The 137,451-nt window shown below is 52.6% G+C and overlaps 8 protein-coding genes across 26 annotated transcripts; 3 read left to right on the forward strand and 5 right to left on the reverse strand.

Annotated features, from left to right (window-relative positions):
- Window positions 1-5,093: 5,093 nt before the first annotated feature.
- Gjc1 (gap junction protein gamma 1) lies at window positions 5,094-36,453 on the reverse strand. Of its 7 annotated transcripts, none has more exons than XM_063251718.1 (4): window positions 32,665-32,774; window positions 19,787-19,997; window positions 10,356-10,419; window positions 5,094-9,130 (listed from the first exon to the last, which is right to left on the reverse strand). In XM_063251718.1, the coding sequence occupies exon 4, from the start codon at window positions 9,108-9,110 to the stop codon at window positions 7,932-7,934; it is 1,179 nt and encodes a 392-aa protein (XP_063107788.1). In that variant the 5' UTR covers window positions 9,111-9,130; window positions 10,356-10,419; window positions 19,787-19,997; window positions 32,665-32,774; the 3' UTR covers window positions 5,094-7,931. The 7 variants fall into 7 exon arrangements, 6 of the variants coding, with proteins under 6 accessions (XP_063107788.1, XP_023419072.1, XP_013003603.1 ...); XM_023563304.2 differs by lacking the exon at window positions 32,665-32,774 and adding an exon at window positions 30,141-30,317; XR_001200317.3 differs by lacking the exons at window positions 10,356-10,419; window positions 19,787-19,997 and having other exon boundaries at window positions 5,094-5,990; window positions 6,754-9,130; window positions 32,665-36,453.
- On the forward strand, window positions 36,445-38,692 carry Higd1b (HIG1 hypoxia inducible domain family member 1B). The gene is made up of 4 exons (XM_063251723.1): window positions 36,445-36,887; window positions 37,433-37,576; window positions 37,875-38,009; window positions 38,587-38,692. The coding sequence occupies exons 2-4, from the start codon at window positions 37,477-37,479 to the stop codon at window positions 38,649-38,651; spliced, it is 300 nt and encodes a 99-aa protein (XP_063107793.1). The 5' UTR covers window positions 36,445-36,887; window positions 37,433-37,476; the 3' UTR covers window positions 38,652-38,692.
- A 189-nt stretch (window positions 38,693-38,881) lies between these two features.
- Eftud2 (elongation factor Tu GTP binding domain containing 2) lies at window positions 38,882-72,432 on the reverse strand. Of its 3 annotated transcripts, none has more exons than XM_003465735.5 (28): window positions 72,228-72,432; window positions 66,625-66,733; window positions 62,519-62,684; window positions 61,909-61,987; window positions 60,808-60,883; window positions 60,347-60,412; window positions 59,660-59,695; window positions 55,957-56,047; window positions 55,438-55,520; window positions 53,922-54,088; window positions 51,136-51,260; window positions 48,975-49,038; window positions 48,650-48,740; window positions 47,232-47,367; window positions 45,778-45,905; window positions 44,885-45,078; window positions 43,765-43,876; window positions 43,277-43,417; window positions 42,654-42,755; window positions 42,119-42,201; window positions 41,375-41,461; window positions 41,141-41,267; window positions 40,905-40,992; window positions 40,214-40,332; window positions 40,034-40,128; window positions 39,479-39,632; window positions 39,283-39,390; window positions 38,882-39,100 (listed from the first exon to the last, which is right to left on the reverse strand). In XM_003465735.5, exons 2-28 carry the CDS (start codon window positions 66,727-66,729, stop codon window positions 39,005-39,007), a joined length of 2,919 nt encoding a protein of 972 aa, XP_003465783.1. In that variant the 5' UTR covers window positions 66,730-66,733; window positions 72,228-72,432; the 3' UTR covers window positions 38,882-39,004. The 3 variants fall into 3 exon arrangements, with proteins under 3 accessions (XP_003465783.1, XP_013003598.1, XP_013003599.1); XM_013148144.3 differs by having other exon boundaries at window positions 55,957-56,062; XM_013148145.3 differs by having other exon boundaries at window positions 55,957-56,062; window positions 66,625-66,730; window positions 72,228-72,370.
- Window positions 72,433-72,524: 92 nt separating this feature from the next.
- Ccdc103 (coiled-coil domain containing 103) lies at window positions 72,525-75,623 on the forward strand. Of its 7 annotated transcripts, XM_063251720.1 has the most exons (6): window positions 72,529-72,657; window positions 73,203-73,342; window positions 73,586-73,640; window positions 73,746-73,966; window positions 74,359-74,494; window positions 75,080-75,623. In XM_063251720.1, exons 4-6 carry the CDS (start codon window positions 73,824-73,826, stop codon window positions 75,491-75,493), a joined length of 693 nt encoding a protein of 230 aa, XP_063107790.1. In that variant the 5' UTR covers window positions 72,529-72,657; window positions 73,203-73,342; window positions 73,586-73,640; window positions 73,746-73,823; the 3' UTR covers window positions 75,494-75,623. The 7 variants fall into 7 exon arrangements, with proteins under 7 accessions (XP_013003604.1, XP_063107790.1, XP_063107789.1 ...); XM_013148150.3 differs by lacking the exon at window positions 73,203-73,342 and having other exon boundaries at window positions 72,525-72,657; XM_063251719.1 differs by having other exon boundaries at window positions 73,203-73,640.
- Window positions 75,624-75,810: 187 nt separating this feature from the next.
- Fam187a (family with sequence similarity 187 member A) lies at window positions 75,811-77,892 on the forward strand. Its single transcript, XM_005001880.4, has one exon. The coding sequence runs from the start codon at window positions 76,310-76,312 to the stop codon at window positions 77,633-77,635; it is 1,326 nt and encodes a 441-aa protein (XP_005001937.1). The 5' UTR covers window positions 75,811-76,309; the 3' UTR covers window positions 77,636-77,892.
- A 280-nt stretch (window positions 77,893-78,172) lies between these two features.
- Gfap (glial fibrillary acidic protein) lies at window positions 78,173-84,125 on the reverse strand. Of its 5 annotated transcripts, none has more exons than XM_063251726.1 (10): window positions 83,624-84,125; window positions 83,166-83,226; window positions 82,981-83,076; window positions 81,790-81,951; window positions 81,166-81,291; window positions 80,860-81,080; window positions 80,655-80,698; window positions 80,359-80,451; window positions 79,363-79,469; window positions 78,173-79,103 (listed from the first exon to the last, which is right to left on the reverse strand). In XM_063251726.1, the coding sequence occupies exons 1-10, from the start codon at window positions 84,097-84,099 to the stop codon at window positions 79,062-79,064; spliced, it is 1,428 nt and encodes a 475-aa protein (XP_063107796.1). In that variant the 5' UTR covers window positions 84,100-84,125; the 3' UTR covers window positions 78,173-79,061. The 5 variants fall into 5 exon arrangements, with proteins under 5 accessions (XP_063107796.1, XP_063107795.1, XP_063107794.1 ...); XM_063251725.1 differs by having other exon boundaries at window positions 79,363-79,448; window positions 80,334-80,451; XM_063251724.1 differs by lacking the exon at window positions 80,359-80,451 and having other exon boundaries at window positions 79,363-79,592.
- Window positions 84,126-89,283: 5,158 nt separating this feature from the next.
- On the reverse strand, window positions 89,284-96,349 carry Kif18b (kinesin family member 18B; the record flags this gene model as incomplete). The annotated part of the gene is given in 17 exon segments (XM_063249774.1): window positions 89,284-90,195; window positions 90,503-90,589; window positions 91,142-91,622; window positions 91,771-91,953; window positions 93,300-93,306; window positions 93,402-93,885; window positions 94,074-94,132; window positions 94,223-94,286; window positions 94,601-94,609; window positions 94,778-94,956; window positions 95,075-95,272; window positions 95,356-95,472; window positions 95,556-95,660; window positions 95,790-95,947; window positions 96,047-96,060; window positions 96,062-96,273; window positions 96,275-96,349. Coding segments are annotated over 17 exon segments (2,727 nt in total), but the record flags the coding sequence as incomplete, so codon positions are not given.
- Window positions 96,350-121,642: 25,293 nt separating this feature from the next.
- Window positions 121,643-126,993, reverse strand: C1ql1 (complement C1q like 1). The gene is made up of 2 exons (XM_003465733.5): window positions 126,163-126,993; window positions 121,643-122,438 (listed from the first exon to the last, which is right to left on the reverse strand). Exons 1-2 carry the CDS (start codon window positions 126,724-126,726, stop codon window positions 122,259-122,261), a joined length of 744 nt encoding a protein of 247 aa, XP_003465781.1. The 5' UTR covers window positions 126,727-126,993; the 3' UTR covers window positions 121,643-122,258.
- Window positions 126,994-137,451: the final 10,458 nt, after the last annotated feature.

Raw genomic sequence — 137,451 nt, forward strand, 5'->3', positions numbered from 1 at the left:
GGGAGTGGAAGGCAGCAGGACACAGCCTGGGGACCGGTGGAGCAGCACCACTCCCTCTGGGGTGGCTAGGCTGGGCACAAAACGTGGGAAGGGCAGTTCTGAACCATGCACCTCAGCACTGTCCTTGCCAGGACAGAGCAGGTTCCCCAACAGCGCAGCTGCTGCTTTGCTGCCTGCTTTTCATGGGACCCCTAGGCTAGGTGTGGGCTACAGCTGCCCTGTTCTCTGTGGCCTCTTGGTGACCATCACCCAGCTGACAAATGGGGTTTCCAGAGCCTGGGCACCATCCTGAGGATTGAGGCTGTGGCAACAGCCAGCATTGGCCTAGGGACACAGCCCGGGCAGCTCTGAGTAGGCCATGGGATGAGGATGGGGATCCACATCTGAGCTCCTGCTGGCCGTGCCTGCCTCACTGCCTTGGCAGCTCTGGGGCCACGTGGGGTAAAAATACCTGTGCTATGGGGCTGGAGATTTAACTCAGTGGCATAAGTGCCTGCCTTGCAAGCAGGCAGTCGTGAGTTCGATCCCTGGTACCGATAAAAAGGAAAAAGACAAACAAAAAACCTGTGCTATCTGTGGCCTCCCCAGCCGCCTGTACTCACTGCCACCACTGTCCCTGCCTCTGAGCAGGAGTTGGCACCAAGAGCCAGGCGACAACTTGACTGACCCCGGCTGTCCTGGGGGACAGGAGGCGCCTTCCCTCCCCACTGCTGTCCCCCTTGTCCATGCTGCATCTTCTACCAGCCCCATCTTGAACTTCCACTTGTGTTTGGGGAACTCGTTTTGTATTTTGGGGGAGTGCTGGGGGCTAAATGTAGCTCTACGAAGCAGGCAAGCTCTGACTGCTGAACCTGCAAACAGCAGAGCCTGCAGGGAACCCTGCCCAGCACCCAGAAAGCTGCAGGGCACAAGGAACAGCTGCAGTGATCAGAGCAGCTGGGAAGGGACCAGACCAAATCGCAGTTTGTTCCAACAGTGCCTGTACTGTGGATGCCTTGGAGGCACTGAGTGCACCTGCTGCCCTGTCCTGGACCTCTGTTGCTGAGGCCTCCGTGTCTGCTCTAAAAGCAAAGGGTTCAGAGTTGGGAAGGGCAGGAAGCTGAAGCAGGAGGACGGCAAACCCCAGCCCAGTCTGTGTAACTTAAGAGACCCTGTCTTGAAAAATCAAGGGCTGGGTTCAAACTCAGGGGAAAGGAAATTCCTCAAGCGCTCGGGATACAGCCAAGCCAGCTGTTCTGCTGTCTCATCCATTTGGCCCTCAGCAGCTTGGCAAAGCTACACAGGTCTTCTGCCATTGCCCGCCCTGGCCTTGCTCTGGGACACCTGTCACTGGGCCAAGACTGCTGGTCACCCCAAGCCTGGTCAACAGGGTGGGTCTCTTGGCAGAAAAAGCCTCACAGGCAGTTTTGCACTACACTGCTGCACTTTTGGAACCCAACACCTGCCCCATGCAGAAAGGACAGGGACTCAGATGGGAGACAGGGTGAGAGGACAGGATGGATAGCCACAGGCAACAGGCACAGCCCTGTGCAGATCAGGGCCTCACACTTCGGGGATCAGTCACTTTTAAGACACATTTTATGCATCTGCTGTGTGAGCAGGATGCACCCAGGCCTCTGCACACAGGAGGCCAGTGTTTTCCCCTAAGCCGCACCCAGCCCCTTTAATTTCTATTTTAAGACCTGGATCATGGGGCTGGAGACTTAGCTTAGCAGCAAGGCGTCTGCCTGGCAAGCACACGGTCCTGAGCTTGATTCTCAGTACCACCACCCCCCGCCAAAAAAAAAAAAAAAAAAACAGGTTCATGAAGTTGCCCAGGCTGGCCCCAAACTTGCAGTCCTCTTAACCTTACCCTCCTGGGTAGCTAGGAGAACAGGCGTGCACCCCCGCGCACAAGCTGGATTGCTTTTTCATATGAACAAAGACAACCTGAACGCCTCAGACCATTTTCTCTCCTTCCTACTTCTCGTTTAGAGAAGATGAAGTGCACCTATGCTTTTCAGGCAGGTGCCACAACCCATGTCGCTCCTGAGGTTCCTGGGGTGAAGGATCCCAAGAGGATGAGTAAACAGAGACAAAGATGGGGTCAGGTGGAGGCCCCTCTCCTGATGGGAGAAGGAACTGCTCACTCACTTCAGCTTGTATGTTCAGAAAGGTGATGGCAACTTCAACCTCGCTGCCCAGCAACCTATTGCCTGGACTGTAGGGGCCCCCTGCTTCTCCCCACTGAAGCAGCTTCATGTAGCCGCTGCCCTGGGGACTCTACTCTTGGACAGCCACACCCCCTGCCACAGCCCTGCACGTGTGGTTAATTCCCAGCTTCAACCTCTCCCAACAGGAAGGGCTCATAACACTAAATATGTTCTCTTTGGGGAGCCTGGCAATTATGGAAACCTTTTATTTTCTGACCTTTTGAATTTAGTTTTTTCTTTGTCTTCAGTGAGTTTTCTGATTATATATTCAGCCAGTGTAAAAATCTTTTAGGGGGCCGAATTTTGTAATTTTTAAAAAGTTGTGGTTTATAACAAAAACATCAAGACAGAACTAAGCCAAGTGTGGTGGAATACACTGTAGGAGGTTGAGGCAGGAGGATCACAACTGTGAGCCCAGCCTGGACAACTTAAATGACTCAATGAAACCCTACCTCGAAATAAAATGAATTGGGAGGCAGGAGGATCGTTGCAACGTTGAGACCAGCCTGGGCTACAAAGTGAGCTCAAGGCCAGCCTGAACTGCATAGCGAGACCCTGTCTCACAAAATAGGGGTGGGGGTTGGGGGTGTAGTTCAGTGTGAAGGCCCTGGGCTCACTCTCCAGAAAGGCAAATATTTAAAAATATTCACCAACCAAAACCTTGCCATTGAGTGAGTCATTTCCCCAGCCTGGACCCTGACAGCCCCATCCAGTTCTGCCAGTGTCTGCTTGTCCCTTGTCCCTAGGCACCTGGCTGGCTGCTGCAGGAGTGGGCTCGGCTTCTTTGGGATCACACCTGTGTGTGGCTGGGCTGCCTTCATCCCCGCCCTCCCACAGGCTGCTTCTTGGGCTGTGGCCTTTTGCTATACTGCTGCACAGGTATGCAGAGGCTGGAGGACCCCATGGCCCATCTGCTGGGCTCCTGGCTGCCAGGCATGGGCTAAAACATGGTTACATCCCCTGCCTGCCTCCCTGCTCCTCACTTATTAAGACAGAGCCACTAAGTGGCCAGGGCTGGGCCTGATGTGGTTCTCCTGCCTCAGCCTCCCCAAGTGCTATGCTGACAGGTACCTCTGCCCACCCAGGTGCTTATAGCTTTATGACTAACCCCTTCCCACATTGTTACCTGGCTTCAGAATGCATGTTAAGTTAAAATTTGTAAATTTATTGTATACACAATCTGCAAATTACTTGCCAAAGAAAAACACTGGATAGTAATGTGATTTTCAGATAAACAAGAGATGCAGGGGTCAAGGGCTGCAACCACTGAGCAGCCCTGCACAGTATGAGGGTCTGGGCCGGCAGGAGCCACTGGTGCTTTCCGGCCTGGACACTGCCGCCCCTCACCCAGGTCAGCACTGAGGGGGGCAGGGCCTGAGGCCCCCTTCCAACTGCTTCCCGTGACTGAGGAGCCAGTGGCTTTATAGGGTCACACCCTGCCCTGGCCTTCCCCGTCAGACCCCTGAAGCAGATGGCAAAACCAAAACCGGCTCCAATTCATAGTCCCTTTGCCAATGTTTCCAAGGCTCTTGTTTCCAAACAGGACCTTGCTATGTGGTTCAGGTGGCCTCTGACTCTGGATTATCCTCCTGCCTCAACTTGATTACAGGTGTGTACCACACCTGTGCTTACCTTTCTAGGCCTTGTCACCAGAGGCCAGGGCTGTCATTATGCTTTAGAACCTGGCAGGGAACCTGGGCACCTGCCCCCACTGCAGGCCCCAGCTTCACTGCACCTGGCCCAGCTCCCTGTGCATGGCTGCAGTGCCCCCCACAACACATCTAAAAATAACCCGCGCAGAACCACCAGCTCTGTCGCCTTCCCCACAGCCGTGGTCATCCAGGTCACTGGCTCTGAGCCAAATTGTTAGGAATGCTGGGTGTAGGACCAGCGGGAAGCGCTGTGTGCGCAGGGCTCCTCCAGACTCCAGGCACGTGGTCAAGGGCAGGCCAAGGACAGGCTGCCTTGTCCTCAGGGCAGGCGGCAGGGAGCAGAGGAAGCCAAGTGGCCCGGAGAGCCTGTTACCCTGCTGTTCTGTGCTCAGCCACCCATGGCACTCATCACCCCAGGGTGCCTGTCACCATTAGCTGGGGACAGTGGCTCTCAGCTGGATGTCTGTGCAGTCCCAGCCAGGCTCAAGCCTCCCACCTTGGGCGGTACCAGGCTGCCTGCTAGTGGCGAACTCAGGCTCAGCTTCCTCCTCTGCTCCTGACCCACGTTTGCAGTTACTTTCCAGCACTAGTGGCTCTGGAACCTAAGGTGCAGAATGACTGCCTGGAACCTTAGGGTGCTGCAGCTTCTCAGTTTCCTTTGGGAACATCCAGAGTTGCAGTGCCCTGTGCCAGACAGCAGCTCAGGGTGAGGCATGTTTGCCCTCCAGCACTGCACAAACTGAAGCAAGAATAGAAAAACCACACAACCGCAGGACCCGGCAGCCCTCAAGAGCCTGCGCCTCAGCTGGGCACTGCAGACACTGGTCCCAAGTTCCCAGCCGTGACCACCCCAGGGGACACTTATCCCCGATGCAAGTGCCCCTCCTGTTCTCAGCTCTACCCTGGACAAGGCCCAGGCTCCACTGTCCTGTATCAGCTTCCCTGACAGCATGGCTTGAGCTCCAAGGCAGGGCACTGATTGGGTCTGGCCATCGCCATAGCCTCTTCAGGGCCAGCCCTTGTGCAGTGCCACCAACCGGCCGAGCAATCCGCACTCAGCACCCACATCAGTGCTCCAACAGCACACTGGCTCATTACCAAACAGCTACTGCCAATCTGGCCTCCTGCAGGTGACATCCTCCTCTGGGGTCACTAGCAGCAGGGCTTGAGGGAGGCCCTGATCGTCCTCCCCTCCGCCCCAGGAGAGGCTCATGCGGGGTTTCTGAGAAAGGACACACAGAGCCAGAGCGGGGGTTCTCCACTGTATTTGGGATGCGTGTTCCCCAAGGTGGGCCAGGCTACCTGGGTCTTCACACAACTTTCACAGACTAGGAAGGGAAGTGGCTGGGGCCAGCCCGATCGGGCTGAGGGTAGAGCCTTGTCAGAGGACAGCAGCTGGGGTTTGGGAGCTCACAGCCCCCTGGACCAGGAGCCCAGCTGGAAAGGTTCCATCTCCATCAATTTCACAGCGGAATGGGCCTCTTACTCGGCTCCCGAATGTGGCTCCCTGCTACGTTTTCTTCTTTTGAAGTTTTTCTGAGACATGGTTTCATTACGTAGCCCAGGCTGGCTTCAAACTCAGTGATCCTCCTGCCGCAGCCTCCTGAGGTTGGGATGACGTGTGCAGCACCATACATGGCTCTGCATTGCTCCTCTAACACAGAAGTGTGGGAGTCAGTGGGAACTGAGTGAGAGACAGGTGGGCTGGGATCTTGTTCCTAACTGCACTGCACAGTGCAGGGGCCTGGGTCTTCCAGGGGGTTGGATTCTACACGGGAGCATCGGTCAGGTGTGGCCTTCACAGAGGGAATGGCCTTGGTGCTAAAGGCAGTGACTACGGCAGCCTTAGGAAAACATTTCTGGCCTTTGCCAAACTTGGCTGGACAAAAGTTCAGCACCGTCGTCTTCCATGTGTCAGAGTGGCTGGGATCTCACCCGCTGTGGAGCCTGGTGACGGGTCGAGTGGACACAGACAAGCTTTTGTTTATGGTACTAGTGACTGAATCCAGGGGGGCTGAGCTACAGCCCCGCTCCTCTTTTACTTTGATACAGGTTCTGGCCGAGTTGCCCAGGCTGGCCTGAACTTACAATGCTCCAGCCTGGCCATGCAGGGAAGCTGGTGCTGGAGACGCCTCTGTTTACAGGCCTGAAGAGAGGTGAAGAGAAGGCGGCAGGGGCACAAAGTCAGTCAGAATTAAAGCTTCACAGAGAATGGAGGCCTCACAGGGTGTGATGAGGGGGCCATGGGCTCCAGGTCCCAGCTCGGTTCTCGAAAACTGGACTGGAGCCGGCCCGTGGCGCAGTGTACAATGAGCCACTCCCTGCGCAGCCTGGCCGGAACTTCCTTGCATTTCCACTGGGCCCTCCCACCTCTGCGCAGGCTTCCCAGGCCTCCCCAGGTCCTGGGTGGGCAGCAGTGCGGGAAGAGTGGTTTTTGTGGGCCATGGGGTACGGCCTCCTTGGAGCAGGCATCTCCATGTGAACCACCGCAACTGGAGGACATGGTACATGCCGACTCCCACCACTTATGCATGTAAAGGTGTGATCAAAATATACCATAAATATTTAAATCTCTACCATTACAGGGAAAGACACACGCTTCCCATACCATCCTGACCTTACCCATTCTGGTCTCTCCCAGTCTGTCCCTGGCAGGGGCAGCTGAGAAACCAGCCCTTGGCACCAACTCCCTGGCTCCTCCCCGAGTGAAAATGAGCAGAGGGAAGTGGTTTGGATCAACCAAGAAGGTGGGCAGCCAGGACACTGGGGAGAGCGCCCTGACAGCCTAGGCCAAGGACTTCTGGGGAGAAGACTGTGGGCCCTTCACTGTCATAAATTTAAACACAAAACAGAGTCGTTCCCATTTTTCGATCGCACCTTGCCTATCCCTGTCTGGCATCCTGTCTCACCTGAGTTCAAGGTCCAAAGATGCCCATGGGACCTGCAGTGGCGGAGGTGTAGACCTGCGATTCCAGGCCAGCACTTTGGTGAGATCTCGGCTCTAAATGACCCAGGCCACGGCTATCCTCAGTGGTACGAACTGTCTGGGTTCATTCTCTAATACTGCAAAACAAAAATAAAAGCCCCCAAGAACTTTTCCACACTAAAGGTTAAAAACACAAAAAACAAAAAAAATGTACGAATGACTAAAAGATTAAAAAAAATTTTTTCGTAAGCAACAAATGCAGACTGATAGAAACCATGGAAATCTTGAAGGGTATATTCTGATATCTTACATAACGGAGAACCAGTGCTTCATAAAGGCGACAGACAACAGTACTTCCAGAACTGTAAGGTCAGAGTTGGCCTGCAGCAACTTGGTCACAAACCCCAGGGAGCAGAGGCCCTGGGTGGCCACAGGGCTGGGAGGATGCCTGGCTGAGTGAGACCATAGCCACAGCCCCTGGAGGGTCACAGCATGAGAGAGGGCCTGGGTCTGCCCCACGGGCTCTAGGCAGTCACGCATTTCTCTCGTGAGAGTGTTGCCAGGGTCCACTGCAGGGCAGCTCTCTATGAATAAGGCAAAGTGGGGTGCACCCCCTTGGCAGCCGGGCTCCGAAACAAGCAAGGGACCCCTCTGAGGCCTCTGGAAGGATGACGATAGCTCTGGTTGCAGGGACGTGCAGCCTGTATCCTCAGATGGCAAGGCCTTGCTTCCCCCGATGCAGGCCAGAGTCTGTAGGAGGCACTTGAGGCGGTGAGCGCGGCTGCAACCCAGCGCCACTGCACAGCCTAACAGAGTGGGACACAGCCTCTTGGGCATTTCCTGGTAAGGATTTCTTTTTTAATATAAAAAAGTAACTACAGTAGTTCAAGGGGCAAATACAAAAAAGTTTTTATGTTTTAAAAAAAGTGCCATAATACTGTACATACAAAACTGCTCCACAAGAATGATTGAAACCTTTCCCCTCAGGACGAAGACCTGTGTCCCTGCGGCAGGCGGGTGGCAGTGGCCCAGGAACACGTGTGCCTCCTCTTCTATGGGCCTGCCCCGCAGACCAAGCCTGCTGCCACCCACCACCAGCCCGCTGCTGGGGTGCTGTGGTGCCGAGCTGCTGCTGAGCAGCCAGGCTGGAGAGGCCCTAGGTCAGATCCAGACTGACGTCTTCCCATCCCCCGACTTGCTGCTGGCACTGCTCTTGTTGGAGCCAGTCCTGGCCTTCTTCTCCCTGGCAGCTGGTAGGTGGGTCTGGTGGTGGAAGGCCTGGATGGCGAGGTCCAAGCGCTCCTGCGCCAGCCTGATCTCACGCTGCAGTGTCTCCAGCTCGGCCGGGAGTGGCTCTTCGCGGCTGCCGTACTGCTGCTCCTGGGCTGTGTTGGCTTTGTTCTGCCGGTAGGCGATCTTTGCATTGGACAGCTCTGTGTACTGGACGTGATCCGGCTTGACAGCGATGTTGTAGCCAGGGGGAGCGGAGGGTGTATTCCAAGTGAAAGGGTAGCTGTATGCACCCGGCTCCTCAAGCTCCCGCTGCTTACTGTGCAGGGAGTCCCGGATGGTCCCGAACCCTAGGTGCAGCATCTCCCAGATGTTGAGCAGCAGGCAGAGGCCCGTGACACCGTACATTATCAGGAGGAAGATGGTCTTCTCAGTGGGCCTGGAAATGAAGCAGTCAATCTTGTGGGGGCACGGCAGCCGACTGCACACATAGAAGGGGTGCACCTGGAAGCCGTACAGGAAGTACTGCCCTATCAGGAAGCCCACCTCGAATGCCGTCCTGGCCAGCAGCTGCAGCACGTAGATCTTCATGAGCCCGTCCTCTCGGATGCGCCGCCGGCCGTCGTGCTTGGGCTTCAGCGGGCTCTGCTCTTTATTCTCCTTCTCACTTTCCAACTCCATTTCTGGGTACATCATGGGGTCCTCTTCGTGGTCCTCTTCCGTCTCCTCCAGGGCACGGTGCTGCTTCCAGTGCATGGCATAAGGCTTGCTCCGAGCTGCTTTCTTGTCGGCCTCACCGTGCTCCATCTTGGCGATCTTGTGGATGGCATAGCCCAGGTACATCACAGAGGGCGTGGCCACCAGGATGATCTGGAACACCCAAAAGCGCACGTGCGACAGCGGTGCGAAGGCATCGTAGCACACGTTCTCGCAGCCTGGCTGCTCTGTGTTGCACACAAACTTGCTCTGCTCGTCGTAGTAGATGGACTCGCCCCCCACCGCCGTCAGGACAATGCGGAAGACGATGAGCACCGTGAGCCAGATCTTCCCCACGAAGGTCGAGTGGTTGTGGATCTCCTCCAGCAGGCGTGTCAGGAAGCTCCAGCTCATGGTGGCTGAACCGCTCTGCCCTGTGAGGAGGGGAAAAATAATCAACAGATAATGAAACTCCGCACTGGGGGCTGGGGATGGGAGTGCAGGGCCAGCACTGAGCCATACCCAGCCCGAGCAGGATTAAAATCTTGGCATCCTTCTCAATCTCTGCATCTCAGGAGGCCCTGCCTGCATGTGCCCCCTTCCAACATTGCCCCCTGGGCTCCCAGGGCCAAGGAATCCGGCTTGCCTCCACATCCTTCCCTAGCTGGAAAAGCTAGCCAGGGCTCCTCACCACTAGGGGCACAGCTTGGACTCAGCAGCAGGTTTCAATGTGTGGCATAGTTTCATGAATCGACAGAGCCTCAAGGGACAGAGGAGAAAGGAGGCGCATCCTGGCGGTCCTGCCCCACCCTAGGAAGAGCGAGTTCTGGAGCACTGGTACCATGTCACAGGTTCTAGTGATGGCGTGTGGCAACAGCCCAGGCCCAAAATGGAAGAGCAGGAGCAAGGAGACCCCAACTCCACTGTATGGATGGACTTTGGCTTCTCCTAGAAGCCCATGGCACAGGCTCCTACAGCAAACATTACCCCCTTTGCCATGCCTGCATTCTGTCTGGGGTGAAGATAGCTGATCTAATCAATGGCCAAACATTGTAAATGGCATTTGGTTTTCTTTTCTGCAGGTCTGGGGACAGAACTCAGGCTCTCCCACATGCCAGGAAAACACAGGGGCTTTGTGTTTTGAGACAAGGCTCACTAAGGTGTCAGCCAGCCTCAAATCCCCAGTAGCTGGGATTACAGTGCTGTGGCACCATACCCAGGAAAACAGCCTTTTTTTACAGAGTTTTATCCTGAGATTCTCAGGTCTATGTCAAGAACCCAAGAACCCAAACATTACATAAAACGTTTGAAAACCAGGTGTGGTGGCACATCTCTAGTTCCAGGGCTTGGAAGGCTGAGGCAAGAGGAGCTTCGAGGTCAGCCTGGGCTACACAGTGAATTCAAGGCCAGTCTAGGCTACAGAGCAAGATCCTGGCTCAAAAAACAAACAGTGGTGGCTCTCGTCTGTAATCCCAGCACTCAGAGGCTGAGGCAGGAGGATCGCTGTGAGTTTGAGACCAGCCCAGGCTGGTGAGCTCAAGGCCAGCCTGAACTACAAAAAGACCTTGTCTCCAACAGACCAAAAAAAAAAGATATGTGTGAGGTCCCGTGCGGGCCCTGTCCTGTTTGTACTGCAAACCACAGCGGAAGTGTACTTACCTGTCACCCAGAGCGCCCGTCACCTGGAAGCGCCTCAGAGAAATGCAGCTTTCCCAACTTCCCTCTGGAAGGGAAGAGGAGAGTAGGTCACGAGCTTCCTTCCCTGGAGAGCACCAGAGAGTCACTAGGGGGAGTCAAGTTCTCTACTGTCACAGAAGTCACTGCAGAGGAGGGAGGATTTTGGCCGCCATCCAGTCCCCAAGCAGACACGTGCGTGGGAAAAGCTGTGTGGCAGGGACCCTGGGCTCTGAGGTCGCTGTGTGCACCCAAGGAAAGTCACCGTAACAGGCTGGGCTGGGGCTCACTGGCATCTGCGGCAAGGTCCTGAGACAGAGACCAGCCCGCTCCCACTGCCAGCACCTCTTTTGGGCTGAGCTCGGCCCACAGCTGGCCTGGAGGATAGGGGCTCAGCTGGAGGTGATTTATAGACCACAGCACAGTCAGAGAAGGAGAACACCTGCACCCATACTGTGGCTCCAGATAAATAAATAGGCCATGGTGGAGGGAGCCTCACTCCTCCTCACCTACCACCTCCTCCATTATTACCCTTAACAAAATTCCAAACAGTCCCCTGCTGGGCGTGCAGTGGAAAGCTGCAGTCCCAGCATGCTGCTAGGCTGCAAGTTCAAACCCAGCCTGGGCCACTTAAGTGAACACTCCCACCTCAAAATTTAACAAATGGGAAATGCTGGGGATATAGCTCAGGGTGGAGGCCCTGGATTCAATCTCCATTATCATTTTTAAAGAAATCCATGCATGTTATGTGTCCACAGTAGTTCAATAAAGCTTGCTTGCTTTTTTAATTTTTTTATCTTTTTGAGACAGGGTCTCGTTATGCAGTTCAGGGTGGCCTTGAGCTCACTTTGTAGCCCAGGCTGGTCTCCAACTCTCAACAATCCTCCTGCTTCAGCCTCCCAAGTGCTGGGATTACAGGAATGAGCCACCAGGCCCAGCTTTGCTTGCTTTTTTTAAAGACAGGGTCTTGCTCTGCAGTTCATGCTGGCCTTGGACTCACTATGTAGCCCAGGCTGGTCTCCAACTCACAGGGATCCTCCTGCCTCTGCCTCCTGAGTGCTGGGCTTTATAGGTGAGCACCACCATGCCTAGTTGTTATTAAAAAGGTTTAATAATACATACTGACAGCTCTCTAAAAGACTGAGACAAGCGTATTACAAGTTTGTGCTTAGTGAACAACCTGAACAACTTAGTGCTTAGTGAATCCCTGTCTTAAATGGCTGGGGGTACAACTCAGTGATGGGGGAAAGTGCATGGCTCTACTTGGATGTAAGCATCAATATCTGCAGTAGACAATGTAACACACAAACATTCTACAAGTTATAAAACGCACAAACCAAAGTAAACGATACTCCCACACACTTTTTGGCTATAATGGGGTTGAATCCAGGGCATTGGCACTGAGCACTGACCCCACTCTTTTTTATTATGAGTTGGGGTATCCAAAAATGCTGAACTGCCCAGGCTGGGCTCCAAATTCCACACATATACACACACACCCCAGCCTTTGTGCCCAGCTGCAGGCCTCGTTTGCAACCCGAGGGTGAGGAGTGCCACAGTGATTCATACCTGCCAACTCCCTGCAGGCAGTGCTTTCCTACCCCTGGGGCCTGAAATGCATTTTCCAGCAAGCCAAAATCTAGAAGGCCCAGCCGTTTGTGAGAGAACTTACCCTGCGTATCCAGACAGGGTCTCTCCTCTCCTACTTTCTCCATGGAGAGCTAACCTGGGCCTCAGCCACCCCTTGCCCAAGAACCTTTTCAGCAGTGATGGCCCTGGAAACATTGGAGCAGTTAGCTCCGATGCTAACCCCTCGTACACGGCTCTGCTCTGCCTGGTGAGAGGCCTGCAGCTTTCGAGGGCAGCTGCACGGGCACACACACACACACACACACACACCGCTTCTCCTGGCAAGGCTGCAGGCTGCACACACACACACACACACACACACACATACACACCCCACTTCTCCTGGCAAGGCTGCAGGCTGCAGGCTGTACACACACACACACACACACACACACACACACACACACACCACTTCTCCTGGCAAGGCTGCAGGCTTGGGAAAGGTGGCAGCTGCAGCCTGGCTCCTTGGTTATTGGGAGAGCCATAGCACCCCACTCCCAGCCCCTAGAAGTCTCTGGACTGTGTCAGGAGAGTTTATGCTCTAGACCACAAAATGGCCCAGGGCAGAAACTAATCTGAGTATCTGATCCTCTGTATGTAGCAGGTACATGGAGTATTTCATTTTCTTTCTGTGGGGAAAAAAGAGTAAACCAATAACATTAAAAGAAGCTGACATACAGCTGGATATGATGGTACATTTCTCTAATCCCAGGTGCACAGGAGGCCAGGCAGAAAGATCTCAAACAGAGGCCAGCCTGCGAAAAGCCTTGATCCAGGCCAGAAAGACCCTGAATCAAAATAAACTTTAAAATAAAGGCCGAGGGCGCAGCGGTGGTGCTTGTCAAGCACATGCAAGGTACTGAGTTAAATCCGTACCACTACAAAAAAATAAAATGAAATAGTTAATTTAACAAACTGAAATGCAGCTCAGTGTTAGAGTACTTGCTTAGCACATGAGGCCCTTGATTCCATCCCCAGCACATGAAATCACGGCACTGTGAAAACACTATGGTCACCATATTTCCTTTCTCCTTGGCCCACAAGAAGATGCATTCTGGGGATGAAACACGCTAGCTCAGGGCTTAGGAGGAAAGCAGGGTTTATGTCTGCCTGGCATATGTTGCGGTCCAGGTGACCTGCAAGGCCTCCTTGTGGCCTGGCAGGAAGTCCTCCGGTTGTGGAGACAGCGCCCACAAAGAAACACAGTCCCCAATCCCAGAGCCTCTCCAGCTTTCTGCCTGGTGACGTGATCTCCACCAGGATGGTGTCATGCACCATCAGGACCCATGAGCTCCAGTGGTGGGCTGAGCGACACTGCATCCCTAAAGCATCCCCTGCAGGCATCTGCCACTGTGACAGGAAACTGAAATCTTGAGGGTTATAAGATGGGTCCGGCAAGCACCTGTCCACTCCGGGGATCCCTGCTTCCTGCAAGAGGCAGTAGCAGCCGGTGTCGTGCCAGTGCACAGCATCTCCGCCAGCCCCACCAGATGCACACTCACACTCCAGAGACTCACATCAGCTTACACAACAATGCTGAGGAGAAACAAATGTGCTACTCTAAGTGCATTTTCCAAAGAAGTGAAGATACCAGTCTACCTCATCTTGCACAAGAAAGTAAAATTTTTGCCTGGTAAGCAGGAAGTCATAAAGTTTGATTCCCAGTACCAAAAAAAAAAAAAAAAAAGAAAGCAAAATTTTAGCAGTTAGTTGGTCTCAGCATAACAATAAATTATGTCATTCCTCCCCACATTTTATTTTGGGGCATGGGTGCTGCTGTGAATTGAACCCAAGGCCTCACATATGCTAAGAAGAGCTCTCCATGGCCAGGGATTTAGCTTAGCAGCACAAGCACCTGCCTGACAAGTGCAAGGCTGTGAGTGAGACCCCTGGTACCAGAAAAAAAAGGGGGGGGGGCTGGGGATTTAGCTCAGTGGCTAAGCACCTGCCTTGCAAGCAGGCAGTTGTGAGTTCGATCCCCAGTACCGATAAAAATGAAAATGACAAAAAAAAAAAAAGAGCTCTCTAGCTCACTGGCCCTGTGGTGGATAGAAAACTGGTGGTCAACTTGTTAATCAGCACAGTGCCAAGTGTGGATGTCCACCTGAGGACTGTTGCTGGCATAAAAAGGAGACCTGAAGAGGAAGAGTAGCATTGTGGATTCTCCTAAGCATTTTTTGGAGCTGTTGGTTCTCCCTCCTGGAGGAGTTTGACATGCTGGCTCCCCTAATATGAACTCAGCTGTTATCAGAGGAGCTCAGGACCCTGTTGCTGAGAATGGCTGTGGTTCATTTTGGGAGAGCTCTAGTCCCCACTTTGAGCACTGTTTAATGGCTCCAGAGGGGAAGGTGTGTGCTGTTCAGTCTCCAGGAGAAAACTGTTATGCTGGCTTCCTGATATGAACTTAGCTGTTCTCATCATCAGAGCTCAGGACCTCGTCACTGAGGATGACTGTGGTACTTTTCGGAGGAGCCCTGGTCCTAACTTTGAGCCTTGCTTCCTGGCTCCAGGGCAGAACCCTCACCTCACTGGCACAGACTTTCTAGCTTCCACTGCTGACCTTTGGCCTTCCCAGTACAGATCCATGAAACAGACGTGCATGAGTAACTGTCACAGGCTCTGGGCCTCCGGCTGGACTCAAGGGAGGCACAGTCATAGGCTCTAGGTTTTCAGCCGAACTCATGCAGGTTATTGCCATGGGATCCAAGCCCTCGGCTGGATTCTGTAGGTCTTTAGTCTGTAGACAGATTTCCCGCACTTTCTTTGTATGTGACTTCCTGGATCACCTTACAAATAATACTATAAATTATGTGTCCTGTATGTAATAGTTCTCCTTGTAACTCCTGACTACTACAGGCCCCAAATTCTTCTTAGGAGTTTTCTATCGAATAGGTCCTGGTGGTGTACTCGGGAGGCTGAGGCAGGAGGATGGTGGCAAGTTGGAGGCCAGCCTGGGCTACATAGTGAGTCCAAGGCCAGCATGATCTATCTAGTGAGATCCTGTCTCAAAAAACAAACAAACATTTTCTGTCACTTATATACTAACAAGATAAAAAATTAATGTATTTTTCTATATATTAGAACTCAGTATTTCTGAAGATTATATGGAAAGCACATCAGTTGGTTTCTCAGGACGCAGGTTAGAACAATTACAAAGACATGGTTGACGTGGTGACACATGCTTGGAATCCCCGCTACTTGGGAGGCTGCAGGAGGATCAAAAGTCAAGGCTCCCTTGGGCAACTTAAGACTACCTCAAAACAAAAAAGGCTAGAGATGTAGCTCAGTGCAAAGGCCCTGGGTTCAATCCCTAGTAGTGTGGAAAGGAGGGGAGAGAGGGAGGGAGGGGAAGAAGGGACAAAGGGGTGGGAAAGGAGGAGAGGCAAGGAGGGGGGGGAGGGGAGGAAAAGAGAAAGAAAAACGGAAGGAGGAAAGGCAAAGCAAGGAAAACAAACAGAGACATAGAAACATCTTTAAAGACTAAAAGTAAACTTTTAGAGATGTAAATCACATCTGAGCTTAGACACTAAGATGGTAAACTTGAAAATGCTGTAACAGAAATACCCAGAATAAAATGAGGACAAAGAAATGGGGGGAGGGGATCAGTGAGCTGTAAAGTGACTAAGAGAACTAATATACAAGTAACTGGCACTCCAGAAAAGGGTTTGCAGAAATAACAGGCAGGGGTTCATAAATCTGATTAAACTGTACACACAAACAAGAAATATTTAAAATGCCAAGTACAAGAAAAAGGAAGCAGAGAACACCACAGCACACTATAACCGAACTGCTTAAAATCAATAGTGAAGGGTGATGCAGCCCGCAGCGACCACGCAGGTAAACAGCTTGGAGATGCTTAGGAGAAACAGCAGAAGCCAGGGAGGACGGGACAACCCCAGAAAAATCCGGGAAAAAACTGAAGTCCGGGGGAAACCCAGACTCCAGGTAGTGCCATAGCTCACGGCAGAGCAGCTGCTAGCAGGCTTGAGGTCTTGGGTTTGATCCCTAGCCCTGCCAAAACTCCGGGATTCTGTACCCTGAGAAATCAGAGCCCCAAGATGGGGAGCCCCAAAAACACCAGGAAATGGAACACAAGGAACAGCGGCCTTGACAGCAGCAGGGCTGCCTCCCTGCAGCGGCCAGGGCTCCATGGGATGCTGTGGCGAAGCGCTCAGAGCTCCTGGGCCCCATGTATGTGTTCTATGAGTCCTGGCCACACCGTGCCCGCGGGAAGTCACACCTGCTGTCCACGCTTGAGGACCCTCGAGGGTGTGTCCTCACCACACCCAAGCCCTGGCAGTGACAACAGAACCGACTGGGCAGCCAGAAGGGCAGAGCAGCCCAGACACCGCCATGCTGACCTGACCGGTGCGTCCCGGCAGATAGGGAGCCTACGAACGGCTGCCTCCTGAGCACACGAGAAGCTGCAGGTGACCCTGGGACACTGATGGACTGAGAGACAGGAAGGGCTGGGCCGCAGAGCCATGGCAGGCAATGGTCCCAACCTGTGCCAAGCCCTGGGTCCCGGCCCCAGCTGTGAAAAACTAACAATGAAGATAAAAGTCCTGCACATCTGTAATCTCAGCCCTCAGGAGGCTGAGGCAGGAGGACTGAAAATTTGAGGCCAGTTAGAACATTTTAGCAAAACCCTGTCCGAAAATTTTAAAAGGCTGCAGGTGTAGCTCAGTGCAAAGGCCCTAGGTTCAATCCCAGCACAAGAGGGAGGAAAAAAAAAAAAGAGAGAGTAGAGTCTCCCACAAACCATTGGTATGATACTTGCTATACTTACTTAAATGTGTGGTACTGGGGATTAAACATGGGTGCTCTATCACTCAGCCATTCCACCAGATCTTTTAAAATTTTTAATTCTGAGACAAGTCTAAGTTACACAGATGCTACTCAAACTTATAACCCCCCTGCCTCAGACTCCCAAGTGTTGGAACACTGTTGTGAGCCAGCAGGCTCAACTGATACCAGCTTTTCTTTCCTTTAAAGGTACTGGAAGCTGAACCCAGAGCCTTAACACTGAGCTACGCCTCCTCCACACTGAAGTGCACACTGTAGACCCTTCTGCCTCAGTCTCCTGGAGTGCTGGGATCACAGGTAGGTGCCCCACACTTGGCTTTCCTTCCTTTACTGAAATCTTCATTTCTTCACGGAGCTTCAGTGCAGCACCTGGGGCCTGTCCCTTCACCTCTGGAGACTCCTCTGGACTGTGGCAGGGCACCTTCTGTCCATCTGGGGTACCCCATCTCCCCTTACCTCTGCAGAGTTTCTCAGGACATCTGGTGCTTGGCAGATAGTTTCCCTGCTGAATCCATTGGCCTCACCTTCTGGCTCGAGGTCCTCCTAGGCTCCTGCCCGCACGGCACAGAGTACAGCTTCTGTGCTTCAAGAAGCCATTGGGGGCAGCGAGGGTCTCTCCTGCCTGATGCCCACCCAGGGCTCCATCCCCAGCACCACCAACAGGTCTGGGGGGAAACGTGAGCCCCACGCCTCTCCGCACCTGCCTTTCTGGGCTGGAAGGGTCTCAGCCACCTCTCCTTCAAGCCATCTCCAGCACTGCCTGTTACCTGGTGCCCATGTTGCGCGTGCCCACAGGACTCTGTCCATGGATCTCATTTCCTTTAGTCCCTCGGCCTCCAGAAGCCCACCGTCCTGCTTCAGGCCCAGGGGCTCTCCTGCCTGCGTGACTCTGCCTTTGGGTTCTGGAGTGTGTTACTGCAGTCACTGTGCTCACTCCCAGCCTCAGAGAAACGTTTTCAGCGCCGGTTGGGTTTTCTATCTCTGCTTCCACCTGGTTCCGACACCCTTTCCGTGACTTCTCCACATCTGGCTGTCACTCTTGAACACCTTGTCTGGCAGCTCTGCTCCTAGGCCTTTTACAGGGACAGTTTCTATGGGCGATGACTCCCCTGGGTTTTGATTGTTCACTTTTGCTTCTTCTGTTGTTTTTGTCTTTTTGAGACAGGGTCTCACTACATAGCCCAGATTGACCTCAAACACAATGATCCTCCTGCCTCACCCTCCAATTACAAGCATGCATCACCATGCCCTGCTGTTTGTTCTCCTGGAATAGGCTCTAGTCCTGTTTCTTTGTATGCTTTGTGACTTCTTGTTGTTATTGATGGTGGTATACACATACCTATAATTCTAGAACTCTTGGAGGCTGAGGCAAGAGGTTGCAAGTTTGAGCCCAGCACGGGCAAGACTGTCTCAAAATAAAAAGTAGGCTGGGGATGTAACTCAGGGTGAAAGGCCTGGGTCAAGCCCCAGTACTGCAAAAACAAAAAGCCCCTGGACAACTAAGTTTAACATAGAATAGCACCAGAAATCAGACTTTACTGCTTGCTTGCTTGTTCATTTGGGGCACTGTATGTATGGTTTTGTTACTCGCCTCTTATAGGCTGTCTCTGCCAAGAACCTGCGTGCTGCATACTCTGAGCACACACCACTCTGCGGCCGCCTCTTCCCCTGGGCAGACACCGCCTGCCACTTCCTAAATCCTTCCCCTGCACAGAGTTTTGAAGATCCCAGTGTTTAATGTCTGGCTCTCAAATGGGGAGAACAGAGAAAGGGCAGGGAGAAAAAAGTCCCCCTGGAAGAGGCGACAGTGTGGGCTCTGACCCCAGTGCACACAGCCGCCTGCGCTGCGCTGCGAAGCGGTGTGGCCTACAACCCTGGTCCCAGAGCACTTGGCACACTCGGAGCAACAGCTGTCTGGGAGGCCCTGGGCATCCCACTTTGCCATCCTCTCTGGATCTTCCTACCATTTTTTAATCTGCACTAAAGCATAAGAACCAGGAAATAAAATTTTTAAAGTAGAGGAGTTCTAAAGGTTTTGTAAATACAATGACCAAATACAAATGATTGGAGCTAACTTTTAATCTCTTGATTAAAAAGTGAGCCCCAAAACCCATTAATAAAGCAGCCTATATTTTAAAATCTTAATTTCTTGTCTAAACAAAACTAAAATTGAGGATGAACTAAAATTAATTTTGTAGAACAGTGATTCTTAACCTTAAACTTTGTAAAACAGAGCAAGTACTCCTAGCCAAGAAACTTAATTCTGGAATGCGATCCAGGCACTTCAAAAATGTTATTTCTTTCCACATTTTCATCTGTGAAATAAATGGAGAATATCAAATAAGTGGCTTCTAAGATCCCTTGTATTACCATTTGATAAAATTATCCTGGCACAGTAAAATACAAAAAACAACTGAAAAACTGTGTGGAATTCAGCACTCTGAGAACAGGAAGGAAGGAAGCAAAGTAACAGCAGCAAAATTAAACAAAAACAAGATGTCACATTTTCAGACAGACATTTCCCACACATGATCACCCCAGAGCATCTGCAGCCCCAGAGCGTCCACAGCAGGCCCCCACTACAGAATCCCAACCTGACTCAGTGCAACTCTGAAACCAGGTCTCAAGTCTGGGCTCATCCTGGGACCCCAAGCCTGGCCTGGGTGGGAAGTCAATGGCAGGGTGCACAATGCATTTCTGTGTAACTGGAACATTTTAAGTGGAAGTTAATTCCACATGAGTGCTAATAGATGTTTAATAACTGGCTGGTGATAATTCCTAAATAAAAGAACCCACAGCTAACTACAAACGGTAATCAATGTGTTCCAAACAAGAAAACAATTTATTTTCAGAGTTCCTGATGATGGACAATATTTGGGAAACACAAAACGTAATTCACTGTGAATCAAATTGTAAAACCTCCTGGGAAGAGAGTAGCTTCAGATCTTGGCTCTGTCAAGCAAGGAGGAAATGAAACGCACATTGTGAGCTGAAGTGCCAATTTGCTCTGGCAGCGAGCCGCGCTCCCGGGGCTGCAGAGCATCCGGGCACCGGCTGGAGGGGAGTGCAGCAGGGACAAGGCGGTGTTCAGGCAGCCAGAGGGGCTCTGTCTTCATGCACAACGATGCTGTTGGGACACGTGTCCAGGCAAGCTGCGCCCTGTTCAGCCCAGTGCTCTGAGCAATGCCCAACCTGGGAAATGAACATAGCTGAGACAAAAATAAGCACACATTTCCAACTCAACTCTGCTTACAATGCTTAAGCTCCACAGGGCGCCTGACAGCTCTGCAGACGTGGCCAGCAGCTCTGCATGGCGGGTTCAGGCAGTCCTCACCGAGAGCCTTAGCTGGGCGAAGTGGCACACACCTGTAACCCCTGGGGAGGCTGAGGCAGTCCAAGGCCCCCTGCAAGGTCCCCAGCGCTACACACTGAGCCCTCAATCAAAAAGAATGCCCTGGCCCTGCCCATTAGACTTTAAGGGGACACAAGTGTGTGACCTAGTGAGCCAGCACACAACATGTCAGAATCCTGGCACTCAGGACTGGGCAGGAGGATGGTCAGGTTCAGGGCCAGTTGGGTTACATGAGAGCCTGTCTTAAAAAAAGAATCTTGGGGCTGGGGATTTAGCTTAGTGGCTTAAGCGCCGGCCTGGCAAGCGCGAGGTCATGAGTTCCATCCCCAGCACACACACACACACACACACAAAAACAAACAAAAAAACTCATATAATTCAACTGTCTACAGTGGTATACAAAAAATCCAAAATTATACAGACAAAATCAAATGAGCCAGGTATAGTGTCACACATTTGTCAGTCCAGTACTCTGAGAGCTGAGGCAGGGGGAACGCAAATTCAGACCCAGCCTGGGCAATCTAGGGAGACCCTGATTCAAAATTAAAAAATACAAGAAGGGCTGGGGGCATAGGCTCAGGGTTCAGTCCCCCATACTACAAAAATGAATGAATAAAGATCCTAGTGAAAAAATGAGAAGTGACTACCAATGGTGTGCAGTTTCTCCTGAGGGGAAATAAAAGTATTCTAAAATTGATTTTGGTGATAATTATATAACCTTGTAGATACACTGAAAACATGAAATTAGACATTTTAAATGAGTGAGCTATAGTGTATATGAAATATATTTCAGTAAAGCTGTTTTTGAAAATGTTAATGTCCGCTGTGGGCTCAATCTCTAGTATTGCTAAAAATAAATATCTAAATAGCTAAAAGGCCACCATGTCCCCTACGTCCACCTGACAGACAAGATCCAGTCCCCTAGGGCTGGGATGGTCCTCTATTGTGGTTATTGGGGTGTCTTGCTCCATACAGGGCAGGGCTGACGAAGTTTTTAGAGCCCTCAGTGACACAGTCAGCCCACTACAGCACAGTGCGGTAGGCTCACCAGCACTGCCACAGCAAGCCTGCAGCACCTCTGGCCTCTGCCAACTGTTGACAGCCAAAAGCACTGTCAGATGCCCTCAGGGGAAAGACCACTTTCCATGGCTAGGATATAGCTCAGCAGCGTAAGTGCCTGCCTGGCAAATACAAGGTCCTAAGTTGGATTCTTAGGACCAAAACCATATATGTATATTGGTTTTGGTTATTTAAAATGGGGCTGGGGATGTAGCTCAGCAGCATAGTGCCTGCCTGACAAGCACGAGGCCCCGAGTTCAATTCCTGGTCCCCCCCACCCGTGAAAAAGGCTGCCATCCACTCAGAGCCACTGGTTTAAACTGGTATGGTAGCACTCCTGTCTCAGCATATGAGGTGCAAATTTGAGGCCACCCAGCAAGATTCTGTCACAAGCACACAAACAAGACAGGAAGACTATGACTGTGAGGCCAGCCTGGGATGCATAACAAGATTCTGCCTAAAAGAACAACAGAGCCGTTGGTTTGTTTTGATCCTCAGACAAAAGGAGTCCCAGAAAGGACCCGTGTGGGACTGGTAGAGAACACTCACTTTGCTCACTCACCAGGCCGCTCTCCAGTGAGCACCCAGGCACCCACTCTGCCAGCCTGAAACGATGAGCAATTCCACAAACACCACAGAGCTTTGAAGTGCATATGTCTGCCCCCTGCTCCATGCTGCTGGACCCAGAAACAGTCCTGGGTCCTAAGGCACACAGGTCAGCTCTAGACCAGCAGTTCAGTACCATGCTGACTCCCACCTGGGTCCCTTTCACTGCTGGTTACCAATCTGCTCAAGTGGGAACCCACCAGCCAGCACACTTCTGCTGCTATTCAGTGTCTCCTATAATAAACGCTCAGTAACAGAGCTGGCAGAGCTGTGCTATGAAACAAAAGCCCTCTGAGAACTTTTAAGAGTAAGTTAGGGTCCAACTTTCATAAAATTTGCACACATTCCTACAGAACTAATTAAGTCATGAATCACAGAAGAGTGGAAATGTGATACCCAAGCCTTGCTAGCTGGAGTCCAGAGCTTAGTATTTATATGATGAAACAATCTCTTTGGTATACTCAGTTCATCCCCTTGGACACAGGAGTGCAAGACAGAATTTACATAAAATTGCACTCCAGAGTAAAATACAGGCTAGTGGATCCAGAGGGTGGTTCTAAGGTTTTAAGGATGTATCAGGCTAAGGATGATGGTTCACACCTCTGCTCCCAGCTACCAGGAAGATGGAGCAGTGATCACAAATTCAGGGCCACCCTAGTTACTTAGCAATGAGATCCTGCTGCAAAACCAAAAAACAAACAAACAAAAAGCCCAAACTCAAAAACCAGTAAAACAATTTTTTTCTTTGACTTGAAAGAAAGGAAAGCAAGGGTGTATTAATGGGCTGAAAGTGTGGCTCAGTAAAAGAGCACTTGCCACCCACACATGAGCCCCTGGGCTCCATTCTCAGCATCACAAAAAAATAAAAGACACCCATGTCAGAGGATGACAGCATTCTGGTGTGTGTGTGTGTGTGTTGCCCTGACTTTATACACTGAGGCCTTTGACTCTCTAGGCAGCCCAGGCTGCCCTTAACTCACAATCCTCCTGCTTCAGGCTCCTAAGCAGCTGAAATTACAGACAATACACTTGTATTTTGTCGTTGTTGTTGTTACAGGGTCTACCATGTAGTTCAGACCACCCTTCAGCTCTCTACATAGCCAGGCTGGCCTCAAACTCACAGTGCTTTTCCTACCTCAGTCTCCTAAATGTGGAGATTGCAGACATGTGCCACCACACTCAACAGTGGCATACTGCTGAACCTAGTTACAGGCGAGTTCTATAAAATGGTTTACTGGACATGTGAAAATGCTGCAGGGGCATTCTACCTACCCTAACCACTGCTTCCCTGTCTCTCTGTGATGTCAGGAGCCCATGTTGTTTTTCTTTTCTTTTCTTTTTTTTTTTTTTTTTTTTTGAGACAGGGTCTGTATGCATCTCAGGCTGGCCTTGAGCTCCCTTTGTAGCCCAGGCTAGTCCCAAACTCCCAAGGATCCTCCTACCTCAGCCTGAGTGCTGGGATTATAGACATGAGCCACCACACCCGGCTCGAAATTAATTTTTTCTTTTTTCTCTTTGGTACTGCGGATTGAACTCAGGACTCCGCACTTGCCAGGCAGGCGCCTACTGCTGAGCTACATCCCCAGCTCCCTGTGTTGTCAGGGATTCTTCTGTTGCAGGAACAGTAGGCCCATGAAATTCAGTATGGACTCAATAGGCCCATCTCTCTGGAGTCACATTAATCACTCGAACATGGCCCTAGATGGATGTGCAGTCTGAAGTACTCTGCTATTTATGGCTTTGGAGATTAGCTAAACTGCAACCCACCACTGACTACTGCAGGCAGGAACCACTTACCTGCATTTTACTACCTATGTTAAGAAGCTGTGGGGCTGGGGATTTAGCTCAGCGGCATAAGCGCCTGCCTTGTAAGCAGGCAGTCATGAGTTCGATCCCTGGTACCGATAAAAAGCGAAAAAGACCAGAAAAAAAAAAAAAAAAAAAAAAAAAAAAAAAGAAGCTGTGCTCATATAGATGTAATTTTGGGGCTTTTTGTTTTGTTTTGTTTTTTATCGGTACGGGGGATTGAACTCACAACCGCCTGCTTGCATGGCAGGTGCTTATGCTGCTGAGCTAAATCCCCAGCCCCCCATACAGATGTAATTTTAAACCCTAGGGCAAAAACAAATAAAAAGCAAAAGAAACAGAACTTGTAACATTTTTTTTTTTTTTTTTTGTCTTTTTCCTTTTTATCGGTACCAGGGATCGAACTCATGACTATCTGCTTGCAAGGCAGGTGCTTATGCCACTGAGCTAAATCCCCAGCCCCCAGAACTTGTAACTGTTGAGCATCCTCTACCTGCAGTTAAAGCACTGAGGTGTCACTGGCTGTAACCCCAGCACTCCAGGCCTGATGGGTAGACAGCAAGTTGCCAGACCTGTCCCCAAAATGAACAGAAGGGTGGTTGAGTGAGAAGAGAAGAGAGTGGCTTACTCTTCATTCTGCCGCGTATCCGTTTTGAGAGTCTCCCTAACCTGTCTGCCCAGGCTGGCCTTGAACTTGGGACCCTCCTGCCTCAGCTCTGGAGTAGCCAGGATCACAGATGTGCCCTGCTCACTACCAACCCTTTCCCACCTCTAAGATCTTGCACCACATGATGCACTACCTACTCAAAAACTGACCTTGGGGCTGGGCTCAGCTGTACAGCACTTGCCTAGCATGTTCAAGGCCCTGGGTTCCCCAGGGCCAGCTGAAGCAATCTACTCTCTCAAAAGCAAAAGCAACTTTAAACTATCTTGGCAGTGCACACCTGTCATCTCAGCATGCTGTGAGGCTGAGATGGGGAACTTAGCAACTTAGCAAGATTCTGTCTCAAAATAAATGATAAAAAAGGACTAGGGATATAGCTCAGTGTGAAGGCCCTAGGTTCAATTCCCAGTACTGCCCCACAAAATCTTTAAAAAGCTGATTAAGTAAAATTCTCAAGTTACAGAACTGTCTATGTCACCTTTGATATGTAAATATATAAAAGCCAAAGCTGCTCAGGACAGTAATTATACTGACCCAAGTTGGCCCAGAAAACGGGGGGGGGGGGGGGGGGGGGGAATCAGTTCCAGAAGTAGATATGGCAGTCAAAGAACTAACCTTCAGTTTCCTCATTTCATCTGACGATGTGCATGAGTCCACTGGACTCACCTTCCGGGTCTCCACACTGTGCAGACCCCACCGCTGCATTTTTGGCCTTGTAAAGTGAGATCAGGCAACAGCTGCCAAATGCTCACCCAGCTCTGTGTCTATACAAGGTACAAAGGAAGCACAGAAGCCTCACTGTCCACCTCACCTCAGCCAGCAACCACAGAGCCTGGGGAGCACTCAGAAAACCCCACCCTGAGTGAGCCACGGATCTGGGCTGTGCAGACAGACATTACTCCCAACTCGACACAAATGCTGAAACAGGGATCACCCAAACAACCAAACTAGTAAATCCCAGCCAGGCTTGGTGGTACGCCTGTAACCCTAGCCACTGGAGAGAGCGAGGCAGGAGGATCTCAAGAGTAAAGCCAACATAGGAGAACTTAGAAACAACTCAAGATAAAAGAGAAAAAGGGCTGGGGATGTAGCTCAGTAGCCCCTTTATTGAATCCCCACCACCACAGAAAAGAAAAGAAAACAGAGATGCATCAAGCAAAAGGTAAGTGCAGGTTACAAGAGTACCTCTGAAGGTGTGCCTAAACTATCTTAGGAAGAACAGAAAGACTCCTGCAGGTGCCACTCAAGGAGGCCAGGAAGAGTAAAGACCTGCCCTGGAGGCAAGGAGTCAGTCACAGTACATGCTAAAAATATCTCTTTGGTTAGATCATGTGGATTTTTTTTTTTTTTAAAAAAAACAGGGTCTTACTATTAGTTAAGGCCAGCCTTGAACTGAGTATATAACCAAGGCTGTCCTCCAACTCTCAGAGATCTTCCTATCTCAGCCTCCAAAGGCAACTTAGCAAGACCCTGTCTCAAAAATGAAAAGGGCTGAGGCTGTAGCTCAGTTCAAAGGCCCTGTATTCAATTCCTAGTACCAAAAAAAAAAAAGAGAGAAAGAAAATGACAATTCTAGCTGTTATGGAAAGAATATAAGAGTTTATATTGCTTAGGGATACATATACAGCAAAAAGACAGAATTAGAAAGGATCAAGCTGACGATTACCGCCAGGAAAAAGGCTGTGGACGAGGCTGTCACCCAGAGGTGCAGGACCTGCTCATAGTAACAGTGACTTCTTGAGTTATAAGGTGGGCCTCAGGCACTTACCACAGTGGTGCTGCTTTTCCACAGATCTGGTGCCTTTATTTAGCACTACAGTGAATTGGTGCTCTTAACCACTGAGCCACATCCTCAGTCCTTTTAAAAATGTTCTTATTTTGAGACAGAGTCCTGCTGATTTCCCTAGGCTGGCTTTGAATATATGCATCTCCCACCTCAGCCTTCCGCAAGGCCAGCCATTACAGGCATGTACCCTGCACAGCCTCTGTTTTTGCTCCTCATTTGAAGCACTGAGGATTGAACCGCAGCCTCTGCACGGAGCTGCATCTTGTCTCTCTTATTACCATTAGTTTCTAGATCTGAGACAGGGTCTTACTGAGTCTCTTACTTGTTTAGGCTGGGCTCCAACTTTCGCTCCACTTGCCTCCCATCCTGTTCTGCCTGGATGACAGGTATGTACCACCCTGCCCAGTGACAGCTTTCTTCTTCTTCTTTTTTTTTTTTGGGGGGGGGGTCTTTTTTGAGACAGGGTCTCACTAAGCAGTTCAATCTGGACTTGAGCTCACTTTATAGCTCAGGCTGGTCTCAAACTTGCAATGATTGTCCTGCTTCAGCTGGAATTACAAGAGTGCACCACTATGCCAGGCCTTAAAACTGTATTTGTTCTTCATTCTTTTGTTTGTTTGTTTTGTTTTTGGGTACCAGGGATTGAACTCACGACTTCATGCTTGTCAGGCAGGTGCTTATGCTGCTGAGCTAAATCCCTGGCCCTGTTCTTCATTCTTAATAAAAGTCGAATGAGGAGCCAGGTGTGCTGGCGCTACTTGGGAGGCCAAGTGACTTGGACCAAGCTCCCAGCTACTTGGGAGGCCAAGGCAGAAGGGTCACAAGTGCAAGTACAGCCTGAGATTCAGCAAGACCCTATCTCAGAAAAAAGAAAAAGGATGGAGCTACAACTCAAACAGGGCCCTGAGGTGAATCCCCAGTACCATAAATGGTAAGAAGAAAAAAATCTAGTGCGGGCTGGGTGCAGCTCTTGCAGGGCAGCAGCCTGGCATATGTGAGGCCCTGGGCTTGGTCCCCAGACACCAAACAAAACTGAAGGCGGAAACCATTTAGAAAGAGGCTAACATGCTCTTAGGAGGAGCCAGGCTAGGAGTCTGACCTCAGAGAAGGACGAGCCCACCTCAGCCTAGCACGGGGATTTCAGGCAGGGGGACTGTGAGTTCAAAGCCACCTGAGCTACACTGCAAGACTCTGGCTGCAAAAAAGAAAGTCTACTAGGTATGGTGGCCCTCGTCTCTGATCCCAGCATTCAGGAGGCTGAGGAAGAAGGATCACAGCAAGTTTGAGCCAGTGTGGGCTACAGTGAGTTCAAAACTAGCCTGCAAGCACAGCACAGCAAAACAAACAAAAGAAAACACCAACTACCAAAAGAAAAGGTCTGGCCTCAATCAAAAGTTGATTAAAAAAACACACACACACATTGATAGAACCACTTCATGAAACATAGAACACTTTGAAATTCACATTGGAAAGTTCAGCTTAGAGCACCTCTGAGTGTCTCAGTAGAAACTCCAAATCAGTAGGCCAAAATCACAGCAGGGGTCTGGATCACATAAAAATTTAGCTTTCAAAATGTGTATGGTAAAAAAATATATATGTATGGTAACCGGGAGCACAGAAGGGCAAGTCTAGAGCGGGCGGACAGAAAGACTAAGAAAAGGCCTGTGCAGAGGGGAAAATGAGCCCAAAAGGAGACAGCCCTTAAGGCTGAAAGCTTCAAATCCAAACATACTAGGGCTCCAGGAAGCAGAGAGGGATGGGTCAAGGGGGCGCACTAAAGCACCATCATACTCTGCTCTGAGCATTCCCCAGCGGAGCACCGCAACTCATTCATAAGTAACAGAAAATTCAGTCAAAACCAAGGAGTCCTACAAAAAAACAGAAGAAAACAGCTGGAGTGGCCACATGGGAGCTGAAGACAGGGGATCTCAAGTTCCAGGTTAGCCTGAGCAAGATCATCTCAAAAAACTTTAAAGGACTGTGGGTGTAGCTTGGTGCAAAGGTTCTGAATTCAACCCTAGTACTGTGAGGGAAATATATTTTGAGAAAAAAAATGTAGTATTGATTTTTGTTGCACCTGGTTCAAAACATTCATTGGGGCCAAGACTTCAGCCAGGGTGTATGTCCACCATGAGAGGGGCCCAAGGTCCTCTCTCCAGCATAAGTTTGCTGAATGAATAGGTGCCAGAACATTTATTTATACATTTACTAGTTCCTCATTTCTTTCTTCGTGTGTGTGCACGTCTGTATAGTACTGGGGACTGAACCCAGGATCTTTTGCCCTGAACTGCAACCCTTTTTAAATGTTTTATTTTGAGAAAAGGTGTAGGTAAATTGCTTAAAGTCCTCAGGTTGGACTTGAACTTTTGATCCTCCTGCCTCAGCCTCCCAGACAGCTGGGATCACAGGTGTGCCCTGCCACACAGGCTACACCGGATCATTTAGTAACACATCCGTGGCAAGCAATACAGCCTCAAAGAAGCTTCAACTCTAAGCTCTACTCATACATTCCTCAGAAAACTGCGTTTTTCTAAAAGCAAAATGCTATCTATAAAAACATCATCTTGTCCCAGTTTTAGGAATACCCTTTGGTAACATATTCCACAGGTCTGAAAGCCAAACCTTTGCCAGGGAATGCCCTCAGCCAACTGCAGACTGTAAAACTCAGTAACATAATGCTAGTCACTCATTCTCAGGATAAACAATCCATTTTAGTAGGTCCTTATTGTCAACTTAAACTCATGAGCTGTAAGTGGCAAGTCCAAAAACAACTGCTCCCATTTAGCTGCTCTGTAACTGTTCAGAGCTGTCTTTTGTTTGACTGTGTACTTGCGATTGAATCCAAGCTACATCCTTCACACCAAGCTACATCCCAGTCACTTTACTATTTTATTATTTTGAGGCAGGGTCTTACATATAGCCCAGGCTGGCCTTGAGCTTTCTGTGATACTCCTGCCTCAGCTGCCCCTGTGCATGATCAGCTCTTTGCCCAAATTTTTCTCAATATTCTCAATAGGAGCCTCCTAGGTGCAAGAGTAAGTAATTATACCCCTAGCTGCACTTAACTATTTGGTTTACCGAAACACACACTCCCTCGTTAATTCTGAAATGTGAACTTCTAGTAAAGCCAGTTCCTTGGAACAGGGCGCACAGCGCTGGATTAGTGGGGCGAGCGCTTGGTAGTTGTTCACAGAGCCGGCGCTCCGGGTTTTATTACTTCTCGTATCCCGACCCAATCACTGAGGCTACAGTGAGCCCGCAGCTGGGAGGGAACGGCGAATCAAACGCCGAGCCTTGCATTCCCTCCTTTCGGCTGATTTATAAAACACATTAATCAACGAAGGCCAACAGTCATCCTTTATGTATGATCACTGTGCTGGAGTTCTGTAAACTCCCTAAATTGTCGGCACTAAGGCTAAAGCCCGTCTATCTTCAGGGACGAAACGGAAAAGTTCGGGTCGCCCGCTCCCGCCTTCCTGAGCCGGGGGCACCTGGAGCCGGAGGCTCCTGGGCAGAGAACCGCCCGCCGAGAACCACCCGCGTCGGGCGTCGTCGGGAGACAGCGGACTTCGTCTTCTCTTCACACGCTCTGCCCTGGCGCCTGCACAGCGCTTCGGACTGGGCCGGACGGACCAGGCCGGGCGTCCCCTCTGAGGACGATCCCGGACTCCACTTTGGGGAGGGGGATCCTCTGGCGCTTTCTGCTCCTCAGGGATCTACACCCCTTCGTGGGCAGAGTACGGCTTCACAGCGGTTCCACCCGAGTCCCCGGCCGCGCGCAGTACAGGCGTCCCGGTCCGGACCCCTCGGCAGGCCGCGATCGCGGGTCCTCGCCGGCCCGGGCCCCACGAAGCGGCGGGGCCCCACGCCCGTCCCTCGCCCACCCGCCAGTCCCCGCGGCCCAGGACAAAGCGGCGGCCGTTCCGGCGCGAAGAAGCCGGGGGCGGCTCCCCGAGCGCGGGACAAAAGCCGCCCCCTCCTCTGCCGGACGACGCGGCCCGCTCCTCCCGGGACCCCGCCCCGCCGCGCCCGCCGCGGCCCGCCGCGGCCCGCGCCCCTCACCCGGCGGCGGGGTCTCCCGAGGCCGCCTCCTCCGCCGGGCCTCCGCCCGCCCCGCCGGCCGCCGCTTCATGAGCCCCGCGTCGCCATCGCCGCCGCTGCTGCCTGCGCCTCGCTCTCCCGCTCTCGCCGCCGTCTCGGGGTCGGTCTCCGGCCGCCGCCGCTCGCTCCCGCCTTTGCGCCCGCGAGGAGCGCCTGCGCACTGCGGCCGGGGGCGGGGCGGGCGGCCAGGGGGCGGGGCTGTGCGTCCGCGCCTTGCCAGCTCGCGGACCCGCGTGGCCCCGGGCTCTCGGAGACCCCTGCGCGCCGGCGCCTCAGCTGCGCCCCATGAGCGCCCCAAAACCCATCGCGTGGTCTCCGCGCGTTATAAGTGTGAAAATCCCCAAAGCTTGTACAGTGCGACTTCGGAACCGACGTCCCGTTGGAGCAGCGCCGGCGCCTCCGGCAGTGAGGGGCCGCGTGCGGCCGCGGGGATGTTTTCCAGAAACTTTTAAATCTGGACTTTTGGCTGCTCTCCAAAAGTCACGAGGGAAAAAAATACCTCCTTCGAGCCTGTGCCTCGCTCTCGTGTGGCGCTGCAGCCCCTACGCGAAGCCAGGGAACACTTGGTAAAGCGTGGCGGGGCGCTCGGGCATAGCCCCCTGTCCGCTTATCCTGGCGCCAGGGAGGAATCGGGCAGAGCAGCGTGGGCGCACTCGCAGGCCGCGTGGCCCCGAACAGTAGCATTCCCACAGCCTGCCAGCGCGAGGTTGTTTCCGAGCCCTGACAGTGAATACTGAGGCAAAACCCACGAATCCACCGTGTGCCTGCCCTCCACAGAACAGTGTGCATCTGCACACGTGTGTCAAAACCCTGGCCCAGAGTGCGCAGCAGCGCTGTTCACAAGGGCAGAGATACTGGAAGGAACCCCAAACGCCCACCAGCCACAAAAGGGAACCAGGAGCCTCTCATCACAGGACTTATAGACAGTACCCGGGCTGCAGAGAGGGCCAACGCCACACACCAGAGGTGAATCTCACGACAGTGTCTATGGATAGGAAGTCCAAAAACGAACAAATAATAATCAAAAACAGCAATCCTAGGCTGAGGCAGTCCAGCCAGCAGTCACCTTGCAGATAGGGTGGTTATGGTGGGTGAACGGGGCTGGGAGCAGCTGGCCCTATTATGTGCTTGAGCCAGACACTGAACACACAGGTGAATTCATTAGTACATGGAGCCTGACACTCCACTGATTTATTTATTTTTTGTTACAGGGATCAAACTTGTTACCTCATGTTTACCAGGCAGGCCCTTATGCTGTTGAGCTAAATCCCGGGCTATTTATCTAGTTTTGAGACAAGGCCATGCTCTGTACTGCAGACTGGCCTTAAACTCACTGAGAACCTCTTGTCCCCAGCATTTGAAATCCCAAATGCTGGGATTCTAAGCACATACCATCATGCCCAGGTTGACACCTTTTATTTTGAAAAATTAGAAGGGCTGGGGATTTAGCTCAGCAGCATAAGCGCCTGCCTGCAAGCGCAACGTCTTGAGTTCCATCCCAGGTACCAAAAAAAAAATTAGACATAGCATTAAAATATTTGATTACATAATATGCAAAATCTGTAAATAAACGTGCATAACTTTATATACATATATGATCAAATGTTCATTAGGCATTATGTTCCTGTAAGTTCATGAATGAACCTGCCAGGAGAGGCTACCCTCCCCCATCCTCCACAATGCTAGGGATTGAACTCAAGGTTCTTGCACTCAGCTGTTCCCCCAGCCCTTTTTAAAATTTTTATTTATTTAGTCTTTTTGAGACAAGGTCTCCTCACTATACAGTTCAGGTTGAACTTGAGCTCTGTTGCCCAGACTTGTCTTGAACTTGAAACAATTCTCCTGCCTCAGCCTCCCAAGTGCTGCAGATGTACAGCACCACGCCCAGTTTAAAGTTTGAATCAGTAAATTATCCAAATTGGGCTTGAACTTTTAGTCTTCCTGCCTCAGCCTCCCAGGTGGCTGCAGCACGCCCCCCCTGGCCTCCTGGGAAGGCCTTTTTGCCTGTCACCACCACCATCATCACCACCACGCGGCGTGTAGGCTGGGAATGATGTGGTTTTCATCTGCATCTGTTACCTCCCTGGCAAGCCTACAGCACGCTGAGAGGACTGGAGACACAGCCCCAGGGTTGAGCCCTTACTTGGCATATCAAGGCTCTGGTTCAGTCTCCAGCACCATAAAAAAAGGGGAAAAAAGGAAGACAGTAAAGTGAGCCAGACACTGGCACATACCTGTAATTCCAGCTGCTTGGGAAAGTTCCAGCCCAGCCTGGGCAACTTAGCAAGACACTAAATCAAAAACTTTTAGAAAGGGGTAGGGATAGAAACCCTGCCTACTTTTCAGGGCCCTAAGTTTAATCCTCAAAATGACAAAAACTTTTAAAGATAGAATTGATACTCAAGGAAACTAGGTTATTTTACCCCTGGATAGTTTAAAAATCTACCTGTAGCCAACACTCCTATCGCCCAGCCAGGCCACTCACCTCTCCTTGCATCCTGATAGCTGGAACACCCAGGTGGTCTCAGAATACAGGAGCAGGGTGCAGTTGCAACAGGGCCTGGAGGGACAGCACAGGTCTGGTCTCCAAGTCCTGGCAGGAGTGGCAGAGCCCAGGACTGTGAGAACCACATGGCTTTTTATTCACATGGGGCCAGCCAGGAAAGGATCAAACTCACTGAGAACTCAAGGGCTGCCCTGGGACTCTGGTCGAGGAACGCAGGGTCAGCCTGGAGGCTGCAGTGTGTCACTGTTTCCATTACACACTTCCCGGGTCCCTCTCAGCTGGGGCTGAGAGCAGATTCCTCCGTCTGGGAGGCCCAAGAGGTAGGGGCTGGGAGGGCTTAGCAGGAGCCAGGCAGGGATGGGCTGGGGAGAGATAGGTGCTGAGCCTCCCACTTCTGGGACCTTGCAAACCTGTTACCCTGTGTGCAGGGTATCAGCTGAAGCAGATCTGTCTGTTGTAAAAGAATATTTTTTTTAAATAAGTAAAACAAGTATCTAGGAGGAGCTGCTGGAAGGCCCTGGGGTTCTGTCAACTGTTGTTGTGTAGGTCAGCTTCTTCAGAGGTCAGGTTGGGTGTTGGTGTGCACGTGGGGAGTCAGAGTACCTACTATGTCTCCCTACAAACACAGGCTTGAGGAAGAGGGCAGAACATGGTGTGCCAGCCTGGGGAGGAGTGGGCAGGTCTGTGTTCAAGTCCTCTCTGCCTGGCTGTGCATGCCTTGATGCTGGAAGAACCAGATTGGCCCACATTGGGCAAGTGCTGCGCTGCCATTTATTCATTTTGAGATGGGTCAAGGACAGGATGCTTGTGAGTTGCAATACATTGATTTTCCATTGTAGTGGCCGAGAGTGGCCAGCATGGCCGTGGCAGGGTGGCCCCACCCATTGCTATGAATCTGGGTGAACTCAGAACTTCAGTTTTCCGGTCTGTGAAATGGGAATAAAATCACTTCTTGGAGGGCTGGAGATTTAGCTCAGCAGCATAAGCGCCTGCCTTACAAGCAGGCAGTTGTGAGTTCGATCCCTGGTACCAAAAAAAAAACCGAAAAAGACCAAAAAAAAAAAAAAAAATCACTTCTTAGCCACTTGATTAAGATCAGATGTAATGGGAATAAGCTCTCCCTGCTGGAACAGTCGGATTGGTGACATGGAGTGTGCTAAGGGCCTACCCTGGAGGCTCTTGGGATGCAGGTCTTCCTGGAGTTGTTCTGGGCAACAGTGGGTAACTTAGAAACTGGAAGACACCCATGTCAGGGCCATAGCAAGGCATTTCAATCTGAAGCATACACTTGTCATCTCCTGCTGGTGTCTTCACCTCCATGACAGGACACGTGATGCTGGGGATTGAACCTAGAGTGTGTTACATGCTACCCCCCATCTACATCCTGAGCCCTTTTATATCTGTTCTGAGACAAGGTCTCCGTAAATTGCACAAGCTAGGCTCAAATTTGTGATCTTCCTGCCTCAGCTTCCCAGAGTGGTGGGATTACAGGCCCCAAAAGAGAGTCCATCACAAGGCCGGCATCCCTGGTCCCTGCTGCCCCTCAGATGTAGATGCTGCTCCACAGGCTCAGGTTTTTTCCTGAGGTTCTCCAGCCCCAACTCTGTCCCCTACTCCAGCCCCCTCTGGAGCAGCCTCTGCACCTTATCCACTTCACGCTTTGACTCCGCACTCAGGGCTCTCTGGCCTGGCCAGAGCTGTGCATCCCCCCCCACTACCACCACCACTCTGGCCAGCTGCCTGGGGCTATAAATAGCACAGATAGGTTGTCCCAGTCTAGCCTGGTCTGGTGCCTCCCCTCCCCCACATGGTTTTTGCCACCACAGGCTGCACCCAGGGCAGGGTGAGGTGTGCAGTGTCTGGAATTGCCCAAAATACCAACGCTGAAACCTTTCTGACTACGTTTCCCTTTAACTGGCACTGCCATCCTCCAGGTAAACACTACCTCCATCTGGCAAGGGTGTAGACTCCAAGTGTTTGTCCTAAGAAAGCTATTCTTTGAGGAGTCCCACTCTGTGGCCCATGCCGGCCTTGAACTCACAATCTTCCTTTCTCAGCCTCCAGATGCAGGCGTGCAACACAGGGCCTGAGCTCAGAAGCACAAAGACAGGTCAGTCTCCTACCAGTGAACCAAATTTGTCACATGGTTCATCTTGACCCCTCTAAATCAGAAGTTTTATTAAGATAACCTGCTTTGAAAGGGAAGCTTTTATAAGCAAATTACTAATGCAGAAATGTTTACATGGAACTACTTATTAAAACTTGGCATGTTAACAAAAACGATGCTATCGTAATTTTATCTTGTCTGTTTACTAAAACAAGGCTCTCCAGAAATGTGTTCCTTGAAGTTTTGGTTACTGTGTGTCCTCATGAGTTTTTCAAATAAAAAAGAAACTTCACTTTTTCTATTTCAGGACTTCCATCCACTTTGCATTCCCCTAAGGTGGGGGCTGGAATTCAGGCCCTTTTTCTGTCACTTACTGTGACTCTGGCAAGACCCTACCAGCAATGGCCTTGGTATCACAGAGGACTTGCGGACCCCTTAGGGCTGGTGGCAGCAGATGCTAAAGATGGACAGACAAGCCACACACAGCAGTGAGCTAACCACCTGGTCCAGGGAAGGCACCTTGGAAATCACAGCTCCTGTTGCTGCTGTCTCAGCTGGGCAGCGATGTGGTAGATGCATCAGCACCTTCTGGATAGGGCTCTTAGGGCATGGGGCCACAGCTGACCCCCTGCCTGTCCCACCCAGGCGGGACATGTGAGGGCACATGCAGCTGTCACAGGAGCGCCGGGCATACAGGCAGCCAGGGAAGAGGCACCAGGCAGGGGAAAGGTGGCAGGACTACTCTGTGGTCACTATGACCCAGCCTGTCCCAGAGCAGTGAGGCAGGAGAGCCCGACATGGCTGCTGGACAAAGCTCAAGACTGCAAAGGCTCCACCAGTTTGCACAAGCTTCACTCAGGAAGGCAGAGGGCAGAGAGGCCCCTGGTGCCCGGGCCTGTGGGCGTGCACCTCGCAGGCATATCCTTCCTTCCTGCAGCCCAGGCGACTAGGTGGTCTTGCCCCGAGGGTCCTACAGCTTGGCATGGGTGCCTATCACCATGTGGCCCAGAAGTCATATGACCTTTGAGGTCCAGCTTCTTTATCTGAGAGGCTGAGCCCAGACCTCTAGTAAGGGAGGTCACTGATGTCAGTGTTCCCCTGAAACCGTTTGGACTTGGTTACAGCACTGAGGGGTGGACAGGCAGGGGTCCTGCCTGGTCCAGACACACTCTTGTAAGGACTGAGACTGAGTCCAGAGAGCCCATCTCCTGTCAAGGTTCTTTACTGATACTCTACACTATTTGTGAATGCTAGAGCCAGGCATGCATGGCCTGTAATACCAGCATTCTGGAAGGATGAGGCAGGAGGATCTCAAGCCTAACCTGGGAAATTTAGTGACTGAGAGTCTGTCTCGAAATGAAAAGTAAAAATGGGCTAGGGATGTAGCCTGGGGGAGGGGGAGAGACAAGCTGGCAGATGCTGAGGTTGGTATCTATACTCTCAGCTACACAGTAGGCTGAGGCAGGAGGATCACCAGTGGGGGCCCAGCCCACCAATTTGGCAAGACTGTCTCAAAAAATACAAAGGTTTAAAAAGGTCTGGAGAGGGGCTGGAGGTTTAGCTCAGCGGCATAAGCGCCTGCCTAGCAAGCAGACAGTTGTGAGTTCAATCCCTGGTACCGATAAAAAGGAAAAAGACACACACACACACAAAAGGTCTGGAGAGGAAGCCCAGGGCTACAGCACTAGTCAGACACACAGGAGGCCCTAGACTCAACTCCCAGCACCACAAACCAAGACCAGAAACAAAAGTAAAGGGCCCTTGCAGCAGGACAGCTGGGAGCCTGGGGCTCTGCCCACCCCACCTATCTCCCTCTCAGCTTTCCATACTGAACCTGCCCCAGCATCAACAGTTCTAGTTCTCCTCTGCTGGGCCACATGCTGGACTCCTGCGGCAGCTTAACAGATGGGAGTTAAGAACATCCTGTCCTCTCTCCTCCCAGCGCCTCCAACCTCAAAGATTCCATAAATCCTAGCCACTGCTCCCTGACCCCACAGCAGCAACTCCAGCATCAGTCTTCGGCAGCTGACTCTTAGAGCAGCAGTGCTGAGTGGGCTGGCTGCCTGTGCTCCTCCTTCTCCTGGCCGGGCCTGGGGTAAACATTGCAGGCTGGGGACCCAGGGCCATGGTCACTGCTCCCCTAGGGTGGGGACAGAGGGACAGGAAGCTGGTGGCAGTGAGGGCACCTGGTTGGCAGGACCCCATTCTGCCAGGTGGTGAGCAGCAGGCAGGTAGAGCAGCAGGATTTGCAGCCCTGGGCTTGGGCAGAGCTCTGGGGTCAGAATCTGCCCCTTTGATACCAACGCCACAGGGCACAGGCTGTTTCACAGACTGTGCCCGTCACTGAAGTCTGCCCTGGGGCTTGGGTGACCTGAGCTAGGACTGCGAGGCACGGCTATATAGCTTTTAGGAGCGATGTCAACATCAGAGAGCCTCTGTGACCTCCCTGTGCATCCTGGCCCCAGGATTGAGCCATCTGGCTGTGAGAGGGTGGGAAAGAGCCCGGAGTGGCAGGGAAGAGGTAGACATTGGTTGGGGCATGGCTGTGCGTGGCCCAGGTGCCGCTAAGGAACTGGCAGAGGCTGTGCTGGGTGTGGAAAGGGCGCCCCTAAGTCACACAGCTCCAACTGCGCCCTCCAGGACAGGGTTGGGCCCAGGCCTAGCTGGCAGCATCACCGCTCGGGATGTCTACTGATAAAGGCCAGTGGGCACCCCCAGAGGGTGAGGATGGAGTGTCCCAGAAGCTGCTGAGGAAGAGCAGGGAGTCGCCACTGGTGCCTGCAGGTGAGTGGGGAGGACAGGATGGGGTCAGAGGTCATATGGCTCTGTCCACTTTGAAAGGGCCCGACATCACAGAAGATGGAGTGGGTTGCACAGGGAAGGCGGTGGCTTCAGGAAGATGTTGAGCATTGCTGGGCAGGGAGAGAGGCCTGCCACCGGGGTCACAGGCATGAAGACAGCAGCATTCTGCATGTTGAGGGGGCTTGTAAGAAACCCCAGAGGGGGACATTTAACCCAGAGACCCTAGCTCCCATTGGGATCTGGCATGGGGCCTGAGGCCTAGGTCGCTCTCTGCCCACAGGCCTGGCAGCCTGCCTGGGGGTGGCCGTATACCGGATCCACCGGCTGAAGGCTCGAGGCTCCACCAAGCTGTCCATACACCTGATTCACACACGCATGGCTGCACAGGCGTGTGCCGTGGGTGCCATCCTGCTAGGTAAGCACTGCCTGGGGTCAAGGGAGTGCCCTGCAGCCAGAGGCCCAAGATCCAGGCCACTCCGATTCTGAGCCTGCTAAAGGAGCCTGGTCTCCCTGCTGAGCAACCTACCTGGAGAAGTGGTGGGGGTGGGTGAGAAAAATCACCTAGCAGGACACACCCTTGTCTCATTCTCTGAATCTGAGAGCAGCAGCCTCAGGCAGCTAAGGCAGGAGGATTACAAGTTATTTCAAGCTCTCCCTGTCTTTAAAAACAAAGCAGACAGGTACCTGCCAGCTGTGAGTGAACTAATGCTGCTCACTGCCTCAGTGTCCCCAGTTACATGACATCAGTCCCCGGCCTGGCGACTCTCCACACAGGCTGCAGAGGCCCTTAGTGAGGACAGCTCATGTGCCCTGGGAGCTGTCAGGTGGTTGCCTGCGGTGGGGTTGGGTACTTAAGAGCAGCTGCAGGCCCTGGGGTGGAAGAGAAGTGGGAGGCAGGGCTCTCAAGGGGATGGAAACACAGGGACCCCAGGGGAAGCAGAGGCTGGGAACAGGGATTGGTGCCAATGGCACTGCTCTTCCTCCCTGTGCAGGCACCGTGTACTCGATGTACAGAAACTACAGCAAGAGGACGGCCCGGGACGCTGGGGAAGACTAAGGGCTTTGGCCCATGACTGCCCAATAAAGCAGCTCCTGAAATCCAGGCGTCCTTTGTGGGTGGAGGGCACCCTCTGTGGGCAAGCAGGGACAGGGAGGCTGGGGGCCTTAGTAAGCACAGAGCTACTCCTTAGGGACCTGGCCGGAAGAGACTGCAGCTGGGAGCAGCAGCAGCCTCAAGGGAGAGCCATCTACCCAGAACCCAGCAGAAGATGAAAGCCATAGCAGGGCAAAGGGCACAGAGTTCTCTTCATTCACGCATGGGGCCAGAGCACAGAGGGATGGGTGAGAAACAAGAGTCCACAAGAGTCCCTGGACGGCGGTTCCAGCTGCTCCACCCCTAGGGCAGGAGGCTCACATCGGATAGTTGAGCACCACATCCTGCTTGGCCAGCTCCAGCAGCATGGGGTCATCAAAGAACTTGCTGATGCTCACATCCTCACTCAGGCCCTGTGGAGAGGACAGGGCAGGCACTGCAGCTACTTGGGGACCAGGACATGGCCCATAACTCTGTACAAGGACAAGGACTGCACCTTCCACCCAGTCACAGACAAAGCTTGGTTTATGGTACAGGAAGAGGCCTGAGAAGAGCTTGGGGGTTGGGATGGGGGCAGCAGCTGAGGAACACACACCTTCCTGCGCCGGGTCTTGATCATGAACTCTCGAGCCAGATGTGGGGCTGGCTGTGGCTCCAAGGGCCGGATGACGATGCTTTTGTCCAGGGGGTCGCCGGGCACAATCTGGAAAGTACAGGGCCTTAACAGGATGCTTCCCCAAGATGCCCAGAGGGACCCCACCCTGAGATTAGCGCCAGCCCCGAGCACTCACCTGCCAGTGGTGGAAGACAGACAGGGAGAAGGCCTGGCCCTGTGTGTGGGTGCGGAGATCAGTCTCAAAGCCGAAGGAATCGATGGCTGGAATGAAGGCTTTGATGGTGTAGAGCGGGGAGCCTGGAATGGGTGCATCCTGAGTCACGTGCCCCCTGGGACAGACCGAAAAGGGTGGGTCTCAGACCAGCATGGTGGCACACACCTGAGATCCCTGCACTCAGGCTGAGGCAAGAGAATCCCAAGTTTGAGCCCAGCCTGGGCAACTTGGTGAGATCTAGTCTCAAAAAGGGCTGAGTATGTCTCTGCAAAAGGGTTTAGTTCCTAGTTCTGCCCTGCCAGGTGCTGAGCTCTGGGTTCTGCTATTCCCATGCCCACTGCAGCCCCAAATCACCAGCAAGGGAGGGGTATTGAGACTGAAGCCCAGTGGGCAGACGAGCTCGGACTCCCAGGACCAGAACTGGGAAGAGCATGCCACCCCATCGACCTCCTCTCACAGGCCTGGGGGTGCCCTCAGGCTACGGTACGCTCAGGGATCCCAGCCCAGGCTGCTCACCTGCGCCGGGCTAAGACGGTATACACGGCAGACACGCAGTCTGCGGGTGCCTGCACCTCCACAAAGTAGTAGGGCTCCATCAGGCGGGGTGTGGCCTGCAGTGGGTGAGAGCAGCTCTGATGATGGAACGGAACCCCCAGGTGCCCAGGTCCAGGAGCCCTGCCCGCCACTGCCCCTTACCATGAGGAAGGCAGAGTAAACCACCCTCCGTGCCGTGGGGATGATCTGGCCCCCGCCCCGGTGCAGGGGCTCTTGGGCCACCACAGCATCCAGGATCTTAAACTTGACGTTTCGAATCACTGGGAGGGAAGAGGAGACAAGACAGCTGCCGAGGGCCAAGGCAGCAGGGCGGAAGGTCTCCCCACCATGGAAACCATGCGAGCAGGGACCCAGGCCAGGGCCTAGGGCAGGGGCACAGGGTTAGCCTTGTGCCCCATCTGAAGGCTGTAAAGTCTTCTGAACACGGGGCAGGTTCTGAGAGCTGCACCCTGGGTCCCCCCAAAGTCCCTTATGGGTTCTTGATTATTTGCTGTAGTGGGGACTGAATCTGGAGCCTTCTCACTGAGCGACATCCTCAGCCACTTTCCCTGCGCTTTTGATGAGCTCTCACTAAGTTACCACACTGTCCAGGCTAAACCTGTGGCTCCTCCTGCCTTAGCCTCCCAGTACTAGGGTGCAGGGTGTGTTCCTGGGTCTCCCTCCTATGGATACTGCCCCTGCAACACACCCAGCATGGACCCCTCTTAGGAACAAGGCCAAGTGCCCTTGCAGAAATGACTCCATTTCTAGGATGCAGCAGACAGCAGCCCCAGGACAAAGACAGGGATGGACTGGCCCAGGACACCAAGTGAGCCTCTAGTGTGTGACTTACGCTCGTCACAGAGGGGGCCCTCCCTGGTCCCCCACTGGAAGCCCTGCACAATGCTGTCTTTCACAGAGCCGAGAAGGGCCTTGTCCACCTGCGGAGAAACATGGGCTACTCAGAGGTCCAGCAGGCTGTGAGCTTGGGGGCTGGTGCAGTGCTGAGTGACAGCGACTCCCAGGGAGGAGGACAACACAGGTGGCTTCCTCTTCCAGGAGCCACACAGCCCGGCCAGTGCTGCGTACCTCTGAGGGCAGGGTGTCATCCACCAGGATGTTGGGGCCAGTGGCATCGGGACCAAAGGCCCAGATGGAGCGAGCGGCCAGCAGATCCCAGTCATACTTGGTCTGGAAGAACTCGCCCAGCTTCTTCCTGGCCGAGAGGAGGGGAAGGGAGCTGGGTGCTGGCACTCTGTGCTGTTGGCTCCGACACCATCTGGCTGGCCTACAGCAGCACAGGGACGGAGTGGGCTCACCTACCTGTTCCACGTGATCTGCACCACTTCGTTCTCGATGTCCTCAGCCAGCCCCTTCTCCAGAGGCTCTGCAATCATGGTGATCTTGTTCCTGGCAGGAAAGACGTGAGTGTGGAAGTGGCCTTGGATGGCAATGAGGGGCATGGGAGAGCCCTCGCCTGCATGGGCCTTCCTGGGCAGTGCTAAGGGTACGTCTGTCTTTCACTTCAGGCTGGTTTTTTATTTTATCAGACCAGGTCTCGCCCTGTAATTCAGGCTGGCCTCAAATTCAGGGTGATCCTCCTGTCTCAGTCTCCATGCTGGGATTACAGGCCTGAGCTGCCATGCCTAGCCAAGGCTGGAGTGTCCCTCAGCAGCAGAGCACATGGTTGGCGTGTGAGGCCCACACTACAGAAACTCAAGGGTGTGCAGCAGGGTTGTAGGATAGTCACATGACCAAGAACTGGGCTAATGAAGCTCTCTGAAGTCCCAAGAGGGTGGACCCACAGCGTCCTCCCAAGGCGGGAGGACAAGCAACTGGCCAAAGGCAGGAATTCCAGTCCTGCTCAGTTAGGTCTCTGGCCCTCAGCCTGGGGCTCCAAGTTCCCTCCTGTCTATGGCACTGGGGCTAGACCCAGGCCTTCGAGACAGTGCTATGTGCCTACATTTTCTTAGTTTTAAGACACGGCCTTGCAGTCACTCAGCTGTCCAGGCTGGATGGAACTGAATCCCTGGTCTCCTGCACCCCCAGGTCTTGCTTCCAGCTTACTTCTTATTGGGTGTCTCAGCGAAGCACTTGAGGGAAGACGTTTCCACCACTGTTTCGCAGAACGTGACCACTGGGTCAGCCACCTGGAAGGAGATGAGGCATAGCGGTCTCCTGTGACCCACTCAAGGACAAAGACCCAGCACCGAGAGGACCAGGGTCCCGCCTTGGCCAGCAGGGGCAACTGGAGTAGGGAAGGAGCTGTGGCCTGGGGAGGGGCAGGGGTACAGGAGCCAGCATCTCCCCTCCTGAGCCCTCAGGCCTGGGACGCCTTGTCCTCCTCATGGCAGCACAGGGCTGAGACCCATCTGACACACAGAGATCTGAGGGGCACCAGGGACTACAAGAGGTCCGGTGCCAATCTCCCTGAACTGCCTCTTCCAGCCCCCATCAGCACGAACTGTGCAATTCTCTTCCTCAGGAAGCACCAGAGTAACTGCTAGGGAGGCTGGATGTCGGGGTGACCAGGGTCATTACTGGAGGTGAAGGGAAGTGCCTCCACTCCAGCCTGGCCCTCTGTCTACAGGGCCTCTGTCACCTTGATGTCAATCTCCGAATACATCTTCCGTAGGTCATGCATCACACAGTCCAGGTAGAGCTCACCAGTGCCCAGGATCACGTGCTCACCCGACTCCTCCACCTGCAACAGAAGCAGAACCATAGCCCCATCCTGTAAACAGCAATGGAGCCAGCCTGTCCAGAAGCCTCCACTCAGTGGACAGCCTCAGCCCCACCTCAGCGTTTTACTTTTGCCAAACCAGGGACTGAATCCAGGCCCTTCACACTGTGCAACATCCCTAGCTCTCTTTATCCTTGGACAGGGTCTTGACAAGTGGCAAAGTTGCCCACTCTGGGCTTGAACTTGTGATTCTGCTGCTTCAGTCTCCCAGAGTGCTGGGAAGATAGGTGTGTACCTGATGCCCAGGCTGTTAGCCAATTAGGGACAAACTTGATTCTGTCAATAGACACAAGCCAGCCCTGAGCCCTGGCGGCTTCTCGGGAAGGGGGCTGGCAGCTTTAATGGTGTACACAGGATTGTAACTTGCTTTTTCCAGGACATGGAGAGGAAGTGTGTTCCCCAAGCAATGTGGAGAAACAAGGGAAACTCCTGTCCTGGGTGCTAGGTGAGCTCACAGAAAGCCCCACAGAGGCCCCACATACCTTGGTGGTGAGGGACGGGTAGCTCTTGTTCACTTTTCGAAGGCCGTCAAGCATCTTAGGCAGCTCTGAGGGATTGACCGGCTCCACAGCAATCTTGATCACAGATGTGGTGTTGAACTTCAAAGGCCGGAAGATCTGAGCCTGGGAGCCAAGGCACAAGTGAGGGCCAGGCCAGATGCACATAGGAGATGCAGGCACAGGCAGATGTGGCCATGCCAAGTGCCAAGCCAAGAGCCCTAGCCAGAACCAGTGCTGCCTGGGCCAGCAGGGGACACTACAGTCCGTATTTTGGTGGAGCAAAGAAAAGGAAAGCGGGAAATGCTCCTAACATCAAGCAAAGCCAGTGAAAATGTTGAGGGGTCAGAATCAGAAGGCAGAGTTCATGCTGGGCCTGGAGCAGGAGCACAGGGACCTGGGATGGACTCTGTGGTTCTGCTCCTGGGCTCCATGTGCCTCCAGCCAAGGGCCAAGCCATTGGGAAACACTACCTCTTCATTGCCTCGGGGTTCAGTGATGGTTGCAGTCTTCACGATTGGCTGGTCAACCCCTTCGATCAGGACCCAGTTGCCAGCGGGAACACGGTTCACCTCGATGTGGTACCTGGGTGACACTGGGGCTCAGCATGCAGTCCTTCCAAGGAGTCCACAAGTGCAGCTGTGCACCAGGCCTGAGCTGGAGCAGGGTGAGCAACACAAGACATAGGCAGGGGACAGAAGCAGGCAGCCCCATGGCCATGCAAGATGGCAGCTGTGTGGAACAGGGCAGCATGGGCAGGTCTGGTTGCCCTACAGGCTCCTGGAGCCGAACAACTACCCGCAGTGTTGACAGAGACACCAGCAATAAGACAAGACGCATGGGGCTGGAGATTTAGCTCAGTGGCACAAGCACATGCCAGGCAAGCACAAGGTTGAGAATTCAATCTCCAGTACCAAAAAAAAAAAAAGAAAGAAAGAAAGAAAGAAAAATAAAAAACAAACCCAGATGCTGTAACCTGCTCAGCTCTCTGGTTTCTCCCTGGTTTGTCAAGAACAGGATGATTTAAAGAGGAAAAGGGCTGTCCCTGAGGCAGAGTACCCGCAGGAGGGGACAGGACAGGAGGAGACCTTGGCTCATGAGCTGACAACCAGAGGCCTGCCTGACTCAGTGACAACTACAACAGAGACCCAGAGTCTAGCACTGGGCAACATCCCCACTCCCAGCCCTTGCCCAAGACAGGGTCTCCCTAAAGTCCAGTCCAGTCCAGTCCAGGCTGGGCTTGATCTTGGAATCCTCCTGCCTCAGTCCCCAAGTGCTAGGATGACAGGTGGGTACCAGCAAGCTACCTCAAGTCTTTTCTTTTAGTCAAAATACAGTGAAAGTCAGGAAGCAATTTTGGGAGGGAAGAAACATGAAGTCTATGACTTCAGGGACACTGGAGAATGTAGCTCATTCCATACCCATACATGAAGGCCAGCCTTTGGCATAAACCTAATGAGAGCTCCTCTTTGCCTCCGTGATCTTGGGTGAGAACTGGAAGTCTTAAACATGCTGAGGGAGGGCCATTTCTGCTCCATGGACGAAGCTCACAGCTCCTGCTGCCATGGAGACCTGGCTGGGAAGCCACATTACCTGGCCACTGAAATCCAGAGGCGGCCTACGGTGCAGATCTGCGAGTCCTCCTCATCCTCCAGGGTGTAGTTCTCCCCTAGCACTTTCACGGGCTGCCCGGCATGGATGGTGCCACTCAGCACCCGGCCGAAGGCGTGGAACTGCACTCCATCATCCGTGCTGTACATCTTGGTGGTGTGGCACATCAGTGGGCCCTGGGGAAGTGCGGAGTGCAGCTTTGACCTCAGACACTGCAAGCAACGCCACTCCCCACCTCCCCTGCCAGCAACACACACCTCGGGGAGGACAGCCTGGACCCAAGGCAAGAGGGAACTCTGGAAGGGGCCCATCCCAGTGCTCTGGCCCAGTGTGGGGGCTGCACAGAAGACACGTGTTGGGGATGGGGGTGGCGGTGAGGCGGGATGAGGTGGGGGAGGGGAAGAGAGCGGTAGACAGAAATGTATCTCTGCATTGCTGGGGGTAAGAGCAGGGGGAAGAGCAGGTTTGGGACACAGATTGCCACCATGGCAAGGTCACTTGCCCTACATTTCCACACCATTCTCCCCAGGCTACGTGTGGATGATGAGACACTAAACTGCCTAAGGCACAGCTGGGAAGGACTTTGGTTTTGTCTTTTGTCTTGCTGTCTGGGGATCAAGATGGGTCCAACCAAGCATGTGGCCTCAAGCTAAGGGGCACCCCAGCTCTGGAGAGGCAGCTTTCCCCTTGGGGGTCTTCCTCATGCCCGAAACCTGCTGAAGTGGAACAGCCCTACGCTTGTCCCATCCCGCCCTGTGTCTCTAGGCCTTGAGACCAGGCTTCCGATTGAGATTGGATGCTGTCATGGGGAGCACTTCGTCACTGCCTGGACCAAATCCAGCCTGAGGGTGGGAACCTGGGGCTGAGCTGCTTACGTCAGGGTCACAGTCACTCATGGCCTCGCCCAGGTCAGAGTCCACGCCGCCGGTGTAAGTGTGCTCGATCTTGGGCTTGGCACCCAGCTTTGGGGATGGGATGTGCTGCACACACATGTCCACGAAGCCTGGGGAGACAGCATCATGCTGCACCGGCCACCAAATCCATAGGCCACAGCTTCAGGAAGGCATCACCTCCCACTGAGGCCCAAAGAGGGCTGTGCCAGTCAGGGAGGCAGGCAGGGAATGTGGTTACAGGCTTCCTGCAACTCCACACCAGGAGCCTAAAGTGCTACCATGACACCATGACACATGTCCAGACTCCTGACACCAGGTCAGCACCAGGCCCTGGGTCAGCACCCAACTCTGCTGCCCGCATATTTGCAGGACATTCCCTGAGCTGTCTTCCTAAGAGATCCCGTGTTCCTGAAAATCAATAAACCACACAAGAAAGCACTAGGCCAGAGCAGCACCCAGAAGGCTGAGGCAATGCTATAGAAGCTGAGCTAAGAGTATCTGGAAACCCTGAAAGGTTGCAGGCTAACATTCACTAACACATTGAAGTGGACATGTCTGGCTTTTTTATTTTGTTTTAGGTGCTTATGTCCTTATAGTGCAATTATTCATTTGTTTGATTATTGATACAGGGTCTCACAGGCTGGCCTTAAACTCACTGAAAAGCCCAGGCTGGCCTTGAACTTATGGTGATCCTCCTGCCTCAGCCTCTTAAGTAGGATTACAGGTCTGCACTAACATGCCTGGCCCTTACAGGGCTTTTAAAAACTTTTATTCTGAGACAAGACCTTGTTCAGCTGCCCAGGCTGGCCTTAAACTTGTAAATCCTCCTGCCTCAGTCTCCTGAGCAGCTGGGATGACAGGTGAGCAGTTTCTAAGCCCTCTCTCAGGCCTGTTCCAAACTGGGTCAAGTGTCTTGGACTGGGCCAGCTGCACTATGTGCTCAAGCTCCTGCAGAGCACTTGCCCAGCACAGGTGAGCCCAGGGTTCGATCATCAACATTAACACCCATATTGAACCCTAAAAAGCAAGCTCTGCACTTGGGAGTTCAGATGCAGCCCCACTGGACTCAGGATGCTGAGATGACCCAGGTCACCTTTTCTACATTGGCCACAGGGAGTTAAGTGTCTGGGTCTTTCCCGGCCAGTCCAGTACTCTCTGACACACCCCTATCCTGCGTCCCCAAGGCCCAGCTCTGCTATCTCCAGCCCCCACCTTCTACTGCCCCTGGCAAACATGTGAAATTCAGAGCTAGGCCCTGAGCCTTCCTGTGGAGGGAGCCCAATCCTTCTGGTCCTGTCCACTGAGGAGGGCGGCTGGGGACACACAGGGCCCCTGCAGCAGCCCCCAGTGCTGGGACCTCAAACTGTACCACGCAGGTAGGCAGCACTCATGGGACAAGACGCCAGGGTGAGGCGACATGGGATGCACTCTGTTACCTGTGAATTCCCCAAAGAACTTCTTGCAGACTAGGCGGAGTAGGGGCCGGATGTTCAGCTTCAGCTCCTCCTTGGTCAAGTGGATGCCGAGTTCATCCAGGGTCCTGGGGAGACTGGTGTCTACATCACCCACCACCTGAAGCACAGGCGACTCTGGGTCAGTCCCAGGGGCTAGGGAGCTTCCATGCTGAGCCCAGCAAGAAGGCTCTGGCAGTACTAAGGCAGCTCCATGAGCTCAGCACCTGCCCTCTTCCCTGGTGGGGGCCTCTTGCACATTGCAATGCTGCCCCCTGGTGGCCGAGAAGTAGCAGGTTTCCTGCTGCTCTGGGAGGTACAAACTTAAAAGAGATCAGAGGGATGACACCAAAAAAGGCCACCAGCTAGCCAGTGTATCCTGCAGGGCAGGGCCAGTCTAAATCATCCTGCAGACTGGCAGACTCTGACCAGGTGGTGTCTATAAATTTCTTTTATTACTCTGCTCCAGCCCAGCAGAAGACCCTCCCCACGCTGCTACTGTGTCACTGGGCCCTGCTGCTATGCCAGGCTTTAGTGTCCCTGACAGCGAGGTGCTTGGCCACTGAACCCCTATGGGTCAGGACAGAGCAGAGACTGGGAGAGGACACCGTGCCTGCCCTCCTCACCTCAGGGAGGCGTGTCACTGTTCTCCAGGGAGCACAGTGCTGGGAGAGCCCAGCCACACCCTTCCCCATTCTGTCCTGTCCTCTTCACACACACCCCGAAGTGCCCAGGGCAAATATCACCAAGCTCTCCTGGCTAGTCTTCCTGACTGCCTCTCCTCCCCTTTCTGTCCCTTCTCTTCCTCCCTTTCTTTCTTGTGGTGTTTGGAATCAAACCTCATGCATGCCAAGAAGTGCTCTACTACTCAGCCAAACCCCAGCCCTATCTATCCATCATTTATTCAGACAGGGTCTTGCTCACTGCCCCAGTCTGGGCTCAAGCTCGCAATCCTCCTGCCTCAGCTTCCTGAGCAGTTGGGAGTTCAGGCATGCACACCACGCCTGGCTCCATGGAACCATTCCTTTCAATAGCTACAAAAAATTTTAAGGGATGTACCAGAATTCACTTAATAAGATCTTTACAGATGAAAAGTTAACTTATGTCCAGTTTTTAATTCAGTTCTAAACAATGCCATAACAATGCTTTGCTCTACTGTATATAAAAACCACAAGACGTTCAGTTTTATCCATAACTCATTTCCACAATGCAGTGACAAGTCCCAGCACCACGTGATTGGGTGTGTCACACAGCACCTTTTCTATCTCCCTGCCTTCCCCACAGTCCCACAACACTGCCAACACCAACAGCAGCAAAGAAGCTGGACCCAAAGAAGACTGGCATCCCCAGCTGGAGACCAGGCACCTCAAGCTTGGCAGGGTGGTGCCAAGGGCCGAGCTCACCTGTGCCAGGATCTTGTAGAGAGGCTCCAGGACAAACTCCACGAAGCTCCGCTGGGAGCTGCTGGTTGGGGCCTTCTTCGTGAACTTGCGCCTGTGGAGACAAGAGGGGCTGTTGTGACCAGAGAGGGGGTACTGAGTCCTGATCTCAGTTTCTAGAAAGCCCAGGTGGCCCCAACGCTAGGACTGCTGTACTTGGCAGCCGCACCAAGCACTCACTGGGGGGAAGGACGGCAGGGCACTCAGGGGACAGGGTCCCCGCAGTAGCCTCTGTCTGCCTGGCTTGCTGGGAAACTTCTCATGCTACTGAGCCCCACACTCTACTCACGTCTTAGGGTTGAAGTAGATGTCACCCCAAAGTCTCTTGGCAAATTCCTGGTAATTAATGTCACCTGCAGGCAAAGGCGTACAATCATATCTCCACCTAGTGCCCTGAGATTCTGTTTCTGGAGCTGGGTGGTTTGCGGCCCAGGAATCTCAGCCCTCTCCTTCAGGGCCAGACACTTCCTCCTAGCCAGGTGGGTGGCGATGCTGAGGCACAAGGGGTGGCACAGGGGCAGAGCGGGCAGCCATGCCAGAGCCCAGGCAGAAGGCAGGCTGTGCTCTGCAGCGAGGCTGGGCTGAGCCAGCTCCAAACCCTCCCTGAGGGAATGGGCTTGGTGGTTCCGAGAGGCCCTGGATCTGACTGGGAGCTTGGCTACCCTCTGCCACCAGTCACCACCGCCAAGCCCTGCGCCCTATGGGCCACAACCCAGGGCCCCCAAAACCCCCCAAAGCAACCTGGGGTCATTGTCTCCCAGTGCACGGTGCAGCCACAACAAGTTCTGGACAGGTAGAGCCAAGCAACTGTGGTCACAAAGTGACTGAAGATATGAACCACAGCCCACAGCCGCCACTTCTCTGTGCACCCCCACTGAAACTAGCCACAGCGCACATACCCCTTCTCAAACCCAAGTCCCCTCAGGACCTTTGCATGTGCTCCAGAGCCTCCTCTGTCCACCCTTAGCGCATAGCCAGGTCCTCCCCCCTACTTTAGCTGAACCTCCTCATCCCTCTAAAGGGTGACATTGCCTGAGCCTCGATCACCACAGGCCACACTCTGCCTTTGTAGGCCTGAGCTCCCAGACTCTGGGCTGGCAATTCCTGTTTCCTGGCCACTCACTCAGGGAGCGCAAACCTCCAGGCCTCCTCCTCAGCCCCACAGAGGGCACCATCCAGCACCTACGGCACTGAGTCTGCCTTCTTGGGCCCCCTCACAACCTAAGCCCAGCAGCTCTGAGCCCACTCCGAGCGCCAGTCCTGCCTACCTGGTCTAGCGGTATGCTTCTTCCAGGGCAATGGCTCTATTACTGCATGGCCAGGCTCACAGCACCTGCCTCCTCTCCATTGTCTCATTACCCCTTCCTGCACTGCCCCGTTGAATCTGAAGCTGCCCACAGACCCAGCATGAACCCCCCGAGGGATTCTGGGTGCCTGTGGGCAGAGGCCCCAGGAGCCAGTGACCAAGAGGATCCAGCATACTCAGCCACACAGTGCTCATGTGCCCTGGAGTCGCACTTCTCCAAGGGTCGTGAACTGCGCAGAAAGGGAAGGTTGGACCATGACCACTGACCCACCCTTCAGGGCTGACCTGGCTTCTCATGGGCGATACTGCAACACGGGGCCATTTCTACATCACAGTGACAAAGGGCACAGGCCCAGAGAAAGGTACAAGTGTCCATAGCAACCCTGCTTAGACCAGGCCCACCCCCAGCCGCCTCCCAGTCTGCCTTCATTTTCAGCCCTGGGGTCGGAACAGAGGGAGGGCTGAGTTACATGCCCAGCCCCCTCCAAACTTTGAAACAGAGTCCCTCTTCAGTACTCAAGCTGGCCTTGATCTTGCGATCCTCCTGCCTCAGCCTCCTAAGCAGCTGGATGGATTACAGGTGGACAGACGCCACCATGCATGGCTGAGGACCAAGTTTTAAATGCCTTTTCTGTCACGGCAGCAGAAGTGCCCACCTGAGAGCAGGTGGTATGAGGTCCTGTAAGCAGGACAATCTCCCTCAGGGCCAGAGATGAGGCCATCACCACCCTCCTGAGAGCACAGCACCAACACACACGAGACACCAGGACACAGTCACTGCTGGGCTGGAGGTGACCATGATGCAAATGTGGGAGCCAATGTGGGCCTGGGGAAGAGGTCCCTGGGGGCCCGAAGGACTCACTCACCGACGGGGAGTCCACAGGTACCTGGTCCGGACGGAGAGGCCCTGGGTGGCCATGAGGACAGAATGCAGCTCTGCCTCTGCAGCCCTCAGGTACAGCCTCCCCACCCTACCCCATCTCGCCCCAGGAGACACCTGTGTTTCTAAACAGGTGACCCCTCTTTCACTGCTTCTCACTTTTCCTTTTCCATTGTCCACAAAGTACTCAGCCTGGAGAAGGGGTCTGGGCCCCCAGCCCCAGATGGGACAGCAGGCTGCCAGCACGCGAGGTGGACCACTTACCAAAGGTGTCCGCGTAGATCTTGGCGAAGGAGCCCAGCGTGAAGCAGATACTGTACTGGGAGCTGGAGAAGCAGACGTTGCCCAGCAGCGGGGACAAGGTGAGGTTCTCATCGGTGGAGTACATGCTGCAAGGGAGTGAGGCTGAGCCGGCCCAGCCTGAGCAGAGCACAGCCAAACATGGGCACAGACACAGACACAGGCAGGGACACAGGCACAACCACACGGCTCTGAGGAGACCTGGAAGGGCTGTGCCAACTATTGGGACAAGAGGACTGCTTGGAGGTGGAATGGCCAGCACAGCCTCAGGAAAGCGGGCATGCAGGACAGGTGCTGGGGACCCAGGATAGAGAGAGACAACGACCCAGACACGGGGGAATGTAACCCAAGGGGAGACATGGGACAAAACTCAGGGGTCGAGAGAGCAACAGACAGATCAGTGCCACGAAAGTGGGAAAAGAGGAACTCTGTACATCCCTTCTGCCACCTTCTGCCTTTATTGTGTCCTGGCAGCAGGGTGGGGTAGGGTAGGGGGGCAGTGGGGAGGGAGTATGGGGGGCGAGGTAGGAGGGGGGATGGGATTGCTTTACAGGTTCATATTGAAACTCTGTTTACTTATATTTTGCAGTGCTGAACCAAGGGCTTTGCACATGTTGGGCAAATGCTCCAATCCCAAGTTAGACCCATAAGCTCAAAACTTCTACTTGGATTTATTTTTTGTGGGAGGGTCTTAGTGTCTCCCAGGCTGCTCACAAACTCCTGGGCCCCGGGACTGGGGATGGAGCTGTGAGAGAGCATTTGGTGAGGAAGCACAAGGCCCTGGGTTTCAGTCCTAGCACAGAAAAAACAAACACATCAAACTCTTGGGCTGAAGCAATCCTGCTGCCTCAGCCTTTGGGTAACTGGAGGTATGAATGTGTTTCACTGTGTTCAACTTAAAACTTTTTTCCCCTTGAGTATGGGAGATTTAACCTAGGGCTTCCACACTGCGCTGCCTCCCTAGCCCTTTTTAATTCTGAGGCAGCCTCTTTTTTTAAAGGCAGAATCTTACTTTGTAGCCCAGGATTGGCCTCAGGCAATCTATCAAGATGGGGGTCAAAAAAAAAAAAAAAAAAAAGATAGCGGTCCAAGTTGCTCATTTGCCTAAGCTGGACTAGAACTCTAAATCCTCTTGCCACAGCCTCCCAAAACACTGAGAGTACAAGCAGGTCCCACTTTGACAGGTAGAGCTCTGATTTCTCAATCTTCCCACATAGTGGGCAGTGAACCTGGAGCCTTGGGAGGCCAGTGCCCTGCACTGAGCTAGATCACAGCCTGAAACCCTCAATCCCGGGAGTCCCACAGAAGCCACAGACAACCTCAGTTCACGAACCCTGGTAAGAAAACCAGCTGCACACAGGACTGGAGCTGCAGCGCCAGCCTTCACGCTCACTGGCTCACAGAATCCCTACTTCATAAATACAAGTACCGCTTTATGAAGAACTGTTCCTGCCCTCTTTCAGCCCACCCCAAATTACACTCCCAGAAACAATTGCTTTCAACTTTCTTAACACTGGGTTTAAGGTTGGGCTATAACTCAGTAGTGGGCGTTTGCCTAGCACATGAAAGGTCCCAAGTACAATCCCTAGCATCTTAAAAAGAAAAAGGTAAAAGCGGGCGTGGTGGCACACTCCTATAATCCCAGCACTCAGGAGACTGACACAGGAGGATCACTGCAAATTTGAGACCAGCCTGGGCTACAAAGTGAGGCCAAGGCCAACCTGAACGACACAGTGAGATCCCCTATCTCAAAAAAAAAAAAAAAAAAAAAAAAAAGAAAGAAAGAAAGTGCTTTCTCTTAATTATTTTATTCATGTGGTACTAGGGATTGAACCTGTAGTCCTAGCACTTTTTTAAATTTTGAGACAGGGCTGGGGGTACAGCTCAGTGGCACCTACCAAGTGCAAGGTTATGAGTTCGATCCCTGGTATAAAAGAAGTAAATAAATAAATAAATTTTGAGGCAGAGCTCATTAGATTGCCAGATTGCCCAGGCTGGGCTTGATCTTGCAATCCTCCTGCCGCAACCTCCCTGAGTGCTGGGACTGCAGGCCATGCCACAATGCCTGGATTGCCTTTTCTTGTCTGGAGATTTGAAACAGAACTGCTCAATTTTCTATTCTGGGAGATCAGGACTACCCTGTATCTCATGCCCTTCTGTCTTCTTTAAAAAGGAACTTATACCCTCGCTCGCCATCAGAGCTGTTGAAGGCGCTCCTGCTGAGCACGGTACTGCACAGCAGCTCTGGCTCCATGCAGAGCGCAGCCTCGCGGAGGGCTTACCAGCTGCCTGAGGGTGGTCAGAAAGTCCCCAGTGCCTCCGCGCACCACAGCTCACACTCACTGACTTGAGCCCCACAGCAACTGGCTGGGCAGCAAGCGTGGTATGGAAACAGCACTGGCTCTGCACACCCATCTGCCTTCTGGGCCTGGCAGCAACACTGCCCAGTGGTCAGGCACCATGTGTGGGGCTACTCATAACATCCCAACAGGCATACCTCACTCTCTTCTCACTAAAGCAAAAACTGAGCTTTGGGAATTAGTTCAGTTCTGTGTGGCTGGCATATGGTAAAGATGAGGTGACCCTAGCGCCTGGCGTGGTGACCGGGCCCTGAAAGATAAAATCCCAAGCCGTGGAGGGCTATGGTGCTGATCTGCAGAGACCCAAGATGTGCGATCACGGTGCCTGCCACACCCCTCAGTGCATGCAGAGTCAGAGCCCGTGGCTAGGGCACCTAGGCCGTCACCCACCTGATCAGCCCGTTGACCTCGTCCACAATGTGCCGCAGCTTGTAGTAGGCGTCAGTGGGTGGCAGCTTCAGCTCCAGGATGAGCCGGTCGATCTTGTTAATGCACACAGTGACCGCCAGCCTCTCTTGCACCGCATGCTTGATCAACCGCTCTGTGTTCAGCATCACCTGGGGGCAGAAGCTCAGAGGTGGACACAGTGGGGACAGTTGAATCGGGAAGGACACGTAAGGGACTGAGCAGGAGGGGGACATCAGGAGCTTGGGCCGGAACTGCAATGGTTGGAACACTGGGAGAATTGAGGTTTGGGTGAATGAATGCAATGGCCGTAAGAAAAGGAAGCTGCATTGGCCTTCAACTGCACCCCAGCACTCAGGAGGCTGGAGCACTCAGGAGGTGAGAGCACTGCATTCAAGTCCAGCCTGGGCAACTCAGTGAGTCTGTCTCAAAACTAAAACATAAAAAAAGCAGCTGGGAATCTGGTTCAGTAAAATCCAAGTGCTGTAAAAAAGAAAAAGATAAATCCTTGCTTGCAACCACCACAGATACAAAAACCAAGAACCAGCACAAGACGGTAAAGCTACAGGCAAAGTTTGTCAGACACTAGAGCACATCTCAGGTCTCTGCAGGCTGGCGCCACATATACACTAGATTTACCACTCACAGATTCACTGCATCTAAAGGAACACAGCTGCCACCGACTGAGGGACAAGTGGCCCGGCCATCCTGTGTCCCCAGTGGGACTGGTAAGGAGCTTTATGTAAGCAGTTCCCCTGACAAAATAACCTGAAGCTAATCATAGGGAACAAAGCATCACTGCGCAAGTGCCCTCCCAAGCTGCCGGCCTCCTGAGACTATGAGGCTGGAGAGCAGTCTGAGGAAGACAGCCCGCAAGCGTGGGCCCTGCACCTGTGCCAGCCTGTCCAGGGGACGACAAGTGCGACGAACCAGGGCCTGGTGCTGAGCCACAGGGAAACCTCCGGAGTGCAGCGACCGCACCACATCCTTCTTACAATGTAAACTCTTATGTTTTCCTTTTAAACGGCTCAAAGGAGAACACACAAACGAGTGTGAGACAGAATTACACAGCAAATGAGGGCGAGTTCCTCATACTATCCATGTCATGTCTCACCAAGTGTGAAATTCTAGAACTCCAGTTACAAAACTGGCTCTGGCTTCCCTTGCTGGCTCTCACCGGGATGACACACTCAGGATGGACCCAGTTACCCATCTTCCAACTCAACTATACCTAAAGACACCCTTGGCCTTTCGCTTTCAATCTCTCAGAAAGCTCAAGGGCAGTTAAAACCGGCTTATGTGACAACTCCTCCTCTGATCCTCCAGGGTCTCCCTTCTCTTGGGGCTTCCTGGACCTCTATGGATCCTGCACTCAAGCCTCAGTGGCAGGGAGCCATCTGAAGCCTCTGCCCTACAGGTGCCCATGCCTCCCTCCCAGCTCATACAGTGCCATGACGGGTGTGGGGACCACACAGGGAGGCACAAACACAGGCACACTCACCCCCTCCGCGGCATCAATGAACAGGACCACACCATCAGAGATGCGTAGGCCAGCAGTGACCTCATCAGAGAAATTCACGTGTCCTGGAAGGCAAGGTCGGTAAGCAGCCACCTGGGCAGTAGGGGGATGAGGTGATCAGGGAACTGCCCTCAGGCCCTTTCCTGCCTCCTGAGTCATTCCTGGAGGAAGCTTCTGGCAGCAGCTTGGGTATGGAGGGTGCGGAAGGACCCACAGGTCCTTTCTGCCCTGGGCGGGAAGGAAGGCCCTTCCAAGTGGGCAGAGGCAGAGATGGCCTGGCATTGGGCACCCAGCAGGCAGGTCACATAGGGGCTAGAAAGGGTGAGTCCTCCAGAAAGCGCCAAGAGGGAAATGGGGGCTCAGGAAGGCCATTTGCTAAGGCGTCAGAGACACAGGATCCTTAACAGAAGGCTCTCCGCAGAGTGCAGGGAGGGGGAAACTCCTGAGTGTCCTTCTCTGCAGAGGACACAGGCCCTGTGGCCAGTGTCGGGGATGTCTCACCTGGAGTATCCATGATATTGAACAGGTACGACTTCCCCTTGGTGTCCGGTAAGACCACTGTCACAGGAGTGCTCTTGATGCCCACACCTCTCTGAAAGGAAAACAGCTGCAAGGGGCCTGCCTGAGTCTCTACCCTCAGCTCCCCTGCAGTGGGGTTTCCCCTCAGGCTTCTAACCAGCCCTGAAGACCAAATACCTTCAACAGCATTTCTGGGGTGGATGGGGGACCAAAATGGCTCAAATACATAATTGAGGACAAATGAAAATAAACAGTTAAGGATGTGGCTTGGTGATACAGTACTTGGCTAGCAGAAGTAAGAACATGGATTTGCTCTGTGACTTCACAGAAAAAAGAGAAACAGCTGTTAGAGCTTATGTCTAGGTGTCCCCCCAAGTCTCCCACAGTCACAGTTGGCCTTTTTCAGGAGTGGGTGGATCTAGAGTGTGACAGTGGGATTAAGGTTGTGCAATTACTGTATGAGCCATTGATTGCCATGGCACTGCCCTAGTCCCAGTAGCCAAGGCAGAATATTAAAGGGGCTGAACAGTCACAAGGACCTTTGGTTGCTTTGCTACCTCCTGCACACTGTGGACTATTTCTCCTCTACCACACCACAATGCCTTGGAGCCAGCTGAGTATGGACTGAAACCTCCACAAACTCTGAGCCAAATGAACCTTTCCTTTGGCAGGGGCTTGTGGGAAGGGTTCGAATGATATGGAAAAGCTGACTGAAAGAGAACTGGAATACCTCAGGCTGTTCTGTATGGGAGATCCTGGTCAGACCTCGAGACCAGAAGGCTGACAGAAATCCTGCTGGCAAAGACCAAGCTCAGAAGGTTTCTGCTAGGAAGAAGTACTGCATCAGCTGCTACTCTCCAGTGCATGTTATGGGTTGGCAGAAAGTTTGTCTGAATTTTGCTCATGTCCAAAGACTTTGTCTGAGACTGACACTAAGGGCAGTGGACATATAATCTCGCAGAAGAAATTTCAAGGTAACTGAATGTTGAGGTGGTGGCTACTACTGGGAGCTTTTAGCCAGATTTATGTTAAGAACCAAAACCAAAGAGCCCCAGCAGAATGACTTAAAACATTGTGACTTTGGCCAGAAAGGAAGCCCCAGTGAAGTTACAGCCTGCAAATATGCGACAGAAGATAAACTGGTCACTGAAAAGACTAGCAAAAAAAAGCCAAGTATTTCAGAAGACAATACAAAAGATGGCCCGAGGACTCTCAAGAACCAATAGGACTCCAGCCTTTGTAGGATCAAAGTTGCAAAGGTGACTTTGCTTTGTAAAGAAAGCCCCAGAGCACCATGTTCCAGTATGGCAGCAGCCTAGAGAAGTTATTCCTTGAGGTTTGGTTCATAAGCACTTGAGCCCTACAGCCTATTGAGAAAGCAGCCTGACTATTACACCAGGTGGCAGCAGCCTCTGGCATCATTTACGTGGTGCTGGTTTTAGGCCCACGCAGAATGCAGGAGCTGTGAAGCCAGAAAGGCTCCCACCCACATTTCAGGAGGCCTGGAAGGTCAAGGCAATGTGCCCCTGAGAGTGCAGTGTGTAAAGCTGTGACTGTGAAGCCGAAGGTGCAGTGGAGACCCCAGAAGTGTGGAGAAGCCAGGAACATGGATATCTGAAGAAAGCTGCAAGGAGGGAGCAGAGCAGGCCCAAGATAAGCCATGGGAGCTCCTCTCACATCATGCCAGATTGCCTCAGATGCCGGACATGAAACTATGCAACTTATCACTTGCCCTGCTGGATTTTAACTTGCTTTGGTGCTGTTCCTTCGTATTCCTTTTAAAATGGAAATGCTTATCTTGTGCTATTGGATGTTGGGAGTGTTTAACTTTCATTTGTATGGAGGCTCACAGCTAACAGTCTACCTTAGATCTCAGGGGAGACTTTGGACATGGCTTTTCAGCAATGCTGAAGCTGTTACGACTCTGGCAACTCCTGAAGATGGAATAAGTGCCTTCTGCATAAAGGATGTGCATGAGTCTGGTGATCCACAGGTAGAATGTTATGAGCTGTGTCTAGATGTCCCCCCAAAGCTTTTCCTGGTCATAGGTGGATTTTCATCAGAGGTGGTTGGATCTAGGATGTGTGACTGATTCATGGTGCAATGCTAGGATTAAGGGTGCTAGAATTAAGGCTGGGTGACTACTGTATCAGTGTACTGATCAGTTTGCACACCCCAATCCCCAGTAGCCCAGACAGTATAAAAAGGGGCAAAAGAAAGCTGCTAAGGCACCTTACTTGCTTTGCTACCTCCTACCTGCCATGAAATGTTTCTCCTTTGTGATGCCCCTCTGCCATGCCATCCTGACAGCAATCATGAACTGAAACACCTACAAACTGTGAGCTAAATAAATCTTTTCCCCTTTAACTTTGGTTGTAGAGTACTCTGTCTCAGCAACGAGAAAAAAGTAAGACAAAAAAGCAATTATTAGGACTTAACAGAGCCCAGGGTCCTAGAATATTATCTTCCTCATATACAGTGGGAACAATGACACTATTAAAATTGGAGGAGGCAGGGCTGAGAAAGGTTTCATTATATAGCCCACGCTGGCTTTAACTCACAGTTCTCCTAACTCAGCTCCTAGAGTAACAGATTACAAACATGTGTGACTATGTCTGGCAGTTTAGCATTAAAATATATATATACTGTAACAGGAAATACAGGAAATAAATATTTAAATATAACACCAAATACATATTTAAAAACTAAAAATAAATAAATTTTAAAAATTAAAATAGTTAACAGTCAGTGTTTTTTTGCTCTTTCTTTTTTTGGTGGAGAGACAGGGACTCACTATGTACTTCAAGCTGGCCTTAAACTCACTTTGTAGTCCAGGGTGGCCTCAAACTTATGGTGCTCCTCCTACTTCAGCCTCCCAAGTGCTGGGACTACGTGCCACCACGCCCAGCTTCACTGATTATTTGAGTGCCAGCTCCATTCCAAGTCCCTTCGACTAACAGACCTTCCACACTTGAGCCTTCCATGTGATCATTTAGGAAAAAGTGACAGAAATAAAGGGGAGGCAGAAGAGAGTAGGAACAGTCCAGACTGGACAACAAAGAGGAGCTCGGACACTGCAACTCATTCTCAGAGGCTCCTGGGAAGGCCATCAAATGGAGTCTAAGGGTGACTTCATTTAAAAAAGCCACACAAGCTCAAGTATCCATGGGTTCTCTCAGGTGAGAAACTCAAATTAGAAATAAGCAGCAAAGTAATGGACAGACAGCAGGAAGCAGGGAGCCAGAGCTTTCTCAAAGGAGAAGGGGAGCCAGGCCAGGCAGAAGAGCAGAGGAACAGAGCACTGCGCCATTCGGGGCTGGAGGGAGAGCAGCGAACCATGCACACCTGCACGGCAACATCACCTTTCAGCACCAGCCTTTCTGAGCATGCTGACTCTCATCAAGGACAGGAGAGTCCCCATCCTCACCCAGGTGCCTCCCCAGCACACTTCCTGAAGCCAAGGGGAATTCACAGCGTGAACCCAAGGGGGATCACAACCTATATTCTGAAAACATTACTACAGCCAGACACTGCGCTGAGCCCCTGCAGACACACTGATCCAACACTCCTGCCGCTTTAGGAAGCAGCTCTGGAGCCCTCTTTCCTGACTGTCTTCATTGGGTGTGACCACAATTACAGTGAATGCTGCTGCCCAGTGGGAGTGCTGGCCTCAGGGCCTACTCACCTCCTGCTCTGTGAAGAGGATGTCGGTGTAGCACAGCTGGAAAAGGAAAGCACTGTTACCACCTCAATTCAGGATTCCTTCCCACCTCTACCCTGGCTCACAAGTTCTGCCTCAGGGGGCTGAGGCTGAAGGCAGTAGGCTCCTGCAGTGAGCTGACATGGGGTTTTAGGGGACAGGTGGGGGTGGCACTGAGAGCAGGTCTGGCTGGAGCCAAACTGCATCGTGCATACTGACTCCTAAGGAACGCTGCAGGAAGAGGCACCGGCCTTCAAGGAGCCTGTGTCTGGTAGTCAATCTGGCCAAGACTGAATGCTTGTTGCACTGAGACATGGTGCCCCAGTCGGCCTCTTTCACAGACATTTAAATTTACCATGAAAACAACAAGGTCCAATTGTATAGTAGTTATAGAGCAGATTGTCATTGCAGTAGCAGGAAAAGACAGACTATAAAATCAGACATATTATAACTGAGGAGGGATCCCTGGTGCAAAATGGATCATCAAAAAAATACTCCAGGTGTATGCTCCTGAGAAAGCCGAACGATCTATTAACAGGGGCCAGATGGTAAGGCAGATCACATGGGCACTGCACTTGCTGAGTGGAAGGGGAAGGAAGGGGAAGGAAGGGGATGGAGACCCAGCCCCTGCACTCTGAATGGCTCGCCCTCCACCACACCAGCCTCACGTACATCCTGGTCGTAGCGCTTTCGGATTTCCGGATGTGTCTGCTCTATTAAACAATCCACAAAACAGGTCTGAAAGGAAAAAGGTAGTGAGGATTTGTGGACCATAGACGAAAATCTCCATGTCCTTCCCCTCACTCCCAATGCAAGGACCAGAGGGGAGTGAAGGGTGTGGGATTAGCACAAGACCTGCAAGGAGGCCATAGGATGACTGTTCAGTGAAAGACAAAGGCTCCCTTGGACAGGTGACACCCGGGAAAGGCAGTTTTCTAAGAACTAGGTTGAGACTCCACTCCCCTTGTTGATTCAGATGTAGACACAGGCTCAGGCACTAAGGGGCTCAGGTTGCCCCACCTGCCCTGGGGTGAGCCAGGCCCCACCCACCAGGACTTACAGCCTCCAGACCCCAAGTCCCCAAATCCATAGCTCTGAGGGCCCCTGGGGGAGCCTGGGGCCGTGGGACTCACCTTGCCATGGTGGAGATGGCCACAGAGCGTCACATTTCGAATAAGCTCTGAGTTGTCCATCAGATCCGCCAAGAAGCTACAGAAGAAAGAAAAGAAAAAGGAGCTTTGGCAAAAGTCTGCAAATGTGGAGCGGTGCACAGGTGGCCAGGGTACTTTCAGCCAGGAACAACCCTCGAACTGACTGAAGGAGATGCAGAGGCCAAAAAGTGTCCTTTTAAAAAATTTTAGGTTAGTCGGGTGTGATGCCTGAAATGCCAGCATGCAGAAGGCTGAGGCAGGAGGGTTACAGTGAATTCAAGGCCAATCTGCACTATATATATAATGAGATCCTGTCTCAAAATAAAAATCATAAATGAAAAATTACAAAAAAGAAATAAAAATGCTTTAGGTTAGCTGAGTAGGGCAGAGTAACTCTATAATGCCAGCCACCAATGTGAGAGGATGGGGCAGGAGGATCTCAGATTTGAGATCAGTCTTGGCAATGTACCAAGACCCTATCTCAAAATAAAACACAAGGGGCTGGGGATTTAGCTCAGTGGCATAAGCGTCTGCCTTGCAAGAACGTGGTCATGAGTTCGATCTCTGGTACTGGTAAAAAAAATAAATAAAATAAAATACAAAAAGGACTGGGAATGTCCTAGGTTTAAACCAAAAGATCAGAGACTTAAAAATTCACAATTGAGAATGCAAAGGACTAGGAAGTAAGTTCTGAAGGTTACTAAACAGCTATTTTTAAATATCTGAAGGAGCTGGGCATGATGATGCATGCTTGCAATTCTAGCATGCTGGGAGGCTGAGGGAGGAGGATTCCAAGTTAGAGTCCAGCCTGGGCAGCATAGTGACTTTAACTAGTGGACAAAGTAGCTCAGTGCAAAGCCTTCAGGTTCAATCCCAATATGACAAAAAATAATAATAAAGTTTTAGAGGAAGAAGAAATACCTGAGATCTGGATGAAAGCAAGAGAAAAGTTAGGACTGAATTTAAAATGTTCCAGCCCTTTAGGCTGAGGTGAACTGGCAGTTATGGCCTCTCCACCCACAATTCACACCCCCTCGGTGAATAGGAAGTCCCAGCTGAGTCCAAGGCTGGGTCGGGACTTACTCCATCTCGTACACTGTCATGGGCAGCGTCTGCTCCATCAGTGTGAACTTCTTGGTCTTCACAGGCTTAATAATGGGCTCTAGAAGGGAAAAAAGCCACAACATACAGTCAGCAGAACACAGACGTGGGGCCTTACTCCAGAGGATACAACCTCGTCTGCATGACACAACACCAGCACATACTGTGGTCCAGGGTCACTCGTGCTGAGGATGGCCTGGTGTGTAATCACACGAACCAAGACCACAAGGCACATGGGCCAGGGTGAGGTCAGGGTCAACACCCATTTGAAGCCTCTTCTCATTTTCCCAACATGAAGCTGCTTTTCAGAAGACAGACAAAGACCATAAAGAGAAGGAGAAAACACCATGAAGAAAAGAAAGGAAATGCCCACAGAGAGACTATCAGACCACAAGGAAAACTTAATGTTGGTCTCCAAGCACTCATATTTGCCAGAAGGAAACAAAGGCTTTCATTGAATACTGAGACAGAGTTAATGTCAAACCAAACAAAACACAATACAACACCAGACCAGGGCTGGCTGACTCTACCCAGCCATGGTCCCTGGACACTTCGCGCACGGCTGCAGCCCAAGTTCCCACCACCCCCACACCTGTGAGTGGCTGTGTGTCCTCCTCCTGTACGATGGTTTCCACCTCGGGGCCGTACACCTCCTCAGCCGTCGGGTAGTACTTCTTGTCCTCATGCAGCACCACCTCCAACCCAGGGTGGTCCTCGTCTTGCTCACCAACATCATCGTCATCATCGTCCTCGTCCATCTGGGGGCAGGGAAGAAGGGGCAGAGGTGGCAGAGCCAGGGTCAGAGCCCAGCAGGAGACCAAAGCCGCTCTGAGAGGGACAGAGGGTGCTGGCAGCCAGGACACATCCTCACTCACTCTCGATTCAGACATGTCCCTTTCCACCTGCAGGCCACTGGACATAGGGACCAAAACCAGGTAAACAAATGGCTCATCAAGGCACATGCTTCTCAGGGGAAAGGGTAGGAACCGGGAACAAGCCCATTTTCAAATTTCCACTCAAGTCATGGAACTGTTTTTGAAGAGTTAAGTCAGTGACAGATGATGAATGCTGAGAGGGGGCAGAAAAATGGAAACCTTCCTATGGTTGCTTCGGAAAACAGCGGTAGCGCCCCAAAACCTTAACCCAAGTCACATGCCAAGCAGGAACTGTACTCCCACGTGTACCCCAAGACATGAGAAACCAGGGCATCAGTGGGCTTCCCTGCACTCCTGACAGCCCAAGAGCAGAAATGGCCTCACCAAGCCCAGGGACAGGGAAATGAAGTTCGTTGCGTTTGCACAGCTGAACAGCATTCAGCGTTGTAAAGACGTCAGCTCTGTGCACCGAGGCCACATGTACCTGAGCCTGGAAAAGAAACCAGGCCTTGTGTCCTGTTACTGACTATTCCTGGTAACAGGAAAGCTCAGAGAAGACACAAAGGGATAGAGGACAAGAATATGGGGGTTCCCACTCAGAAATCACTCACTCACAGTGACCCTTCTGCCTCAGCCTCCCCAGCCCCAGGATTTCAGGTATGCACCACATGCCTACTGGCAACTGTCTTAGCATTTTGAGAAAACTTCACATCTCTGGCCAGGGATTTAGCTAAACAGCATAAGTGCCTGCCTGGCAAGCATGAGATCATGAGTTCTATTCCAGATACCAAAAAGAAAAAAAAACAAACAAAAAACAAAAACCAACTTCACATCTCCAGCCACTCTGGTCAGAAGGAGTATCCTGGAAAGTCCCGCCTCCATGGCCGATATCCTGTCTGGGTGCAGCAGGTTTTTCTGCAGAGAGCAACCCAATGAGACCACAAAGCAGACTGGTTTTTCTGCAGAGAGCAACCCAATGAGACCACAAAGCACACCCGTGGGGCATCTACCTTAAGGAAAGCAAGAACAGGGCTCCACAGGCTACACTGCAGAGCACTGTGTAATTATTTCGTTATAAGCTGCACCATAACAATGGTAGAAATAAGTGCACGATAAATGTAATTGGGTTCAATCCCACCCCATGTGAAAAAAATTCTCCTCCATGAAACAGGTTGCTGGTGCCAGGCTGGGGACAGCTGACTCACATGAGCTCAACCAGCCACTCTACTGACTCCTCAGGTCCTCTCTGAATGTCACCTCCCCAGAAACCTCTCTCATCCCAGCAAGGACAACCTTCTCACACCCCTCAGGACTCCCTGTGCCCTGCTGTAGACTATGAGTGTTCTTGCACTTCATCTCACTGGAACGCAGGGAGCCAATGGCAGAGGCTGAGCCCAGGTGCCCTCTTCATTACTACTTCCTGTGCAGACTATGGTGCTCTGAGAGGAAGGAAGGGATGAGTGAGTGAATGAGTGCATGCGTGAGTGTTGGTGTTTATTCAGCCTGGAATTCAGGTATGTTGGGATCATGCTGAATGCAGATTCAGTTATCCAATCATTAGCTTGCCAATGTACAAGTTTTAAGACCCTCCTTTCTCTGCCTTTCCTGGAGTCACTGATAAACAAATGGCTAAAGAAGAAAGGCCCAGGCCCAGACAGGAGCTCTAGGCTGACCACACATGGACCCTGCAGGTCGTCTAATCAGTGGGACCTCTAGCTCATCAGGGTCACCCAGACCACTCCCTTCCAAAGACCGGCAGGAACAGCAACAGCCAAGCTGTGGAGGATGCAGGAAACTTACTCGAGAATTGCTTACATAATGGGAAATATTTCTTTACAAAGACTTTTTTTTTCTTTTTTCTTTTTATTGGTACCGGGGATCTAGGGGCTGGGGATTTAGCTCAACGGCATAAGCACCTGCCTTGGAAGCAGGCAGTCGTGAGTTCGATCCCCGGTACCGATAAAAATGAAAAAGACAAAAAAAAAAAAAAAAAAAAAGCAAAGAAAGCTGGCATCAGTAAAAGACTCCCAAGGCCTTGCTTAGATGTGAGACACATATGCTGGGGCTAGGACACAGCTCAGTGGTAAACCATGCACTCAGCATGCTCAAGGCCTGGGTTCCATCACCCATACCCCATGAAGAAGCAAAACAACAGCTACATCTGCAGCCTTCACCACATACCTGTCAGGAGAATCCCTCCTGCAGGGCTCACACCCACCTCCAGGGCATAGCAGTCACTCGTCCAATGTCCCATCACCACAGGTGCACATCAGGCTCCCTAAGCTAAGCACAGCTCCTCAGCTCTGCCTATAGGAACAGGCCAGCATCTTCACTGCAAGTGCAGCTGTTCCCCATGTCTGTCTCCTCAGCCCCACCTCTAAGAGAGGGTCTCAGTGAGTTGACTGTCTGGCCAGGGCTCGAGCCTGAGATCCTCCCACCTTAGCCTCCCAGGGTGCTGGGACTTCCAACTGGCTCTGCACACAAATTCCCACTTTCTGAATGGAGGAGGCTTGGTTCACTCCATAAACTCTGTCACAGAGCGAGTCACGGGGCCTGTGGATCTGAACCTGCCCAAGGGAAACAGATGTCTCCTTCTACCTCATCCAGGCAGCTTCACCTTCCTCCCAGTGTTTACTCTGTGTTTTCTACTTTGAAGACCATTCCCTGCTAGAGAAAAGAGCAGCCAGTTCTGCTGCCCGGCTCTCCCTGGAATAGCATGTCTCCCGCTTCCTGTTTAGTTTGTGATCCCCTGTGCTGAACAACGCTAGAATGTAGAAGCTGAGGTAGAAATACCCCAAGCTGAAGGCCAGCCCAGGAACTTCATAACTTAGTCAAATCCTATCTCAAAAATAAAAAAAAGGCACAAGGCCCTGAATTCCATCTCTAGTACGGAAAACCAGTGTATCAGTCAAACTGAGTTTGTCTTGACTGTATTCACTGTTTTAGGAAAAGATACTTCATTCCCCTGAGCCTTAACTTCCTCATCTACACATGGGCTGGGTTAATAAATAAAAACATAAAAGCCAACTTTGGTGCCCTTTTTAAGCCTCAGACTGCTCTGGACTTCACTCTCCACAGCCCTCTGAAGACAATCAGGATCGGGCACCTCCCCTCCCCACTATTCTTGCATCCTAAAAAACTCCAGCTTGTGTGGGAGCTCTCAGAGAAGCCGCACTTGGAAAAGCTGACCATCATGTGCAAATTGGAAATAGTCATGATCATCAAAAGACACATCAGACAAATAAAGTAAAAATAAAATAAGTACCATCATATAAACTGAGCTCAGATTACAAAATCACCTCATCTATGAAACTACATCCTCTTTTGGAATTTTAGTAGCTGAGCTTTTTGGTGATAACATAAGGCCACAATAAATAATCTTATTTTAAAGGTAATCTTAGAAATGTACCCATGAGGGGCCAGGGATGTAGCTCAGCAGCATAAGTGCCTGCCTGGCAAGCATAAGGTCATGAGTTTGATTCCCAGTATCAAAAAGAGAAATGTACACATGGTATTATGGGAACATGATATTTTATTATTTGTTGCATTGTGGGTTTTTTTTTTTTTTTTTTTTTTTTTTTTTTTTTAGTGCTTGCAAGGCAGATGCTTGAGCTGCTGAGCTGTAAACCCTTGGCCCCTTTTAAGAGTGGATCTCACTGTGTATTCTAGGCTCAACTTAAACTTGTTATGTAGCTTGGGCTGGCCTCGAACTCATGAAAATCTTGCCTCAGCCTCCCAAAGTACTGGGATTACAGACAGGCATCACCACACTTGGCAATTCCTTCTTTTTAAACAGATGCAAAGAGCATTGTATTTGCATTACCTCATCAAGATCTTTAGTTTCTCTGCCCAATTCATCATCATCTTCATCAGAATCAAGCTCCGGTCCAATATAATTCCCAAATTCATCATACAAGTCAGTATCCATGCTGCTAAAATGAAGGAGAGAATTAGGTTTTGGCAAGGTCACCACAGCCCAAGACATGCCCTCACTCTTCAACATATCCTTTCACACACCTCTTCTCTGGGTGTATAACTTGATGAATCCCCTGAAAGTCTCGTGCTTTCACAGGGTCCCACTAGGTAGTTCAGGCTGGCCTTCAATAATCACAATAAAATCATCAAAATCAGAAAATTAATATCACTTATTTGCATTTGTAAGTAGTTAAGTCTCTATTCTTTCAAACTAGAACAGCAGCTTCTTCTTCTTTTTTTTTTGTGCCAGAAATGGAACTCATTTGTGAGTTCCATTTGTGCCTGCCAGGCAGGCGCTTATGCCGCTGAGCTAAATCCCCAGCCCCGGTTTCTTTCTCTTCTTAAGACAGGGTCTTACTATGTAGTTCAGGCTGGTCTTAAATTTGCTATATGGGACTTCCGGGAGAACATGGCGGATAGATAGCAGCAGCTTCGGAGGCTCTCTGAGAAACCACACTTAAAATCCAGGAATGGTGCCGGGCGAGAAATCCTAAGCAAGGGGAGATATACTTTGCCGACCCAGGAACAAACTAAACTAAGAGAAACCAACTGGAAACGCAATCCCGGTGATATAACAGGAACAGATAAGGTCTCAGCGCGGAAGCTGGACCCCGTGCCACTGGAAGCTGCGATTTGAATTTCCTGCAGCCGCTGCTGCGTCCCAATTGGCAAGTCAAGGAGAGAGATGCAAAAGCTCTGAGAGTGGGAAGCGATGAATGGAGTTGAGAGCGGGACTGGCCGGAAGCCCTGCATTGACCTGATAAAAACATAAAAGCCAACTCAGGTGAGTGAGCAGATCAGGAACCCTTCCATTAGAGTAGGAGGCTTCAGCAAAGGACATATTGGGACCGGGCAGACTACCCGGAACAGATTGTTGCAGTGACTTCAGTCACATAATCCCCTCTCAAGTGGGATTGGTGGGCAGTGCCTGGCCTGCGTGACGCCGCTAAGACCAGACAGGCTAGCCCAAACCAGATCCCAGCGCCTGGAGGTGCACCCTAGCAGTGAAGCCTTTGGTGGGTTGACCTGGAGGGGCAGGCCCAGCATAGGCCAGTACACTGCAGTGGGCAGGAACACCTAGCTGAGGCAATTCAAACAAACTGTAACCAACAAAGAAAGAAACTGGGCCTCCTATATTAGCTTGTATAAAAGAAACAAAAATATGGGAAGAGAGAGCAACAAGAAAGGGTCCTTGGGGCTAGGGATTTAGCTCAGCGGCATAAGCGCCTGCCTTGCAAGCAGGCAGTCGTGAGTTCGATCCCTGGTACCGATAAAAATGAAAAAGACCAAAAAAAAAAAAAAAAAAAAAAAAAAAAAAAAAAAAAAGAAAAGGGTCCTTGACCCCCAATCCTGAGAAACATGCAATATCAGACACGGCAACAATAGACATAAAGCGCTATCTCCAGAACCTCATAGATGAGTTCAGGAATGAAGTTATTAACGACCTGAAACAAGATATAAGTAAAATAGTTAGAGAAATGCTAAACACCACCTAAGAAAAAACAGATGGTGGAATGGAAGAACAGAAAAAAAGGGGAGAATTGTTTGATGGAGAAAATAGAGAAAGTATAGAATACGTGAAGCAGGTTCAAAGAGATTACCAGGAAACTAAAAACTCTATCGAAAACTGGCATAACAACTTGAAAGAAACTAAGGATAGATTATCTGAACTGGAGGGCAGATTCGTAATATGGGAGCATGAAATGAAAAACTTCTTAAAAATAACAAAGAAACAAACAGCAATAATACAAAGACTAGAAGATGATAAGAGGATCTATAACTTAAGAATTAAGAACATAAAAGAAGAAGTAGGGACACAAACAAATGGACTACAAAAGCTATTCGCAGAAATAATCCAGGAGAATTTCCCTAATTTAGCAAAAGGTAAAGATACTCAGATGTATGAAGCATTCAGGACCCCAGCCACCTACAACCCAAACAGAGCTACACCCAGGCATATAATAATCAAAATTCCAGAAATCCAATATAAGAACAGAATATTAAAAGCCACCAGAGACAAGAAACAGATCACTTACAAGGGAACACCCATCAGAATTACAGCAGACTTCTCGGCACAAACCATAAAAACACAAAGAGCATGGGGGGAAATAATTCAAGCTTTGAAAGATAATAACCTCCAGCCAAGATTGATATATCCTGCACAACTGTCCCTGGAAATTGATGGAAAAATAAGGTGCTTTCAGGATAAAGAAGAACTAGGGGAATTTGCAACCACCAATTCAACTTTACAGAGAATACTGCAGGATATTCTAAAAAAGGAAAATACCAAGATTCCAGAAATAGTGGCAGAGAGGCCACAATGAATGGAGCAGAAAGCAAAATGAAGAAGACAAACTGACAACAAACGACAGAAAAAGAGCTCAACAGAAATAAGGCAGAGAAGATCGGATGGTAGGAACAGCTATTATGGAGAAAATAAGACATCATAATAGTTAGTATCATTTTGATTTAGTATCATTTTGTTTTGAAGTCCCATCAAACTGTATTCTTCTGTCTCCATCGGTCTTAAAAGGTTGTATCTTATTGGATTTTATTATATATGATAATATAAGTAAAAACTTTTATAGACAAGGAGATTATACAGAAACCATTGGGGGCTGAATATTTAGCTCAGCGGCATAAGCGCCTGCCTTGCAAGCAGGCAGTTGTGAGTTCGATCCCCGGTACCGATAAAAAGGAAAAAGACAAAAAAAAAAAAAAAAAAAACAACCAGAAACCATTGTTCATTTTCCGTTAATTGGTTCTAAATACCCTGTAATCATTCTTTTGAATGGTTTTATAATGTCTTGATATATTTGGTGCTACAGTATATGAAGTTACACTCAAAGATTTCAAGGAAAGAGACACTATGATAACTATTTTTATGTCAGGATATCTTGTGATGAAACACTATTTTGCTTAAATGGTTATGTTTTGACCTGCACTGTTCTGTTATTATGCCCTCTTTTATCTCAATCTCCCTTTTTTTAAATTACTTTTTTCTTTTGAATTAAGGGAAAAATAAATAAAACATAGGATACATTATAGTAACCTACTCTGATTTCCTATTAACTTGATTTGAAATCCTGTATTGCCCTCACCATCTTGTTTTGACTGATTTTCCCCTATTCTGCTTTGCTTGATAGTACCAAGTTCGAAAGTATAGGCAAAACTGTGAAGACAATAAGATTCATTATGACGCCCATTCCAGTTGACTATTATCTTCTTTTAAAGTCCTGCAATGTCTCCAATGCTTTGGTTTTATTCTTTACTGTTTTAATTTCATTATAACTGGCAATTCTTAAAATAGCAAGAGGCAGTATGGTAACCACTGTTGATCACCTTGTATTTTATTTCTACATTATCTATTATGTCCATCCTTTTGATTTGACTGACTCTGTTCAGATATGTCACATTTGATTTTACTCTCTTCAAAAAAAAAGTAATAAGAACTGCGGAAGTAATAAAACCCAAAATGTGTAACTGTCATTGTACAAAAGAAAAGAAAGTGCTCTAAAGGTTATAATTGCATATATGTTTAAGTGTATAAGATAGGTAACCATATTACTGAGTCTTTTTGATCATTGAACAAAACTGTTTGCACTCTCACTGTTTGAAAGTCCACTTTATATGCTTCAATTTTGTAATTTGAACAACTATTTCTGAGAATACGTAATCTATTAACTAGTGATTTCTTACTGTTTATTTTTTAAATTTTGTATTTCTTGTACCCTTTTTCTGTTTTTTTCTTTTTCTCCTAAAAAAAAAAAACACTTGCTATATGGCCCAGGGTGGCCTTATACTAACAGTGATCCTCCTGTCTCACCTCCTGAGTACTGGGATCACAGGTGTGCCACCACATCAGCTTACAAAATAGTTTAAATACTACCTCTTTTAAGTTTACCTAGATCTACTCATTTTTCTACGCAGCTATAATCACTTGTACTTTTATCAGTATTTTTTCCTAAATTGTGCTTTTAGCAGTATTAATTTTTTCCTAAATCCTACTAAGCCCACAGTTTGTAAGTAATGAACAACAGGCTAGAGGGTGGGTTGCACATCAGACTTCTGGAGTTGGAAAATCTAGATTCAAATTCTATCTTCATCAGTAACAGTATGTTGCTTCAGATAATTTACCTCCCTTTCCAAGTGCTTCTTCAACTGGAAAACGGAGTAAATAATCCTCACTGCATAAAAAATTATGAGGATTGGCTATCATGGCTTTCTTCTCAACAGTGTCCTTCAGGAGTTACCTTCACCTTGCTATTTCCTATTTCACTCAGCCCAAGCTCACACTGCAGAGCTAGTTTCTCCCTCACTCTTCACTTTTACTTTTTCAAATATGCTCTGTCACTTAAAAAAATTATAAGGATTAAGTAAAATACTCCATGAAAGGAATTTGGTACACACACCGACCAGGCCCAATCAGTGTTAGTCAGCATTTGTGGTCTGGCTGGGATATAAAAACCATGTGCTTCCTGCTTGGGTCTCATTTTCTACAGTGCCATCAACAGATGGTATTAAGGGAGATGAAGGCATAAAATAGTTTTTCAAAATCACATCTTCCTTCAGTTGATATTTACTCAGTTTCTACTTATTCCAGGTGCTGTTTTGAGAACTGGCAGGAGAGTATAGACTTATCATTAAACATGAATTATAAGAGAAATTTTACTGTGTCTAGAGAGTCTTTTTGTTTCCAAACAGACATCCCACCTCTGCTCATTTCCCTCCCTTAATACTCCCACAGTGATTACCAAAAGTTTTGCAGACGGTTGCTCCGGAAACGAGCTAACCTCATTTTTAACTCAGGCCCACTGCCCCTGCTATTCTCTCCGAAACTTAAGCCTGGCTGCCTTGATTTCACCCAACGCTTTATTAAAACGCCACCCTCTGTCGCTCTAAGTCTCTCACACACTCGCCAATCCCCCACCTGCAGTTTGTTATGAACACTGATCAGCAGCTGACAGACACTTCTTCACTAGTTTACTATTCATTTCCTCAACTATTTAGGCAAGCACTTTGTTTTGTTTCCTTAGAATCGTGTCTAGTATAAACAGGCCCTTTGTAAGTCTTTGATGAGCGAATCAACGCCTCCAACACAACGCAGAGAGAGTTGCCAACGTTAACAGTGGCTTTTGGTCACAAACCTGTACCTTCCCGCTATATCGCAGGCTCAAAGAACCCCTGACAGAGAGAAAAGGCACAGATGGAACAGGGAGTGAGAGAGATGACCACATAGTTCGCGGCAGGATTTTAACGATGGAAGGTATCGAGGAAACCCCGAGATTGGCGTGGTGGAGTTTCATTCTTTTCCCCGCCTCAGGCCCCCATTTATCCACCTGTGAAATATAAAGGGTTGACATAGCGCCTCTTTCAGATCTGAGGTCTCTTAATTTCCTCTCCCACCCTGAGCAACGCACGCGAATCAACTACCCGCACTCGCTCACCTACCTGCCTGCTCTCCCGAGCGCTCGAGCCCGCCGCCAGAGACTAAGCTTCCGCTCCACACCACGACGACGCTGCGCCCGCGTAGGGAAGGACTCGCCGGCGCCTGCGCCCGCGGTCAAGAAGGACCTCTCTGTTGCCAGCCCCTGCCTGAAGACTGGCTCCGAAGATGGTTGGCCGAGGGGACAGGGACTGAAAAGGGGCGGTGTGAGTCCCCAAACGAAGGCGTGGGATGCGCCAAAGAAAGTTGGACCGGCGGTGCATGAATCTGATCAGGCATCTCGGGACCACCTAAGAAGGGACCTTTCGGCAGTCACGTGGGCATGCCGGTGGAGCGGTTGCTAGGCAACCACAGCCGCTAGCAGTGGAAGGAGCCGAGCTTACCATTTGGTTTTATCAGGGGATCCCTAAAGAAAACAAGGCTGGGGCTGCTGGGGTGAGGGGTCGGGGACTGAGTGACAGGGATGGAAGTATCGTTGTTCTGCTTATTCTAATGAGTGGGAATGGCCCAGATCTAGACTGGAGCCTAGACATCCGAGTCCGGTTGCTGGCCAGCCCTGCTGCCTTCTTAGCTTTTGACTTTTTCGGTCGGGGTAGAAATGGCCAGGGGATTGATTGCAGATCTCCTTCCCTAGGGCATGATCAAACCACAAAATCTAGCTCGACTTACCAGGGTTCTGAGGTTCAGAGCAGTCTCACAACAATAAACGCCAGAGCCCAGACTAGAACCTTAGAGATTTCCTGTAGAAAGGGACCATTCAGCTTCAGGTACCAGAGGCTGCAGAGTCAGAGGAGTGGAACTCACGGGGTTACCTAGCTGCCTGCACTTCCATCCGTGGGCTGAGCCCAGGGATTTGTAGGTGGCGATCCAGGCACTCCTTCCTCTGTCCCTGCCACTGGATTTCCTCCTCAAACTTTGCCTCGGTTTGAGTGAAAAATATCCTCCATTAGAAATACTTAAAGCTGAAATTGTGTTCCCAGGTACCTAAAGAAAATCCTGCTGTTGTGTGAGCTGCTTTTTGGTAACAACTTGCTACGCAGAAGAAGTAAAGAACTGAGCCAGGCATGGTAGCTCACATCTGTAATCGCAGTACTCAGGAGGCCGCTGCAGGAGGATCGTTGTGAGTTTGAGACTAGCCTGGGCTACAAAGTGAGCTCAAGGCCAGCCTGAACTGCCTAGAGAGATCCTGTCTCAGAAAGACAAAAAAAAAAAAAAAAAAACCTGAATTCCAAAGTCCAAATGCCTCCTCAGCTGAAACACCAAAATTATTGTTGTTGTTGTTGTTATTGTACCTAGGGTGTTGCATGTGCTAAGCAAGCACTCTAGCAGTGTGTAGAACTCCCAACCCCTAAAATATTTTCAGAGGTATGGAAGAGAATTAAGGCAGGCTCTACCCTGATAGCCATGAGGTGCCTTATGTAAGTCCTCTCTGTGTAATTCAGTTTGTGTCTGTGAAGTAGAGAGCTGGATTTTTGTAGCACTTTTCAAGACAAAGGCTATCGGATTGTTCTGTGTTCTGGCAGGCAGCCCAGAGGCCGCCTCTCATCTGTGGTGCTCAGCCTGCATTGATGTGCACGCCCTTCGCCTGCCCCGCGTGAGCCATGGAAAAGAATAGCACTGTCGACTTCAAAGCTTTGGAGAAAGAGCTGCAGGCATCACTTGCTGCTGATGAGAAGTACAAGCGAGAGAACGCTGCCAAGTTGCGGGCCGTGGCACAGAAGGTGCCGTCCTACGAAGACTTCAGGTTGGCTCCCAGCTATTTTTTTCAGGCCTCGGGTTCCAACGGGCGGGTGGGGCTGGACAGCAGGTACACAGGAGGCAGGTGCTCAGGAGGCAGGTGTCCAGGAGGCAGGTGCGGTTGGCTCCTGCCCAGACCCCTCCCTCCCATGATCTCCCGCAAGCACCTCGATCTTTTTGCCTCAGTTCTTCTCTGTCAGATGTAGCTGCTGTTCAGTTCAATGAGTGAGACCCTGAGCACAGTGCCTGGAGCACGAGACAGCCTCAAGGCTGTGCCTGCTGTTATTGTTGTCATGGTCATTGTCAGCAGGTCTCGCCTACATCAGGCAAAGTTTGGTTGCCTTAGACCCATAGACACAGTGTTAAATTCACCCTCCAGTCCCTGTCCCTCACCTACAGGAACATCGTCCTCGCATCCCATCTAAAGCCACTGGAACGGAAGGACAGGATGAGTGGGAAGAGAACTGTGTCCTGGAACTACCATGCTGCCCAGGGAAAGATCTTCCAGGAGGACGTGGCTGTCGAAATCTCCCAGGCAGGCGAGCCCCTGGCTGGGCCCATCCATCCCTTTAGTCCCCGTAGGATTCTCTGTTCCACAGCTCCAGCTGTGTCTCCTTGCAAGGCACATCTCTCCTTATTTCCTACCAGAACCTGTCAGAGTCAGGATTCAGTCTCCACCTCAGAAAGAAAGGCAACCAGCATGTGGTGGGGATGGGGCAGGGAGAGAAGAGTGGAAGAGGAGCTGAGCAGGCCCCTGTCAGTCCAGGGACTTTTCATTCTCATATGAGATCTGGATTGCTCTGTCTCAATCCTGCAGTGACATTGGAAGAGGCCCAGTCAGCCCAGACCTTGACACGCTCCCTCCCTGCAGGGTACAGTCCTCTCCTCCCTGCATCTCAGAGTAAACCCCAGCTCACTCTGGAAGGCCAGCACTACCTCCTTCTCATGAGCAGGAGGACCACAAACCACAGCCAGGAGCCCTGGGTCTTCTCACCCTGCCCCACCCCTGTTCCTTCATCTCACACAGAGGCCCATGAGGACCATGGCCTCCCCAGGGATCAGAGAACAGAGCCAGAGCAGCCAGATGAGCCCTGAACCCCCTTTTCTTTCTCTGATGCAGGAGGAGACGCCCTTCCAGCCTGGGACCTCAGCAGAGTTCTACCGTGATTGGCGTCGCCGCTTGCAGAGTGGACCAGAGCGCTACCAGGCGCTGCTGCAGCTTGGGGGCCCCACATTAGGCTGCCTCTTCCAGACAGATGTGGGCTTTGGACTCCTTGGGGAGCTGCTGGTGACCCTGGCTGATCATGTGAGGCCGGCTGACCGAGTAGCAGTGCTGGAGGTGTTGCAGGGCCTGGCAAGCACCAGGCGCTTCCCCCTGAATATGAGCCTGCTGAGCCCTGTGGAGCGTGAGGGCTGCCGAGCCCTGTTCCAGAAGCTACAGGCCATGGGCACCCCTACGGCCGGGCAGAAGGCACCCAGTAAGAAGGAGCAGGGCCTGCTGCAGGAGCTGTGGGGGCTGTACCAGGTCCCCTGACGCTATGGCCACCCTTGGGATCCAGGGGTCATGTGGCATTGCTCAGGGTTTCTGTTATGAACCCACTTCCCCACCTCAACTTGGAATTTTCAGAGCAGTAGTTGGAATTGAATCTTGCCACTTCTCAGTTCCTGATGTCTCCTTTTTTTCTCTGGTACTGAGGGCCATGCCTAGGACCTTTGCCCTGAGCTGTGTCCCAAGCTCAGGGAAAACTTTTTGTTCTTCTTATTTTTTAATTTTGAGACAGAGTCTAAGTCACTTAGTTGTCCAGACTGGGCTCGTACTTTTGATTTTCCTGCCTCAGCCCCCTAGAGTTGCTAGCACTACCGCACCCGGCATCGGTGTTTCAGCCTTGTAGATGCACAGGTCAGCCAAGGGCTTCTCTAACTCTGCTGGGTCTCACAGCCTGAGAGTGTGTCTCCAGAACACCAGGTACAGCCCCACCAGAAGAAAAAGGTGGCAACTCATTCATCTTTGGTGGCACGCTGACCCTGGTGTTCCCCTGACCCAGTGGTCAAAGGCAGTGTTCTTTGAGGTGCAGAGTTTTCCCCAGAGATGGTGTCCCCGGCCTTTGGCTTCTGTCTGCTCACATCCCCTGTGCTGGGCAGGGTGCTCCTCTTCCCCTGGCAGGATGAGAGGGAAGTTTCCCAAGCAGGCCCAGCATCTGGAGCGTTTTCACCACCCTGTGTTCCTGGGCCCATTCTTGGCTGGTGCCAATGTTCTGAGAGGCTCGAGGCTGGTTCTAGAATGACCAGGCCCGGAACTCGGGAGGAGGTGTGTCTGCTGGGGGAGGCACCTGGGATCTGACCGCTCCCCATGCAGTTGGCAGCCTCTGTTCCCAGTATGTGCAACTCTCATCGCCAGGCAACAGTCCCAACCCTCGGGCTCCCCAACCCCATGAGTCCAGCCCACGCCACTGTGCTCCTGTGGGTCTGGGCCATGCTTGAGGCCTTTGAGGTCATGGAGAAGGAGAACATCTTCCAGAAGACACCCTGCCCTGCCTTCCTGATGTTCGACAACGCCGCCTACCTGGCTGACATGAGCTTCGAACTGCCATGCCACTGCAAGCCAGAGCAGGTGCCAGCGGTGGTCTGGTTCCACCAGAAGCACCTGGGCAGCGGCCACACCCAGGTGCTCACAGACTTTGATGGGCAGCTGCTGGTAGAGGCATCACAGGTGCGCACAGGCAGTGACGTGCTGGCCCGCTTTGGTATCCGCATGTTCAGCCTGCTGGTATTCCACGCACAGCCAGAGGACTCGGGCCTGTATTTCTGTGGCACCCAGCAGGGTGACTACTTCTATGCCTACGACGTGGACATCCAGAGTGGTGAGGCACTGGTAGCCACCTTTGAAGACAGGGGCCAGGAGCCCTCATTGGATGAGCGGCATGGGAGCTTCCGCATCTTCACCGCCTTCTGGGAGTGGACAGCCTGTGACCGCTGTGGGGTGCGTGGGGAGCAGTGGCGCCTAGGGCTGTGCTACCTGCAGAGCCCAGACCTTCCACCTCGGTACCACACCATGCCACCTGGCGTGGTGTCCTGTGGCTCTCGGGCCGTGCCCAGGCAGCTCCGAGCCATGGCAGCGGCCCACACCCCCGAGCTGCTGGTGCGGAGCTGCCAGGTGCCCTGCACCAACCGGAGTCGAATCCGCAAGGGCATCCTGGCACTCTACAGCTACGTGTCCAAGCTAGGCAGCAGGCCCTGGCTGCCTCAGGTGCCCATCCAGTTCCACCAGCAGAGACTGGGCCAGGGGCTCATCCTCACCTGCCCCGGGGCCCGACCTGAGCACTCAGTGGCCTGGGACAAGGACCACCAGCCTCTGTACCACACCCAGTACCTGAAGGGGGTCAACAGGTCCATGCGGGTGTTCATTGACCACGGCCACCAGCTGCACATCCGCTTTACCCGGCGCAGTGACCAGGGCACCTACTATTGCTGGCACCAGGGCGTGAAAGTGGCTGGCATCCGGCTGAGCGTGACATCTCGGGGGCACCACCGTGCCTCGCTCTCAGACCCTGAGACCCGCTTTGCCCTGCAGCTTGCCCTGCTTGGCTATCTGCTGATCACGGCCATCTTTGTCACCGTCCACCTCTGCCGCTGCTGCTGCTACTTATTTCGCTGTTGTCCCAACTTGGTCCCCTAGGTCCCCTGTCCCTGGGCGCTGCAGACCCTGGGCTCCTCAGTGTGCTGGTTACCTGGCCCCACGTCTCTGGTGGGCTCCTAGGCCAGGCCAGGGGTGCAGGACAAGGGGCAGACTTGTGGGTCATTGCCTGCTCTTCAGGTTCCTGGTCCTTGGCCTGATCTGGGGGCTGGCCGGAAGGGATGTAGCTGGGATGCATATGCCTGTGTCATGCTGAGCCCTGAGAGGGAGACATAAAGCAATAAATACTCCACAGTGCCCCTCTGGGCTGCTAACGCCTTTGGAGACTGCTAGGGGACCTGGGTCACAGGGAGGAGGGCCCAGTGGGAGCTGGCTGCATCCGTCTTGGCTTCCTCCCGTCATTCTCTGGGAAGGGGACAGGGCAAGGGTCAGAGGCAGACCTTTCTTTTCTTGGGCTGAGCAGTACAGGTGGGGTGTGGGGTGCAGTGCTGATGGGGCTCAGGACCCTTAGGGTCTGCCAGGCTATGCCACAGCCCCACTTCTCTCAGGAACAGACCAGAGAACACTTGGAAGGCAGAGGAAGGTGTAGTAGGGTCTTTATTTCTCTTGGGCAGGTGAGGGCGGCAGCAGCAGCAGCCAGGATGGGGAGGGCAGCCACAAAGGCGCAGCAAGGGGAAAAGGGGTAGAGGGCCTTGGCATAAGCGGGGTGCTGCTAAAATCCAAAGGTGCTCAGTTCTAGGAAGAGGGTGTGTGACCCTGGGGGGGTCGTGGTCTTCTGGCCAGAGCCGCAGTTGGAAGAGACATGCAGCTGGGGCAGCTGTGGTGCTGGAGCCCGGCCACATCCCCCTTTGTTCCCTCAGACCAGTCACTTCCTCGCTGCCGCCTCGGCCCCTCACAGCACTGACCACCTCCCCCCGGGCATGTGGGGCATCCTCCAGTATCAGCCTCTCTGAACCCATGCCTGGGACTACAGCACCTTACTCCCACCTGGTGCCCTTCCCTCCCCACTTAACAGTGCCCACAGTGCCAGGAGCCCTGCGCCCATGTCCTACCCCTGCCTGGAGCTCAAGGCCCCTGAGCCACACTCTGCCTCGCAGTCCAGGACTCTGTCCCACGACCACCAGGGTGGCAGCCTGTTCACTCCCCAGATGTCCTTCTAGAAGGACAGATCCCCCCTCCAACTGTCCCCCACAGCTCTGATCCCTCCTCTAGCTCCAGCTCTTGTGACAGTTGCTATAACAAGAAGATGCAACTTGCTATCTCCCCTGTCCGCCCACTTCTAACCAGGCCGATGCCTCACCCTCCTGACTGCCCTGTGGGAAGTATCTTGTTAGTTCAAGGTGCTGGGTGCTGGGTGCTGGTTCCTGGGCAGGCCTAGTGTGACAGTGTGGCAAGCTGGCATGGAGACAGGAAGTAGGGGTTGGCTGGCCTGATGGGGCTCAGCTGTGGAGGGCCAGCTGCCCTCGCCTCACACGGCATCCTTGTGCTCCTGCTTGGACTCCTTAATGACCTGCAGGGGACAAGGAGCACCACACAGTTGTGAGGGGCTCACACAGACCCTGGTCCCCAGCCAGCCTGGTTCTGTGCATGACAGAAGCTATAGTGACACTGCAGTGAGGCATCTGCTCCCGCCTGCACATGCCCACTGGAGGTGCTGGAAGGGAGCTGGGATGGGGCCAGGTGCCCTCTCCCCACTCCTCAGGGCCCACCTTCACCCTGGCCAGCGTGGGCACCTGAGTCAGGTGAGAAGGGAGACAGGGCCTCCTCACCTCCCCATCACGCATCTCCACCGTCTTGACCACGATGTTCCTCTTGAGGTGGCCCTCGGACATGGACTTGGTGTCCAGGCTGGTCTCTGTGGGCAGAGAGGAGGCCACTGGGCAGCTGCTCCTGCAGGTTTGTGGCTGTGCTTCCCTTGGAAGGCTCTGGCCCCTCCATGCTGTCATTGCACCACTGTCCCTCAGCCCTGGCCCCGGCTTTCTAACAGCCCAGCAGTTCCCTGGGGACAGAACAGTGGGCAGGAAACGTGGCGGACAGGAGCCTAAGCCCCAGCGCAGCCATCCCTAACCTGGTGGCCCTGCTCTGCCTGCTGTAGTCACTTGCTGATCAAGTGGTGGCTGTACCCATTTGTCGGGGTCCGAGGGCGCGATGGGCCCAGCGTGTATTGGTGCCTGTCAGCCTCCTCCCCCTCACCCGCCTGGACCTGGTGACCCCTGGTGGTCCAGCGTGTGGCAAGGTCACTCCATGTTGGCCTGATTGAGCCAGGTTCTGACTCGTGTGCCTCCAGTCCTCCTGAATATAATCCCTGACGCCCCTCTCTCAAAGAACTCAGTTGCCGACATCACAGCCAGGAATAGGGCAGGAAGCTATGTTCCTGCAGGAGTAGCAGCTGGAGCGAAGCACCCCACCGGGCTGCGTCAGCACCAGGCTGAGTTCCTGGGCCTCAGGCTCGGACAAGTCTGCAGGCACAGCTGACCCTGAGTGACCCTGGCCTCCCCCATGACACAAGAGGAGGGGGCAAGGCCGGCCCTTGCTCACAGTCCTTGAGCACCTCATGGGCAGCCAGTAGCCAGCCCTGTGAGGGGACCTTACAGTGGACCCTGGCTGGGTCCTGGCTGGTCACCAAGTCCCCAGGAAGCATGACTGTCCTGGTCCTCTAGGGGATGCCTGGGACGAGGGACCAGGGGACTCAGAGGATGGCCACAGGGCCCATTGTAGTCCGGCTGTGAGGGGCGCTAACCGAGAGCCGCGGGCTCTGTCTACACTTGGCAGGCCCTGCACGGGGAGGACGCACATGGTGAGCCTTTTGAGGTATCTGGTGACCTTGCAGACCTCCCCTTCTGTGGTGCCTTTGCCTCCTGCAGTGGACAAGATTAAGAAAAACACAAACCATCCCAGTGTCAGCCCTGGCAGGGAATAGCTAGGACCCCTCGTAGGGCTGGCACGAGAAAGCTGCTACTGTGTACTTGGGAGCCGAATGCTGGTCAGGAGGCCTTGGGATGGCTCCTGCTGGCCCTGGCAGGATAAGAATTCCCCACCCCACCTTGGGGCCACCACTGACCTCGGATCTGCAGGTTGGAGAAGGTCTGCACAGGAATGGTGATCCTGAAAGACAGAGGATCAGGTGACAGTGGCTAGAGTCACTCAGGCCAGCCCTGCTCCCAGCAACCCCAGCAGGCCCTGCTGTGTGTGGGTGATGCAGGAAGCCTTGGCACAGTCGAGAGCCCCAGGGTCTGGGGTGACCCCCCTGGGGGAGGCAGGCTCACCGGTTCTCCTCGCCCTCCAGCAGCTTCCGGTAGGTGGCAATCTCGATGTCCAGGGCCAGCTTGACACTGAGCAGCTCCTGGTACTCCTGCAGGTGCCGGGCCATCTCGTCCTTGAGGCCCCGGCCCTCCTCCTCCAGCCGGGCCAGCGCCTCCTGGTAGCTGGATGCCTCTTGACTGTGGCGCTCCTCCTGCTCCCGCATCTGGCGCTCCAGGGACTCATTCTGTGGGGCAGGCCGGAGTTGCCAGTGGCCTCTGCTGGTCCAGGGTGCCGAGTCTCCTGCTCTGCCCCCAGCCCCCCAGGCTCACCGTGCCCCGCAGGGACTCCAGGTCACAGGTCAGGGCCTGCAATTGGCGCCGGTAGTCATTGGCCTCATGCTTGGCCTGGCGCAGCAGCTCAGCATTTCGGGCAGCCGCATCCGTGAGGTCGGTGAACTGACAGGGTGGGTGGGGGCTCGTTGGTTGGGGGGCCACGGGGCCTGAGATGGGATGTCACCATCCCCTCCACAGGTCAGACCCCATATCCCGGCCACTCCACTGAGCTCTGCCCTCCTGAAACATCTTTGTCAGCCTGTAGCTGCTGGCCACCCTGCCTGGCCCAGGTCACATCTCCCTGGGCAGGGGCCCTCTGTGTCCCCGACACAGGAGATTTCTAGGCACCAGGACTCAGGCAGGACAGGCATGGAGGAGGAGAGCTTTTGGACTCCAGCAGCTGTTTGCACTCTGGGAAGCCTGGGGTAGGGATGCTCTCAGCCTCTCTGGGCTTCAGCTCTCATCTGTCACAGGGCAGTGCATCGCGGTGGCTCAGCTCTGGGCCAGCGCTGGCTGAAGGCTGCATGGGGCAGCAATGGCAATGCTGGGATGTCCCAGTTCCTGGTGGCCCCTGCAAGCTCCCATCCTGACCCTCGCGTGCTCTGGCATGCCACGCCCTACCTTGGAGCGGTACCACTCTTCCGCCTCCTGCATGTTGCTGGAGGCTGCAGCTTCATACTGCATGCGGATCTCCCTCAGAGCTGCTGTGAGGTCTGGCTTGGCCATGTCCATCTCCACGTGGACTTGCTGCCTGGCCAGCTGCTCCTGGAGCTCCTGCACCTCCTGGACAGGGAGGGACAAAGGACTGGTCTCAGGTCTCTCCACCCCTCTGCCCAGTGTGGTCAAGGGACACAGGGAGCCAGGCAGCCTCATTCTCCAGGCTGGACAGAGGGAGTAGATGTCAGACCTGCACTGGTGACCTCGGGATGACACTGTGTCCCTGGATCCAGGATCCAAGCCAAGTTCAGTGGAGATCCTTGCATTTTTACCCACAGCTCCCATTGTAGTTAAGGCAGATGGCGTCTGAGAGGCTAATGAGTGACCTTGGCTTATGGACCTCTGTGGCGGAAGGGCTTCTGCCTTACAGGAGGACGTGGGGGGAACAGCGGCCCTAGGCCTGCTTCTGCACACGCAGGGGGCCAGGGCTGCTTCGGGTGGGACTGGGCACTCCTACCTCCCCATCTCTCTGTCTCTGAATGTCCCTCTGTCTCTCACCTCTGAGTCTTTATCTTGCTATCTCTCTGTCTCTGCCTCCTGTCTCTGTTCCCTGTCTATCTCCTTCTGAGTCCCTCCTGTCTCTCCGTCTCTGTCTCCTGTGTCTCTGAGTCTCTCCGTCTTCTGTTTCTGTCCCTATCTCTCCTATTGCCTTCTCTGGGTCATCTGTCTCCTCTCTCTGTCCCATCTCTCTCTGTCTCCTTCTGTGAGTTCCTCCGTCCCATCTCTCTCTGTCTCTGCCTCCTGTCTCGCCCCATCTCTGAGTCTCTCCCCATCTCTGGATCTGTCTCCTATGTCTCTGTGTCTCTGTTTTCTGTTTCTGTCTGTCTGACTCTGGGTATCTCCTTATCTCTGTCTCTGGGTCTCTCCCCGTCTCTGGATCTCTCTGTCTGTTGGCATTTTTTTTTTCTTTTTTCCAGTACCAGGGATCAAACTCACAATCTTGCGCTTGCCAAGCAGGTGCTTATGCTGCTGAGCTAAATCCCCAGCCCCTGGATCTGTTTCCTGTGTCTCTCTGTCTCTGTCTCCAGGTCTCTCCTCATCTCTGGGTCTCTCTGTCCTGTCTCTCCTCGTGCCTGCATCCCATCCCATCCTTACCTCCTCATGGATCTTCCTCAGGAATCGGATCTCCTCCTCCAGAGACTCAATTTTTCTCTTCAGGTCGAGCCGGGCCAGTGTAGCATCATCAGCTTCCTGGGGTGGAAGAGGCTGCAGCTGCTCTGACCTGGGCCCCCTGCCCAGCTCCAGCCTGGCCTCCCTGCTTCCCCCTCACCGCTCCTGACCTGTCTATAGCTGGCCAGGCTGTTCTCGGCCTCCAGCCGCAGGGTGGCTTCATCTTGCAGCCTGTGGAGGCATGAGGGTGGCCCTGAGTCCTGGCTTTCTTGAGGACCCTCAGGTCTCTCCTAATCTGCCTGTAGTGGCTGTCAGGACCAGGACCAGGCAATGGCAGAAGGGAGGGTCAGAGGAGCCCGGTGGCGACCACAGGGTGGGTTTCACCTCCATTTCTGCCTCCCAGGTGTTAGGTCAAAGTGGCTTGAGGATCAGAGGCTGGTGCCAGGGACATCTGCTCTGCACCCCAGCTGGCTGCTTGCTCCTTAGGGACACTGCCTTCCCCCCTACCGCCCACCACGTAGACCCAGGCTCCCCAGGCTCAGGGGACCCCAGCCCAGGTGCCACACCCAAGCCCCCCCAGCCCCTGAGGAAGGCTGGCTAGGAGGGCACCTCCTGCTGCTGTCCTCACTTCTGTCGCAGGGTGCCCAGGTCCTGGGCCAGGTTGTCACGCTCCACCTCCAGCCGGGCGCTGCCTGCCGTGAGCTGGTCCAGCCGCAGGCGCAGTTCCCGCAGCTCGGCCTGGTAGACATCGGCCAGCCGGGTGGGCTCGGCGGCCCTTAGCTGGTTCAGCTCTGCGGCCAGCGCCTTGTTCTGCTGCTCCAGAAAGCGGACCTTCTCAATGTAGCTGGCGAAGCGGTCGTTGAGTTCCATCATCTGGGCCCGCTCGCTGGCCCGCGTCTCCTTGAAGCCAGCGTTGAGAGCCCCAGCCAGGGAAAAGTCCACCCGAGCAGGGAGTGGAGGAGCCATCCAGGCCAGGCCCAGGCGGGGGCCAGGACCCAGGCGGCGCATAGCTCCCAGGCCCCCGACCACAGTCTCCAAGGAGGAGACATAGGAGCGGTGGGCAGAGGATGCGCGGTGGGCAGAGGATGCGCGTCTGCGCTCCATCCTGCCAGCTCGCTGGCCCCAGGCCGCCAGGGCTTTATGGAGGCCGCTAGGCTGGCAGCACCCAGGCTGCCCAGCAACGCCTCTGGCATGCCTGAGGGGTGGGGCTGGGCCAGGGCCAGACCTGGGGGGCCACTGTACTTGGAGGTAGGGCTTCCCGAACACGGGCCCTGGCCTGGTAGGGGGCTGGGGCTGGAACCACACAGCAGGGAGATTTCTCTAAGGGACCAGAGCTCTCTTCAAGGGACTGGAGCCCAAGAGGGCCTGATGACCTCTGATCTGCCTTACTGTTTTGCTGTACTGGAGATTGAACCCAGGGGTGCTCTGTCACTGAGCTATGTCCCCACCTCCATTTTCTTGTTTGTTTTGAGATAGAGTCTGCTGTGTAGTTCAGAGTAGCCTTGAACTATGTAGCTCAGGCTGCCCTAAAATTCATGGTTATTCTCCTGCCTCAGCCTCCTGAGTGCTGGGATTACAAATATGCATCACTACGTCCAGTTCCCACCCCTTTTCAACCTTTATTTCAAGGCAGGGTCTCATCAAATTTCGCAGGCTGGCCTCAAATTTGCAGTCTTCCTGCCTCAGCCTCATGAGTAGCTAGCACTACAGGTGTGTGCCACTGCGGCTGGCTCCCACCCTTAGATGGCATAACCCAGGGGTCCCAACTCAGCACCCCTTCAGTGTCTGAGGAGGCAGAGTCTGGTGAGGGACATGTGTGTTCCTGGCTTCCTGTGACCAAGCATGTCCCCCCACTCCCACTCTCTCCCCATTCCCTGGGGATGGGCCTGGGCTGCAGGAGGGTAAACCAGGTCCCCAGTCATTGTTCCAGTAGGGAGAGGAGGGCAGCTTTCTCTCTTTTCCCTACTTGCCTCCCTGCACCCCAGATCCAGGCTCTGACGGTTACAGAGCAGTTCCCAACAACCTTGCAGCACCGATTTTGCTGGACCCCCTCTCCTGTGCCCCTGGACATTGGGTGAGGGGGGCGGGCTGCATCTGGAAACTTGGAGCTACTGTTTCATCCAAGGGGAGTGGAGGCAGGGTACAGGTGCTCCCCTAACCTTGGAGCCCACCTAGCACCTCAAGTGGCCATCCCCGGAGGCTTCTGAGAAACAGACCCATGCACATGCACAGGCACACACAGGTACACATGGGCACCCACACACACATGGGTACACACAAGCATGGGTACACATGCACATGGGCAGGTATACACATGGGCACACACGAGTATACGCACACAGCCCACTCAGGCCTGCCCTGCCTCTCTGTACTATGCCCCAACCTGTTGAATGAGGCCTTGTTCACCAGTCAGGTTTTACAAGGCCAGGGCATCCCAGGGTGTGTATGTTGTGAATGCACTTTTTGTGTATGCTTTTATGCCAAGACCCTGCAACATCAGGCAGGCGCCTGTGAGTCCTGCTCTGAGACCTTCCTGGAACAAGGCAGGCCGTGTGCCCACCCAGGCCATTGTGTCTGTGCCAGGCTGTCACTGGAAGGTGCCAGCAGGGGCTGTGGGCCCAGCCCAGTGCTGCCAGGGCTCAGCAACAGGCCAATGCCTGCCAGGGCGCCTGGCCCAGGGTGCCTTGTGCTGGCCATTCCTGCCCCATCATGATGGGGGTGGGGAGCAAGCTCTTGCTCCAGGCCATGCTGCTGGGAGCAGCTGCCTTCAGGGTCCCCCAGCGTGAGCCCGAGAGGGTTCCCAGGGAGGAGGGTCCAGCCACTGTGGTTTCCCCAACTCATCCTTACTAATTTTTATCATGTGGTAACAAAAAAATCAGCAAATACAGATAAGCAATACTAAAGAATTTAACCACCCATAATTTTGCCACCTGGAGATAAACACTACCAGATTTTTTTCTAAAGATATAAAAATTCTTCCTTCAAAATAGGCTCATGCTGCAGAAATTACTTTGCAACATGCTTTTCTGGTCTGCTATGACCATCTTTCCACACCAATACTTTTTTCCACCATCCCGGTGACAGCTGTGCAGTCTCCCCTGACTGCATCCCCGTCATCAGGCCCTTGGTCTGCTGGTGATATCTCCCCTGGGCCTCGCTGCACACAGGCCGCTGCCTGCAGGGGTGGACGCAGTGGTAGAGCCAGGTGGCCCTGAGTGTCACCTCCCCTGGGCTTCCTCTTCTGTCCCCACACCCAGGCTGGTGTCGCAGCCATGCTGCTGGCCTGGCACACAGGTGCCAAGCGCACCCTGCTTCACTCCCAGGTGAGACGCGGCAGCTTCACTGGGTCCCTCACCAGCAGTGGAATCTGCCAGGTGACCCTGTACGCAGGCAAAGCCTGAGGCTCCAGAACAGCACTAGCCCCTTAGGCCTCAGCCTGCCCTGAGGGACTGAGCACCACAGCCACTAGATGGTGCTGCTCTGCTGCCCAGGCTGCCACTTTCATGCCTCCCTGGCAAATTGCTCTTCCTTCCCTGTCTCCCTTGTCCTGTCCACCAGACCCAGGAGCACTAATCTCCAGCCCTTTCCATATTTTTATCCTGAGATGTTGTCTTGCCAAGTTGTCCTGTCTCAGCCTCCCAAGCTTTTGGGAGCAGAGTGGCAGTTGGGGTGGCTCAGGCACAGTCTCGCCGCCCCAGCAGAGCATCCCTTATTCTCAGACTCCACTGAGACTCTGGCACTGCCTGCCAGAATTGTGAGTGCAGCCCTGTGGACTACCTCATGTTCTCCTGAGTCTCCATTTCTACTCCTGCCTCCAAGATGCCTGTGAAAATACTGCAGGTGCCTTGCATTTATTTTTTGGCGCTGGGGACAGAATCCAAGGCTCCGGGAGTGCCAAGGAAGTGCTCATCACTGAATATAGCTTAGGAACCCCTCCATCACTCTCGCTGAACTGCGCAGGGAATCCTTCTGCCTTAGCCCCTGAGATGGCTGACACGATAGTGTCATCACGTCCACCTTCACAGCTTCCATACACCTTCTCTGTGCTCAGACTCCTGGGCCACACATGGTCCACAGTGAGGGTCCTCACACCCTCAACTCCCCTGGCAAAAGACAGGCAGAGTGAAAGTGCTCTAAAGGATATAACTGCATGTACATTTAAGTGTATAAGATAGATGACCATATTACTGAGTTTTGTTGGATCATTGAACAGAACTGTTTGCAGTCTCACTGTTTGAATGTCCACTCTATATGCTTTAATTTTGTAACTTGAACAACTATTTCTAAGATGACAATATGTAATCTATTAACTAGTGATTTCCTACTGTTTTTTTCTGAAGTTCTGTACGACTTGTACCCTTTTTCTGTTTTTTTTTTTCTTTTTCTCCTTAAATAAAATTAAAAAAAAAAAAAAAGACAGGCAGAGTGACCAGGACCGAGGGGCAGCAGTTGGTGATGAGGGGTTGGTGTCCCTGTCTGTCCCTTCTCCCTTCTCCCATCTCAGACAGGCCCCATGGGATGGAGACCTCCTGCTAGGTGTCATGTGCCCTTGGAAGGGCTCCCAAGGCTGTCCCTGCCTCAGTCCAGCCAGGCCTGCCCTCCTTCCTGGCCATCATGTGTGGTGAGGTCACCTTGAGTTCCCTTCCCAACCACAGGGCCAAGGTAGTTCAGGATAAGAGCTTGGTCTTTCTCCCCAACCTAGCCTTTTAACCGCTTCCCTCATTCTGCTATCTGCTTATCTGCCTCCTGGAGCCAGACCACCCCGTCCCTCAGGAGGGGACAGAGAGGCAGGGACAGGTGGGGCCCTGGTGAGGAGCAGGTGGCATTCCCAGCCCACCACCCCCAGGTGGACCAGAGATCAATCAAGCTGGGTCCCAAGGGAGGTGGAAACAACCTTGGTCCCCAGGTCCGGGTTCCCTGCCCCATCACCAGCCATCACCCCAGGTCCTTCATCCCATGTATGAGAAAAGGCACCACCACCTGGTGCCAGCTGGCAGCAGGTGACAGACAGCAGAGTCCTCTGCTGGGGGACACAGATGGAGTAGGGCTGGGGCAGATCCCCAAGTGAGAGGCTGCTGCCACAGATGCCCTGGCCAGGATGGTCCTCAAGGGTCCAAGCAGTGGGCTGGGCGTGGAGATTCAAGAATCTGGCCCCTACTCTGGCAGCTGTCCACAACCATGGGGTCGGCTCCCACTCAGTGACCGGGACAAGTGCTGTCCCACTCCATGAAAGGGACTAAGTTCGGTTTTCAGCTGCTGGAGCCAAGCTGGGTTCTGTGAACTGAAGGGACTCAAGCTCATGCAAGGAGCAGGGAGGGACATGGACATCAGAGCCCATGGGCAGGCGGCACAAGGCCTAGCTAGGCTCAGTGACTGAGAGCCCCAATCTCTCGTGGTGACCATGTGGGAACCATCCAACCCCAGACTTCTGGCAAGGAGTCAGCTGCACCATACTGCCCCCCATAGAGCTCAGATCTGGGCCTGTGGACACCAAAGCTGATGACCTACCAGGGGAGAGGCTGTGCAGTTAATGGGTTACCTGAGAGCATGGGCCAAACTGCAGAGTGAGCAGCTGCCGGGGCATGCTTGTCAAGGTGACTTCCGCCAGACCTTGTTCCCCCTCACCTCCTGCCCTGCCTGTCACCTCTGCACTGGGGGTGGTGATGACCAAGTGAGCAGGAACTGCCCACACCTGTGGGGATTGGGAGTCAGTGCTCTGGCTGCAGAGCCCTGAGCGCCACCCTGCGCAGTAGAAGCAGCTCCGTAGCACTACTGCAGGGTGCAGCACGGGTGCCAGGTCTTCCCCCACCCCTCATAGCCCTCATCATTCACCTCCTCTGTCCTCCCTCCTTCCTCTTCCGGTGGTACAGCACCCAGGAGGCCGTGGCTGCAGCGTGGTGGTGTCCCCAGTCCTCCAGGGAAGGGGAGGTCAGGACCGAGCTGTAACCAGGCAGAAGGGTAGCTGCTCCCCCAGACAGATCAGTTGCCCCTGAACCTTGGCAATCACCACACACCATCCAACTGGTGCTAAATCCCCTCAAGTGTTTGTCTCCGAAGCTGGTCAAACCCAGGCTCCTGCACACAATTCTCTCAGCCAGCGCGGCCCTCATGGAAGATGGAGCTGTCTGCACATATCTACCCCATGTCCATCAGGGCTCTGGCTGGGGGGGACCCCAGGGGTGGCTGCTTCCTGACTGGGGCTGTGCCCATGATGGGGTGGCTGTGCCCAGAGGTTCCGAGCCTGGGGTTGAAGTGTTGCTGCCTGTGCAGGTAACAAAGGCCCCTAGCTAGATGAGGAATTTTTTATTTTTTTATTTAAAGAAAAAAAGGACATTAAAAAAAAAAAGCTTTTAAAAGGGTACAAGTTATCAAGAAAAAAATATAAAGAAAAAAAATATAAAGAAGTTAATACGTTACATGTCTTCTTAGAAATAGATAAGGAATTTGATTATTGGAGTAAAACATACCACATTCACGCATGGGTGTTCTTACGTGCACGGCGGGGGGGCGGGATTAGAGTGGAACTCTGTGTTCACCCCAGCACTGATGCCAAGGGTGGCCTGAGTCCACACCTACACACTGATGTGATCCCATGCAGATGACAACTCTGACTTCCTCTGAGGGTTCAGACAGTGTCACTGCCAGGCCAGGCAAAGAATACTCTGCTGGGTCACCTGGAGCCACATAGGCCTCCAGGGCGCCCAGCTCTTCTGCTCCCCTCAGCAGCGTCTAGGGTAGACCAGGTGGGCATTGCAGATGGCACCCCTAACACTCATTCAAGAATGTGCTGGGGGGCCCAGTTTCAGCCACAAGGGAGGAAGACGGAGTGGGATTGGCAGGAACGGGGTGGCAAGGAGTGGGGTGAGTAGTAGCACAGGGGTCAGGACCCCGGGGTGATGCAGTTCTCAGTTGGTAGCATCTCCCCAATCCTGGCCAGCTTCTCCTGGATCTTCAGCCTCAGGGTGACTCCAGCGGGCGGGGTAGAAAGAGGAGAGAGAGTGAGGGCTGTCTTCGGGCTGCCCTGGCCCCACCCATAGTCTCCTGCTACCTCTGTTGGGTGCTGGGGTCCTCCAGGGCTCCCTCCCATGCTCAGCTCTTGTCCCAGTGTGGTCACCTGGGAGGGTGAGGGGCCCTGCTGGCCTCTTCAAGGAGCTGCTGGACAGGCGTGGAATGCAGCTGCGGCCCCAGGGGACACAGGAGCTGTAGGAGGGTGGTGTGGTCACAGCCCAGCCTGGGCCAGGGGACACATGGGGCAGGGACTAGACACAATGCCTGGAAGGCAGGGGAGGGACCAGGAGCTTGGATCAAGATGGGACAGCCCAGACTGGGTGACCAGTGAGTGCTGACTGAGCCCTGCATGGGGCTGTGACCTTTTGCCTCCAGGATGTGATGCCAACAGGGCTTACAAGGCCTCATTTCTCCAGGGCTGGCCGGGACTGGGGTGGGGGCCATGCTCAGCCCTGGGGCCACTGCCCTTGGGTATCCTGCCCTGCCATGCAGGCCTCACCTCACTGGGCGCCTCCTCCTGCAGGCCGAGGCCCCGGGCAAGGATGTGGACTGGGGACCCCTCGAAGTGAACAGGATCATTGGTTCACTGTGGGGAAGGATGAAGGAGGCCAGTCAGGAGGGGCAGGCAAGGCCCCAGCCCCTTCTGCCCTCCACCAAGCTGACTGCTGAGTGACAACATGGTCTAGAGGCCGTCCAGCTGTCAATCTCCAGCCCTGCCGCCTACCCTGCTCTGCACCAACTACTGAGAGCTAAGCAGGAGCACTGCTGCCTGTGCCCAGGGAGGCTGCCACTCACTCTCTACCACAGACCATTCCCAGCTGGCTGCCGCCCCTCCAGGCCATAAAGGTGGGGTCTAGAAGCTGGGGTGCCAGCTGCCTCCTACTCAGGAGGCAATCCTGTTCAAGTATTGCCTGTTCTCAATGCTGAGCGAGGAGACCCTGGGGGTTCCAAGGCAGAAGCAGGCTTCTGTAGGGACCATGCATCCCTGGTGCTCAGCTGCCAGCACAGAATTGGGCCCCTGGGGCCCAAGCAGCATAGCCTGGATGGCATGCTCCTTGGGCCCAAGTGGCAGGTGGCAAACATCCAGCTCAAAGAATCTGCTGCTCTCTGGGCTGACCCTGACCCTTGGCCAGAAGACTATAAGACCCACGTGGGGACTAAGGCCTGGCCAGGCTTGGGCCACTCCTGGGAGCTGAGCTTCGAGGGAGGCTCCTCTGAGAGGTCAAAAGTGGTGTTGAGGTCAAAGGTGGTGTTGAGGTCAAAGGTGGGCAGCCTCAGGGGTGTGGTACAGTTCTGCAGGGCTGAAGGGCCCATGGGTGCCCAGCGTTTGATGATGGTGGCTGGGCAGAGGGGAGCAGGGTGGCAGGCGGGGGAGGCCTGGGCTTCTGTGGGGGTGTAGGACAGGGAGGTCTGGTGCTGGCGCTTGGCTCCCTGCCTCGGGGCCAGGCTGTTGAGCTCTGCAGAGCTTGGTCTCCTCTTTCTCTTCCTTTTCTCTATGGGCTGTCAGGACACTGTGGCTGAAGTGCCATTGGGCCCAGGAAGGACACCCAGGTTGTACGTGAGGCCACTCTGCCGCTTTGCCATGGCCTGGGTCACAGGGCCACAGTAGCCTGGGGATCCTGGGCAGAGAGGAGGAGGAGCAGATATAGACACGAGAGCTGGATCCCAGACGGGAAGAAGGAGCCTGAAGCCAAGTGGCAGCTACCAGCCCAACACTGCAGGCCTGGAGGCCGCCCATGTGTCCATGGTAGGCAGGGTGACACTCACGGGACTCTGAATTTGGCTCCTGAACCAGGTCCGGCGTCCTGCAGCTCTCAGTCCCGGGACCACTGTATGCTTCAAGCACCAGCTGCTGCACTGTCTGGAATTCCGTGGTCAGGTCCGAGGTGAGCAGGCCAGCGGCCCGGAGCAGTGCATGTTGCTGCTGGACCAGGCACAGCACTCGGAGGACTAGCCTGGGACAGAGGGCTCTGTTACTCTCGGTCTAGCCGCGGGCTCACCTGGCCAATCCCCAGCTCCCTGTCCACCTCGCTGAGTGCCAAGCCAGCCAAGGAGGTGGTAGACTGTGACACTGCTCTCCGTGCACAGGAGTGGGGAAAGAGCCTCTGTCACTGAGTACTCTCAAGGTCTGAGTTTCCTTCTGAGTGGCTCTGTCACTTACTAGTGCCATGATTCTAAATTCATTTATCCTTGGGCAGTGCACACCTGTCATGCTGGCACTCTGGGAGGCTGAGACAGGAAGATGCTGAATCTACCCTGGATAACTCAGTGAGGCTGTCTTAAAATTTTTCAGAAACAGCCTAAGGATGACACTCAGTGCAAAGCTTCCGGGTTCAACCCACAGTATAAAAAGGAAAAAAAAAAAAAGGCTGGGCATATAGTGCATGCCTTTAATCCCAATACTGGAGAGGCCAAGGCAGGAGGATCACTGTGTTTGAGGTCAGCCTGGAAGGAAGTCTCTGCGTCAAAAAGACCACAAAAGTAAATAAATAAAAAATATAAAAATAAATAGGAAAAAAAACTCAGAGGTCTTCAAAATAGGTTCCCAACATGCACTGGGGACAGACTGTCTTGTCTGTCCTCTGGGTGAGACCTCAGTGTGAGGTTCCCTACAAGAGAGGACTTCGAAGCTGGGAAAAAACTGAAAAACCACTGAACTGGAAGATCTCAGAGCAGCTCAAGGGCCTGGGAGCGCAAGATGCTGAACTTGAAAGGAAACTATTTTTGATGTGGCTGTCGGCGTGTTTCCAAGTATGGAGCAGATCTGGGAAGTTTTAGAACGTCCTGCAGCCCCTGGCTCTCAGGGCCCTGGCATCAGGAAAGAGGGGGATGGGGGCTGATCCTGCATCTCGGCCAACTGCAGGCAGGGTGGAAACAAGGTCATAATCCTTTCCTCCGCGACAGGGTCACCTGCAGGGTCAGCGGGGTGTGCGCCTGCATGTCCTGCTCTGGGGCCCCAGAGCCAAGCAGAAGAGGTAACGAGTGCTGATTATTCAGGCATCGGCCTCAGCATTTCTGCTGAGTCGGGAACAGATACTCCCAACAAGAAATAAAATTAAACTGGCCTTCTGTCTAGGAGCTTTAAATATATGGCCTAGCACGTGGAGGCCCAGGAGGTTGGCAGTGCCCGGAGCAGGCGGTTCTGGGAGGGGCCTGCATGGGGAACAGTGGATGATTCTGAGCAGGGCAAGGGTGGAAATTGGTGAGGACACTGCCCCATGGGGACTGATGCTCATGGGGAGCAGCACCCATGGTGCCCTAAACCCCAGCTCCATCTCTAGGAGCTAAGCCCCTACCTCCCGCCTGGACCCGAACAGAGGTGAGAAGACACTCACAGCCCATAGTGTTCCCCTCAAGGTCTCCGCAGTGACAGTGGCGTCGAGGTCGGCTCAGAGGGCCCAGAAGCTGGGCTTCTTAGGTCTGGCTCTGGCATCTGGGCTGGAACCTAAGGAGGAAGAAGGCACTACAGGAGCAGAAGCAGGATGACCTCCCGAAGTACCCTCTGCAAGTGGCTGGGCCCAGTCACTTCCACATATAAGGAGCTGCAGCAGCAGCAGCGTCCAGGGAAGTAGGAGGGGCCTCTGCTGCCCTGGCCAGGCCTTGCCCCCTTCTATCTTGACTGGGCCTGCATCTCTGAGGCTGCTGCTACTGCGCCTGGGTGGGAACCTCGCCTGGTCTGCAGAGCTCCCTTTCTGTGCCTGCAGCTCCTGGGCTTCTGTCTCAGGGCTCTGGTCGAGAAGGGCTCCAGGCCCTGCAGGGAGCCCTGGGTGAGAGGCACCTGCAGGTGGGGAGGAGGGGTGAGTGGGAGGGAGGACATGAGCCAGGCAGAGAGGAGTCAGAAACAATAGCCCTGAGTCTGAGTAGGGGGCAGCGGCCACACAACTATCCTGGCACGCAGAAGCTGAGACAGGAGGATTGTGAATTGGGTCTCTGCCTGGGCAAATCAAGGACAGAATGGGAAACAGGGAGAGCACAGGCAGCAGCAGTGAGTGTGCCTCCTCCCAGGACACAGGGTTCCCAGTGGGCCCAGGCCCAGGTGTGGGGACAGAGTGGGGCTGGGGTCCACTTACCCCTGCGGCACCCGTGTATTTGCCTCGAGCTCCTGCAGCTTCCTTCTCAGGGAGGCCACCTGCAACATAGTGGCCCGGCCAGCTGGCTGTGAGCCAGAGTGCAGCACAGTGCCCTGGGGCACACACCCAGTGTACCAGCAGCTGCTCACCTCGGCCTGTAGCTGCTGACAGATGGTGGCAACATGGCTGATGTGACAATCCAGGGTGACCACACTCTCTTCAGCTGTGAGGGGCGGGGACAGCAGTGTCCACTGAGCAGCTGGGCGGCCTCATGGAGCAGCACTGAGGCCAGAGCCCAGAACAGTGCGAGAGTCCTGATCCTAGCAGGATGTGCTGGCTAGGCTCCAGGGAGGACGGGGTGAGGGCCTGCACTGGCACTCATTAGAGAGCTGTGTGGGTGCTCAAGTGGCTTTGAGGGAACTTTCCTGCTGCCTAAAATGAGCCTGAACCCTGGGCCGCTACTGGTCAGGCTGTTCCACTCCTCCAGGCCTCCCTCAGTCAGTAGAGACCGTCCTGCCTCTGTCCACTGAGTCTTCCTGAAAGCATGACAGTGCTACTTCTATTATAGGTTCCCTCCAAAAATGGAACACAGGGAGTGTCTTTCCTCTCTGCCCAGAGACACTGGGTGGGCACTTGGGATGCTGTCCTGGCCCTTCCCCTCCCAGGCCATGACCCTGCCCAGGCCCTGTCCCCAGCCAGCACACACCGTGAGCCGGATCTCCTTGGCCCAGTCGGCACACTTGAGGGTGTTGTAGGTGTCCTTGTAGGCCAGGCCGGAGGGGCTGATGTTGGCGATCATCATGGTGTGGCAGTTGCCCCCTAGGGAGTCCTTGAGCAGGGGGGTCAGCTTGCTGTCCCGGAAGGGCACGTGACCCCTGCGGCCCTGTGACGGGAGCAGGGGCTGGGCTGGGCTGGATTGCTGGGGCCCATGCAGGGGGTTCACCATGGGTTTGGGCACTGCCTGCAGCCAAGCGGGGGTTGCAGGTAACACACAGCCTTACCTTGGCATCACCCAGGGCGTTGAGGATACTGATGAGGGCCAGCAGGGATCAGTTGATGCTGGCCCCTTTCCGAAGCCACTCACCCCAGGTGTGGGTTCTGGACGCCCACTCCGAGCTCACCAGATCAGTCAGGCTCATCTTGGCCACTTAGAGGGCCTACGTTGGCCCTGGCACATGGACCTGCTGCCTCACAAAGATCTGGGGTAGACGGTGAGATGAGGGGTAGGTGGTGGGTTGGGGCACATGGCCACCTAGTCCCAGACTTGGCTCACCCCACAAACCTGGAAGATGGCATGCAAGCAGGAGGATGTGGCATTGGCATTAACATCGGTGGGGTGCTGCATGCAGCTGTGATTATCATGGCTCAGCATCTCCAGCAGCTGCTCAGCCGATGCAGGCTGTGAAGCAGGCGGTGCCCAGGGCAGCTGCTGTCAGAGCTGTCACCACCCATCCAGTTGCCTGCAGTGTCCCTGGCCTGCACCGGGTGGAAAGACAGGCCCTGTACCACCACGCTCCTGTCAGAATCCTCTTGGGTGCTCAGGGGCCCCTTGGGCTGCAGGAGGTCGTGGATCTGTTCATTGTAGACCTGGGGGCACAGGGGGAGGGCCCTCAGTGTCACCTGGCATGGCTGGGGCCCTGGACATGGGGGCAGGAATGGAAGGGCGGGTGCACCTCCTCAAGTCCCACCCCAGTCCCCACCCAGGCTCGGCCTCACCTCCAGGTAGCTGACTAGCACCTCAAATGGCTTCTCCTCCTGCAGGGCCTCCAGGAGCCGGTACAGCTCCACAGTGGTCAGGTACATGATGCCAGGGTCCCCGTGATGCCCTACCAATGTGTGTGTCTTCCCAGCCCCCATGGCCCCATAGGCAAACACTGGAGGACACAGGGGTGGAGGCCGGCAGTGGGCCACACTGTTCTGCCTGCCCCTCGCCTCTGTCCCAAGCGCTGGGTCACTGCCCCTCCGTCCCTCACCTGAGCAGTTGTAGCAGGCCATCCAGGAGGCCGTGCGTGGTGTGCTGGAACACGTCCTGCTGCATGGCCCCCTCCCCGAAGACCCGGTCAAAGACAAATATCAGGTCTTTGCCCTTCTTCTTTGGGCCATCCTGGGTGCCACACCGCTTGAGGGGAGGGAGGCCCCTGGTGGGCTCCCCGGGGCTGAACACCAGCACTAGGTCATCTACCACCTGTACCACAGGGGGGTCGCTGGCCCTCCAGCTCCCGAGGTGTGGGGGGCTGTACCTGCACCACCACCTGGACCACGCTGTCCTTGGCTGCTGTCATGGCAACACCTGCAGAATCAGGATGAGGTTCAGGTTCAAGCACCTGGGCCCTCGCATCCAGGGTCTGCCCCAGCCCTCCCGGTGGGTCTGGGAGAGTGGGCACCGACACAACAGCCTCCTCACATTCAGCCCATCCTGGCTGCTGGTATCCCTGAGTTGCTGTGTGCCCTCCTGTGGAGGCTGCACTTCCCCACCAGGTCACATTCCAGCCAGCTTCAGGGGAAGAGGCGACAGCCCAGTCAAGGTGTCCCACCACTATTCTCGCTGCTCCTGGACTCACTGGGCCCTGACCTTAGAAACTGCACTGGGTGGGGACACAGCTTCAGCCTGCCTGAGGCCCTGGACAGAGGCCTAGGCCGGGGCTGGGACTGATGGGTTGCTGCAATCCCAGCCACACTGGGATTACAGCTGGCAAGGCAGTAAATTTACATATCTATTGTGTTACATCAAACCTTTTAGGCAAAAACACAGTACTGCCTGTTCAGATCTTTTTTACGTCCTTCAAGATTTTACAGTTTTCTATCTTTTTGAGTAGGTTCTCTAATTGCCCTTTTAGTGTAATTCCCAAATGTTTTATGGATTTAATTGCTTTCATGAATGGAACACCTTTCCCATTTCCTCTTCTGGCTGTTAATTTAGTATGGAGAGGCATGACTGATTTTTACATGTTTACCTTCTTACTTCAATTTTTTAAGAACTAGAGTTTCTTTTTTATTTATTTATTTGTTGTCTTTTTGAGATAGGGTCTCGCTATACAGTTCAGGCCTTGGGGTCACTTTGTAGCTCAGGCTGGTCTTGAAGTTGCAATGATCCTCCTGCCTCAGCCTTACCAGTGCTGGGATTACAGGGGTACATCACCATGTCCAGCTATTTATTTTTTTGAGACAGGGTCTTGCTATGTAGTCCAGATTGACCTCAAACTCGAAATCCTCCTGTCTCAGCCTTCCAAGTGCTAGATTATAAGTATGTGCTGCCACACCCAGATTTTCCTAGATTTTCTAAGTATGCAATTATATGTTAGAAGAGAGAAAAATGTTTCACTTTTCATGTATCTGTATACAAAGATAGATCTATATCTATATGTTTTTTGTTGTTGCATTACTGGGGATTGAACCTAGGGTTTTCCTCTACAGTTTTATCTCCAGGTGTTTTTAAAAAAAATCTTGGAGACAATCTCACTAAATTGCTAAATTGCCCAGGCTGGGCTTGAGCTTGTGATCCTCCTGCCTCACGCTCCCAGTGTGCTGGATTATAAATGTGGGCCACCATGTCGGTTTTATTCACATTTAATACAATCTCTAGAACTTCTAAAACAATGTTGAAAAGTGATGATGATAATGAGCCTGCTGATTTGTTTCTGATCTAACGGGAAATGGCTTTAGTACTACACTGCTGAGAAAGTCCTTAGGAAGCGGGGACTGGTAGCCATTCCTGTAATCCCAGCACTCAGGAGGTTGAGAATTAAAGACCAGCCTGGGCTAAGTAGTGAGTTTGAGGCTATTTTGGATTGCATAGGGAGGCTGTTTCAAAAAAAAAAAAAAAAAAAAAAAAAAGCAAGAAAGAAGAAATGAATGAACGAATGAGTTTGAGACAGTCTATCATATCAATTATAAAAATAATTTCAATTTTTATTTTTCTATTTTATGTAGAGTTGCTAACAGGAAAGTCCAGAATTTTATCTCCAAACCCTTTGAGTAGCTCCTAATGTTTATGGTCTTCTCTCACAATGGTGTATTACTGGGTATTAATCTCGGTATTAAACCAACCATGCATTCCTGGGAAAAACCCTACCCCAGCAGAGAAAAGCTTCTGATAATTATGCCTATATGCCTATCTTTTGTGGTTTTGGGGTCATGCTTAAGAAAATATCCTTTCAGGGGCTGGAGATTTAGCTCAGCAGCATAAGCACCTGCCTTGCAAGCAGGCAGTCGTGAGTTCAATCCCGGTACTGATAAAAAGGAAAAAGACAAAAAAAAAAAAAAAAAGAAGAAGAAAATATCCTTTTGGGGCTGGGGGTTTAGCTCAGCAGCATAAGCGCCTGCCTTGTAAGCAGGCAGTCATGAGTTCGATCTCCAGTACCGATAAAAAAAAAAAAAAAGAAAAGAAAATATCCTTTTGTCAAGGTAATAAATTCTTTTCTCACTTCTTTCTTTCATTTAGGTTTTTATAGGTTTTTTTTTTCAATGATGTGACGTCTCAACATTTTCTTTTCAATTAGAAGTGATTACCTAGAGATCACTTGTGGGCAGGGCAGTCTTTCTCCTGCAACTTGTAGTACTGGGGACCACAATATACACACACACACACACACACACACACACACACACACACACACACACACGCATGTGTGGGACTCCCACCTGGGCCCTGCATCCTGCTGGACCTGAGCAACTCTGCACCTCTTTCCTTCTGCAGGAAGTCACTGCAGTGCTCCTTCTTGGTTACCCCTGGGTATCTCTGTCCTTCCTTCTTTCTGACTTTAGAATCAGCTTGTGGAGTTCTATGAAAAATCCTGCTACGATTTTAATTTGGATTATCCTGAATTTATGGATTAATATGCCTGGATTCAGAACCTTTATGACAAGTCTTCCCGTGGAGGGGCTGCGCTTTCCATTTATGCACAACTTTATAATCTTCAGTAAGATTCAACAGTTTCCCCCACAGGAGCATCATGTATTACTCCATAGGTTTATTTCCATTATTGCAGTATCTGTTATGCTATGAACAGGCTGTTAAAATTACATTTTCAAATCTGTTCTTGCCAGGATACAGGTAAGCATGAGGTTTTTGGGTGCGGACTGGGGTGAGACCGCGGTGCCATGCGCCCTCATTAGTGCTAACAGACTGCCTGGGTTCTGCCAGCCTCTCAGACAGGTACTTCCCATTATTAGTGCTATTTACCCACTCTCTTCTGCCCTCCAAGGGAGGAGGAGCAAGGGTTTTGTGCTTTCTGAAATGATCATACTGTATTTTTCCTTTAATCTGTTTATGTGGAAAGTGATAAAAACATTTCCTCCACTGACCTGGTAATAACTTCAAATGTCCCTGCCTTCCTTCAGCCGCCTTTGCTCCCCTTCCCAAGGGCAGTAAAATGCTTCTGGAATGCAAGAGTCCCAGATGCCCCAGGAAACCTTAGCTGGACTCTAGTGGTCACTGTTCTGGGCTGGGAGTGAACCAATGCTTTCCCAGGAAAGGCTGCATTCACCCCTGCCCCAGTCACAAAGCCCAAAGGAAAGTGGGTTCCTACCCAGTACTCCAACAGCCAGCTAGGGTTCTCCTTGGGAAATGAGGCTGAAATGAGCTAATATGAAATTCCTGCCCCCTAAACTTCTTAACTTCTGCACACCAATAAAGGTAAAAACATCAGCCCACAATAATCCACATACATCTAAATAATTCAGTTTGTCCTGGCAATTGGATTGTCATAATAAACTGCGAGCCCTCACTTCATCAGGGATCGTTCAGAGTTCCTTATGCTCACACCTCCTTCCTCCGCCATTGCAATCCCACAGGACGGACTGCAATATTAGACTCATTTCTCAGGGAGGAAATTGAGACATGGAGGGCTAACAGCTTGCCCCGGGTCCCACCCTGGACCCACACCTGATGGCAGTGGTGGGACATGTTGTGCCGTGGTGATTTTGGTGTTGTCCTGGCCCCCAATGTTTGTGTAATACAATCCCTTTCATGGCACTGACATCATGTACACTGCAGATGTGTGAACTAGGACTAATTTCCAGACCTGTGTTTTCACCCCCAGGAGACGCCACTTTCCCACTGGGGGACAGGAAGGCAAGGGTGCCTGGGCCCTACCCTGCTTGGCCTCTCACACCCCAGCACCCACGACATGCATAGGGAGGGCTGGGGCGCAGGAGGAGCCACAGAGCAGCCTAACATTTTAAGCAGGAAATTAAAAGGATATTGGCAGAGGAGCTGTCTAACCTTTACAACTCCTTCTTCCCTCCTCCTAAGGGCCGAGTGGCAGCCTGTTTGCCTAATGAGCTGCTCCCTTTCTTCCAAGACAGTGCTGGAGCTACTGGGCTGGGTGCCGGGCACAGGTGCCCCCAGACTCTAGGGTCTGGGTCTCTGCTCTGCTCTGCCTGTCTTGGAGGGAGGTCTGCATCCACATCTAGGAGAGACGGGCTACTGATCTGCTGCCCCCCACTAGAGGATGGGAGATTAATGAGAGCGTATTTGTGAGTTTGCTTTGATCCTCACCTGGAAAAAGCGTTTCAGCTCAGAATACGAGAGATGATTCTTTAATAAGATCTTCAGGGTTCTCAGCCAGCGAAGTCCCGTCCTATGTCTAACCCAGGGCAGCTCATTAAAACCCAGAGGTGGCAGCACTGCTGAGCTTCTGGGAAACCACGATTCAGCTGTTTTCGGGGTAGCCTCCTCTGTCCAACAAACAACAGCTCTTAAGGCCTTGGAGGGGAATTTCCAAAGACTTAGGGATCCCTCTGCTGACTTTGGGAGCTGGGACCAGGCCCTGGGTCATTCTGCTGTTGCAGTGGTCACCTCAGCCTCTTCCCTCACTTCCTGTCCTTAGGGTTGGGGACAGCAGGACCCTGTCTGACATAGTCCCTGTCGCCCAGGTACCTGGGCCAACATGCAACCAATGGTGCACAGTATCTGTTTTATGCGTGTACCAGGGCTAAAGAACACTCTGCCTCACTAAGGCAGCAAACCCGCACCAAGGGCTTTTAAGGTGCCCGACACTATGCCTCAGCTAGATGGCTCTGGGCTAGGCGCTTTACAGAAGCTGTTTAACTCCCATCAGCAACCTCGTGAGGTGAGTACTGAATAATCACTACATCTGTAGTCTCAAGCGCATGGGATGCAGGAAGTGGCTCATCACATCACACCACATCACACCGTGGTTCCAGAGCAAGGCTGAGGCTCCCCGGCTCTGTCTGCCACCAGAGGCGCCACTCCACCCCCACGTGTCCTTCTGTCCCGCCTCACCCAGGCTCCCAGGCGGAGCAGCAACCCTGACACACCTCCTCCTGGGCATGAAGGTGCAGAAGGAGCTGGGTGCTTGGGTTTGGGGTTTTTTGTTTGTTTTTCTAGTAGTGGGGACTGGGTCTTGTGCCTGCTGGCCTGCTTTCCTACCTCTTTGCATTTATTACTTTGAGATAGGTTGTAACTAAGGTGCTGGCCTTGAACTCACTATCCTGCCTCAGCCTCCAGTCACTGGGATAACAAGTGTATGTTATTTCACCTTGCTGTGAGTAGACTTTTTTTTCCTGAGGCAGTGTCTTATTATGTAGTTCAGCCAGACCTTAAAATCATTACATAGCCAAGGCTGGCCATGAACTCATGGCAATCCTCCTGCTCAGCCTCCCACATGCTGGGATTAAAGGCATGCACCGCCACGTCCAAGCCTAGATTTTCTAATGATCATAATAGTATTTCACATGATCATAATAGTATTTTATTTATTGCTGACTTCTGATTGCTAATATTAGGGTTTTTCTTACAGCTACATTTATAAAAGAGGTTAACTTATAATTTTCTTTGTCTCATTTCTGGGATCAAAATAGACTAAAGTATTTTGGGAAAAATTTATAATAGAATTGTTTTTCCAATTGCCTATAAATTTGTGGTGGAATTTTTTAAAAAGTGTATGAAAGTAGATTTTATTTATGTATTTATTGTGGTGCTGGGGATTGAATCCACAGCTTCACACATGCTAAATGGGTACTCTACCACTGACTAAAGTAGATTTTATATTAAACCTCTTCAATGGTTTTAGGTCTACTAAAAATTTATATAACTTTAGTTAGTTTGTTAAGGCAAAGAACCAGATGCAGGAAGACACAGTACTGAGGAGGTCAAGAAGACAGCAATTTATTACACTAGGATCACTCCCAAAGAGGCAGATTCTGGACCAGCAGGGTTTTGGGCTTTTATGGAGAGGGCAAGCAGGAAGTACAGAGGCAGACTTGGTGCATTACAATTGGAAGGTTGGGTGATATCATGGGTTGCCAAGGGAATTTAAACATGTCAGGTTATATTGCAAGGCCATCAGTTAAACAAGCATGGGTTATACAAGGCAAAGAAGGAATGCTTTGCTATCAGACTTGTTCACATGCCCATTTGGTTTTGGTGGGCTTTCTTGGCAGGTCTTTAGTTAAAATTTTAATTCCATTTCAACTTTGGTAGTTTTTTGTTTTGTTTTATTTTTTTTTTTTTTTTTGGTTTTTTGGAGCTAGAGTCAGACCTAGGGTAATGGTATGCTAGGCAAGGGTTCTATCCCTGGAAAACACCGGTGACCCCGAAAGCTTCTGTTTTGCTTTTGTGGGTTTTTTTGTTGTTGTTGTTTTTGAAACAATGTCTCACTGTGTAGCTGAGGCTGACCTCAAACTTGTGATCCTTCCTGGTTCAGCCTCCCAAATGCTGGGATTACACGTGTGCCCTATCTCACTGGGATGAATTATCTCATATTTTAATTATGATGTCCTATTTGTTTGAGTTAAGTATATTTTTTAAAAACTCCAAATGTAAAAAAAAAAAACAAACTTCCAAATGTAGATTTCTTTTCCATTTGCACTTATAACAAATATGGAAAAAGAATGTGGTTTGTATTGAAGGGGGAAAATTAAAATTTTAAATAAAAGGCTACCCAGAATGTCCGCCAAGACCAAGAGGACAAGTCCAGCAGGCCTGATAACAGAACACTCCTTCGTGTAACCCATCTTTGCTGCTCTTGTGTAACTGATGGCCTTACAATGTAACTTAAAACATAACAGACACTCCTTCCTCTGTAAAACCCAGGCTTTGTATGGCTGACAGTCTTATGATGTAACCCAAAATGTTTAAACACTTTCAGCAACCCATGATGTCACCCAGCCCTCCAACCACATCCCTCTTTGGGAGAGATCCGAGTCAGAAGCCAACCGGCATAATAAACTGCCTCCTTAACCTCCTCAGTACCGTTTCTTCCTGTTTGGCCTGTTTTCCCGCAACATTTCTTTGTTTCCAACTGGGAAGTCCATACTGACTACTTAGGTTGCCAGCTGAGGCCTGGTGGCTGATGCATGGACCTCTCCAGGGTCCTCGATGGGAAGATGCACCCTCCAGAACTTCTTGAAGTGCCTCGTGAGGCCAGGACTGGAGGCCCCTGCTTGGCACTAACAGCTCTCATCCCAAAGAAGGGGAAAGGCTACAGCTGAGTTGGGTCTTCAGATAAGCTAAGACCCCAAGGGGAGCCTCAGTTACTCTGTCAGTGTGTTAGTTAAGGCTATCAGTTAAACAAGCACAAAGTGCTATTTGTTCAGAGAAAAGCACAAGGGGAGCCTGATCATTTCCTGTTAGTTTAGGCCCCCTGCAGGGGAAAAGGGGTTGGAATGTTTAACCTCTGAGTGGAGTGTCTGCTGAATGACTGTGTAACTGTTAGTAATGGACAGCAAAAGCAGTAGTCAGTTCCATCTGTGCTTCATGGCAAAAGGCCCTCCAGGACCTCAGAGCTACGGAGTCTGATTGGGCCTAGCCTGCGGTTCTGTGGATGTGTCTCATCAAGACAGAACAGAGAACCTATTAAGGCTTCTCCATGGTCAGGGCTGTCCCAGCACTTGTGAGAGGCAAGAGGCCAGGTGAACATCTGAATGGTCTCTCTCTGAGGGACACCCATCCTCCATCTGTTGCACCACTGTTCATTTCCACTGGGGCAGCCTCCACCCACTCCTGGCTCCTCTACTCCCAGCCAACTGGGCTGGTTCCAGGTTCAGCCTTTCCAAAGGACCGCCCTGCCTGGGGTTACAACACCCCAGAGAGAAACAAAGCAACCCACAAATACTGTCAAGCACTTCTCAAAGGCAAAGAGGGAGGCAAAAAGCCTGACTATACATCAAATGTTACTGTTACCCACAAGGCAGATAAAACCCTTCAGATTCTTATGAGACACTCTAAAGTCTTCAGGGTCTACACTCCATTTGACCTTAGAAAATCCATGGATGGCAGAGGCAGCCTTCACTGCACAAGAAAATCCAGTCTGATAGATGACTACACCCTCTGGTCAAAGACCAATACACAAAATGTAAGGGCTATGGACACTAGCAAAACAGATGCCCATTCAGACCAAAAGATAAGGATTCTCAAAAGCTTCAACCTGGATCTGACAACAACCCTTTCATTGGTCTGATGGGCTCAGACTAGGCCAGGCTGGGCTCTCTTATTCAGCCTGGTTATAGGAACTCATGATCCACCTCCACATGGGCGCCAACCCATGACTTTCCTGGTAGACAATGAAACAGAACACTCTATAATTATCCAAACTATTGCCCCTCTGTCAGAAAATGGTTACCCTCACTGGGGCAACTGGGACTCCTGCCTCTTGAGCTTCTGCCAGGCACAACCTTGCAGTCTGGGAGGACATCAGATTATACCCGAGTTCCTCTGCTTGCTGGAGTGTCCAGTGCCACTGCTGGGGAGAGACATCCTGTCCCAGTTAGGAGCCACCATCACCTTCTCTCTGAGCAATCTGCTTCTTCATCCCTCCAGCTCCACAAGCACATTTGCTGCTTGCTGTCACCGTCCCCCAAGAAGGAAAATGGCAATTGATGGACACAGGCAGATAAAGCAACCCAGAAATTCTCAAGACTCCTTCCTTGAGTTCGGGCCATTAACCACCTGCCTGTGATTGTGCAACCATCCCAGGCAACCCCCATCTGCATCAAACACTGCTTAGTTCCCCAAGAAGCTGGACTAGAAATTCAACCACACATCTAGAGGCTTCAGAACTGGAACAAACTCAGACTGCCAAATGCCCTCAAGGATTTAAAGCTTACCGCCTTTGGGGAAGCCCATGAAGTTGGTTTCTCCAAGAAGCCAACTCCCCAACAGAATATCACTGCATCCTCCTCCAACACGTTGCTGATCTCCTTCTGGCTAAAGACACCCAAGCTGCCAGCTGCAAAGGTACAGAAACTCTTATCAACGACCTGAAGCTAGAAGTATGCAAAATAGTTAGAGAAATGCTAAGCCCCACCCAAGAAAAAACAGATGGTGGAATGGAAGAACAGAAAAAGAGGGGAGAATTGTTTGATGGAGAAAACAGGGAAAGCATAGAATACGTGAAGCAGGTTCAAAGGGACTACCAAGAAGCTAAGAAGTCTATCGAAGACTGGCATAACAGCTTGAAAGAAACTAAGGACAGACTATCTGAACTGGAGGGCAGAATTGTAATATGGGAGAATGAAATGAAAAACTTCTTAAAAATAACAAAGAAACAAACAGCAATAATACAAAGACAAGAAGATGATAAGAGGATCCATAACTTAAGGATTAAGAACATAAAAGAAGAAGTAGGGACACAAACAAATGAACTACAAAAGCTACTCACAGAAATAATCCAGGAGAATTTTCCTAATTTAGCAAAAGGTAAAGATGCTCAGATGTATGAGGCATACAGGACCCCAGCTACCTACAACCCAAACAGAGCAACACCCAGGCATATAATAATAAAAATTCCAGAAATTCAATACAAGAACAGAATATTAAAAGCTGTCAGAGACAAGAAACAGACCACTTACAAGGGAGCACCCATCAGAATTACAGCAGATTTCTCTGCACAAACCATCAAATCACGAAGAGCGTGGGGGGAAATAATTCAAGCTTTGAAAGATAATAATCTCCAGCCAAGATTGAGATATCCTGCACAACTGTCCCTGGAAATTGATGGAAAAACAAGGTGCTTCCAGGATAAAGAGGAACTGGGGGAATTTGCAACCACCAATTCAACTCTACAGAGAGTATTGCAGGATATTCTAAAAAAAGAAAAATACAAAGAATCCAGAAATAGTGGAGGCCACAACTAATGGAGCAGAGAACAAAGTGAAGAAGACAAACTGACAGCTACTGACAGAATAAGAGCTCAACAGAAATGAGACAGAGAAGATTGGATGATAGGAAAAGCTATTTTGGAGAAAATGACATCTTAATAGGTAATACTGATTTAGTATCATCTTGTTGTGAAGTCTCATCTAGCTTTTGTCCTTCTGTCTCCAATGGTCTAAATAGGTTGTATCTTACTGGATTTTATTATGTATGATAGTATAAGCAAAAACCTTTTAAAGACAAGGAGATTATACAGAAACCATTATTCATTTTCTGTTAGTCGATTCTAAATACTCTGTAATGCTGTCATTCTCTTAAATGGTTTTACATTGTTTTGATATACTTAATGCTACAGTATACGAAGTTGTACTCAAGGATTTCAAGGAAAGAGACAATACGGTAACTACTTTTAGGTCAGGATTATCTGGTGGTGAAACACTATTCTGCTTAAATGGTTATGTTTTGATCTGTGCTGTTTCGTTGTTATGCCCTCTTTTATCTCAATCTCCACTCCATTATTTACTTTTTAAATACTTTTTAAAAAATTTTTATCCTTTTAATTAAAGGAAAAAAATAGCAGGATATATTATAGTAACCCACTTTGACTTTCCATTACCTCGATTTAAAGCCCTGTATTACTCTCACCATCTGGTTTTTAACTGATGCTCCCCTATTCTGTTTTGCTGGATAGTATCAGGTTCGAAAATTTAGGCATCAGCTGTGAAGATAATGAGATTCATTATAATGCCCATTCTCGTTGACTTTTATCTACTTTTGAAGACCTACAATGTCTCCAATGGTTTGGTTTTGTCGGTTTTATTCTTTACTGTTTTGTTCAATTGTATTATAACTAATGGTATAGGCAATTCTATTAGAGATAGCGGGAGGCATTATGGTAACCATTGTTGATCACCTTGTATTATGTTTTCACATTATCTATTATGTCCACCCTTTTGCCTTGACCGATTCTGTTCTGTTATGTCACATTTGGTTTTACTCTCTTCCAAAAAAGTAATAAGAACCGTGAGAGCAATGAAACCCAAAATGTGTAATAGTCATTGTACAAAAGAGAGGAAAAGAAAGTGCTCTAAACTATATAACTGCATGTATATTTAAGTGTATAAGATAGAATATGATATCACAGAGTTTTATTGGATCATTGAACAGAACTGTTTGCAGTATCATTGATGGAATGCCCACTTTACAAGCTTTAATTTTGTGACTTGAACAATTATTTCTAAGATGACAATATGTAATCCATTAACTAGTGACTTCCTACTGTTCATTTTTTTTCTGCAAATCTGTATAACTTGTACCCTTTCTCTGCTTTTTTTTCTTTTCTCCTTAAATAAAATTAAAAAAAAAAAAGGTACAGAAACTCTGCTGCAACCTCTGACAGAAACCAGCTACAAGGTATGTTGGAAAAAGGCACAAATATGTGAGCAGAAGTCAGATATTTGAGATTTGACTAAAATCAGGGACATTGTGCCTTTGGACTAAAACAGAAATCACCTGCTCCATCCCAGTCCCAACCACAAAACAAAAACCAAAAACTCCACAAATTCCTTGGGACACTGGCTTCTACAAAATCCCTGAGTTCACGGAAAAAAAAAAAAAGTCAAGTCTCTATTTGATGACTTGTCTAGAAAAGATTCTGATTTTTGACTAAAACCCAAAACAAGAAAGAGCCTTCAGGCCAGGGATTTAGCTTAGCAGCATAAGCGCCTGCCTGGCAAGCGCAAGGTTGTGAGTTCAATCCCTGGTACCAAAAAGAAAAAGAAAAAGCTTGCATTGAAAGCTCATCATAGGTCAGGACATAACCACCCAGGTGTCACCAGCTGTACTGAACCTCCTGAATAACCATGGACATTGCTGGCTCTCCAACAGCCAAGTCACCAGTACCAAGGACTCTTGAGCAAAATCCTCGGCTCTCGTTCCATCTGACCAAGCCTCTAAACCCTGCTACCTTCCTGCCCAACATGCTCAGTGCCCCCAACCATGACTGCCTAGCTCTCACTGATGAGCTTTGGCCAGTTAGCCAGATTTACAGATGGAGCCCTTGTCTGATGCTGAGTACACTCTGTTCACCAATGGAAGTAGCTCAGTCAAGGCTAAAAAAAAAAAGTCAGGCCAGATACACTGCTGTTACCATGGAAGAAGTGCTCCTAGCTGGTCCTTTTCCCCAAAACTGGTCTGCTCAATGGGTTGAACTGTGGCCTTAGTACAAGTTCTCAAATGGGCCAAAGGGAAAAAGGTAAACATCTGCTGACTCAAATGCTTTTGCCACCATTCATGTCCACAGAATGCATAAAAGGAGCATGGACTCTTGACGGCAAAAGAAAAATAAATTTAAAACAAGGATGAGACTTCTCAATTCCAGACTGCGATTTGGAAACCTAAGAAGGTCACCATAACCCATTGTAAAGGGCATTAGAAAGAAAAGGACACTGTCACTCTTGGCAACCACAAAGCAGATGAGGAGCCACATTGGCAGCAGAAGGATCCAACTAATTAGGGGACAATGATTTAATACATTTGGAAGTCCAACTGAAACACCCCCTCAAACTGTCCTTAGTCTGAAACAGGCACAACAAAGAGGGGGCCACATGGACCCAAACAGAGCATGGACTTTGCCAGATGATCGGATGATTGTTCCACAGAACCTGGCTTGTGTCTGGGGAAAACACCACTCATGCGGGAGGAACTGCTGTGAATCAGCTTCTAAGTTGCGACTACAATATTCCACAGTCATCCTCAACCTGTGCCTCTGTTAGTCAGAGAGGGCAGACCTGTTCGAGGACTGGGCCCCCATGTGGGCCTGAACCCCCACCCATGTCCACAATGCTGGACTTTGCCCTTTTGAAGATCTGCAAATAGACTTTATGGAAGTCAAACCATGTAGAGACTACAAACATCTCCTGGTACTTATTCCCACTACAACACAAAAAGCCACCAAAGTCCAAGAGTATTACTAAGAGAGAGTATCCCCAGATGTGGGCTGCCCCTCACCACAAGCAGCGATAATGGACCTGCATTTGTAACACAGATAATCCAGTAGCTGACTAAAGAATTAAAAAATCACATAAAAATTACATATAGCACAAAGTCCTGAAAAGTTAAAAAAATAGGACTTTAAAATCAATATTCACTAAGTAGCACCAAGAAACTCAGGCACCACAGGTAGATCTGCTTCCCATGGCCTCCTCAGGATCCCAGCGCTCACAGACCCACACAGCACATATAGCCTTGAGTTCTGCACAGGAAACCTCCTCCCATAATTAGGGTGTCCAGGGAGACCAACATCAGCTAGGTGACACATCCCTACAGCAACTGTTTACACAATAGGAAAGCCCTTTTCTCAAAGACACAAAAACACAGCTGAGTAGCCTGCCATACCCACAGACACACCTGCCCACACATGCAGTTTGGAATAAAGATTGGAAAAAGGAGCCCCTCCAACCTGTCGGAGGGAGCCCACATGTGATGACTCTGACCACTCCCATAGTGATAAATGTCTCCAAGATCCAGCTGTGGATCCATCATCCTCGGATCAAGAGAGCTCCCCTGAAGACACATGTCTGAGGACACAGCACCCTGCTCTCATCACTCCAGGAGCTGATGGGTCAACTTGTGACTGAGGTCTGACCGACACTGCAGACCACAGCATCTGCCCTGATCGATTCATGTTCTGCTACCTGGGTTCAAGTCCCAACTTCCTGATATTCTCAGTGTTTGCCTTTGGGAACTGGGAAGTTCCCAAAACATCATTTTCATTCTCTTCTACCTTGTAATTGTTGGACTGGGTCTCCTTGGACTGCTTTTCCCAAGGTTAAAATGACTACTGCTTAAAAAAAAAGACTGCTGCTTTTGTCCTGTGTCTAATCCTGCTCAGTTTGCTTGGCCCCATGCTTGCTAAGTGAATTTAGGGCATTGGGCATTCCAAGCCAACTTTATCACACAAGCCTAGTTCCCACCAGACCAGATGGGGTCCCTCTCAGCCTAAAGTGTGTCTTTATTTCGATGCACGTCCAACTTAAGCCAACTACCCAAGATACTATGGCTATTTTACAGGATGCAGGGGTTTTAAATGGGAACATGGGGCTGGGGATTTAGCTCAGTGGCATAAGTGCCTGCTTGGAAAATGCAAGGTCGTGAGTTTGGTCCCCAGCACGAAAAAATACAAAACAAAATGAGACTGAGAGGATCAAGCCAACAACAAATATGGCTATCCGGAATGGCACCAAGAGAAGAGCTACAGCAAATCCCAGTGCAAAGCAGGTGCCGTGTTCTGTCCCCAGTGGGACTGTGCCATAGACTATGGGGGTGTGCATGTGTCTAAATGGCCCTCTAACTCAGTTCTCATCCAGTCCAAACTGCCTCAGGGAGCCTGTAATCCTATGGAGCCTGTAATCCTATGAGATGTACCATTAGGACCCCGTCCATCAGAGACAGACATCTAGTCACCAGGTGAGTGTCTGGAAGGATGGAAGGGGATTAGACCCACTTACTAGCCTGAAAAATCACAAAAGTCTGGGTCCCTCTGCCCCATATCAAGATCCCTACCCTGGAGCCACCATTGTTCCCATTGGCCTCTGCACTAGTGGCTAATTACACAGGGCCCTCAACATCTGACCTCTTGCGCCTGGTCAGAAGCATTCATCAGGTCCTCCAAGCCATAGATTCAAAATTGGGAAGTGATTGCTGGTGCTGTGTGCCCCTCACGGCCCTCTCTTACTGTGCCTTCGGCCTGACCTTAAATGTTCCCAACCTTAGCGTTGCCTCTACCCCTGATCCTCTGCTCCAGCGCTGTCCAGTGGAGGTTTGGAGGAATGGCACAGGTGGGCTCCTCTGTGAAATGAAAGTCTAGGCTGCTATGCAGATGTTCTGATTGCTACTTCCAGCTCCCTGATGGCCCCCATGGGATCTTCTTTATTTGCTCTGACAGGGTGCACCGGGTGTTTTTTTGAGCACAAAAATGAGCCTCTGTGCACTTGGCTACCTGGTACCTGACCCCCATCTACCCAGGTCAACAGGGACCCACAGATGCCCATCAGCCTCACCAAAAGCGTGACCCTGCCAGTCTCAGCTAGGACAGCCAAAGCAGGGTGTCTGACCTTCAGTGCCACTGCCCTAGGCATGGGCCAACAACAGTGCTTATAACTGGGCACCCAGATGGAGGATGATTTTACAGCAGTGCAAGGAGCAGGCGACCCCCTCTGACCAAATCAACTCCTCGGCCACAGCGATCCTCCGAAACCACAGAGCTTCAGACCTCCTCTCTGCCGGACAGGGAGGCACTTGCTTGTTCTTAAAGGAAAAGTGTTGCTACTATGCCTATAAGTCTGCTGTCATCCGAGAAACTGCCCGCCCGTTGCGAGAGCAAATAAACCAGTGGGCTGAGACAGGCAGATGGGCTCTGACTGGTACAGCTCCCAGGGAAACTGGACACCAAGGCTGGGAGTGCTCCTGGGATCCCTGAACACCATCTCCTCATATGCCTCCTAGGCCCTTGCCTATTTGCTCACACTCACAACAAAGACCAGGGCTATCCTGAGAGACACCACAGCTGTCCTCAGCGACACGGAGGCCCCAAGCTCCTCTGACGACAAGCACAGTCTGGTACGTGCCAGGAAGCAGCGTGACGAGTTCATCCTGGAGACCAAGCAGCACATGTCTTCTCCTCCGGAGCCAGGAAGCAATGCTCGACGTGAAGACCAAACTTCTCCAGGAGAACCAACAGCTCAGACAGCAACTCGTAGGAGAACCTGCAATGCCTCCTTAAAATGCCTCAACCCTCACATCTCCCTTCTTCTCCACCTATTTAACCTGGCAACCCTCCTCAGGTGGAGCATCTTCACTCAATGCATGCTGATGTAATCCAGCTGGCGTTAAGTTGACCACCAGTTCTCAATCCATAACAAGAATACTCCTTCCTTTGTGTAACACCTGTCTTTGCTGCCCTTGTGTAACTGATGGCCTTACAATGTAAATTAAAAGGTTAACAGGAGGGGCTGGGGATTTAGCTCAGTGGCATATAAGCACCTGCCTTGCAAGTGTGACGTCATGAGTTCAATCCCTGGTACCGATAAAAAAAAAAAAAACGAAAAAGACAAAAAAAAAAAAAAAAAAAAAAAAACCAAACAGGACACGCCTTCCTTTGTATAAGCCAGACTTTGTATGGCTGATGGCCTTATGATGTAACCCAAAATGTTAAAACGTCTTCAGCAACCCATGATGTCACCCAGCCCTCCAACCACATGCGCTGAATCTGCCTTTGCATCTCCCCACTCACCTTCCTTTTAAAAGCCCCAAAACACTGCTGGGGTGCTCTGGCTTTTGGGGAGAGATCCAAGTTAGAAGCCAACTGGCATAATAAACTGCCTCCTTAACCTCCTCCGTGCTGCTTCTTTCAGTGTTTGGCCTATTTTATGCAACAGTGCAATACTTCAATAATTGCTTAAATTTGTTTTGTGCTTAAATTGATTTGGTTGCAAAGACAAACAATTCTGTGGGGTAGAATAAGCGACAGGCAGAGAAGCACTGAACACCTGACACTGCTGAGCAAGGGACATAGTGGAGGGAGAGGGAGAAACAGAATTGGAAGGCTGGAAAAAGCATAGTACCAAGTCACTGAGGAAATATGGGTGTTCTCTCCTGAGGCTCCACTGCTCTGTACCTCCCTGTCCAAACCTGTCAGTGACAAGTTTTAGCGTCTATCTCATAATGCTGTTGTGAGGACTAAATGAGGTCATTCTAACCCCAACCCAGGTCCCCTGTCTCAATACTAGCCACTCTATGATTGTTTGTTCATTTGGTTTTTGAGACAAGGCCTTTTTTTTTTTTTTTCCCGATTTCGAGATCAGGTCTCACTATGCAGTTCAGGCTGGCCTTGAGCTCACATTGTAGCCCAGGCTGGTCTTGAACTCACAACTATCCTCCTATCTCAGCCTCCTTGGTGCTGGGATCACAGGTATGTGACATCATGCCCGGCTTAAAATAAGGCTCTTGCTATGTATCCCAGGCTGACCTTGAACTCAAAGAGATCCTCTTGCCTCACCCTCCTTACTGCTGGGATTACAGATACACACCACCACCTCTGACAACATTAGCTACTCATAAAAATCGTATGACCTACGTTTCCCTATGATACCAGGGCAACATCTTCCATAAAACCTTAAGATCTTTGGCTTTATCTTTTCCATGTCACTTCACTAATCTCAAGGCTTAGAGTCAAGGGCGAATCCTAGCAGTAACAGAGGTGAGGTTTTCGTGTTTTCATTCCTTCCAGCACTCAGTGTTCACCGAGGGTTCCAGTAACTGAAGTGCAGGCCTGGTATCCTTAGGGTCACAGTCCCTCCTGTCGGGATGTGTGGAGAGGGTGACAGCTTTTTGAGGGGCTCCCAGCCTCCCGCCCTGGTGTCTAGGAGGCCCCGTCTACTCCCCTGTTGTCCAGCACTACTGGAACTCCGACTCTGGGTCCAGCAGGACCAGTTCACCCCTACGCGGGCCCCAGCCCTTCCACTGCGCCCACGCAGAGAGCCCCCACCTCCCGCAAAGACAGGCCCTAAAACCAGCCTGAGAGCTCAAGCTCCAGGCGCGGGTCGGGGGCCCACGGGTACAGACTCACTTGTCTCAATTCCAGCTGCTGACGTCTCAGCTGGCTCGTAGGGGCCGAGCCCGGAAGCGCGCGTCCTAGCGAGTCTCCAAACCCACCGGCGCTGCGCATTTAAACTCAGTGCTCCTCCAGCGCGTGAACCCCATTGGTCGCCGTCCGCTGTGCGGATTGGCTGCAGCCTGAGGGACGTAAGCGTGCGTGCGCACTGAAGGATGGCTTGGGGCATGGCCACACCGATCTTTTTGACTAGCAGACTCCCTCCTTCCTGCCAACTCCCGCGCTGTTTGGGGCTAGCTGTGGGTTCTCGTCCGTGACCGCGGCAGGCTAGCACGGCGCGGCGCCGTGTGGACTGGCAATGCCAGACGGCGGGACGGAGGAGAGACCGTGCCTAGGGCGTGGGCCGGTCCGAAGAGCTCGGCAGCCCGGGACCGGAGACGCTCGCAGTCCGTGAGCCCCATCGGGACCAGAGCCGCCCCGTCCTGTCTCCGCACCGGACCGAGCCAGGACCCAGCACACCTGCCTGGTGGCCCGAACTTCGCCCTGACCTCGGAGCTTTGTACAGAAGAGCGCGCTGACTTGGGCAGGGCCAGACCAGGTCACCGGGCAAGTAGCAAGCGGGGAAATAAAGTCGCGAAGGATTGGTCTCCACCTCAGCGGGGCTCCTCTCCGATCGGCCTGGCCTTCTAACAAAGGTCTGCCGCGGAAAAGGCTGCCCGCCCGCGATGTCCTGTGCTCTGGGCTTGGCTCTCCCGGAGGCCTGGCGGTGAGGAGCCCGCGAAGCTAGCACTCAAATAGGCGTAGGCTGTCGGCGCTAGCCTCAGTTTCTGAGGTTTTAGGGAAGAAAACACCGCTCAGTCCCCTATGCAGACTGAGCATCATGCAGGTAAAACATCATTCGGACATTCAGAGATGCTAATGGGTGTTCACGTTCATTCACTGATCAACAATCCTTACTCACATGCAAGCTGCAAATGCGAGGTTGTGGTGACAAAGAACAGACACCCCAGCTCACCACACTACACTCACAGCCTAGGAGAGATGAAAAATTAAGTACTTACAGGAACAAGGGGACAGCAGGCCCCTGGGAGGGGAGGGCCTGCAGCTGAGGTCAGGACCAGAGGATAGGGCTTGCAAAGGGCACCTTCTGGGCCCTCAAATGCAGAAGACAGATTCACAGATGAGTCAGTGGCACTGGCTGTGCTCGGAGGCTAGGCCAGAGGCTCATTTCAGTGAACATGGGGAGAACTCCTGGGTTCCCACCATGGGTAAATGCCAAGGCCCAAGCCAGGTGTGGTGGCACACGCCTGTGATCCCAGCACCAGGAGGCAGATGGAGGAGGAGCACCATGTGTTCCAGGCCAGCCCAGGCTACCTAGTGAATTCAAGGCAGCCTGGGCTACAAGGAGAGACCCTGTCTCAGAAAAACAAAAAATATCAAGACCTGGAACTTAGACCTGAGGGCTGTTTCCTTGGTAGGAACAGGTGTTTCTGGGTGAGGTGATGCACACCTGTAATCCTAGCACTTGGCAGACTGAGGCAGGAGGATTGCTGCAAGTTCGAGGCTACCCTGGGCTACAGAGCGAGACCCTCAAAAAAACAAACGAAGAAAGAAACGGAGTGTTACTGCCTGTGGAAGAGCCTGCAGGCTGTGAACCCTGTGATGTCTGCGACATCACAGTCTCCTTCCTTGGGACTTCTGATCCCAGGTGGTCAAAGGAAGCAGAGTGGAAATGCCCTTCCATCTGCACTGAGCTACAACCTTAAACTCAGGTCCAGCCTAGTGCATACATCAGGTGGAAAAGAGCAGAGGAGTCCACTTTGTTTACCAACAGGGAGGTCACAGAGGACTTGGCAGGAGCAACCAGTTCCAAGTGGGACTCGGGAAGTGGCAGCTGCTCTTCAAAGCCATGCAGCTGTCAAGGGGACTAGGAGGAGGGGATGAAGGGTCAAGGGAGACTTTAAATATAGGAGAAAGTTAGTGTTGAAAGCATGGAACTCATGTAGAACAAACAGCTGAGCATTAGTAGAAAAGAGTGGTGGTCTCTTAGTTACTTCCTTACTGAGACAAAATATCGAACATCCACAGGTTAAGGGAGGAAAGGCTTATTTTGGCTTGCAGTTTGCAGAGATTTCATTTCATAGTTGGCGTGGCAGAGGAGAAACAGCTCATAGCAGAGCACGCAGGAGGCAGCACCCTTCCTTCTTCTTTCCCTTTTATTCCACCAGACTGCAAACAGACTAAGGTTTGTGCCACCCTCGCCTTGGTGGGTCTTTTGTTTTTAGTAAATCTATTTAGTCACATCCAGAACTATGCTGAACCAATCAGTAGAAAAATCTAGGATTGCACACACATGATCCAACCATTCTTAAAAGCCTCACTGTGAGTTTTAGGGAAAATCCAGATAGAGCCGTAAACTCCTGAGAAGGTAGAAGGCAGGACGACCACCTGTCCTGCTTTGCCTGGCTGGGACTGAGAGGCTCCCAGAATGCAGGAATTCAATTTGAAACCAGGACAGTGGAGAAACAGGGTCAGCCAGTTAGGCTGACGGGAGGGCCAGGTGCAGAACATCTTCCAGGTGGCCGTGAAAGGCAGCTGAGGGAACCCAGCTGCATGGAGTTTGGATGTCATGGTAGACCGAGATGGAGCCCCCTTCTGTAAACTTTTGGCTGATCCATGAGGTAGGAGAGTGTTAAGGCTTGAATCTAGATGTCCCCCAAAGCCTCAAGCCCCAATCAGGGGCTGGATCTAGGGTGTGAATGTGGATTAAAGGTGTGGTCCAGGGATGAAGGGTATGGATAATAGAAGCCCCATCCTGGGCCTGCTGGAGCCAGTCAATAGGCTTGTGGCCTGGATGGGACAGAAAGAAGGCAGGCTTGCTGCTGCTGCTTGTTGCCTGGCTGCCTTCTGCCTGCCACACCATGAACTGCTTCTCTTTGATGCCCCTCTGCTGGGCCACCCTGCCTTGGAGCTGGCTGACTGTGGACTGAAACCTCTCCTTTTTTGAGGGTTGGGTATTTTGTCTCAGCCACAAGAGTATAACTAAGATTGGGGCTGGGGATTTAGCTCAGCGGCATAAGCGCCTGCCTTGGAAGCAGGCAGTCGTGAGTTCGATGCCCGGTACCGATAAAAAGGAAAAAAGACAAAAAAAAAAAAAAAAAGAGTATAACTAAGATTGAGCTATTTCCTACTCTGCCTCCCAGCCTTGCTGTGCTAAGTGAGCATGGCTAGAAGGCCCTGTGAGAGGAGGAGGGGGTAATGGAGTGACAGGCCAGGTACACAAGGCGCAGGCTCTGGGAAGGGATTCAGGATGCAGGAGGGTTTGGGGTGCATGCTCGGAGTCAGCACCCCTCCGTGGAAGAGGAGCTAGAGAGCTGGACGGGCAGCAGGCACCCAAGCTTGAGCTTCAGTTCGGGTGATGGAAAGTTCCTCCTGAGCCAGGTGTCCTGCACAGGGACTGGAAGGCCTGGAGATGTCTGTTGGTCACAGGAGCAGTGCACTGGGAAAGGAAGCAGGACGCCCAGCAAGATTGCTCCCAGGTGTGGCAGCACTGTCCCAGGAAGGAGTCGGGGGACAGTAGCTGCCTGCGTCAGCACCCCAGCAGCCATCAGACAGATCCTTCATGCCTAGGGAGACCTGGGTGCCACATCCTAGGGCCGTCTCAGGAAACTGTGAAGTCAGTGACTGAGCAGGAATGGCTTCTCAGAACAAGGAGGGTCAGTCCTTCTCTTCCTTGAGGAACGGCAGGACCAGTCAGAGGAGCTCTGCACGCAGTGGGTAAGCACCTGACTTCAGGGAAGTTAATTCATCTCTCTGCTTCCATTTCTCACCCAAAACTGGGCTGGTTATGTGAACCTCCTTGTGGGATTGTTGTGAAGCTTAAATCAGCACATTCAGGTACCTTGGTCCTTGAGTGAGTGAGTGACAGCCCTGTGTCACAGGGACACTACTCTTATCACTTAGCTGTGGTCGGCAGAAGTGAGGTGTGTGGGCTGAGCTCCAGCCCCAAGGTCCTCTGGACCAGGGGGGCGCCCTGGTGTCTGGGTTCTGCCCCCTGCCTTCCAGTACCCCAAAGCTCAGTTTCAGCAACAGCTCAGTGCAGAGCCTGGGACAGATTCCGGAGGGACACCTGCATATGATAAAAGCTTTTGAACATCGATGTGAAAAATAACATGGGCCCCGCTTAGTCAGGCTTCCACAGAATCCCTCTTCTGTGGTGGCAACACCCTCCCTCCCACCATCTCGACATCACTGCACCAAACCTGTGGGGCTCTGGGGTCTCTGGTAGCTTCTTATCCATCCCTGGGAGCAGAGCAAGAAGGGGGTGTGGGGCTTCTAGGTGCCCTGTGCTCCCGTCCCAGGCCAGAGGCCACTGGACAGAGGTAGGGAACCAGAGAATCCAGGCCCCTGGACTCAGGCTTTGCTCCACTTCCTGGTGTCCCATCTTGCCCTGCCCCAGGCCTCACTCTGGTTCTGGGATTGTCAGGGTAGGAGAACAACCTGAGTATCTTCAATTTCTCTGTGATCATCTTGGTCCCAGGCATCAAAGGGTAAAGAGCTCTAAGGTGTGGGCTCTGGAGGCAGGTTACAACAACAGCACCCTGGGTTTGTCCTTATAGTGCACAAAACCTGCACATGTCCTCACTGCTGGCTTATAACTCCTTTCAGGTAGGTATTTTAGTATCTGCCCCAGCCCCATTGTTTAGATGGGAAAACTAAGACTCAGAGTACTGAGGCGTCTTTTCCTGAAACACTGAGCCTGCTCAGGACTCAAACTCAGTCCCTGTGTCTGTGTGTGGTGCTGGTGACAGAACCCAGGGCTAGGCAAACATTCTGCCTCTGAGCCCCGTCTTACCCCTTTTTATTTTATTGCCTCTTTTCCTCCATCCCTCTTTAAAATTTTGAGATACTTTCTTACTGAGCTACCCAGGCTGGCTTGGAACTCATGATCTTCTTGCCTCAGCCTCCTAAGTAGTTGGGAATCACAGCTTTGTGATACCACACCCAGCTTAAATTTAGGTCTTTTGTCTTCACTTCCTGTGTCAACTGGGTCCTGCTGTCTCTGTCTTGAAGCAACTTGAGCCACTTTGGTTTTCTGGGCCTTAGTTTTTCTAGCTGAGTATTGAGAGTTGCCCCCTCTGTTTAGTAGTCTTGGCAGTTGGAATGAATGGGTAGCATGGGGAAATTGAGGGGGAAGGCCGGTGCCATCTGTTCCCTTCTCAGGCCCCAGCTGCCACCTCTCAGTAACCTCCACCACCTTCCTGTGTGGACCTTTCACTTCTATTTTATTATCACCTCATTTGTAGGATTTTAAGGTTTGTTACCTGGAGAGGAAAGAGGAGCTCACACCTCCAATTCCACTTCTCAAATACACCTTCTTCACTTGTGAAAATAACCTTATTAGCAGCATCTAAACTGCTATGGCCTTGTCTGAGGGATACCCAGATAAATAAATACAGGAGGAACCAGGGCAGGGAACAACATGGCTGACTGGGGCCCCAGGATACCACCCTGGGGTCGGCAGAACTGGGAGAGAAGACCAAGCAGCCTTGAGCACCCAGCTCTCTCCCTGGGCCTCTGCCCACTCCTGGAAGCAGCTCCAGGGCCAGCCCAGCTCCCCATCTAATCCCCTTGTCTGGATTGATTCTCTGGGCAGCTTCCCCTCCGAGCAGCAAATGAAATATTGGTTACTAGGAATGAGTCGGGAGCCAATTAACCCCCAGACCTTGCCACATCTGAAGGAAGCTGGACGAAGAGCCATGCACACCTGCCTGGGCTCCCTACACACTTACCCAATTAGGACAGCCCCAGAGGTGGCCCTGTGCCCTCTCTAGTCCCCATTACCCCAGACACCAGGGCAGCACCAGACCCTGGGCTGCAGCTGCCCATGCTGTGCCCCACATGATCACCTGCCAGCCCTCCTGGGGGCAAGCTTAGGGCCACCATCAATCTCACACCCCTCTTGGCAGGGACATTATTCATTCATTAACTACTTAATCCTAGAGGGGAAGCTGTCGGGGAGGCTTCTCTCTCTTGCAGTCTGCCTGTGCCGGCCTCTCCAACCCTACTGGCCATGCCCACTCGGCTCCCAGAGACTCCTGGGGGATGAGGAGAGGAGTCTCTCCTTTGGGGAACCCCCAGCTTGTGCCCTCCTCTTGGCAAGGCCTGGTTTAAGAGGATTTGTGTCTTCCTTCCAAACCTCTATCATGGACCGCAGACTCCAAGCACACTGAGGAAACTAGATCCTGGCTGCACTGGGCACAAGTCCCACCCCTTGGAGCAGACAGCACAGTGTCTGGAGGTGGGGGGACCCTGGGTGATGGAGGAGCACAGTCTTGCCTTTAGGAAGTTTCCAGGCCAATGGTGGTGACAGCCCTTGCTGCCAGGTATCCCACAGCTAAGGAAAAATTGGACTTTGCTTTTGGGAGGCTGCTATGGGGGCAGGGGTCCCCCACTTGAGTCCTCCTTCAGGACACCCCTCAGCCCACAGGGTGCAGCAGGGGATTGGCTTCAGTCCAGCTCCAGGTGTGCAGCAGCCTTCCCACACAACCAGGGGTGAGTCCCAGAGCTCTGTTGCAAGCCCCTCGTCGGCAAAATGGAGAGCCCAGTCCCATCTCCCAAGTAACATGAGGATTGTCAAGGCACCAGGAAGCAGCATGTGACCGGCCACGCCAGACATGCGTGGCGAAAGGGAGCCGCACACATTTCACTGTAACAGAGGTCCTGGGCCAGTGCCTGGGGGCTGGGCTCGGGGGGTGGTGGCCAGGTAGTGCTGCGCCAATGTGGCTATTAAAGAATTTGCCGGGCGCTGTGGGTGGCACTGAGGGACAGAAGTGGCTTCCAATCTAATCACTGCCCACGGAGCTTCTAGTTCCAGCCAGACCTGCCGGGGGTTTTATTGGGTTTGTGAGGACCTGCAGATTTCAATCTCCAGACCCACAGGGAAGGAACAAGTATTAAGCTAATTTTATTAAATGGCCACAGCTGGCAGTGGGGGAAGGTGAGGAGAGGGCGGATAAAGAAAGTCATGCAAGCCCGGCAGCCATGACCAGGGTCCATACAAGGGATCTGGTCAGGTGGGAGCCACCCTCTTCGTGTCCCTGAAGCTGAGCCATAGAGGAGACCTTTCCTGCCATGGAGCCTGGGGACTCTCCCAGAGCTGCTGCATGCTGCCATCTGGGGCAGACACCCCGAACACATCGGGCTTCCGCAGAGCCAGGTGTGGGATGTAGAATGGCAGCCGGGGTTTTGTCCAGGTAACTCTGACCTGACACACAGAGCCCTGGGGAAGCACACCTGCCTGTTCCTAGCTCTGGGGCCTTGGCAACTCGAGTAACTTCCGGGCACTGTTCACTACAGGCCCATAGCGCCACCGCACAAGAGGCACCCATGTCCCGTTTCCCTGCTTGGGAAGGCTGGCTCAGGAGAATCACTAGAGCCCAGGAGTTTGAGACCAGCCTGGCTAGCATAGCAAGACCTGCATCCCCAAATAAATGAATGTACAAAGAAATAAAATGGACAAACCAACCGCATCCACGCTACAGAGCACAAGAGCATTTATCAGAATCCACCTTCCGGGCACAGGGAAAATGCCTAGAACACTCGAACCCAGGAGAAAATGCCTAGAACGCTCCCAGGGGACAAGAAAACCCTTGCTGTGCAACAAGGGCATGGTGGCCTGCAAGGAGACCACAGCACTGAGTGCAACCACAGCACTGCAAGGAGACCACAGCACTGAGTACAATCACAGCACTCAGCAGCTACCACCCCTGAGGCCAGCTCCTCAATCTCCCCAAGACTGCTATCTCCCCAGCTGACTTCGACAAATGCTCAAGCATGTATAAATAACAAGAGCTGTGTTTATTGAGCATGTCCGTTATACCTCTTTTCAGTCTACATCCCATGGATGAGAAACAGGCTTGTTCCTTTTTTTGCACCAGGGATTGAACTCACAACCTTGCACTTGCGAGGCAGGTGCTTACACCGCTGAGCTAAATCCCCAGCCCCTGGCCTGTTCCTTTCTATGCCATCACAGACCCATAGTGGGTCCCAGAGGCATGATTCCCCCAGGACCAGTGTCGCAGGAAGAGACAAGAACCCAGGAGTCCCACCTTAGACACTGCCTGTGACGGCCAAAGCAGTATGTGCCAGAACGTTCACCTCAGGAGGTGGGGGAGTGGGGGACAGGCTGCTTCCCACAGGGTTCCAGTGCTTCGAGCACTAGCAGGTCAGTGTCCCTGCTGTCCTCTTCAGGGTACAGACCGCACCGCAGGTGGGAAGGTTTTTATTATAGCTTTGGTCAGAGGGACACAGCTGGGCTGGGGCTTTGGGGTGCTGGGGCTAGGCAGCTTCTGGGATGCAGGGATTTGCCACCCCAGGCTGAGGCTGCAGGCAGGTGGGTCTGCTGGGTCAGCCTTCTGCTCCCTGGGGGCGGGGCGGGGCGCAGCCACAGGGCTCAGTCAGAGTAGATGATGAAGCCGGAGAAAGTGCTGTACTTGTTGCTGTTGCCGCCGTGGGCTTTGCCACCATCCAGCTTGATGAAGACCTCATCACCCGCATCCAGGTGCAAGATCACACTGTTGCTGGCATAGTCATAGTTCTGGTCTGCGTCCTGAGCGATGGCACTGGCCCGGACCTGCGGGGTGGGGTGAGGGTGGTGTCAGGCATCCCTCCCCCTGCTCTTCCTGGAGACAAGACCCAGGGAACCCCAGGAAGGAGGCCACACTCTGAGTGCGGGTGTCCTCCTCAGTGTCTGTGGACCCCAAGACTGAGCCTCCTGGGAAGCCCTGCTTGCTGACCAATGCTCTAGAGCTGGGCACAAAGGCTGCTGGCTGCCCTGTCTTCCTCTCTGCACTGATAAAGGGATGCCTCACACCTTGGCGTGTCTCCTGTTCTACCTGGGGGCAGACCAGGGATGCGCCTTGGCCAATACCAAGTGGCTAGGCCCTAGTGAGCAACCATGCCAGAAACCCACAGGATGCACAGGACTTGGCAGTGGCTGCATCATTTGAGCTCAAAGCCTGCCGTCACTTGTTGTAGAGCTCTGACTAAAATCCCAAGCCTCCCTGTGCAGTGGTCACTGAACATCTCTGGACACTCCTCTTTACCACCGAGGTGACTTTGGTCTGAGCCGGAAGACCCAGAGTCCTGGGGCAGCTGGGGGAAAGAGGCTCCCACAGCCCCACTCCCCGCTTCCTGGGAGGCAGTCCTTGGAAGTCAAGGAAAGGGCCTCTCCCCCTCCCCACAGCAGACAGCAGAGGTCATGGGGTCAAGCTGCTGACTCAGCAGCCACTCGGCCTGCCTTCCCAAAGCCCTGTGCAGCACACAGCCCTCCCAGTGGCCTCACAGAACTGCAACCCCCTCTCCCAACCCTTCACTCCCCAGCTTCCTCTGGGCCTGGGAGGCAGCAACCCACCAGAAGCTCTTTGGGGTCTAGGTAAAAGGAGGAGGAAGTGCTGTCAAGGTTCCCAGTACCTGTCTAGAAAGCTGCATGCAAAGACCCATCTCACACTGCCACTTTACAAAGCAATCCTGATGCTAAAGAGAAGAAATTTAGGGGCTGGGGGTTTAGCTCAGCAGCATAAGCACCTTCCTTGCAAGCAGGCAGTTGTGAGTTCGATCCCTGGTACTGATAAAAAGGAAAAAGACCAAAAAATAAAAAAAGAAGAAATTTAAATCTTGAGGGGCTCTGAGCCACTAGGAAGCCTGAAAGCAAGCCGCCAATTTCTGTATTGTTCCCCAGGCCCTAACCCTGGTAGTATTTATCAGTACACATGCATTTCATTATCTTTGCTAATAAATTACTACTAATAACAATTATTTTTATTACCCAGATTAATTTAGCCTTAACTCATTAGAACAGTGTGCTCCATAATAGCCAAGCCCATTAGAACCCAGTCATCTGTCATCAGGAATCTCCTGGTGATGTGACAGGCGTCAGAATCGTTCTGCTTATGTTTATTATTTATTCATCACCATGATTGTTGCTGTAATTGTCCTAATTATCCGCAGAGGTAGGGAGGATTGATGCCCTTCCACCCTGGGATGCTGGGGGGCCAGAAATGGAACCCAGGGGTCCAGGAAGCAGCCGAGGCTCCTATCTGCTCCTGGGGGGCAGGAAGTTCTGGGTCTGCTGCCTCGGAAGTAGAAAAGCAGCACTGTTGAATATCTCCGCAAAGGCTGCCAGGAGGGAAACTGAGGTTGCAGCCTGCCCAGGAGAACTGACTCTGTGGGTCCAAGAAGCCTGTCCCTATCCCTGGTCACTGCTGGGGTCTTCGCAAGCTGCATGGGTCTTAGCCCAGCCTGCAGGGGACTCAGCTTTGCCTTCACTAGGCCATGTTGTTTCAGGCACCGTGCAGGGCATAGCGGGCACCAAGGGCAGCAGGGACTCTCCTGCCCCCAGGCGAGGTGACTCTAGCCTGGTCTATACCACAGCCCTGCATTCACACCCAGCACCACCTCTGTTTTAGCCCTTCTCTGTCTGCAAGCCTCACTTCACCAAGGCAGCTGTGCAGGGTGAGGCACACACTGGCCACAGGCCCTGGCCTGTGCCCCGAACTCTTGTCCAAAGTCTCAATTCTGTGTCCTCACAGGTCTCACTGTGGCTATGGAGACTCCTCAGGTGGCTGGGCTCCTGCAGGCCCGGCACCGCCTCAGGCTACAGGCTTCCTGGTGACTGGGGCTTGGAGCCCTCAGGGTGCAGGGTGGCCCCAGGAGGGGCTGGGGCTGCCCCTCAGCCCCACTCTTCTTCCCCATGGAAGGCATGCAGCCCAGTTCTGCTCCACCTTCCCAGAGAAGTTCTGGAAGATTCTGTAGGCACCAAGCCAGGCAGACCTGGCAGGGGAACAGGCAGCCCCAACCCTGAAGGCACAGGAGGTGCACACTCCTCTCCCCCATCCCCACCCACTGTCCAGCCCTGTCATTCTCCTCTGCCCACAAGAAAGTCCCTGTGCCTCTCTGAGCTGGCCTTGTCTACTTACCCGGGGACCCTAGCTCATCACACTCTCCCCCAGATAGAGCCAGAGGAGCCCCTGACATCGCTTTCCCAGCCTACCTTCCACAGGGAACTCATGGGGGTTACCTAGGACACTGCTGTCCCCCTGCTTGGGCCACACAGACTGGACCCCTGGCACAAAGCCCCCAACTGGATTTTTACCAGGAGCTCATCACCAACCCTGGAAGGCCTGGTGAAATAAATGAGGCTCCCAGGCAAACAGGAGGAAGAAGTGGGGATCCACAGAGAATGGGGGTGCTGCAGAACCCACTGCTTCTCTTGTGTTTTGGGGGACTGGTATGAGTGACTGTGAAAGCAAAGACTCCTAGGTAAAGCACCTGCCTTTTCCTCGTACCTGTGGTCTCTTCTGGGGAGCCCCTGCCCAGGTTCCACCAGCACACAAAGGGCTCTAAGGACAGACCCACCTCCAGGTGAGTGAGGGAAGTCCCCCAGCCCCAGCCCCCACCCTCCCTCATCTCTGGGACCCTGGAGTGACTTCTTAGGTGGCCTAGCAACTGCTTCTCCACCTCAGCCTGAAGCCACAGCTTGGTGACAGCCCAAACTTTCTTTGTAAAAGGAAGCTCCTATCTGTGAAGGCTACACTGTGTCCCTAGTTGGCGATTAATATGGAACCATGGGCTGTCTGCAGAGGAGCCTCATGGGGTACTGGGCCTCCCATTTGATCAGGAACCAAGGACAAAGAGGAGAGGCTGGGGAAGCCAGGGAGACACAGGTGGGAGATGCAGTGATAAACAGAGAGGAGGGGCTCGGACCCCAGGGAGAAAGACCAAAAATGGAGGGACAGAGAGGAACAGGGGGTGGGGAGGGGCGTGCAGGGGAGAGATGGAGGAGACAGAGAGAGAAAGGACACACAGTACAGGCAAACACCAGAGAAGGGGGAGGTGCAAGTGGGGGACAGGAGAGGGGAAAGGGAACACATCTCCAAGTATAACAGGCCATCTGTGGGCCCCTCCCCTTCCTGATCCCAAAGCCAGCAAGGTCAGGGTAATGCTGCAGCCCGAGGGGTTCCAATCCTTGTTGGTTGGGGAGGAGGCGAGGAGAGCATCCCTTCCAACTCTCTCCGACCCAAGGGTCCCCTCCTTTCAGAAGAATCCTAACCAGACCAAATCAGCTTGCTGGGGGCCGGATCCCGTGGGCGCTCTCCTCCGTGGCTCCAAGGAGCACCAGGCAGGGCTGGATCACATCACCTAGAAAAGCTGGACCTAGGAGGTCGCAGGGGAAACTTTTTCTGCGAATTGGCCTCCCAGCAGGAAAGGGATCGCGCATTTCCAGGTTTCGAGGGTGCAGCCCGGCTAAGGGGACTCAGACTGGCGCAGCCCTTCCCGCCGCGAATCGACTCGCCCACCTGGCCGTTCTTGCACAGGTCTGCCCACATACTCGTGCCGTCGCCGCCGCGCATCAGGACATGGTAGGTGAAGAAGTAGGTGCCCGGGATGCTGCACGTAAACTTGCCGCTGGCCGAGTCGTAGCTGTTGCCTAGGTTGGTGACCACGTCGTCGAACTTGAGCACCTCGTAGCCCTCGTGCGGGTTCTTGAGGCCGGCGTAGAAGGCCACGCGCGGTACCATGGTGTAGGTGGCGGCGCTCACCGCACCCGCGGCTCCTGCTCCGGGCAGCCCCTGGGGCCCCGGCGGGCCCGGCTCGCCCCGCACCCCTGGCGGTCCCGCTGGACCCGGGGGGCCCTGGTCTCCAGGTGGGCCCGGGGGGCCCGGCTTGCCTGTGCGGCCCGGCTTGCCCTGAGGGCCCTGCACCAGCGTGGACGGCGGCGAGCTCTGCTCGGTGCGGGCGTCGCCGGCGCGCGCGGGGTAGGGATCGCACACCATGCGGCAGGTGCCCAGCATCTCGTAGTGGCCGTCCGGGCCGCCCGAGCTCACCAGCACGGGGATCAGCACGACCAGAACCAGCAGCATCACCACGCCAGCAGCGGCCGCCAGCAGCGTCTTGCGGCCAGCGCGGAGCCTGGGCAGAGCCGGGCTGCCCGGCCGCGCCGTCGGGGCAATGGTGCCGGCGGGCAGGGGCGCGCGGGGTGCCGCGCTCAGGGGCCGTCCGGCGGGGCTGCTGGCATGGAGCCGAGCCGGGCGCCGCGCCGCGCCGCAGGCGCTGCGGAGCCCTGCACCGCTAGGGCCTCGCGCCTCCCTCCCGCTGTGCGGCCGGACTGAGCCCGGCGCCCGCCGCTCGCGCCTCCCGGAGCCGACCCCGCCCCCGCGGAGCCACACCTCCACCAAGCCCCGTCCCCGCCCGTGAGGTTGGCGGCTCGAGAGGCGGAGCCGCGGGCGGAACCGGAGCTTGATTGGGCAGTGGGTGGTGGGCGGGGCTAGTGGCGGGGAGCACGCCGGGTTGGGAAGGGGCGGCCAGGCTGCTGGGCAGCAGGGTTGTGGAGCGGGAAGACCTTTAAATCCCTGCTGCTCGGCGGGGGAGGGAGGGAGATCCACGGCTCAGAAAGGGCAGAAGCCAGGGAGCGCCCAGGGTGCTGGGACGGAGGAGGACGGCAGGGAGCTGTCCGGGGTCGGGGCCGGGTCTCCCATCCGCGCCCCCTGCGAGCCGCTCGTCCCCGCCTCCCTGGGCCGCCAGGTTCTGGTCTGGACGCGCTGGGCTCTTTTGGCTTCCAGCACTCTTGAGACTCCAGACCCCCATCATGAGGCCAGGGTCCGCGGGACTCTGGGTAGTTCAGCTGCTAAGGGTGGCGCCCCCAGCCAACCCCCCGCGGCAGTCGGCAGAGTGGAGACTCCCGCCCCAAGCACCTCAGAGGCGCCGAGGAGGAGCCGCGGGCGGTGTCCGACGGGGACGCGAGTTGAGCTTTGCACCGAGACGTGGACGGGGGAGCGGCCATTTCCCCGCCGATCGTGGCCGGGACTTGGGGACCCCATCATATACGCTGGCAGCAGGGTCCGTAGAGTGCGAGACCCAGTGTGCATGGAGAGGGGGAGTCTCCTCAGCCCCACTGCTGCGGCCTTGTAGGAACCCAGGCACCCCATCCCTTCCTTTACTACGTCCAGCCGGGCCAAGGAGGGGGGCCTTTCCCACCCTCTCCCGCTCCCTCAGCGCCTGGAGGCGTCTCTGTCAGCCCAGCCGGATTCTCCCTGCTTCGCTGGAGTGGAAAATAACCGCTTCAAACTTTGCGAAAAGGAGCCGGAGCCAGCGCTTTAATTAACAGCCTTCCCGGCCCTTGCACCCGACTTGCCGAGGTCCCTAAAGAGGTCGCCCACCGGCCCCCTGCGCCCCTCCCCAAGGGTTGGCCTAGTAGGGTGAACCTGAGCTAAACTATGGGGTTCAGCCTAGCACCCAAAGCCTCCCCAGACTTCCCTGGAGCCCAAGACCCACACTCAGCCCTGCCTGACCTGTGCCTGGGTCCTGCTCTGGAGAAAGGAAGTGGAAGGACACACTGTGGTTAAGGTGCTAGGCTCAGGACCTGACCTAAGGCACGCAGTATACGTTAGCGAGTATAACTGCCTTGCCTGGCTCAGTTCCAGCCCGAGGTCCTCTTGCAGGTCCCTCGGACCGCTGCTCCCATCAGGAGGGGGCACAGAGGCCTACAATTCTGGGTTCAGAAGAGGCCGCAGATGAGACAGGAAGGAAGCCTAGACTTGTGGCCCCCAGGCCTCTTCTTCAGCCACTGGCTAAGCCCTGGAAGGGGTGGCCCCTGCAGGGCGGTGTGCAGTAGTGTTCTGGGGACTCTGCTCTCACACCCCCCATGCCAGGAGCAGGTGCTAGGTGGTTTTGAGGACCACCTAGGGGAAGGGCAGCTAAGGGTTGTGACATGCGGTGGCTGTTGGGTATTTTGAGGTTCTCTGAATGAACTAACTGGGCATGGATGTGCTGAGCCTCCAGTGTGTGCTGGGGTCTGAGGGACGGGGCTCTGCCTTGACTCCTGCCTGCTGGGAAAATATTCCTTTGTCTCTGCATTCACTAAAACGCTCGCTAGGGGCTGCACAGTGGTCAGGGTGCTGGGTCCAAAAGGAAGACCTCAAAGCCACTGTTTGGCAGGGTCACAGCTAGAAATTATAAATGCTCTGCTAATTATTTTAGCCAACATTTTTTGAATACTAAGCACAATGTCCCATTCTAAGCATCTTATATGGATTACCTTGTTTAAACTTAATAACTTATTACCATGAATTTAAAATGATTACAAAGCTTATGCTATTTAATAGTAGCAAGTGCAAGGCAGGTTTCCTCATTTTACAGCTGAGAAATCTAAGGCTTGAGTACAGATTTGCACCAGGTGTTAGCAGAGTGACCTGCCAAAGAGAAGTCTGGGGAGACCAAACAGAGGAGGTGTTGTATTTCCATCTATCCACCCATATATTTACCCACCCATCTGTCCATCCACCCGTCCTTCCATTCACTCATCTACCCACCCACACATCCATCCCCCACCTATACATTTACCCTTCAATTCATTCACCAACCATGCACCTATCCACTCATCTACCTATCTACCCATCCACCCACCCACCCATCCCTCCATCTGTCCACCCACATATCTGTCTACCATCTACTCTTCCATCCACCCATCCATCCACCCACTCATCCACCCACCCATCTACTCATACACCTATCCACTTATCTATTCACCCAATTACCCCTCTATCCATTCATCCACTCATCCGTCTACTCACCCATCTGTCCACCCACTGTTCATTTATCCATTCCTCTATCATCCGTCCATCCACCCACTCATTCGTCCACCTGCCCATCCACCCACTCATCCACTCACTCATCTGTCTTCCATCCACCTTCCATCCATCCATTCACCCATCCACTTTTCTACTGTCCACCCTGTAAACCTGTTTTAGCCAACTGCTTGCCACAGCTCTTGTCATAGAACATAACCATGAGCAAGAAAAGGCCACTTGGCCCCTTGTGTTTCCAGTACACTCACTGCCTGGGGATGTGTGAGGGCTTTGGGAACACCCAGTGGTGTCACCTGAACTCACCTGGAGGCTGCAGTACCCCAGAGTTCCCTGGAGGGGGTGGTATTGCAGGAAGTCCTTACAAAAGGAGTCAGCAAGGTGAAGAAGGCAGAGGAGGGCGGGAGTATGGGAAGAGCATCCCAGGCAGAGAGAGCAGGGGTCAGGACTAAACTCACAGGGTGCTGTGAGCTGTAGCCAGGATTTATAATTTATCCCAAAGACGAGGGGACATTACTGAAGGGAGCTAGGCAGAGTGGCACATGCCCATAATCCCAGCTACTCGGGAGGCTGAGACAGGAGGACCCAAAGTTCAAGGCCAGCCTCGGTCAGCAAGACCTTATCTCAAAATTAAAAAATGAAAAGTTCTGGGAGTGTAGCCCAGCACTCCCAGTATTCAATCCCCAGTACCACAAAGCAAGCAAATAACAACTGACCCCCAGGGAGGTTATGAGGGGTGATATAATGGGGTTTATGGTGCCATGGGGTGGGCAGAACAAGGCTGCCAAGGGTTTTGCCCACTCCCCTGGGAAAGATCCGGGGCTGAGTGGGGCTCTGGGAAGGCTCAGGGGAACAGAGGGCGGGTAGACACTGCCTGGGCACCCAATGCTCTGTGTGCCTACTGAGCCCTCTCAGGATTTCAGGACCCGGGGCCTAGGATGCCAAGGCTGGGTGGTGACCTGCTGCATCCCGCTGTCCTTACCACATTGCAGGTGTGTGGCTGAGGATGACATGACAGGATGTGGGGCAGCCCAGGAGCAGGCCGAGCATGTTTGCAGAGGCCAGATGGCCAGGCCTGGCCAGGCCCCAGCCCGCCCGAGTGTTAGGGACATCTTGGCAAATCCCATGGCTCTCTATGTCCCCTGACAGAATGGGCAGCCCTGAGCCATTTCCCCAGCAGCCTCCATTAAAGGTCTCCAAGTCCACCATGACGTTTCAGGCAGAGGCTCTGGGCCCTTGGTGGGAAGACCTGGGCACTTCCTGTCCTTGGGGAGGGGGTGCTTGGTCAGAACGTGTGGCAGAAGGGTCGCTGAGTTATGGGGGCTGAACCAGGCTGCTCTTGGGTCAGGTCTTGAGGGGCTCAGAGTCCTACTCTGGAGCCCGGACCCCACCCCACCTCAGGAGGGAGGGATCCAGGAAGGAGGCTGCACCATCGTCTCCAGTTTCTTAGGTGCATGTCCCCACTCTGTGCCCATCCTAGACCTGTTCTAGGCTGGCAGTTGGGAAGGACCTGGCCGGGAGGGGTGACTCCCTCAGCCAGTGGCTTCTCCATGCTGCATGTATAAGTGATGAGGCTCCTCGGCCCCGACAGGAACTAATATAGCGGCGGGTGCCAGGGTCAGCCTGAGAGATAGCAGGATTCGGGAGTGACAGCCGGTAAAATTACCCGGAGCAGCCCTGCCTAGTCTGGGGCAGCAGCATTGTGGAAGCTGGGCTCCAGATAGCTCCAGAGGCATTGCCTTCCAGAGTCTGGTTCGTTCCCAGAGAAACCTCCCTGGCAGGCCACCCCAGGCACCATGGCTGTCAGGCCAAGAGGCCTCAGAGACCCAAACTCTAATAGACAGGAAATGAGGGTCAGCTAGCCAGGAGTTGCAGCCAGGACAGGTCCCTGTGGCTCCAGCTCCTTCCAGATCCCAGGAAGTGGCCAGAGGGCTGGGGGAGGGGGCTCATCCCTCATAGCTAGGGTAGGGTCAGGGATCCCGATGGGGTAGGGTCAGGGTCTCCCAGCTCTGGTATGTCCAGAGAAGCTGTCTTCAAGCACCTGTCTCCTTGTATTTGAGGAGAGGTACGGGTTACTGAGTGTGGGTGCCTAGTGAGTGTCAAAGAGCCCCTGAGCTGCCTGCTTCTCAACTTCTAGGGACTCTGCTTTCACTGCCTTGAAATTCTTAGCAATTTTGGCCTCACATCTTCATTGTATATCAGGCCTGGCCCCAGAAACATAAAAAGGGTTTGTTCTTGGAGGGGGGCTCCCTGCCTCCTGCTGCCCAACAGCGCTCAGGCCTGTGGGCCTGGACTTCATACACAAATCTGTGCATGGGTCTATCTGTGCATCTGTGTGCCCACCCTGACCCAGGCCAGGGTGCATTGGAGGTCTAGCAGAGCTCCCCGTCTCACAGCCACTGCTTGGACTGGGGATCTGGGGAACTCAGTGAGTAGCATGCCAGGGAGCAGGCAATGGCTGTGGAGAGGGCGGGCCTTTTCCTGCTATAGATCCATGCCCCGGGAGAGGCACTGGCCGCTGGCTCAGGCTCTGGCTGGGCTATTTTCAGAATATTCTTAACCCTTTCGGCTGCTGCCATCTCAGACTCGCCGCAGCACATGCCAGCTCCAACTGTCCCCTGCATCCTCCCTCCTCTGCTGCTCCTCCCTGGCAGCCAAGAAGGTCATGGTTCTCTCAGTGGTGGGAGAGGTGGGTTTTGCCAAGGAAAACTCCAGGCCTCAGCTTGGCTTTGCCCTGTGCCTCTTCTCTGTCCACCTGGCACCGCTCTGTATAGGGAGCCCCACTCTTGTCTGCAGAGTTGGTCTGGTCAGACCTATTGCTGGATGGGAGGAAACAGCTGCCTAGCCAGTGGGGGACCAGGGACACTCTGCTGGCTTCCCCCTGCCCGACCCAGATGCCCTTGGACTCCTTGGACTCCTGGGGCACCCTCTGCCTCTTTCTTTTTCCTCTCCCTCCAGCATATGGCTTCTTAGGAAAACCCAGGCCAAGATCTAGGCTTTACAGGGTGAGGGAAGGAGCTCACAGGGGAGCCAGCAGGCCCTGCAGTCCTGTCTGAGATATCTGAGATAGAAAGGGCTCTTGCTCTGTCAGGGTCCTTGGCTGTGCAAGCCAGAAGCCCACAACATTGTGACCTTGGTACCACCCCTTAGTCACACGCATACTTTCTGGCACCACTGGGAGCTGTTGGGGAACACTTGGCTCAGGGATCTGGGCACAGGGCTTGGGAGTGCCATACACTGCGGGGCATGTGGACAGAGGGTCCAAGATCAATAAACCAATCTCTGCATCTGTGACCCCAGCACTCTTGGAGGCTGAGGCAAGAGCATCTCAAGTTTGAGTCCAGCTGGGGCAACTGAGCAGTTTAGACACTGTCTCAAAATAAATAAATGAAAAGGCTAGGAATGGAGTTCAGTGTGAAGGCCATACCCACAGTCTAACAGTCCGTCGTCTCCCTGGGCTTTCACCCAAACATCAGACCACCAGCCTGGACCGCAGATTGGGCGGCAAGGGAGGCCCCTGAGGGTCCCATGCCTGCCTGGCCAGGAGTACCAGACTGTGGGGGAAGATGGGGTGATACTTTTTTCAGGGGCAAGGACAGTTCCCAGAGCTGCTGTCAACAGACCTCTAATCCAAAAGGAGCCCAAGGGATTTACCCAGAGAGTTTGGGTTCAAGGAGACAAGGAATAACGCACTCAGAATTCTGGGAGCGTTTTGTGTTTATGAAGTAGAAAGACCCGACTTCCTGAGCTCCTCCATGGTATTGGGTAGGAGGCAGAGGCTGCCTTAGGGGGGTCCCCTGTCAGGTACTCCCTGGGGTGGGCTGCTGGAGGCTGATGCCAGTGTGGGCTAAGCTCTGTGTACCGAGGTAGGGCATAGCCAGGGTGCAGGGCCCTCCAGAGCTGGGCCCTGACAGGCTTGGGAGCACCACTCTCCCTGCAGCCTGGTCCTCGCTGTCAGCTCCTCTATGGGCTCCAGGCTGCGAGCCCCAGCTGGCAGAGGAGGCTGCTCCCCACAGCTGGTATATGTAAATATTTATAGGAACAGGAACGGATCAGTGGCTGGCGGGGGCCTGGCTGCAGCTCAGCCCTTCACTCCCTGCCCCCACCCTGCCTGTTTTGCAGGAGCCCAGGGCAGTGGCACGGGTTGCTCTGCCCACCTGCCCAGGCTCCATGCTGGCCCCAAGTTGCCCTCTGTAGCTCACCTAAGGGCTTGAGTGCCAGGGCCACCCTAACCCCATGTCACGCATGCTCTGGGTGCTCGGATGCCCTTTGCTGTCACGTTCATGTGTGACCTGCAACACTTGAACCCTGCATCTGTCCTCTCATGGAAATGTCTGTAGAGTTCACACTGTAGCCCCACGGGGCACCCGGCCACGGGCCTTCTTCACTTAGGTGTTACCTGTGAGTGGGGAGTGTGTGCACACGTGTGTACGTAAGGCCTGAGGCTGTGTACAGGACAGCGAGGGTGCAGGGCAGGGTAGACTCAGGCATCCAGGGCTGGTGCACCTGCCAGGCCGAGGCATGGGCCTGACAGGGGTCAGTGGAAGGAAGGGCTGGGACAACCCATGGGCAGGGAGCTGTCACCTTGCTGCTCCAGCGGCCTGTGAGACCAGCGCCGCCTCTGTTAGAGCCTTTGCTCGCTAGATCTTGTCACTGCCATTTTGCTTTGCCGCTTGGGTGGCCAGGAGTGGTGATGAGCAGGAGACAGTGCCCAGGGCGGCTCAGCCCAACTGCCTGCTCACCCATCAGTGCCCATCTTGTCACCCATGGTTCCCGTGGAGAGCTGGGGGGTCACACCCAGGGTGGTAGTGAGGTGGCAGCACCCACCAGGCTTTGCCCACGGACTGCACCCGCAGCAGGGCTCTTGAGCTCCCAGGACAGACTCCCTGCCCCACCTATCCAGTGATCTCCCTTCCTGCTGCGGGCACTAGTGTCTCAGGGCATTAGGTCTGGGGCATCGATCATCAGTTTGTGCAGTGGTCTGGAGCCACTGTTCCCACAAAATCAGAAAGGCACAAAAAGAACAGTAACAAAGGCAGTGAGAGCTGTGAAACCTGCTGCCTTCCTGTACTCTCTGGTTTTTGGTGTCCTGACCAAGTCACGGCCTCTTCCTAGGTTTATTCACATCTTTCTTGGACACTGATTCTCTCCACATGCCAGGCTCTGTGCCCCGTGCAGGGCAGTGAAGGGCAGCAAGTGTCTCACTGGTTGGTGTGGGGAAGTCCAGGCGCCTCCCTGGGTTCTAGCAGCCGGGTCACCGAGGCCAGCTGGGATCAGCCTGGACTTCCAGCTGATCACTCAACAGTAACCGAGACTCGGTCTCGCCGGGGTCAGCACTGCCCTGCATGCTGCAGGTCCACTGTCCCTCTGAACCAGGAACAGGGAAGGCTGGGCACGAGGCTGAATCTCGCCTGGGGCACTCACCGGCTAGGTGGCCATAGACTAATTGCCTCATCTCCTGGCATTGCGGTTTCCTTCTCTTTAAAATGCAGTGACTAATCAGATGTTGTGGAATACCTACAAAATTTCAGCCTTCTGAAGGCTGAGGTAGGAGGATGGCAAGTTCAAATCCAGGCAGGGCAACTCGACCAGACTGTATCTCAAAATTCTTCTTTTTTTTTTTTTTTTTTTGGTACCAGGGATTGAACTCACAACCTTGCATGTGCTATTTAGGCTTGTGCCACTGAGCTAAATCCCCAGCCCTTTGCATCTCAAAATTAAAAAACAAAGTTAAAAAAAGGGTGGTGGTGGTTGCTATGTAGCTCAGTGCTGGAGCATTTGCTCAGCATGTGGGAAGCACTGGTTTGAGCATCGGCATGGGCCCAGTGACACCCATCACTGGGTACCACGTGCACCACTACAAGAGCACCAGACTCCTGCCTGGCGCATGGTAGGGCCTCAACTAGTGCCAGCTCCTCTCCTTGCCCCTTTGGTGGCGATGCCAGTAACAAGTATGTCTTTCCTGGATGACAGGAGAGGAAGCTTGGGGGTGGTGGCTACAGGAGGACCTGGGCTTGCACCTCACTGGTGGTCTCATTTGGGGAGGGGCTCATTTTGCTCCTGGGCCGCCTGAATGCTCCCGTATTCCACTGACTGGTCACTCTTGTGTCAACAAAGCACGTGGTGGATGTGGTCGCCAAAGGGTGGGAGTGACAGAGGTTGTGATGGTGCTGGTGGTGGGGTTATCGGTGGTGATGATGGTATTTGTGGTAGTTATGGTGTTGGTATTGATGATCATGGTGTTGGTGTTGATATTGGTAGTAGTGATGGTACTGGTGTTGGTGTTGACATTGATGGTGCCAATGGTATTGGTGGTATTGGTGTTGGTATTGGTGATGGTAATGGTATTGGTGATGGTGTTGACATTGGTGGTGGAAATGGTATTGGTGATGTTGGTGTTGGTATTGGTGATGTGATGTTGGTATTGTGATGATATTGGTAATGGTGTTGATATTGGTAGTGGCAATGGTATTGGTGGTGTTTGGTATTGGTATTGGTGATGGTGTATAGACATTGGTGGTGGCAACGGTATTGGTGGTGTTGGTATTGGGTGATGGTAGTGTTGGTATTGGTGATGGTATTGGTGATGGCGTTGACATTGATTGTGGCAATGGTATTGGTGATGGTAGTGGTGGTGGTGATGGATTGTGGCAGTGGTAGAGAAGGTGGAGGTGGTGATGGTGAATTTGGGGACTCATTTTAGAATATTATGCCCAAATTTCTAAAGCTAAAAGAGAACTAGTTTCAACTCATTTCTGAGGACCTACTGTGTGCTGGGATCTGTGGTCCTCAAAAAAATGTCCTGAGAGTGCACTTTCCTTTTTCAGGTGGAGATGCTGAGGCCAGAGACATCAAGGAAATCCCTGAAGGATGGGAAGATATTTACCCCTGGTCCTTCAATATCTGTTCCTTCTCTATGCCACCACCTCATCACCCTCTCTCCCTAGGAGCAGAAGTGGAGACCAGTGAGCTTTAGTGATTTGCCCAAGGCCACTCTCCAGTTAGAGACAGAGCCTGGCCCCTTGTTTATATATCTAGGTCTCCACAGTCTTCCTGTGCCAGAGCTGGGTGCCAAGAGGGATAGAAGGACCATGAGCAGAGCAAAGTGTCTTTCAGAGCCCTGACTGCTCAGGCCCCATGTATGCCTGGGACAGGCTTGGTCTTTGCTGTCTTCCAGACCCTCTGGACTGTCAGCTGCAATCTCCCCTCCAGCCTCAGAGTGAGAGTGACAGACAGCAAGGCTGCTGCTTGACCCATCGATGATACCTCCTTTCCCAGGTTGATGTGGACCTCCCTGGGCTCAAGCACCATGCTGCAGCAGCTCTGTGAGGGGTGGAGAGGGAGGGATGCAGATTGCTGCCCTCTATTCTTGTCCCTGCCTGAGCTCTGTGCTGGTGAATATAGGGATATGGTCATCTTTCTCCCCTGATGCTTGTCTGCTTTTGGACTTTAGTTTCCTCTTCAAAAAAAAAAAAAAAAAATAGGATAGCTCCATCTCAGTGCAGCAGCTGTTAGTGAAAGAACAGAGAATTGTCATGTTGCTGGGCTCACGTTATCCCAGGTCCATCCTCAACTTCTATTCCACCTGTTCTATCTCAAAGCTACACGACTGGCTCTGCATCATGAACATGATGATGGTGATGATCATGGTGGTGGTAATGGTGATGGTGGCAATGATAACAATCATGGTGATGGTGGTCATGGTGATGATGGTAATGGTGATGATCATACTGGTGGTGGTGGTAGTGATGATGGTGATGGTGATGATCATGGTGGTGGTGGTGATGGTGATGATCATGGTGGTGGTGGTGATGGTGGTGATGGTGGTGGTGATGTTGGTGATGGTGGTGATGTGGATGGGATAGTGATGGAGCTGTAGTTTTGGTTACAGTGACAGTAATGATGCTAGCAGTGATGATGCTGGCTCTTAGATGTCAGAGTAGAGCAGGGCCTTCTGGAGGGAGGAAGGTTATCTGATCACTTCCTCTAATAGCACCCAGGTGT

Source organism: Cavia porcellus, unplaced genomic scaffold (assembly GCF_034190915.1).
Source record: "Cavia porcellus strain 051 isolate PalLab524CR breed Dunkin Hartley unplaced genomic scaffold, mCavPor4.1 scaffold_6, whole genome shotgun sequence".
In the NCBI taxonomy this organism is placed as follows: Eukaryota; Metazoa; Chordata; class Mammalia; order Rodentia; family Caviidae; genus Cavia; species Cavia porcellus.

Coding starts and splice junctions, on each gene's coding strand:
- Gjc1 (XM_013148148.3), bottom strand. CDS start 32,812: ATGTGGTTCTCACAGTCCTGGGCTCTGCCACTCCTGCCAGGACTTGGA. Junction 9,131..32,664: donor CTATCAGGATGCAAGGAGAG/GTGAGTGGCCTG, acceptor CCCTCCTCACAG/GGCAGAGCGGTTCAGCCACC.
- Higd1b (XM_063251723.1), top strand. CDS start 37,477: ATGTCTACTGATAAAGGCCAGTGGGCACCCCCAGAGGGTGAGGATGGA. Junction 37,577..37,874: donor GTCGCCACTGGTGCCTGCAG/GTGAGTGGGGAG, acceptor CTCTGCCCACAG/GCCTGGCAGCCTGCCTGGGG. Junction 38,010..38,586: donor CGTGGGTGCCATCCTGCTAG/GTAAGCACTGCC, acceptor CTCCCTGTGCAG/GCACCGTGTACTCGATGTAC.
- Eftud2 (XM_013148144.3), bottom strand. CDS start 66,729: ATGGATACTGACTTGTATGATGAATTTGGGAATTATATTGGACCGGAG. Junction 60,884..61,908: donor ATGACAGTGTACGAGATGGA/GTAAGTCCCGAC, acceptor TTTCTTCTGTAG/CTTCTTGGCGGATCTGATGG. Junction 40,333..40,904: donor GGGCCCCCTCTGTGACGAGC/GTAAGTCACACA, acceptor CTTCCCTCCCAG/TGATTCGAAACGTCAAGTTT.
- Ccdc103 (XM_013148150.3), top strand. CDS start 73,824: ATGGAAAAGAATAGCACTGTCGACTTCAAAGCTTTGGAGAAAGAGCTG. Junction 73,967..74,358: donor CCGTCCTACGAAGACTTCAG/GTTGGCTCCCAG, acceptor CCTCACCTACAG/GAACATCGTCCTCGCATCCC. Junction 74,495..75,079: donor TGGCTGTCGAAATCTCCCAG/GCAGGCGAGCCC, acceptor TCTCTGATGCAG/GAGGAGACGCCCTTCCAGCC.
- Fam187a (XM_005001880.4), top strand. CDS start 76,310: ATGCAGTTGGCAGCCTCTGTTCCCAGTATGTGCAACTCTCATCGCCAG.
- Gfap (XM_063251724.1), bottom strand. CDS start 84,099: ATGGAGCGCAGACGCGCATCCTCTGCCCACCGCGCATCCTCTGCCCAC. Junction 81,952..82,980: donor TGAGGAAGATCCATGAGGAG/GTAAGGATGGGA, acceptor CTCCCTGTCCAG/GAGGTGCAGGAGCTCCAGGA. Junction 80,699..80,859: donor CTGGAGGGCGAGGAGAACCG/GTGAGCCTGCCT, acceptor TCTGTCTTTCAG/GATCACCATTCCTGTGCAGA.
- C1ql1 (XM_003465733.5), bottom strand. CDS start 126,726: ATGCTGCTGGTTCTGGTCGTGCTGATCCCCGTGCTGGTGAGCTCGGGC. Junction 122,439..126,162: donor ACCTGTGCAAGAACGGCCAG/GTGGGCGAGTCG, acceptor CCCACCCCGCAG/GTCCGGGCCAGTGCCATCGC.